General features: G+C 36.4%; 5 protein-coding genes across 8 annotated transcripts; 4 read left to right on the top strand and 1 right to left on the bottom strand.

Annotated features, from left to right (window-relative positions):
* Positions 1–2,233: 2,233 nt before the first annotated feature.
* LOC135154166 (uncharacterized) lies at positions 2,234–4,161 on the top strand. Its single transcript, XM_064099462.1, has 3 exons — positions 2,234–2,438; positions 3,005–3,601; positions 3,992–4,161. The coding sequence occupies exons 1-3, from the start codon at positions 2,234–2,236 to the stop codon at positions 4,159–4,161; spliced, it is 972 nt and encodes a 323-aa protein (XP_063955532.1).
* A 2,646-nt stretch (positions 4,162–6,807) lies between these two features.
* Positions 6,808–36,351, top strand: LOC129262152 (monomeric sarcosine oxidase-like). The gene is made up of 7 exons (XM_054900205.2): positions 6,808–7,299; positions 16,205–16,308; positions 19,626–19,766; positions 29,550–29,691; positions 30,284–30,847; positions 32,675–32,821; positions 33,698–36,351. The coding sequence occupies exons 3-7, from the start codon at positions 19,647–19,649 to the stop codon at positions 33,955–33,957; spliced, it is 1,233 nt and encodes a 410-aa protein (XP_054756180.2). The 5' UTR covers positions 6,808–7,299; positions 16,205–16,308; positions 19,626–19,646; the 3' UTR covers positions 33,958–36,351.
* Positions 36,352–53,583: 17,232 nt separating this feature from the next.
* Positions 53,584–77,427, top strand: LOC129262153 (nuclear cap-binding protein subunit 1-like). Its single transcript, XM_064100180.1, has 18 exons — positions 53,584–53,676; positions 55,485–55,585; positions 55,991–56,075; positions 56,682–56,909; positions 57,894–58,037; positions 59,644–59,859; positions 60,373–60,470; positions 61,925–62,099; positions 63,067–63,194; positions 64,338–64,412; positions 65,157–65,260; positions 67,401–67,526; positions 68,664–68,763; positions 69,213–69,306; positions 69,995–70,213; positions 71,362–71,493; positions 72,082–72,195; positions 73,420–77,427. Exons 1-18 carry the CDS (start codon positions 53,584–53,586, stop codon positions 73,531–73,533), a joined length of 2,346 nt encoding a protein of 781 aa, XP_063956250.1. The 3' UTR covers positions 73,534–77,427.
* Positions 77,428–78,811: 1,384 nt separating this feature from the next.
* Positions 78,812–84,817, top strand: LOC129260328 (monomeric sarcosine oxidase-like). The gene is made up of 5 exons (XM_054898328.2): positions 78,812–79,000; positions 81,309–81,459; positions 81,967–82,539; positions 83,061–83,210; positions 83,773–84,817. Exons 1-5 carry the CDS (start codon positions 78,812–78,814, stop codon positions 84,027–84,029), a joined length of 1,320 nt encoding a protein of 439 aa, XP_054754303.2. The 3' UTR covers positions 84,030–84,817.
* Positions 84,818–85,367: 550 nt separating this feature from the next.
* On the bottom strand, positions 85,368–94,553 carry LOC129260329 (peroxisomal sarcosine oxidase-like). 4 transcript variants are annotated; one of them, XM_064100176.1, is made up of 6 exons: positions 94,477–94,553; positions 92,723–92,900; positions 91,126–91,282; positions 88,454–89,050; positions 87,099–87,254; positions 85,368–86,421 (listed from the first exon to the last, which is right to left on the bottom strand). In XM_064100176.1, the coding sequence occupies exons 2-6, from the start codon at positions 92,876–92,878 to the stop codon at positions 86,195–86,197; spliced, it is 1,293 nt and encodes a 430-aa protein (XP_063956246.1). In that variant the 5' UTR covers positions 92,879–92,900; positions 94,477–94,553; the 3' UTR covers positions 85,368–86,194. The 4 variants fall into 4 exon arrangements, with proteins under 4 accessions (XP_063956246.1, XP_063956247.1, XP_054754304.2 ...); XM_064100177.1 differs by having other exon boundaries at positions 92,723–93,285; positions 94,477–94,520; XM_054898329.2 differs by lacking the exon at positions 94,477–94,553 and adding an exon at positions 94,193–94,320.
* Positions 94,554–103,242: the final 8,689 nt, after the last annotated feature.

Raw genomic sequence — 103,242 nt, 5'->3', positions numbered from 1 at the left:
GTATATTATTATTGCACTAATGCACTTAATTTTCTTAGTTCTCGGTAGAGTATATATTTGAATAAACCTAATTTCATATAATCAAATAAAAAAGAACAAGTGGAGGTATGACATCATCAGCCCATCTAATGAATATTCATGAAGACATGCCTAGAACTGTTTCACCAGAATAATGCAAATCCAATAATTCAATAATTTTGTTATTTGTTATCCGATTTTGATCAAATTTTCAGCATTTAGCTCTGTGAATTTACTCTATTTATTGAGATATAAATATCTCCAGCCTGGACCATCCCTTGAACGTGTAGAATCTGCTTTTGGCCTTTATCTGACTTTCTAAGAAAAATGGAAGAAAAATCGATTATTTTCTGCATGTCATTTTGGAAATGGATATTTTCAGACTGTATCCTAATGGCTCGCTGGACCATGTGCTGGACACAAACATTACAATTTGGACTTAAGTTCTAGACTAATTGTCTGTGTCTCTCTGAAAGGGATTTTCTTCTTTTCGTTTATGTCATGCACCCAAACAAAAAGTTGTGTTTGCTACAAAGAGAAGTGTAAAGTATAAAGAAGTATGCTATAAACAAGTATAACACTGAAAACTTCATCAAAATCGGATGTAAAATAAGAAAGTTATTACATTTTAAAGTTTCGCTTTATGTCACAAAACAGTTATTTACATCCTGATCGGTATGCAAATGAGGAAACTGATGACGTCATCCACTTACTACTTCTTCTGTATAATTATTATATGAAATATGAAATCTAATTTCCACCTCATTGTCAAGTGAAACAACGATTAATTCCTCTCTGAACATGTGGAATTAGCATTGTATATATGGTTTAGTCAAGTTGGTCCTTATTGTCAAATCTGCAAAAAAATGAAATATTGTATAATTCAGACAGGGGCGGCGGAGCGAATTTGAAAGTGGGGGGGGGGGGGGGGGCAAAGGGAAAAGTTGCACTTTTTTCTTTCGAAAATGGCACTATCTACAGTGATGTAACCAGTCAAAAATTTGAGGGGGGGGCTAGATATGACTTATCACGTAAAATTTGTAAGAAGCTGCGAGCGAGCGAAGCTTGTAAGCAAAAATGTTGATATTTTTTAAACTAAAATCAAATTTTGTGATTTTGTGATTTTGACATAACATAAAAAATATAATATCATATTTCACCCTTTCTTTTTCTATTTCTCTTTTTTTTCTTGGCCGTGAAAAATTTGGGTGGGGGGGGGGGGCTAGAGCCCCCAAGCCCCCATATGTATGCAACTGCTTATCTACCCACTGACATGACTCATGAAAGTTAAGGCGCGTAGGATTATTCTTTCAAGTTTTTTCCTTCATAAGTAGTAATTACTGAGAATGTTGTTTTCTTGTTTCAAAGGGGCACTTGTTAACACATAAAACGGGTCGTTCTCAGGTAAAACATGTAAAAGGGGCACAGAACACGTTCGTGAGGGGGCATTTTTTGTTAAAGATTGGCACTGATACAATTAATGGCACTTGCTAACACATAAACCGGGTCCTTCGCAGGTGAAAGGTGCACAGAACTCGTTCGAGAGGAGGAAATTTGGGTTATAAATTGGCACTTATACGAGAAAGGGCACTTGGTAACACCTAAAACGGTTCCTCCTTAGGTGAAAAGGGGACACTACACGTTCGGGAGTGGACATTTTTCTTGCGTAAAAAGGGCATTTTTTAGAGCTTTAAAAAGTGGGGGGGGGGGGGCACTGCCGCCCCCAGGATCGCCGCCCCTGTCAAACAATAGGACATCATCGTCTGTCTCATTTGCATGTCACTGAGTTGTACAAATCACTGTTTTGTGATAAATAAGCGAAACTTTAAAATGTCATAACTTTCTTATTTTACATCCGATTTTGATGAAATTATCAGTGTTATGCTAGTTTGATTTTTCTCTCTATTTATTCAAATCATCATTTTTCTGGGGTGGACTTGACCTTTAAGGCAGGTCGACGTTGATCGAGGAGTTTGAAAAACAATTCTCGAGCTCCTCAACAAAGCTAGGCAGTCGAAGTCAGTCTCTCCAGTGAGTGTTACCAGCCCAACAGACAACATCGCCGATATTATATAGACTGGAGTTTTCTGAATCGAGCCTCTTATTTCCAGCAATAGTACGTAGTAGTATAAGTGAGTAACGTTAGAGTACTGTAATGAATTGTATTTCTGTCGTAATGTCATAGAGACAGACACCAAACGCTGTCATCTTTGTTATGGGACTGGACATCAAGAAGGACTGTCCAAAAAATCTAGATATTGAGAGGGTGGAACCCATTCATTCCAGTCCAGATGGAGGAAATGCAGAACAGAAAGCAAGCATCTACAGGACGGTCAATCGGGAGCTGGACACGTTCGAGTTGGTACGCCAGGAAACGTCAAGCGACAATGTATTTTCATTAAGTCTAAAGTCAATGGGCAGTCAGTAACATTCCTGATTGATACTGGATCATCGCAATCTTTTATTGCCGACAATGTCTTCAACATGATCGACAAGGAAAACAGTCAATCTTGGAGAAAATGACTAATACGGTGCAGCAGGCTGATAGATCGCCTTTAGGCACCAGGGGGGAAATCTGTGATGGAACTGCACATTGGAGGATTGGTCTTCATGGTCGATCTGACCTAGGCTACATTGAAGAATGAGGGAATCATCGGTCTTGACCTGTTAATTTAGATGCATGCTGAACTAGAATCCGTAGGATGGTACTTCGAACACCTTGGCAGTCCATCCCATGTAAGGGCCAAGAGGGCGGACAATTTTGCTGCAGAGTCTTGGCCTCCGAAACCAGTATTGTCCCTGCAGGACATGAGGATGTTCTCAAAGGAGAAGTAACTGGACAACTGGATAACCAAGATCATCGGCGGGGTCGGATTGTTGGAAGCACCTACCAGTTCGACAGAATTGAGCAAGAAGGGCCTGGTAGTAGACAGCGCTGTGGAGCTAATGCAGAAATTTAGCCAATAAGGATCTTCTACTCAACTAGAAGGCAAACCACTGTCAAGAAGGGCTTGGTGGATTGACGACACCCTGGATTCCTCAAGTGGAGCCAAGTGGTTTTCAACTCTAGATCTCTCTAGTGTTTACTGGCAGGTCCAGCTGGATGAGCAAGCCGAATTGAAGTCAGCATTCATGGCCAGCGGTGGGTTGTGTCACGTCATGCCCTTTGGGCTTTGCAATCCGCCCGCCACCTTTGAGCAGCTAATGGATAGAGTACTGTCCGGGTTGACATGGAAGATGTTGCTAGTTTACTTAGAGAACATCATCGTGTATGGGGAGACGGTAAAGGAGGAACTAGCTAGGCTGAGAATCGTCTTTCAGCGTTTGAGTGAATCTGGATTGAAGCTGAAACCGTCCAAGTGTCATCTGTTCCGGACCAGTGTCGTGTATCTGGGACATGTGGTATCAGCAGATGGAGACACAACAGACCCCAAAAAGACAGCAGCTATCAGAAGTTGGCCAAATCCACGGTTGTTAAAGAGGTCCGAAGCTTTATTGGAATGTCCTATACTATCGACGCTTTGTGAAGGGATTCGAAATGGTGGCAAAACCATAACATCAATTGACGGAGAAGAACCGAAATGTGAGTGGACAAAAGTGTCGGGAAGATTTTGAAGAGCTGAAACGGAGATTGATTACTCCACCTTTCATAGCTTATCCAACTGCAGAAGGACGCTACATCTTGGACACCGATACTAGTGACATGGGCATAGGGGCTGTCCATTCTCAAGTGCAAGGAGGTGTTGAGGAGGTGATTGCCAATATGCTAGTCGCACTCTACACAAGACAGAGCAGAACTATTGTGTCACCAGGAATGAGCTGTTGGCGGTGGTGGTGTTTCTGAGGCAGTTCCGCCAATACCTCGAAGAAGTACTCTCCCCAAAAAGCGTACACGCTGTCCTGCGCTGTCCTGGCCGGCATGTGGCCATCAGAACAGACCATGGATCTCTACAATGGCTGGTTCATTTCAAAGATCTGAGAGGCCAGTTTGCTAGATGGATGGAGGTTATAGCTGAATACGACTTTGACATCCAATATAGACAGGGACAGAGTCATGCGAATGCTGATGGCCTTTCCCGGAAACCTTGCTCGCAGTGCTCCCGGGAGGATGAAGGTTGTGTTGGCCAGATTATGGCCACATGAGAGATTGTACATGAGCTAGCAACAAACATTGGTAAACTACATCGAGAAGATGAGAATATCAGTCCTGTGTTGACCGCAAAGGCCTCAGCAACCAAACGTTCGGAGGAAGAAGTGACTCCTGGAACACTGGGAAGCACTCGTCGTCACTGATGAAGTTCTTTAACGACGCTGGGAATCTGATGATGGAACAACAATTCGCCGGCAGTTGGTTGTCCCAAGAGTCATGATCAAGGACATTATCCAGGAGACTCATGCAACCTTTACCGTAGGTCATTTCGGCGTGGAAAGGTCAATGGGAAGAGCTAAGACTGAAGTACTACTGGGTCGGAATGAAAGCTGATTTCCGTTCTGCTCTAGGAGAATGTGACATCTGTGCTAAACGAAAAGTGCATGGTCAAACTAGACGAGCCCCCTTGCAGCAAATAATAAGTTCGCCCATGGAGAGGGTTGCTTTAGACATCCTTGGCCCTCTACCCGAGACTGACAATGGCAACAAGTATTTTCTCGTCGTTGGGGACTTCTTCACAAAATGGGTGGAGGCATACCCAAGCCCCGATGAGAAGGCTGAGACGGTACTCGCGAAGAAACTTGTCACAGAGTTTACATGTCGGTTTGGGGTTCCGAGATATATCCATTCAGACCAGGGGCGCAACTTCGTCCTGGGATACACCAAAACCAGAACCACTGCTTATAATCCCAATTTCGATGGGCTAGTCGAAAGGTACAACGGTACCCTGGTGGATACAACTGCTGCATTCCTGGACATGGATGGAGAGCGGGGTTGGGATCAATCCCCTTCACTACAAGTCATGTGCTTACAGACGTTGCCCCCAGGGATCAACCGATGAAACACCCAACGTGCTAATGTCAGGGCGAGAGGCAACCATGCCTATGGACTGGGATCTCCCTCCTACCAAGACAGATGAATATGACAATCAGACAGACTACAGTGCAAGGCTCCTGAATCGTCTAGAAAGAGCTCACAAGGGAGCGAGAGAAACTCTGAAAACAGCAAACCGTCGACAGAAGTCGTTCTACGACAGGAAGGTGCATACAACTCCTTTTTTATGTGGGACAATTTGTATGGCTACGAAAGAAGACCAGAGAAACGGGTCGCTGCCCAAAATTGCAACCAAGATGGCTTGGTCCTTACCTGGCAGTTACCTGTCAGATGTCACAGATAGGATTCAACAGTCTCGGATATCTAAACCATTGGTAGTACACATTGATAGGTTGAAACCCTATCAAGGTGTTGGATGCTCGACTAGGGAAGTAAGACCCGCTGGAAGAGACTTGCCCACGTACAGTTCAGCTCATGGTGTATCAGGACCAGAATCGCCAGGTAATGCCAGGATGCATATCACGACACATCCTGCCCGATAGCGAAGTGCCTGGAGACCCACAAGACCAAACGTCAGCGGATGGGGAAACATCTGAGAGACAGAGAATGATATATTGACAACTGACCATGGTACCGAAAGTTTCACAGAAGACGTCGTGCCCGCTGATGATGTGCTCTGAGATCCACCAGACAGAAGCCAGGCTGCAGATCATACAGGTGACCCAGATGATGCCTTGGCAGACGTCCACACTTTCGAAAGCTCATCAGAAGACATGCTACCCGACGAGGTACCTGGAGAGCCATCAGACAACAGTCAACAAGACGATATAACAGATGGTGCAACAGCAGGGGGTACAGCTAATGAACCATCACCCACTGCCAGAGGAGAAAACGCACCTGAAAAATGGACTTTAGCGAGACGGTATCCCATCCGTGACAGACGATCAACCTGCTACATACTTGAGGGATTATTTTGTGACATGCCTACAAACTATAACAAGGACTGAGCTTTCAGTTAAAATGGTCGCATGATAATGAACTTGGTTGCAATCATCAAACTCTGTGCGGATACGTTACTTAAAAAATCTGGACTCTTGGGAACTCTAATTGCTAGTGCATGATTTGTGATGCTTTGTATGTTTTGGAAAGTTATATGGAACCTGAATTAGCTGTCACAAGAAACCATATGACAATGTAAAGGATTTCGTTTTGAAGCTGTATGTTGAAAATAGGTTGTTCTAAGTGACAATTTGTTATTAATTAGCTTAATTGGGGACCAAGCTCGAGAGAGAAAGGAGTCGGTGTAACGAACTATATTTCTGTTGTAATGTCATAGAGAGCTTATAGGGTCTGTAAACATAGACTATGCGGAAATCGTAAGTGTAGGCGTTCTGTAAATTAAGGAAATTTAGCTAAAATCGCATATTCTATAAACGTGTTGCAGTTGTCATAGATCCTTTGAATTAATTAATTGTAAGAAAAGTTGTATGAGCATAATCCAGTTGTTTTATTTGAGACAGCAGGTTGATTGGCAAAGTTAATTAAGTTATTGTAGCTATTTTAGTCATTTTAGTAACTGAAGTAATCGAAGTTTTAGTAAATGCATAAATACGAGGAATCAGTTGTAAGCGGGAGGAAGATAAATCGCTTCCGCTCATTTCACATATTCTGCCCTGCCTCTTATGGGACTCACTGCTGCATTGTACATTATATTGATGAGAAATTAAAGCTTAATATCAGACTTTGAACCTACATTAAAGACTATGTTATTTGGAGTGTTACAAAGGGCAAATTATGTATGGAACGAATGCTGGTGAATGAATGGTCGACGAATGTTCAGTTGACTAAATTGAGACGTGAAATGATGATCGATTGCAGTCGACAGTCGACGGATGATCTGACTAGAGATCGACGGTTGGCGATGGTTGTTAACCAATCTTTTCCATAAACCATCATAATAATAGCTATTTTTATATAGCGCTTTTCCCATAACAGCCCAAAGTGCTTTACAGCATATTATTACCCCGGTCATCGGATCCTTGCTTGCCCGCATACAATATATGCAACTTCTCCACTCTCTGGGGAGCATTCCAACAAGAGTTCCAAGAGTCAATAGCTACGCATACTACCCGGGCTTTCGCATCCTACCTGGTACCCATTTAGCACCTGGGTCGAGAGCAACGGTCATATATTTAGCCAAAACCAACGTAATTGACGGTCAGGCACGGAGGCATCCTGACAAGAAAACCCTGTCAGCTGGAAGTTGGACTCGAGGCCGTCATGGTACAAACGCCACGGTAAACCTCAATTCACAGTAATCTGCCTATTTTCCAATCCCTCCGGACTTGACTTTTACTAGACTCAACTTCTGCAGTGTTACCTGCCGATCTCCAAACAGCGGAGGAACTGTAGTCCAGTAGAAATCTCTCGTACCTGGAAACGTTAAGTAAAAGTTTTTGTTGTTGATTGTATTCTAGATGGGTATTAAAGTAAATTCAGCTTGGTTGTCACATTGGCAACATTGAAGCAATTTTTTCAATTAGCCTAATTAGCATCAAATTCGCACATATACAATATGTATACTGTAGGAGTTTAGATCTACTCTTAAACCAGAAGAAATGAATATATACGAGGTATCGATTCATGACAATTATTTTAATTCATTGTAAATCAACGTAATTAGCATAATGAGCAAATTAGCGTAAGTATAGACCCTCTACATACATATTTCTTAATGTCTATTCAGAAAACCCTCAAAACAGTACAGCCCTTTTAGGATTTTCTATGATGTGGAATTCATCTATGATTCTAAAGTTTTCCATTTTGTTGTAATTAGCATAATACACTAATTAGCATTAAAATTTGTTCAATATATAGATTTCTTTGTGAAAGTACTGTCTACAACAGCCTGAAAACTAAATGATACGGCTCTTCTAATGATTTCTATGATTGAGAATTCATTTATGACACTAAATTTCCATATATGTCTAATGTATATATATATATCTATGTGTGTGTGTATACATACATATATATATATATATATATATATATATAAAGGAAGAGGGCCCTTTGCACAACGTGTATTGCAGCGCGTCATGTTCTACGTATAGGCGTAAATAAATCAAGCATTAACGCTAGACGTAGCTTCCAAGTATCTCTTTTACTGCGAGCTTTCGGCCAGTGGGGCCTTCATCAGGCCTATAATGAATTGAAACAAACAAAATAGAACAAAACCATACAAATAAAATCGTAATAACAACAAAGTAAATAATGTGTAACAAAGGGTACAGAACAGAAGGGTTACAGTAAGATAACAAAAAATAACAACAGAGGGGGTAATGGCTTAAACGAGATGGTGGAATACAATAGAAACGATTGGGAAACTTAAGTGTGTGGAAAGACAAGGTATTTACCAGCATTGAAATTAACTTTGGTTTCTGTTCATCTGGAGGAGTAGTAGTCTTGTGTAGGTAATACTGTGAAAAAGGAGGATAATGTTTCAAGTAAAATGACAACTCGTTTCAATATTATTCTATATCTTGTATTTGAGTACATAACTATATTGATCTGTTTACATAGTATTCAAGTAACTGGTGATACAAGTTATAGTTTGAGAGCTTGACATAAAAAGGTACATTGTCATGCGCAGGGAAATAATTTTTTTATATACGTATAATTTATATTGATGTTTGAGCGGTAAGCAACATAATGAACAGAATACACATACTGCCATACGGAACAAAGTAAACATACAGCCATAAGGAGCAAAGAAATCGTAATAATCAATCAAATAATCAGATATAATCAAGTGATCAAGATACTAAGCATACCAAACTGTATGGGGGTAAAGAGACGTAACTATAAAACTATATGAAGTGGCCTGTTGGGGCGGGTGAGACTGTAAATTAAACAATTAGAACCAATGACCCATTGCATGCCCCCACACACGCACACACACACACGCACATACACACACACACATTCACTTCACCTCACTTTACCTCATACCTGCACACCTAGTCGACACACTCTCCATGACACTGGAACTATAGGTAACCACTTTCGTACTTAATATATCTGATCTTGTATATACATATTTATATATATATGCATAATATGTTTGGTAATTATTGAACCTCTACATACCTTTTCGACCAATTTCATTGTTTAATTTACAGTCTCACCCGCCCCAACAGGCCACTTCATATTGTTTTATAGTTACGTCTCTTTACCCCCATACAGTTTGGTATGCTTAGTATCTTGATCACTTGATTATATCTGATTATTTGATTGATTATTACGATTTCTTTGCTCCTTATGGCTGTATGTTTACTTTGTTCCGTATGGCAGTATGTGTATTCTGTTCATTATGTTGCTTACCGCTCAAACATCAATACAAATTATACGTATATATTTCCCTGCGCATGACAATGTACCTTTTTATGTCAAGCTCTCAAACTATAACTTGTATCACCAGTTACTTGAATACTATGTAAACAGATCAATATAGTTATGTACTCAAATACAAGATATAGAATAATATTGAAACGAGTTGTCATTTTACTTGAAACATTATCCTCCTTTTTCACAGTATTACCTACACAAGACTACTACTCCTCCAGATGAACAGAAACCAAAGTTAATTTCAATGCTGGTAAATACCTTGTCTTTCCACACACTTAAGTTTCCCAATCGTTTCTATTGTATTCCACCATCTCGTTTAAGCCATTACACCCTCTGTTGTTATTTTTTGTTATCTTACTGTAACCCTTCTGTTCTGTACTCAACCCCCTCTCTTGTTATTTTTTGTTATCTTAGTGTAATCCTTCTGTTCTGTACCCTTTGTTACATATTATTTACTTTGTTGTTATTACGATTTTATTTGTATGGTTTTGTTCTATTTTGTTTGTTTCAATTCATTATAGGCCTGATGAAGGCCCCACTGGCCGAAAGCTCGCAATAAAAGAGATACTTGGAAGCTACGTCTAGCGTTAATGCTTGATTTATTTACGCCTATATATATATATATATATATATATATATATATATATATATACGGTAGATATTCCACGTATTGGAGTAATATTAAGAGAAACAAGGTTGAAACTTTCATGCTTTAATCCAACAAAATTTATTGAAGTCCACAAATTTATGTACTCGTCGAAAATTTGTGGACTTCAATAAATTTTGTTGGATTAAAGCATGAAAGTTTCAACCTTGTTTCTCTTATATACAGTATATATATATGTTGCTTTGTCATTATATATCGACAATGCCCAAAACATGATTAAAATAGCTATCCTACGGTTTTCTTTGATGAAGAATTCATTTATGACATTTTCCCCCTTTTAACCAATGTAGGCATTGTAATTGGCATAGCATAATGCGCTAATTAGCACATATATGCCATTGATATTGATTTAATTGTAAAAAGCCTAAAACATGATTAATATAGCTCTTCTAATGTTTCCTATGATGAAGAGTTCATTTATGACACCAGGTTTCATTTTTACCAATGTAATCATTGTAATTAATGTTATTAACATAATGGGCTTATTCACTTTAAGGTGCAATACATAGAATTTCTTTGGTACTGTATTGAGATGAGTTATGATATCGATTCCAGCCATAGGAACTGCAGGACCAAAGTCATAGAAAGCCGTTTAAAATAAGTTTTATTTATATTTTCAGGCTTTCTTGATAAATTATGCAAAAGTAGATTTATTGAACATAATTTTGCTAACTAGATCATTATGCTAATTATGCTCATTAAAATGGTAACATTGACTAAAAATGAAAACTAGAGTCATAAATGAATTCCCTGTCGTGGAAAATTTCAGCAGAGCTGATTTATCCATGTTTTCAAGCCGTTATAGACAATACAGTGACAGCAAAAGTTATATATTGCACATTTATGTTGATTAGCGCATTATGCTGATTAAGATAATTACAATGCCTAAATTAATTCAATGGGAAAAAATAATGTCATACATGAATTCCTCGCTAAAATTGAGAAAACAAAAGGTTAGCTGTATTATTCATGTTGTACCTAAATGTTAATTTGTGCATCATGCTAATTATTCTAATTAAGATATTGTCATTATATAGTTAAAAGGGAAATTGTGTGTCATAAATGAATTCTCCAACATAGAAACATTAGAAGAGCTGTAGATGGTGGTCCCCAAGTCTGCGCACCTAACATTTTTAGTTAAGATTTACCATAAATGTCTTTTTATTTCACAAAATCTTTCAGATAACAATGTTCCTTATATTATTATGAGTAAATGTACAAAATATCTCATACAAATTTGAAAGAAATATAGGATTTTCTTGGAAAAAACCTTAGGCAGTCAATTTCAGATTGAAAAAAAAAATGGTACCCCATCTGCGCACCCATTCACTTTGCACACGATTCGGGGATTTTGATGAAAAAGGCCGCCGCATTTTGAGGCCGTCACATGGACTGCCCAAAATTCATTATTTTTCCACAATTTTTAGTCGGATTTTTAAAATGAATATCTGTCTATGTATTGCATGTGTAAATTCTTTGTTCGTTGCGTATAATCGAGCAGATACGCGTGTGCGCAGACAAGGGGGACTGCGCAGACTTGGGGGAACTTGCCATACTGTAGTATTCATGTTTTAGACCGTTGTAGGCATTGTAATTAGCATAATTAGCATAATGCGCTAATTAACATAATTATACATTTCCATGTCAGACATAGAAATCTGTAACAATTGTGTTAATTAGCGCAGAAATGTATAATAATTATGTTAATTAGTGCATTATGTTAATTATGCTAATTACAATGTCTACATTGATCCAAAGGGAAAAGTAATGTCATAAATGAATTCCTCGTCATAGAAAGTTAGTGCCATAAATGAATTCCTCTACATAGAAAACATTAGAAGAGCTGTATCATTTTCTGTTTTAGGCCGTTGTACTTTGACAAAGAAATATATATATTGTACATATTATGTTAATTAGCTCATGATAATTATGCTTATTACAATGATAGCATTGTTTAAATAGAAAATTTGTGTCCTCGCCATAAAAAAACCCATAGGGGCTGCGTACATTTCGGGGGTTTTCTGGACGGACATTCACACATGCGTACAGACTACAGTTTTGCTAATTAGGCTGATTACGATGATTGCACTATTGTCATGAATCGATTCCTCGTCACAGGAATTCCTTAGTAAAATGATGTTATTTATGTTTTCAGTGTTTTTGGTTTAAGAGTACAGCATATTACATATTGATTAAATGCTAATTAGATGATTATGCTAATTAGGCTAATTTAAAAAAATCCTCAAGGTTGCCAAGGTGGCAACCAAGCTGAATTTACTTCAATACCCATCTAGAACACGAATCAACAAAAAACCTTACAACTTTTCCAGGTCTTGTACATGGCCTATTATATGAGACCGTCTACTGGACGACTGAAACAAGAGAGTTATATCGTATATGGATGTAGTCGATGGTACACTGCTAGACAAATTGGTATAGATTAAATGTATTTGAGCTGTACGGGTGCATGTATTTTTTTTAAATCTTATTCTTTATCCTCACTTATTCGGACTGGAATCGTACCACAGCCATTAAACATTTTACTTAGAGTATGTCACTTATCGATACAGTACGAGGTTTTATTTATTTATTTTTTTCCATTTCAATTTTCATTTCAATTATAGAAATCACAAAGTACTAACATGAAACAATCGAGATTTAATCTGATGAATGAAACTGGAGACTAATATGAAAGTTAAAAAAAACTTGTAAGTCATAGTCCCCCAAAACAGGGAAAGAAACACATGGTTGAACATGTTACATTATAAAACAAACACACGCACACACCCCCTCACCCTCACACACACACACCATGACACGCATGATACATAGGTACTTAAAATACTTTATAACGTTACTACTAGAATGGTTAGAGTTAGACTGGTAGAAATATTATTTTCACTATGGCCACAGCCCAGCTGTCATTTAGGGATAGATATACTTTAGAATCCAGGGGCCCGTTTCTCAACACCGTCATAAGTCTAACTTGTTGACTAAATCGGAGATAGTGAGCTACTTGTCCGCTAACCGTTTCACGAAGCCCTCTTTACCAAGATCGGGTACAACAACCTCACTAAATATTTATGACACCTCCGGACCTGTCATAACTTCTTTCTTAATGACGTAGTGGCATCACGTGGGTAAACTATGACATGCAAAAGTGCCTAGAAATTTGAAAATTATAATCTTACGTAATCAAGCATAAAGGTTGAAATTACATCCCAAAACAAGTGGGATAATGCATTCAATGATCATTGTAATACAAAGAAACTATAAAACTGTTGGTAAAACGCCACAAAACCATTCATTTTGAAATAGTAAAATAATTTAATCGATAAAGATTCTACCACGTCAGGCCATCCATAACTGGACTCCTATTTGTCGTTTTCAGACCCCTATTAACACTTGGATAAATTATATCTCTAATTTATGCATAGAATTTGTCAAATCGTAAGTTTCGGTATCAAAGATTTTTTTTTAATTGTTAAACTATATTTTGATGATGTTTGGAATCGTAAAATACCGTATAATTATCATCAGTTTACAAAGAAAACCGTAATGGTTTACTTTCGTAAACTATTAAAATTTGATATCCCGGGGGTACCCATCTCAACGTCCACATGCGATTTTTTAGTCATGAAATAAATTATTCATAATTCCATTTTCTCAGCAATTGAATGCTCTATCTAGTCTTCATGGTCTAAGTATGTATGATGCATGATTTACCTGTGCTATTATTTTTAAAAGATGTAATTCCCAATTCATCACAATATTTGCAATTTTGTCATCATTTTTCTTTTTGAAAATTATGCTATTTTGTGACTAAGGCTACGTCTCGTCTGCTCTTTTTACCGATAGTATCGATATCAAGGTATTCTAGTTAGGAAGCCTTTCGTGAAACAGGCTTAGTATGATTGGAACTAACTCCGTGGTTGGTGAATAAAGATATGACTAACTTGTCTAGTTGTTGAGAAACGGGCCCCAGGAACTGAGAGACAACGAAAAAGAGGGAAGAGGCTCAAGCTCGATGAGACAGAAAACATAATTCTAAGTATATTTTTGAAATTGGGTCTAGATCTAAATAGGTTAGATAGGTTCTTTAAGGTTTATAATCCTTGATCTGCTTCATAAGTTCATTACTACTATGATATAATTTGTAATAATAGGAAAAATAAAAGAGGTGGTGGTGTTGCAATATATGTCCCTTCTCAGTGTGATTATCAGGTTTGTCATGATCTTGATTTAATGACCGATCATTTGGAAGCTGTATTTATAGAAATTTTGCTTCCTGGTAAAAGAAATGTTGTTTTTGGAGAAATCTACAGACCTCCCCATGGTAATTTCACAAGTTTTATAGATGACATGCAAAATATATTGGAAAAAGCTTTGACTTCTCATAAATCATTATTTTTGATGGGGGATTTAAACATAAATATATTACACTGCAATGATAATGTTCACGTTGATGACTTATTGAATCTGTTAATGTCTTTTTCATTGTTACCCTTAATCACAAAGCCTACCAGAGTGACTGATACATCTTCCACACTTATTGATAATATTTTTAGTAATTCGCAACCAGCTCCGTCTTCTGGAGTAGTAATTTCTGACTTATCTGACCACTTTCCTGTTTTTACTAAAAAAAACTAGCTTTAGGACAATATAAGGATCCAAATATTTACAACACCCATACTCGCCAAAGCAATTCTGAAAATATCGCTCGGCTCAGAGAAGCGTTAACTTCGGCTGATTGGAGTGACATACTTTCAGACCAAAGTGTTGAGAGTGCCTTTGATAATTTCATGAAAAAATTAAAGGTTTTATATGACGAGAACGTACCTGTGATTAACTGTACAAATAAGAGTCCATTTAGAATTTCACGTATGCCGTGGATTACCAAATCTTTGTTAAACTCAATTAATAAGAAAAATAAGATGTATTACCAATACAAGGCAAACGCCAAGCGTTGTCTCGCCTGCATATTGCAGTCATGAAGAGACTGCATGTCAAAACTACATGTATGCTATATGACTTAGATGGACCTCTGTTACGAGTTTGGCGATCCCACCTCGAAGCTATAGAAAGTTATTGTGTGTACAACACAGCAGTGCCAGTCATGGAAAGTTCATTGACCTTTCACCTTATTCAAATTCGACTCATATTCGAACTTGACCTGTACCTTCAAGAAATGGACGTCTGTTATGAATTTGGCGATCTCACCTCGAAGCTATAGAAAGTTATTGTGTGTACAACACAGCACAGTGCCAGTCATGGAAAGTTCATTGACCTTTGACCTTATTCAAATTCGACTCATATTCGAACTTGACCTGTGCCTTCAGGAGATGGACCTCTGGTATGAATTTGGTGATCCCACCTCGAAGATATAGAAAGTTATTATGCGTACAACACAGCACAGTGCCAGTCATGGAAAGTTCATTGACCTTTGACCTTATTCAAATTCGACTCATATTCGAACTTGACCTGTGCCTTCACGAGATGGACCTCTGGTATGAATTTGGTGTTCCCACCTCGAAGCTATAGAAAGTTATCCCACCTCGAAGCTATAGAAAGTTATATTGGTGTACAAAGTTATTATGTGTACAACACAGCACAGTGCCAGTCATGGAAAGTTCATTGACCTTTGACCTTTGACCTTATTCAAATTCGACTCATATTCGAACTTGACCAATGCCTTCAGGAGATGGACCTCTGGTATGAATTTGGTGATCCCACCTTGAAGCTATAGAAAGTTATTGGGTGTACAACACAATTGTTGACGACGACGACGACGCCGACACCGGAAATAGTGATACCTATGTCTCGCTCCGCTACGGAGGCGAGACAATAAAAAAACAAAGTCAGCATTTTTGTATAGGAAATATTCAGCTTATAGAAATACTTTAACTGCTACATTGCGTAATGCAAAAAAGCAATATTACTGTGCTCAATTCCAAGCGACTTTTATTAATATTAAGGATACCTGGAAAGTGATCAGAAATGTTTTTAAAGCACCACTTAAGATTTCAAAGATAAAACAGGTAATCATAAATGATCAAGTTGTGGATGATAACAGTGTTATTGTAAAAGAGTTCAACAATTATTTTTGTAATATTGGTCCAAATTTACAGGCGGCTATTCCACCCTGTCAAAAAACCTGTGCTGACTTCTTGTCTGAGCCTACTTTGGAAAGTCTATTTTTTTGCCTACAAGTGAGGAAGAGTTGACTGATGTGGTTAGATCTCTCAAAAGTAAAAAGAGCCCAGGCTGTGATAATATTAAAAATGAACTTATTAAACATGTTATTGTAGGAATCTTGACACCTCTTACTCACATCTTTAATCTTTCAATGTCAAATGGCATTGTGCCTAGAAGCATGAAAATTGCAAAAGTGTGCCAATTTTTAAGAAAGGCAACCCTGAATTGTTGACCAATTATCGTCCAATTTCTTTGTTGACATCTTTTTCAAAAATCCTTGAAAAACTCATATATGCAAGGGTCATACATTTCTTTAAAAAGTCAAATATCTTTTCGAATTTTAAATTTGGGTTTCGCGAGAAGCATACAACTACACATGTCATTTTGCACTTGGATAATTACTTGAGCACAATTGGTATATTCTTGGATTTTTCCAAGGCTTTTGATACAGTTGATCATAAAATTTTGCTACATAAGTTATCCCATTATGGAGTGAGAGGTGTTGCCCTTGAGTGGTCTAGGAGTTATCTCACTGACAGGAGACAATTTGTATCTTTGAATAGAATTAATTCCAGCTTGCAAACTGTTACATGTGGTGTACCTCAGGGGTCTCTTCAAGGACCTCTCTTATTCATACTGTTTATAAATGATTTTCAAAATTCATCAAACAAATTATCCTTTATTTTCTTTGCTGATGATTCTAGTGTATTTTTTTCACATAGGAACCCTCTAACCCTGATAGAAACGGTGAATTGTGAATTGAAGAATGTTATCTTGTGGGTTCAAGCCAATAAATTATCACTTAATTTTCAAAAGACAAATTATATGCTTTTTAGCAATTCCTTAAAAATGCTGCCTGGCAATGTAATGTTTAATAATGTCTGTCTTGAAAGAGTAACCTTAACTAAATTTCTTGGGTTATTTATTGATGAGAAATTGAACTGGAAACTTCATGTAAATCATTTCTGCAAACTGTTGTAAAAAAAATACTAGTGTTATATACAAGTTGAGATAAGTTTTCCCTAAAGAAATTTTATTTATATTATATTCCTCATTAATTGTTCCTTACTTAAACTACGGTGTGCTTGCCTGGGGCAACTCACTTAAAACGCAATTGCAAAAATTATTCATTGTTCAGAAGAGAGCTATTAGAAGTATATGTTATGTCAGTTATCGTGCCCATACAAATGTTTTATTTCATGACAATCATTTATTGAAAATGGAAGATATTTACTTTATGCAGCTAGGATCTCTTATGTATGATTTTGATTCAGGAAGTCTCCCTTCAGCCCTGGCACTGATATTTAAGAAAAATAGTCAAGTACACAATTACAATACTAGACAATCTTCCACTCTCCATATATCTCGTATATAAGAACAAAGTTCACTTTGGGCACTCTAGTTTGCACTGGACCCAGGTTTTGGAATGCACTTGGCCCTGTTTATTACACCTGCTGTCAGTTCTACAGTGTTTAAACGAAAATTGAAATCTTATTTATTGAGTAACTATGGAAGTGATTCGTAAAGCCTATTTTTCGTGTGTTATTTATCAGTTTGATTTATTTGATTTGATTTATTGTTTCACATTCCACAAAAACATACATCTTGAACATAATTATGAGAAGATGACAAAAAAATACGTAGTTGTACAGTGTTTTACAAAGAAATACAAAATCGTGAAATATGAGGAACCTAATAAAAAGCAAAGCTTGTAGACATATAGGTTCCCAGAAGAAAATAATCAAGGATTAAAAACTTCTAACGCAATGAAGCGAGATAAATCAAATGTAAAAAAATAATACATTATAAAGAGTTCTACATGATAGTCACTCGAGCAGGGCGCTTACCCACTAGCGTACGATTGTAAAAGAAATATTTTCAGACTACATTTAAAAGAATATAAATATACCAAGAAAATAATAATATAAATCTGTTACTTTCAATAACTTGTTTGAATAAAATAGCGGATTAGTATGAGCCAGAAAGTCAGAAGAAGAAATTATCCTCACGGCTCTTTTTTTAATTTTAAGTATGGATTCAAGTTTTGTCTTAGAGGCATTTCCCCAGGCTAAAATTCCATTATTCAGATATGGTAGCAATAGAGTAGAATACAATAATTTCAAAATGTGATGAGGAAAATGAGGTTTAAGTTTAGTAATTACTCCAAGATTTCTTGAGAGCAATTTACAAAGGTGATCAATGTGAACTTTCCATGATAATTTACAATCAATAAAGATACCAAGCAATTTTGTTGATTCAATTTGTTCTAAAACATTACCATTCATATAAACAAGACCTGGCAATGTGTGTAATGAGTTGCTAAAAACTATATAATGTGTCTTTTTAAAATTTAGGGATAATTTATTAGCTTGTATCCTCTCACACACAGAGCATAATTCAACATTTAGTCTTTCAAGAAGGATTTGAGGATTGCTGTGTGTAAAAAATAAGCTCGTGTCATCTGCGAAAAGAAGAAATGATAATAAAGAGGATGAGTTTTGGAAATCATTGATGTATAAAATAAATAGCAATGGACCCAATAGGGAACCCTGAGGCACGCCACATGCAATGTGCTGTATTTCAGAATTGGAGTTATTAATGACTACAAATTGAGTTCTGTTTATAAGGTACCTTCTGAACCACTCCAAGGCCTTTCCACGAATTCCATAATGAGAAAGTTTGTATAAAAGTATTTCATGGTTGATCGTGTCAAAGGCCTTGGAGAAGTCCAGAAAAGTACCAGCAACATGATATTTTTTATCAATTGCCTTGGTAACATTATTGATTAATAACATTATTGCATGAACTGTTGAATGCTTTTTACGAAAGCCAAATTGTGAGTTAATAAATTTCGTGAGTTAATAATGTCCGCAGTACCATCGTCATCAGTTAATGCTTAATTATCAATACGTGTCACCCCCCCCCCCCCCTTTCCCGGGCCTGGCTGGTCTCTGTCCTCATGTCCCCTTTTTTGTCCCTTTTGTACATAAATGTGTCCCTGTTCTCTCCCCGCCTCTCTCTTTAGTTATCATATTATATTATATTGCCATTTCTGTGTTGCTTATCCAATGTTCTTTGAATTCGTAATGAGGAGCCTTAATTTACAAACATTGCTTCACTTAGGTCTCCTCGTCTTTTTTTTTTGAAATTATTTCTTTTCTGTCTTAAGCTGTATAATGTATTAAAAAATAACGTTTTCTGCATACTCTGGTTATGTATACCTGTATGTTTTATCATGTACTCTGCTTATTGTTTCATACACACTTGTATGTTTGTCATGTATTCAAACTCAAAGTTGGAAGACAAATAAAATGAACTTATGAACTTAACTTACTTTAAATTCTCTGTCACCAGGAACGAGGTGAGGAACTCGATATGGCTTTTGACATCTGTGTGGTGGGAGCAGGAATGGTGGGTTCAGCTGCAGCCAAGTGGCTTGCAATGGATGGTACGAAAAATGTTTGCTTGATCGGACCACAGGAACCAACTGAAGAAGTAAGTATTAATTGAAGCAGAGTTTTATGAATATCCCCCTGTACTGAACTGTATATTGTCATTGTGGGCTATATTACGTTGTTTGAAAATTGAATTATGAATAATTTACTTCATGACTTTACAATCAAATAGTCATTAAGATTATGATTCAGTGCATTGCGCTTAGTAAAATAATGCAGGTGCAATAAAATATGCGTATGTATACATCAACGAACGTAGAGGGCAGCAACACACGGCAGCCTTGACCACTGATCTCTCGCTTATCCTGGGGAGCGTTTCATGAAAGGACTTGTCGGACGTTTTATCCGACAAGTCCCATTTTATCCGACAGTTACCATATGAACAGTGCCTCTCTGCCAATCAAAATCATGGAAAGATGTCAGATCTGACAACTTGTCGGATGAAAATATTGATGAAACGCTGTGTGTCGTTGTTTGTGGTAAGGTTGCGTGTGTCGTGTTAGAGGTGAGTGTTGTGTTGGTGTGTTTATGTGTATGGGGAGGGGGTGTATAATTTTTATGTGTGTATTATTATTATTATTATTATTAGTGTTTTTAGGGGGGGGGTGGGGGTTATATCCACTTGGTCTAGCCGTAGCAGTTGGTCAAACTCTCTGATCTGGTAATACCATATGAGCTAAACCCATTTGCTCTAGTAACAGTTTATTGGTCTAACTTGGTCTATAACACGTGGTCTACAGTAATGTATAGGACTTGGTCAAATTCTTGCTTGGTCTCATGACCACTCGGTATAAATGCCGAATCGTCGAATAGCCAAGTGGTCTAATCGCCTTTTCGTCTTAATCCCAAATAGATATTTCCAGTCTGTTACAGGAATTTACCAAGTGGAGCTAGACCAATTAGATATTAGACAGAATAATGAACACACATACACACACCCTCACACCCTAAGAACCTTACACGGTTTCTTATATACGAACTCTACATGACCTACTTTGTGTGTGTGTTCATGGAGACAAGTGAGTAAAGTGTAAATGAAATTGGGCGACAATTTGTAAAGGGGTGACAATTTGTGGTGTCAATTTTGGAAAAATTGTCGCCCAATTCATTTGTCAGGGGTTACAATTTGTGGTGCAACAAAGTCCTCTTCGAGGGACCTGGTAATGAGGATTAATGCCTTACCAAAGGGCACTAGCGCACCAAGTGGGAATCTTACCCGGGTCGCGCGTTTCCGTTTTACACCCTGGCGAAGGCAATCTCCGCAAATATAGCTAAAAAGCGACTAGTGAAGAGTCTACGTTTGTGTACATTATCAGCTGGGCGCGCGATGTAAAAGTCCGCACCGAAGAAATATGCAGAACATATACAAATGCATGTTCAACACGAACGTTTGCCTTCATCATTTGCCTTTGCCGAATTGCTGGTAATTTGCCCTCCCACTGTCATGGAAGAAGAATAACATATTCCGTCACCATTGTTGGTATGACTTTGCATTATTATATGAGTAGGATGTAAAATAGACCTTTGTTTATTTTTAGATGAAAGAAAAGCAATCATTATTATAGGTATAAGACAATGTTTGTTGATGCATTGTAATGTAAGATTAAGATTCTCAGTGGCGGATCCAGGGGGGTGGCGCAGGGGGCGCGCGCCCCCCCCTAATATTTGAGCGGCGCCGAAGGCGCCGCTCAAAAAAATAAAATAGAAGTAAAAGAAAGAAAAGGCGCTGCTTGAAAAAATAAGAATAAAGGAAAGAAAAGAAAAGGCGCCGCTTAAAAAAATTATACACTGATATAATATTATAGCAACAGTAAGGAAAGACTATCCCCCAGCAAAGCACAATCATATAATCTTCCTTATCTTTTCTTTTAACTACCCTTTTCCCAACAACTTCGCCGGTTAAAAATAATCAGCAGTGCGCTGCCTGCATATAACTAGCGCCAATCAAGAATAATCAGCGCCACCTTAATCTAAATCGGCGCCGGACAAGAATAATCAGCGCCATTTGGTTATAAATCGGCGCCAGTTGAGAAAAATCGGCACTGCCAGAGTCTTAACCGGCGCCGATCAAGGATAATCAGCGCCACCTAAATCTAAATCGGGGCCGGACAAGAATAATCAGCGCCATCTGGTTATAAATCGGCGCCGGTAAAGAAAAATCGGCGCTGCCTGAGTTCGTAACCGGCGCCGATCAAGGATAATCAGCGCCACCTATATCTAAATCGGGGCTGGTCAAGAATAATCAGCGCCATCTGGTTATAAATCGGCGCTGCCTGACTCTTAACCGGCGCCGATCAAGAATAATCAGCTCCACCTGGTTAAAAATCGGCGCCAGTCAAGAATAATCGGCGCCTCCTGGTTCTAAATCGGCGCCAGTCAATTATGAATTGCCGCTGCCTGAATCTTACGTGACGTCGGTAAAAATAATCAGCACTACTTGTTCTAAATTGGCGCCGGTCAAGAATAATCAGCGTCCCCTGGTTCCAATAAATAGGCGCCGGTAGAATAATGAAGAAGGGCCTATTGCCAACCAAATCTAGATCGGCGCCGGTCAAGAATGATCAGTGGCACCTAGCTGGTTATACATTTTATTGTTGAATGGTCATAACAAAGCTAATCGCATGCCCTTACAGAGTGGACTGGGGCGGGGCAGTTGCCCACAGAATGGCAGATGTCATGAAATCTTTAATTTATAAAAAAAATCCCAGAATCATACAAAAGCGTAGAGCAAATCCTTTAATTTTGATCTTATTTTCAAATGCTTTAATAAAAAGAAGGTCAGTCACTTTTCTTCTTTACACATTCCACATTGTGCCACCTCTATGGCCTTTAGTTTAAGACAGCTTCTATATAGTGTTTTATGAAGATGATTCGATATTTTAGCCCAAACCTTTGCTAAAACCCGTTGCTAGTACCGGGAGTGTATAATTACGCAACCAGTCGGATATTGAGCTACACAACTCGTTCTTTATTTAAAATCGTGCTTAAATTATCCGCTTCTCAGATTGGAATATAAAAATTTTTAGCTCGCGCTTCGCGCTCGCATCATTTCTGTAGCAAAACCCCATACTTTTCATGATTAAATAGGTGAATAAAATGTCCCTTTTTCAGGACTAAACGTCAAAAGAACTCCCGCTTCGATTTGCAATAATCTTTTGCTGGATATAATCTTGTTCTTTATTACAAACGTCCATTAAACTGTCATTTTTTTCAGATCGAAATATCAAAATTTTAAGCTCGCGCTCGCATCTATTGTTTTTTTTAGATACCCATCTTAATCATTGGTACCAAAAATGCATAGAATATCAAGCTTTCTGGTCAGAATATAAAGAAATTTCAGCTCGCCCTCGGCACTCGCATTATCTGTGTAGTGAGATATGGAGTCCTCCTCATGAGTTAATACAAACAGTCCTAAACAGGCACCTTTTTCCTGTTTTAAGGTCAGTATACTAAAAAATTTCAGCTCGCGCTTCGCGCTTGCATTAATTTGTTGGTGAGATATGTCTTTCTATCTCATGAGTCATATATATATATATATATATATATATATATATATGCATATGTGTGTGTTTGTTTGTTTGTTTTGTGTGATATCGAGCGCCTTTGGAAAGTTGATTCATGATTTTGCCCCCCAAATCTTAAAAAAAGGATCGACGCCCCTGTGTATATATATATATATACATATAGTAAAAAAAAACTTGTATCTCTATTAATATACAAAAGTATTGGCCTCATCGCAATAAAAGGGTTAATACACGAGATTTTGAAATCGCACATAACATGCATAATTTGTGTTACTTTTTGCTTGTTTCTTTCTTTAATAAGTTTTTCAATCTCTCTCTATATATGTTTTAGAAAGATTATATGTTTAAATTGATGTATATTTTCTGTTATAATGAGATATGTTTAAGTGGACTTCAGGGAATGGTCGTACGCAGCAAGGGGGAAGGTGGGCACATTCGCGATCTGCTGTTGTGAAAAAAAAAATTCCCTTAACATTTCATGAAAACTATGAAAAATGTGCAAATGTGAGATGTGCACCAAATTTTCGAGTCTTGCCCCCCCCCCGGAAATATTATCTGCGTGTGGTCATGCAAAATGGCATGACTGGAAATCCTACATTTTGAAAAGAGCATTTGACAGGGTCAGATGCTTTACCCCTTTTTCAACATTTTCTTTTATGGCGCCGGTGAAGTGCAAAAATATGTGCGCCGCTCGGCAGTGCGCCCCCCCTTTCGCCAAAAGCTGGATCCGCCTATGATTCTTACAAGTTTGATGAATATGTGTTCAAATAAAATTTATGTTTTCAGTTGTTGGCAAGAAATTAAACTTTGTTTGATGTAAAGTACTGTAGTTTGAAGATGGTATATTCGGGGCATGCAGGTATAGTGAAAGTCCTAAAAAATGACAAAACTTATCAAAACAGTGAATATGAAAAATATATAAATTTAAGAATCTATTTTCTTTTTATGCCTCGAGTCTACACCATTAATTCAATTCAATTCAATTTATTTTATTGCATTATCAACAGAACAAAGTAATGCATGTGGTCAAAAGAGTTACAATGAACTTATCATACAGGCAAAATAAATTGAGGCATGTACAATATATGATATTTATCTATAAGTAACAGTAAAACAAAACAGAGTATTATATATAAGCAAAATATCATAACCATTATAAAACAAAATTCTGAGAAAATGGAGGGATCCACTAAAAAGCAGTGCTTTTTATCAGGAACACCTGATAACCATGGTATCAGGTGTTCCATAATAAAATCTGTCTGTCTTACCGTAAATGTTACTGCAATAACAGTGATTGGATTTTTTTACTACAGTGAAGTTGCTGGAAGCATCATGTTTTCCATCTGTTTGTGCACCGTTTGTCTGTCCATCTGTTACCAGTTCTCATTATCGCGACAACAGAACAGCTATCATATTGATGAAACTGGAACTTCATTATTTGTTATCCGATTTTGATAAAATTTTCTGCATTTTGCTCTGTGAATTTTACTCTATTTATTAAAATAGAAATATTTTCAGCCTGGACGATCCCTTTAAGGGGAAACTAACTGGACAACACTTTTTATGATTTTGTTGATTATAAATTGCTATACAAGTAGTTTTTACTTTGTTTTCATATTATAATTATAATTAGTTGTAGTGGTGATTATTTTAGTAGTATTATTCAATTAGTATTATTAGTAGTCGTCGTGGTAGTAGTAGTAATAGTACAATAGAGTAGTTAATGTAGTTATATATTATCGATATTATTATAATTTATTATTATTGTTATTATTATTATGATTATAATTATTATTATTATTATTATGTTTTTATCATGTAGTAGAAGTAGTATACTTTATTATCATTAGCATCATTTTGAAACTGTTATTAATTATTAATTACATAGTTTGTCAATATTATCATGATTACTATATTATCACTATTATTATTATTATTGTTAGCGCCATTGTTTTTATATGAACAGAATTAGTAGTATAGAAATAGTATAGTAGTAGTACATGTAAGATTATTATTATTATTATTGGTAGTAGTAGTAGTAGTATATTATTAATTATTTATAAGTATTAATTTTTTTTGTTCTTGTTCTTCTTCGCCTTCGACCTTCTTCTTCTTCCAAGTTTTCTTCTTCTTATCATTACATGTAAGAATTGTAGTAGTAGTAGCAGTAGTAGTAGTACTAGTAGTATAGTAGTAGTAGTATAGTAGTGAGTAGTACTATGATCGAGTGAGTAGTAGTAGTAGTAGTCTATTATCATCATTGTTATAATTAGTCGTAGTGGTAGTAGTAGTAGTAGTAGTAGTAGTAGTAGTAGATAATCGTTGCAGAAGCAGTATATTGGGATTTTAATTCATCGCTTAGAATCATTTTGAAACAATTTAAAACAACTGGACTTGTATGATGCTGTAGATTCTCCTTCGTTTTGTACTATTGTTATTATTCTTGTCGTAACATTATTATTTCTGCTTTCTAAATTAATTTTGGCTACTTTCTTTGCCCGAATTGTAGGTTTTTCACCTCCTTGTGCATCGGGATACAAACGCCACTGCAAAATATGTTCGGATTTAATCCATATGACTGCTCTCTGTACATTAAGTGCTCTCTGTACATTAAGTGCTCGCGCCAGGCCTAATTCGCTTCGCGAATTAGGGAATCCCTCGCTTCGCTCGGGAAGCAGCCGCCAGGGCCTCGACAAGAGGCTACTGAACACTGTGCTATTTTCAGTGGCTGTGTAGATTGCATGCGGTGCAGTGTTACGTGCATATCTAACCAGCGACGTGTGTAGACTCTTCACTAGTCGCTTTGTAGCTATTTTTACGGAAATTGCCTTCGCCAGGGTGTAAAACGGAAACGCGCACCCGGGTCACCGGAATTCGAAACCCCCGCTCTTCCGAATGAGCTATTGCGCCTCCACGCAAATTATTTATTTTCCGTATAAAAAAACAAACAAAAAATGCAAAACGGATGGATAGCCCATATTCAGTTTAGTCGACATGACTATACTGTTCTTCCATGGGGTCCATATACAATACAAAGTAAAAAGTAAACACATATGGAAGAAGCATAACATATACGGTAAACCAAACAAAATAACAAAAGTGATATAATATTTGATGTTACTAATAAGAAAAGATCATAAAATTAAATAGTTTGGCAAGAATTTACACTAAATATTTAAAAAAAATGAATGAATTGAATGAATTGAATGAATTAGGCTGCTATCATGTTATTGAAAAAGGTTTTCACAAGGAGCAAGGAATAATAAAATGAATAATATGAATATACAATGAATAAAAATTAATACGTAATGATTGTAAACTGTCATAATAACACGAGATTCTTGTTCACGCATACAATTTTAACAATAAGAGCGTAAAAATGTTGATAGGAATTCAGGATAAAATTAGATTGCATTGAGACAACATCGGAATAAATATGTAAAAGCATGTATATACACTGATTGAAGTAAGAAATAAAAAGTAAATAGGAGAATGCACTTTGTGGAACTATTCAGTTGAATAAGATCAAAAGAACAATGGGGAGAAGGGGAAGAAAAAAAAGGGGGAAAATGCAATATTGACTTCATGACAAGGTAAGCAGGTCACCTAAGTTAGATGATAATTTAGTTATGAAATTGTTTACAGTAGGATACAATTATAAGTCCAAAGGTAGGGCATTATATACCTGGCAGGCTGGCACTTCTATACAATGCGTCCCAGAAAAAACGAAACCGAGATTAAGCGACGATTTATCATAACTTAATCACAAATACAATAGACAAATGACCTACCAATGTAAAGCTCAGAATCTCCTCTTTCAATTAATATAACTTATAGATTATTCCTCATTCACGCATGAGTCAAGAATTAAAAAAGTTATGTTCCCTCGAAACAATGCTTGTATTTCCATAATTTCATGAAATAAACGTGTTTTCACCGGTTTCCCACAGAAGCTATCGCATGGTTAACAAAAGACTTAATGCATGGCTGATCGTCAACAAAACGGAGTGAACGCTAGCCTGTAAAACCTCTTTATTTTATGAAATTATTGAAAATTAAGCCTTATTTTAAATAACCAGAACTTTGTTATTTCTTGACCATTTTCTGTAATTGAGGTATCAAATTAAAGAGCAGATATTGAACTTTTTAAAAATGTGGTTTTCTTTTTGAACTCAGATACAGCCCGCCAAATGACTTTTTGGTATCCCTCTTAAAATTGTTTTTGCTCACTCATGCGTGAATGAGAAATAATCTAAGTAATTTTAGATGAAAGAAGAGATTCTAAGCTTTACAATGGCAGGTCATTTGTCTATTGTGTTTGTGATTAAGTTATGATAAATCATCGATAAATCTCGGTTTCGTTTTTTGTGGGACGCACTGTATTTAAAGGATTTCTTAAGGAATTCTGTCCGTGGTTTAGGTAAAAGTAGTTTTTGCCATAACGAGAAGTGTAATATTGAGGTGCGATCTTGAATTCATTACGTAAATACTGAGGAGTTAGTTCGTGCATTACCTTGTACATAAAAACAATACAATGCTGATTTCTCCTTTTGTTAAGAAATTGCCAGCCCAGAGAATTATGCAGCTCAGCGACAGATATGTGTGACTCTGGTTTTACTCTTAATATGATACGAGCTGCTCTGTTCTGTACCTTCTGGAGTTGTTCGATATATTTATTACATGCTGAGCAGGGGCGTCGATCCATTTTTCAGATTGGGGGGGCGAAATCATTAACGTTCCAAAGGCGCTCGATCGTACAAAACACCCACCCACACACACACACACACACACACACACACACACACACACACACCCTTACATATATATATATACATATTATATATACACACACACACACACACACACACACACATATATATATGTATATATATATATATGTATGACTCATGAGACACAGACACGTATCTCACTACACAGATAGTACGAGTGCCGAGAGTGAGCTCAAATTTCTTTATATTCTGAGCTGAAAACCTGATATTCTAAGCATTTTTGGTACCAATGATTAAGATTTGTATCTAAAAGAGAATAGATGCGAGCGCGAAGTGCGAGCTGAAAATTTTGATACTTCGATCTGAAAAAATGACAGTTTACTGGACGTTTTTGATAAAGAACAAGCTATATATCCAAGAAAAGATGATTGCAAATTGAAGCAGTTCTTTTGAGGCTTAGAACTGAAAATGGGACATTTACATTCACCAATTTAATCATGAAAAGTATGGGTTTTTGCTACAGAAATGATGCGAGCGCGAAGCGCGAGCTGAAAATTTTTATATTCCAATCTGAAAAGCGGACATTTTGAGCACGATTTTAAATAAAGAACGAGTTGTGTATCTCAATCTCGCTTGCTGAACATTACAATCTTGTTTTTTTTTAATGCATATCCGGAATTATTGGGGGGGGGGGCAAAATGATATGTTTGCCCCCCCAATATTTTCATTGGTGGGGCGATCGCCCCCCCTGCCCCCCCCCCCCCAGGATCGACGCCTCTGATGCTGAGCTGTATATAACGTCACCATAATCAAAATATGGGAGTATAAGAGACTTATAAATGGAGTTTACAACTGATTCATTCAGCGAGCGTCTTTATCGTCCTAGAAAACCAACCATCTTACTTACTTTCTGGACTAGTTTTTCGATATGTTTATTCCAGGCCAAAGTTTCATCACAAATCAGTCCTAAGTACTTAAATTCACGCACTTGGTTTATACGGGAATTGTTTAATGTTACATTCAAGACATTGCATTTAGCAAGCATATGTTTACTTCCGATTAGGATGCATTCTGTTTTATTACAATTGACACTCAGTTTGTTATTATTCATCCACTTATGAACATTCTCCAGGTCGGAGTTAAGAGCTGACTCTACGTTTTGGATCGATGGGTGAGAAAAGTAAAGAACCGTGTCATCGGCGTAAAATTGAACCTGACATAATTTCACACAGTCCATTAAATCATGTACATGATGAAAAATAGTGGTCCTAGCAGTGAACCTTGCGGGACTCCGCAGGTAATTTGAGATTCTGCAGAAAGTAATGTAATCCATGAGCACATCTGAATAGGAAAGGAATGACGAGAGAAGTAGGTTGAAAGCCAAATGGAAATGGATGGCAACAGAAGCATCAACAATGTAAACAAAGCTGAAGAAAATGACAAAGCTGCAACTACAAAACAAAACTATAAATGAAACCCAATATAAAAATAATGGTCTTATATTTCAAGAGGCAATTTGTCAGCAATTATGTTTCTCTTATTTCTTGCTAAATAATTATTTTTATACAGGAGGACAGAAAAGGTGAGCGTCAGATTTTTGGATGTCATTATGATGAGGGTCGTATAACAAGAGAGATTGACCGTGATTATGTGTGGGGTCTCCTAGCTAAGAGATCTATTCAACGATACAGAGACATTGAAAATGAGAGCGGTAAGAACTAATTAACTTTTATTTTAATTTATGGGCAATTTTAATTTACCTGGTTCTCAAGCTAGCCAAATAAAACAAAAGCTAATGACATTGTTTTTTCTTAAGACTACGAAATAGTTTGAATTATTTTATTATTATGATTTTTTAATTTACTGATTTGACAACAGATTTGAATTGAATGAAAGTACAATTTGGAAAATTCATTAATGTGGGGGGTATAGCAAGGATTATTTAGATTTGATCTGTTTAGTTTTCTTTGAAATGTACTTTTACTTTAAGAAAGTGTTAACTGATCACCCATTATTTATGGTTTTACTTGTCTACATAATATGTGTGAAGCCCTTTTGACCGGGAACCAAATAAGTCAAATTTACTTTTTCATTTTGATTTGCAATTTTAAATAGTGTTCATTTATTTCAATACTAATCTTTCTGGAAAATTTGTAAAGATTGAACTGGTAAGCCGTGAAATGCAAGGAATCTCCAAAGTTGTATTTTGGGGTGAATTTCATTTTTCACTTCCATTATATAGTTATTAAGTTTATAGCAGTAATCATAAAAGTTACACTGGCCATACTTAATATTCTTTGCAGACATTAATTTCTACAATGAAGTTGGATGTGTATTCATTGAAAAGACTGTTTCCCAAGAATTTGATGATTATCTTAACACTGCAAGGAAGCTGGAGGCATATATTGAAACTTACGATGCATCAGAATTCCACACCAGGTACCCTTATCTCAAGATCTCCCCAGACTGCCGATGCATCTGGGCTCCCCAAAACACTGGCCACATTAGTCCACGGAAGTTGGTGGCTGCCCAGCAGAAGATAGCCAGGTCACATGGTTGTGACATCATCAATGAGGTCGTAGTCGACATCATGGAGGAATCTGAAGACGGAGGTAAAAATCTTGTCAGGATCTCAACTGAAAGCGGCAGAGAAGTGCTGACCAGACGAGTTCTCCTCTGCACAGGATGTTTCAGTAATTTTCATCACCTCCTACCAGATGAGAAGAAGCTTGATCTGTTATTGTGCAAAGCTGTTGTGGTGAAAGCAGAGGTCACAAAAGAAGATGCCATGAAAATTGCGGACATGCCTACCTTCTGGCTGGGGCATGAACATGCCTACATTTTGCCTCCTATTCTTTATCCAGATGGTAAGTTCTAAATAGTCGATCACTATGGAAACTAAGTGAAACAGATCCTGATGTAAGAATTTTGAGAAATGCATGCAAGTAACCAAAGATGAGTTATCATTCATATTCTTCTGCAACCATTGATTCCTTGTTTCTTTGAAGACCTATAGTCTCCTAGGTTCAGGGTTATGGCTGTGAAGTAACTGACGTTATTGCTTAAAGTTCAGAATATTCGTCAATCCATAGATCAGGATTATTAAGCTATGTGATTGGTTACATTTGGCTTTAATGGGGAAAATCGTTACAGGAAAGATTAGTCAGAAAGATGACGAGATGCACAAAAATGTGTGCATTTAGAATAATGGTTAAGTTTACACAAAGTTGCTAGCTGCCGTCTCATTCACAATTTAATCCCGATTTTACTTCTCTCCGAAATTAATTATGTCTGTCATGAAATGAAAAGCAAATGATAATATTAGACAAGAATACACTGATTTTTCTTTTTTGTCTCACCTGCATATAATAGCAGAGTGAGACTCTATATGCCACTTTTCCGACGGCGGCGGCGGCGTCAACATCAAATCTTAACCGAAGATTAATTTTTTGAAATGACAGCATAACTTAAAAGTATATAGACCTAGTTTATGAAACTTGGACGTAAAATTATTCAAGTATCACTAAATATCCTGTCTGAGTTTCAGGTCAAATGATCAAGGCTAAAGGTTATTTAAGGTCAATGAACTGAGTCCATGTTGGGGGAATCAACATCAAAATCTTAACCTAAGGTTAAGTTTTTGAAATGTCGTCTTAACTTCTAAAGTATATGGACCCAGTTCATGAAACTTGGCCATAAGGGTAATCAAATACTACTAAATATCCTGCTTGCGTTTCAAGTCACATGACCAAGGTCAAATGTCATTTAGGGTCAATGAACTTTGACCAAGTTGGGGGTATTTGTTGAATTACCATCATAACTTCGAAGATTTATGGATCTGATTCATAAAACTTAGACATAAGAGTAATCAAGTATCACTGAACATCCTGTGCGAGTTTTAGGTCACATGGCCAAGGTCAAAGGTCATTTAGGGTCAATGAACTTTGGCCATTTTGGGGGTGTTTGTTGAATTACCATCATAACTCTGAAAGTGTATTGGTCTAGTTCATAAAACTTGGACATAAGAGTAATCAAGTATCACTGAACATCCTGTGAGAGATTCAGGTCACATGACCAAGGTCAACTGTCAATGGACTGTGGCCATGTTGGGGGTATTTGTTGAACAACCATCATAACTCTGAAAGTGTATGGATCTAGTTCATAAAACTTGGACATAAAGTAATCAAGTATCTCTGAACATCTCATGTGAGTTTCAGGTCACATGACCAAAGTCAAAGGTCATTTATTTATGGCCATCGAACTTTGGCCATTTTGGGGGTAATTATTAGATTGCTGTCATAACTTTCAAAGTTTATAGATTTAGTTTATAAAATGTGGATATAGGGGTAATCAAGTATCACTGACAAGTCTTAGGTCACATGATCAAGGTCAAATGTCATTTAGGGTCAATGAACGTAGTATTGTATCATTATGGAATGGTATTTTTTGTGAATAATTGTTTCATAGTAGTTTTTCAATTCAGCACTGCTGTTATATTGAATCGCGTAATGCAAGTGAAACTGCCGGATTGTATCTTTGTGATGCAGAAATAGGAAAATTTGGTCTAGCTTTCCCTTAATGTGTACTGAAATTCTTGTCAAGAATTAATCATGGGTTTGAAACCACCCACTATGATAAGATCCTTCTAAAGGGTGTTTGATGTGTTAATTATCATTTTGATTTCATCTTCGCAGGGAAGTACTTCATCAAGATTGGTTTGAGTTGCTCTCCCTCTGACAGCCTTCAAGGTCTTGACAAAGCCGCCCAATGGTTTTACAGCAAAGGAAAGGAACACCCTGCTGTAAAAGACACAAAAGATTCACTTCAAAGATTCATGCCAGGTGAAAATAAAAAACCCAGGTCATACTCTCAAGCATGATGTTAAATTCTACATTCAATGCTAGCCTTTATCATGTTCTGTTTGTGTCTGTGTTCACAATATAAGGGGAAATATCTGATGTTAAGTCCTCCTTAATTTGGAATTGCTAAATCCTTCCAGATAATTGCATGGGGGAAGCAAAAGATTTTGCTAATAATAAAATGTTGTGAATTATATAAATATTTAACATCATACAATTTATTTATTTATTTATTATTTTTATTTATTGTTTATTTATTTTTTTTTTTTTTATTTATTATTATTATTTTTTTTTTTTTTTGGGGGGGGGGGGGCTGCCATTGCAAGGTGGACTTTCATAATGGACTCTTAAGTGATTATCCTTCGATCTCAGAGGAATCTCCCTTTATGTGAACAGTTTTTTTATTATCATACTATAGGTTTCCTTCGTGTATATTTATGGTCATATTACTATAGTGGATCGAGAATTTACAGGGGGCATGCCGGGGACTAAAATCAATTACAAGCAGAATTTTACTTTCTCGTCACAATAATTTTGAAAAGCAGATAAAATGGGTCATTACCGCTGTAATGTGTGTGTTTTGTCCTCAAAAGTGTTTGGACACGTAAAAAAAAGAAACTGCCCTATTGATAGACAACATCGTGCATTTTGTGCATTTATTGCGATGACACCAATTTAGCAATGCTTTCCCCCTCACTAAAGTATAGGCAAAAATCTAGTTGGTGCATTTTCCGCTCAAGTATGTTTGAACAAGCAAAACTAAATCTAATGAAGATTTTTATTATGGTGGACAAACTTTGAGATATTTGGCCAGCTCATGCTCATAGTAATGATGTCTGTATACTATTGCATTTGCAGACCTGAAGCCTGTCTCGCTGATCACAGATAGCTGTATAACAACATCAACACCAACAAAGCAGCTGTACTGTGACATGCTTACTGCTCATACCGGGATCTTGGTGGGGATGAATGGCTGGGGAGCGAAGTCTAGTGATGAGATCGGTCGGATGGGTGCATCTATGATTGGCAAAGGATCATGGGATTACGACCTTCCTCACTTTGCTGCAGAAAATTTTAAGGTTCGGTTTAAGGAGGACAGCAAGAAAGATATAATTTAATGTACCATAATTTTAATACTACATGCTGCTTGTAAGGAGTGGCATGTAAACTGAGGAATGGATTATCAGACCACTGGATTATCTTAATTTAAAAGCAAAATAATGTTCCTTGAAAATTCAATTATACCTTATTACCTTTGATATGACACTTCAATCAAGAAAAATGAAGAAGGAATAACAAATGCATCGGGTTCCCAGCCAATCAGGGATATCAGGGAAAAATATTTTGCTTTTTTCTAGTCATGAAAAAATCAGGAAATTTGATTTTAAAAAATACCTCAGATCAGGGGAAAATGCCTCAAATGAGGGAAAAATCAGGGAATTTTTATCAGCCCAAAAGTCGAAGCACGGTAGTCAGTCAGCCTAAAATCAGGGAATTGTGTTTTCTTGAAAAGCTGGGAACCCTGCTTTGTCCACTTTATTTGAGGTTACTGCAAGTCATATCAATTTTATGACATTATAATAATGTCATAAAATTGATATGACCTTCAGTAACATCAAATAAGGTGGACAAAATACTTGTTACAAGGGGTTCATCAACGAAACTTCTTTGTTTCTTAAGATTATGGAATGCAAGCATTGTATCAATTTTATCAATACAAGGTGTGCTTTATCATTCCTACATCATTTAATTGAACAAGGTATTGCTTACAAAAGGGCAGAAAATGAACTCCTTTTTACAAATGTGATTTTCCTGTGAAATTAATGAAATACCACCTGCCATAATTAATGATTTTTTTTGTACACTATGATCAATACTGTTATTACTAATTCATGATGTATATGTTGCTTCAATAAAAGGGGAATATTTTATTTTTTACTTGTAAGGACATTTCTCAATTACTTGTATAATGCATACATGTGTATATCTTCATAAGTGGAGTAAGATGAGAAGATCAGATAATTTGTGTAATACCTATTGTAAGCAATTACATATGAAATATTGTAATTAAGGTATAGTAAAAAGGAATGAAATGAGAATATAATTATGCCCCAATGTCCATTGAACAAGTCAAGCTTGCCATGAAAAAAAGATACAGATCTAATATTTTTTATTAAGATATCAATCTATAAGATGATAAATGTATATAGAACAATATATGCAGATTTTGATAATTAAGGTATATATTTTATGGCACATTTTATTGTATATACATGTATAATCTGACAACAAAAAAACATGCAGTCTGTGTTGTGTTAAAAGTGCTCAACCAATCATTTAGATTAGAGTTCAGTGAATTCAGTGAATTTGAATGTTCGAAACCCGGACAAGGTTACAAACTGTCTTAAAGTTTTTTTTAATATCTTGAGATAGGTATCTAATCTTTATAATCTTTATGTATCAAGCCCTAGCTTTTATATAATTCAATTCCGCTTTATTTCCTTTTTCCCCTTTATTTCCTTAATCTCCCCTAACCACATTGAGCCATTATTCTCCTTCTAAAGCTCAGTAGGTTTGTATCTCAACAACATCATAATTACTATTTTTAAAGTTTGAATGCATTCTTGGATGAAATTTAAAAATGATGTATTTGAAAAGACATATTGCTTGAAGAGTGATATTGAACAACTAAGACAGACATGCATAATGAGAATCAATATATATCTTCAATCAAAATATCTTAATTTGGTACTGGTTTTATAGTTTTAAGTTGAGTAACTGTGGAAGATTGTTTGAATTATTAGGCCTATATAAAGGGCAGTGTCATATTGGACTCCCAACCACCAGAAGAAAATTGGATTGAATAACATTATTAACCATGTCTATTACAAAATTAATTATCTGTCAAAATATTTATGCCTATTTTTGCTCATAATGAGAACCTATATCAACTTTTATGAAATTATTCACCACAAAATGACAGGATAATTCAAATTTTCATATTTTTAAAATTAATTCATGGTGATTTAACATTTACTAAATTAATTGAATGTAATACTAATAGTATTAATACTCAAATAATCACTCTTGTTTGCCTCGTCACCTGAAATCAAGAGGCGATTATATGCTTTATATTCCACATGAGGAACCACTATAATGAAGAAACCGATATTCATACATCTCTACAAGAAAAAGTTTGATTTAAAAAAAATCAAGGTTTAATTGATAGATAGAGAAAATAAACCTGTTATCACTTGACTGACTTCTGACCAATCCTCTATAGCAAGATTCTTAGTATGCGGAATATAATTCAATATATTTTATTTCATGGAATATGTAACAAACAATATCAATTCATTGATTTTCTTTGTACATGTAACAAAAAGTTGGTTTTGAAATGTTTTGTGTATTATGCTAAGCGTAACATATGCCTATATGCTGCATGCTTTGTGATAATTTTCTATGAAACTGATTGAATGTGAAATAAACTGAAATAGAGTAATGTTGCAATAAAGACAATTTTTTCTTCCTGCCATTTCTTTCTCTATTTGATCTTGATTTTTTTAAATCATGATTTAACAGGTCCAGTCCATCTAAAAAAGAGTATAACACTAAAAATTTCATCGTAACTGGCCTGGATGTTAAGTAAGGAAGTTGTGGCATTTTAATGCTTTGTGAAAAATGTGAATTCTTTTTAAAACCTGCATCAGTCTTTTCCCCAATAGCCTTTTTGCAAAAAAGTGATATGCTCACATTGCAGGTGATATTCAAATGAGAAAGGAGAGAGCCGATTATGTCAAACTCTCTCTGTCCTTATTGTAATGTTTGGTATATGAAACAGTAGTATTACATTTTCCCCTTGTTGGTTTGATCCCAGAAGGAAAACATGGAATCATAATTGTATGTGATTTTTTGGACATCATCAAATCAATAGATATTTTTGATGCAAAAGAAATAGTTAATGTGTGTTATCCTTGGTTCTCTCATTTGCACATTGACCGGGATGCGCATAAAACTGTTTTGGGAAAAGTGAAGCTTTAAAAGAGTAGTGAATTAGAGTTGAGCGAGGGTCTTTGGGAGAGAGCTCCCCCACCATGACCCCACAAAATGGATAAGAATTGAACAGCTAGGCATGACATGTATTTTTTCTAAATATTAAATAGTAGTAGTACATAGGCGGATCCAGGGCGTAAATTGCCTATACCTCGATGTTCGTTAATCCGAAAAGGTAAAAGGGTTCGTTAATCCGAACATTTGTGGCGTTATTCCGAAGGTTCGTTATTCCGAAGGTTCGATAATCCGAAAACGAAATAAGGTTCGATGTTCCGAAGGTTCGTTAATCCGAAAACGAAATAAGGTTCGTTGATCCGAAGGTTCGTTAGTCCGAAAACGAAATAAGGTTCATTAATCATTTCGTTTTCGGACTAACGAACCTTCGGAATTACGAACCTCATTTCGTTTTCGGTTTAACGAACCTTCGGAATTACGAACCTCACTTCATTTTTGGACTAACGAACCTTCGGAATTACGAACTTCACTTCGTTTTTGGACTAACGAACCTTCGGAATTACGAACCTTCGGAAATACGAACCTTCGGAATAACGAACCTTCGGAATATCCGAACCTTCGGAATAGTAGTAGTAGTAGTAGTATTTATTTCCGTATTAAAAAGCACAATTATATACAATAAAATACGGTGGATAGCCCACATTCAGCGTGACTGGCACAGTAGCGCTGGTCTTCCGTGGGGTCCATAACATATAACATTAACGTATAATTTAGATACAATAAACCACATTAGAATAACAGATGTACAGAAGATAAATGAAAATGTAAATATCAACAGTAAACATATTTAGATAAAACCAAAAAAAAAAACCAAAAAAAAAAAAAAAAAAAAAAAAAAAAAAAAAAAAAAAAAAAAAACCTAACAGCGAATGGGGGGGGGGGGGGGGGGGGGGGGGGTACCGGAGTCCATGTGCTACAGATCAACAATCTTAGATTTGAAAATATTAATACTAGGGGATGATTTGATGTGAAGAGGAAGGGAATTATAAGCCATGGCGAAGCTTCGGAATTACGAATGTATGCGCAAAAGGTTAAAGGTTGTGCTTACTTAGTGTTGAAATTTCAATTTGGGTGGCAAAATTGTTACAAAATGCTTAAATGTATCCTTTTTATTTCAATTGACTAAAAGTGCAAGGGAAACGTATGAGAAATGTTTCGCAGGGTAAGTTTGATTTCGCCCTTTCCCCTTGACACAGCGTGAAAACAAGCATTTTTGCGCAAACAGATTTCTGCGAGCTTTACAAAAATGGACAGTGCTCACTCAAGTGTAACATTCTGTCAAAACTTTTACTTTCATTGGATAGATGAATCCAAACCCAAGATTATATGTGAAAAAATTACCCACAAGTTGTATATTTTTTTCATCCCCATGGATTTTTCAAAGTGTAAACTATTTTTGATACGCACTGTATAAAGTTTTTGCTCGCGCTTCGCGCTCGCATTGCCTTTAAGATGATTTAAATATCTTGCTCAATATGGAGCTTAGATATCAAATTTTGAAGTCAATATACAAAACATATTTTAGCTCAGAAATCGAAATTTATTTAATTTACAAATTGATGTTTAAAAAATTTGTAAAAATTTATGCTTTAGAGTCTGAATATTAACATTTTCTGCTCGCGCTGAACATAATGTTATTAGAATGTCCCGGTCCTATGTCAAAACTCAAAGTAATAATAATGAAACATATATCAACTGTTTTTTTTAACTGTGATCCATATCCACCTCACAATCTTCCTACAAAGTGCTTGAAATACAGAGCTTAAATTGACCCCCATTTCAGATCGGAATATCAAATATTTTAGCTTGCGCTTCTCGCTCGCTTTATTGATTTTCATGATGAAAAGGGTGTAGGGCCTATGTAGAATGCCCAGATTCTAGGTCGAAATCTGAAACACGCGCGTGCATGTTTATTCTGATTCGCAGCTTGTTCTCTATTTAAATCATTAGGAGCCTTTCCTGTTTCAGATCACAATATAAATTTTGTTTTGCTCGCGCTTTGCACTCGCATTATTTATCTAGGAAGATTTCTAATTACTCATCCTTTTCATGATTTACAAAACATGAATAGAGTGTCCCATTTTTAGGTGTAAATCTCGTTTTTTTTCCGCTCGCATCACTTGTTTATTTATGAACTTATCCTTTTCACGATTACAAAAAGTGAAATTTCCATTCTTCAGGTAGAAATGTCAAAATATTTAGCTCGCGCTTCACGCTTGCATTATTTGATTGTTGAGAAATGTGACGTATTCATGGCCACTGCAAGCAGCTGTTAACAGATCCTTTTTTGATCAGATCAAAATGTGTATTAAAAATTTCTGCTCGCGCTTCGCGCTCGCAGTAATTATTTAGCTGGATACACATCTCGTTTACAAACATTTCCCAGAATATTTAAATTTTAGGACAATACAATACATGAAATAAAAAATAGCTCGCGCTTCGCGCTCGCACTACCAGTATTTAAATAAGGCTTATGAGATTGTTACATATTTATGTTAATCTAAAAGAATAAAGCTTAGAAGTTACTATTAGGACTACCCCTTCAAAGAAACAAACAAAAATCAACTTCGGGCGGCCGATCGGGGAAAATGTGGCTGAAAAAAATTATCCCCCCCCCCCTATTGGCTAAGGCTGGATCCGCACCTGTTAGTTGTAGGAGTAGTAGTAGTAGTAGTAGTAGTAGTAGTAGTAGTAGTAGTAGTAGTAGTAGTAGTAGTAGTAGCAGTAGTAATAGTATATTATAATTTTTATTCTTATTCTTCTTATTATTATTATTATTATTGTTGTTATTATTAGTATCATTATTATTATTTATTAATTGTTATCATTATTAATTATGTCACTTTGGGCATTTTATCCTTCTTATCAGATTATTGTGCATTGACTATGATGCTCTATGTAATATTCCTGTTTTGTCTTGAGGGACCTGATTTTAATAAAAAAATATATATATAATTGGTGAGAAAACAAAGAGTCCCCAAAATTTACGCTCTTGGAAAAAACATCAAAAAACATTATTTTTTTTCAATTTTTATGTGTCTTGTAAATTACACCCTATGCACTACTCACGGCGCAAATTTTCTCAAATCGCTCGCTATTGCTGTCAAGTTCCATCGCCAAAAGGGAGAAAAAACATTTATTTAGACAAATATTTCGTGATATTTTTACTCAGTATTGAAGCAAGATGTCTGGAAGTAGAAGGAGGAAGTACCGTGATGATGATGAAGGTGAGGAATTGAGCTAAATAACGTTATAAACTTATAATTATTCCAGCCATTGTCGCTGTCGGCGTCGGTGCGTTTGTTCACGAGTCCCGTGTTGTAAAAAAATTGTGTGTGTCCCATCTGTGCATGTTGGTGTTAGTGCTCATTCATTGGCTTTGCCTTTATCGGGCGAAAAATATACCTAACTTTATGAACGTAAGAAGAAGATGAAGAAGACGCCGAGAAAGAAGGAGTTGGAAGAAATACGAAGAAAAATTAATTGGGGTAAATAAGAAGGAAAAAAAAGAGTTCCATATGGCATATGCACCCCCACTAAGTAAAATTAGGGTTATCGAAAACTCGGCTGACCGGCTCTGCCAGTCTGGCTCTGCCTCTGGCTCTGGGCAATATTGGCTTGCTATGGGCAAATGAAAAGCCAATGGGTGATTTCAAGTTCAGTGTTGACCTTTTGGTACACCTTTTGGTATACGATTATAAAACGAAACATAAAATGAAGGTGGTCCCGAAAATTCACTCACTAGTTGTTGAGATGTCAATAATTAGCCTAGGTATGTGCGAATGCGGGCGCATCGCGGGCGCTGGTTTTGGCTGCACGGTTTTCGCACGGGTTTTGCTGCAAGTGGCATCGCCTCTGTCTGGGCGGCTCCTCGAAAATGGGGTTTAATGCGCATGTGCACATAGTTGCATGCAATCTCGTGCCTTTTTACACACAGTGGCAAATTGTATAGAACGGATAGCGGTGCGTTCAACGCTAGAGGGCGTGTACATTTTGCTTATTACATGACGTCATCCAGCCACTGCCGAGAGCCACTTTATGAATGAAAATATAGTAAGCATGCGCAGTGCTACCTCGAGCGATGTTCGTGCAGGCTCCACTCCACTTCACTACCGCTACACTACGCTCCACCTACCCGAACATCGAGCCCGTGAACCAATTCGGATATACCGAGTCACAAAGGTGGGATGGCAATCATGATAATCGTTAAAATTAAACCAAAAAAATATAACGAAAAAGATGAATGACTGAATATCCTACTCTACACCCGTATTTCACTCCATCTCCATCCTCCGGCTATCCTCAAAATTGGTGATTTTGGGCCAGTATCAAATTCCTCACACGTATCATTCACGGCCGATTTCAAAACATTGTATGCAACGAACATAGAGGGCAGCAACACACATCAGTGTTGCTATTATATTAGGAAGATCCACTCGATACGCGTTTTGAAATCGGCCGTGAATAATACGCATGTTTATTGAGATAGGCTGCTTATTCTGTATTGAAAACATGCTTAAATTATCTCACTTCAGATCAGAATATCAAAAATTTTCTTCTCGCGCTTCGCGCTTGCATTATAAATGTAAGCAGGCCTCTACAAAAAAAAATCATAAAAAAATTTGCTTGCCCGATTTTTTTTTCAAAAATTCTTTTGCTCTTAATTATATTCTTTTCTGTCCTGGCTGAACTTGATTTACTGGCGCTGCCCTTGGCATTTCTTTTTCTTGACTCTTGTTCAAGTTGTTCTGGTCACCGATCACGACAACAAAATTCGCCTATTTTAGTCTGACGACTCATTGTTTATTTGATTTGAAGTTGAAGCCGAGTCTTGGCCAGGGTGACCAGATTTCACAAAATGAAATACAGGACAATCGACAAAAAAAAGATCAAGAAAGAAGGCTACACAGTGTTAGACTTGTGAAAAAAATATACAGAATTGGAAATGAGGGTGAACGAAAGAATGAAGGAGAGAAAGAAAAGAGATGAATTGAGAAGAAAGAAAGAAAAAATGAAGGGGAAAATGAAGGAAATAATAACAAATATAAGAAAGTTCTAATAAAAGAAGGATGAGAGAGAGAATAAAAATAGATAAAAAGGTTTCCGTCATGAATATATAAAGAAAAGAAGGGAAGATGAATAAATGTGTAAAAGTCAAAATAAAGAAGAGAAAGACAAAAAGAAAGTAAGAAAAAAGGAGGAGGAAAGAAAGAATGAAGGAAAGAAAATGTTTCCTTCATTCTTGGAAAGAAAGAAACAAAGAAAGAAGAAAACAGGAAGGAAGAAAGGGAAAGAAAGTATAAGGGAAAAGAATAAGAAGGACAAAATGAAAAAATAATGAAAGAAAGAAAGGAGGAAAGAGAGGGAGGAAAGAATGAAGGGAGGCCAGAATGAAAAAAAAAGAAGAAAATAATGAAAGGAGAGAAAGAACGAAAATAAAAACGAGTGGAAGGGAGAAGGAATGAAGGAAATAAAAAAAGGAAATGTAATAAAGAAGGCAAGAGAAAGAAGGAAAGAAAGAAAATGAACAGAGAGAGAGAAAGGATCAGGAAATAAAAATAGATATGTAACAAAAAAGGGCAAGAAGGAAGGATAGAAAAGAAAAAAAGAGGAAAAGTTCAAACTTCAAGCAAATAAAAACAATCCAATCATAGAACAAAAATCCTAATGATATTTGGTGTTTTTTTATATATTTAAAAAAAAAAAAAAAAAAAAAAATGTTTTAGAAATGAATAAAATACGGGACGTCTGGTCACCCTGATCCTGGCCGAGTCAGTCCGAAGCTTGCATGCATTCAGCGCGATCTAGCTCGAGAGTCGACTGGCTCTCGATCGCTCGTGTACGTCCGTACATGTACTGTAGCGCTCAGAGGGCGAGAGAGGGGTTTTCCCAGCTAGCTCCTTCGTTGATTAGTAGCGCATACGCACAGTGTAGTTTAGAAAGTAAGATGGCAGCCCCCATCGAACGGGACTGCTGGCTATAAATTGTCGGTAAATTGGCGCTGATTTGACATGTTTCCACTGTTATTTTACTGGTATGACATTGTATGAGAGATAATTGGCCGATGATTGCAATTTATCAAACAATTATTAAACTTTTACTGTCGATTTATCGTTTTCATTTTCAAAACAACCACTTGCCCGATCGGGCAATTGACTTTGAAAAATGCTTGCCCGCACATCAATTTCACTTGCCCCGGGCAAGCGGGTTTCTCGTGCCCTGATGTAAGACGATAACCAATTACCCATCCTTTTAATGATTTAGAAAACATGAATATAAAATAGTGTTCCGTATTTAGGTCTATAAATCTCCATTTTTATCCGCTCTCGCTTCGTGCTCGCACTGTGTACCTATATTACTTATTCTGTTCATGATTAAACAAAGTGCTTGAAATGTCAATTTTTAAGGTCAGAATTTCAAACATTTTCAGCTCGTGCTTTGCGCTCGCATTATTTTGATTGAAATATGCATCATCTTCATGGCTAACTGTAAACTGCCATTACAAGTCCCTTTTCGATCAGGCCAGAACGTATATTTCTTTCTTCTTTTTTTTTTCCTTTTTTTTTTGCTCGTCCTTAGCGCTCGCAGCAATTTTAGTTAAATACGCATCTTGTTCAAGTTCACAAACATTGCCCAGAATGTTCAATTTTGAGGATAAAATACTCCTCAATAAGCCACACACACATTTGAGAGAGAGAGAAAAAAAAAACCTCAAAGAGATATATTGGCTGAAATAGCAAACATGGGTCAAAGAAAGAAGCACATGGCTCAAGATTATGGGATTCTCAGAATTTAATGCATAGAGTATAGACATGATTATAATGTACATATTAATAATGGCAGTTAAAAGGAGGATAATCCTTGTGACTTGGTCTTATAAAAATTTCGGCTCGCGATTTGCGCTCGCATTAACGGTTAAAAATATTACCTGATGCATCCTATTCATAATTACAAAAGTGCTTGAAATTTCCAGTTTTCATGCCGTAATATCAGATTTTGCGCCTCATTAGGCATTAATAGATAAGATATTAATTTAATGATTAAATTGTCCCTTTTGTTTCATCTCGCGCTTAGCAAGAGGAATAGGAAGATATTCTTTATTTTCATGTCCCGGTCCATTGTCAAATCTATCAGCTCTTTATTAAGTGCGATCCAAATCCACCTCACAATTTTCCTACAAAGTACTTGAAATATAGAGCTGAAATTGACCCTTTTTTTCAGATCGGAATATCAAATGTTTTAAGCTCGCGCTTTGCGCATGCTTTGATTTTCATGTTAAAAGATTTATTTAGAATGCCTAGATTGTAGGTCTAAATCGGAAACACGCGCGCGTATGTTTATTTAGATACTCAACTTGTTCTCTATTTAAATCATTATCCAGTTTCAGAAAAAACTTCTGCTGTGCTCGCATTATTAATGTACGCAGAACCCCTATTACTCATCCTTTTCATGATATACAAAACATGATTAGAGTGTCCCGTTTTTTAGGTCTAAATCTCGATTTCTCCACTCGCGCTTCGCGCTCGCATTAATTGTTATATAGCGATGATCCTGTTCACGATTACAATAATTGATTTAAATTTTCCATTCTTTATGTAGAAATGTCCAAAAAAATTTGGCTCGCGCTTGCATTATTTTATTGTTGAAATATGTAACGTCTCCATGGCTAAGTGCAATAAGCAGTACTTAACAGGTACTTTTTTAATCAGTTCAAAACGTATACAAATATCTTATGCTCGCACTTTGCGCTCGCATTACTAAAGTAACAAAGATCTCCAATTACTCATCCTTTCCATGATTTGCAAAACATGAATAGACATGTCTTGTTTTTAGGTCTAAAACTTCAAATTTTCCGCTAGCGCTTCGCATCAATTGTTAAGTTATATACCTATCCTGTTTAAGTTACAAAAAGTGCTTATGAATGATATCCATTCTTAAGGAAAAAATTCAGCTCGCGCTCGCATTATTTGATTGTTGAAGTATGTAACGTCTTCATGAATAAAATTCCATCAGCAATTTCTGCTCGCGCTTCGCATTCTTGGTAATAATTTAGTTGCATACACATCCTTTTCATGATAAACGTTGCCCAGAATTTTCAAACTTTAGGAAAAAATACATGAATAATAATAATAATATAGGGTATTTATATTGCGCACATATCCACCTTGTTAGGTGCTCAAGGCGCTCCTATATTACCCGGCTAAGCTAGGCGTTCATAGCGCACACAGCTTTTTAAGGAATTACTTCCTACCGGTACCCATTTACCTCACCTGGGTTGAGTGCAGCACACTGTGGATCAGTTTCTTGCTGAAGGAAATTATGCCATGGCTGGGATTCGAACCCACGACCCTCTGTTTCAAAGTCCGAAGACTAATCCACTGGGCCACAACGCTCCATGAAAAAAAAAAAAAATAGCTCGCGCTTCGCGCTCGCATTATATAAATAAGGATTATGATATTATATATTTATGTTGATTTATAAGACAAAAGCTAAGAAGTGACATAAGGACTACACATGTACCCCTTCAAAGAAACCAACGTAAATCATCTTCGAGCGGACGATCGGGGAAAATATGGCTGAAAAAAAATTCCGCCCCCCCCCTATTGGCGAAGGCTGGATCCACCCCTGCATCCTATTTATTTCTCTACTTCCTTCCATCTCTCCATTCTTCCAGGAGCCGCGGAACAGTTTTGAAAGTTGGGGCTAAACATGCAAAAATGTTTTAAACATTTCTACCAATAGAATTGTTAATGAAAATAATCCGGTACAAAAATCGACGTCATTCTTCCTATTTTTAAATTACTTTTAAAAAAATGGGAGGGTCGGCCATACCTCCACTGCTAGTAATATGATTATACCATCCGTCAAGATGTTTTGAAGAAAAAAATTGTTAAAATTTTAGAGATAATCATGAGGATTGCCCTGGGAGAAATCTTTTAAAGAGGGGTTGCTGGCTTTGAAAAAAAAGCCAAAAGAAAGAGGTTATCTCTCTAAAGATAAGTTGATTTTGGTCAAATATCATACTAAACTGATTTCCAGGGGGTGCTGCCTCTGGTGCAGGGGCGGCGATCCTGGGGAGAGGCGGGGGGGGGGGGCTCAATGCCCCCACTTTTTAAAGCACTAAAAAGTGCCCTTTTTCTGTTCCCCCACTTTCAACTTCGCTCCACTCCCCCTGCCATACGTGTACAAAAAATGCACCTCCAGAAAAAACAAATCTTTGGGGTCACAACCCGAGCACCCCACTTCCCAGGGCCATACAAGGATTCTAATTCATTAATCTTAAAGAAAGCATGAGACATTTGTTGGAAAAAATTGAAGGAGGCCTATTAATGGCTGCATATGGTCCTACCGTTACACTAGATCTGCGCACAAAACTGGTTTCATAGGACACGCAAAAGGCATATAAAAACTTTCGTTCTTAGATCTTAGTGGAAAAATTGGGATCAAGCAAACAGGTTTTAGAAACCATGCTGCGTTGGCGTTCGAGAATCTGGGAAGTATGATACATCTGCTAGCTTATTTGTACTGTTATTTCTGGCCATTGTACTTAGATCTATATTTTAATGTGGAAACAATTTTTTTATGATACAAATCGAGTGAGGCAAGCACAATGATATGGGGCAGAGCCTTCATGGAGTCTTCATGCCCCAGACTGTATATATTTTGACATCAACTAACTCTAAAAACAAGTGTTTATGTTTTATTTTGTATAGTTTATGTTTTAAGTATAAGGTAAAATTATCATTCTCGGAGTGTCAGTTAATGCTGCAAAAGATGTACAGTATAAGGCCTACTCTTTTGCAGCACTATCCAGCTACCGCGGCGAGGACGCCCTCCGAGAATGTAGCCATATCAAAACTAAAAACAACTGCCCCTTAGATTACTGGTGGATCTAGGGGCATAATTATTGAGAGCCAAAATCGTAATTTGTAATATAAACATGCCCTTTTTACCCAAGCATGCCCCCCCCCCCTTGAAAGTGAGGATATACATATATATATATTTTTTTGCTTGTCAATTTTTATGGACGTGAAATGAAAACATTTTGTTTATATGCTTATCAAATTTTCATCGGGAAAATGTGCCCCCCCCCTTTGGAAAATCCTGGACCCTCCCTTGCCTAGATGTAGATGTTTAAAGAATTAATTCATTATTTTGAAAGTCATAGTGCCCCCCCCCCCCACTGGTATCACAATTAGATATGAAAATGTCATATGTTACCATATGAGTCCTGTAAAAAATTTGATTAATTAATTGATATATTAAATAATTAATTAATTCATTCATTAATTAAAAAATCTGAGTCCCTCCAGCCCCATGCTTTAGTTACAGTGTCACCACGGCAGAAAATTTATGTCATATCTAATCCTTATATCAGCAAGAGGTATGAACATACTATCCGTCACCAAACGACTGCATTTGAGCCATTTATTTTCCCTTTTCTCTTCTTTCTATTTTTTTCTTGTTATTTAATCATTGTTTATTTGGATAAGCTCGGATCCGAGACTAACTGGTACGGTGAACGCACTTTCGTTCGAGTTGTGTATTTGCGTAATAATACGCGAGGCGAGAAAGGACACGCCCACAATCCCTCGTTCAGTGCCGAGCTCTGTGCATACGTGCTGCACGAAATTTCAAAGTGAAATTTGTACACAAATCTGTCACAATTCAGACCCACATTAGCCTCAGATAAACAGATATTTAGATCTCTTTTGGAATACTAAAAGTCATTCACTGGGTTTTTTTTAATATGCTGATTCAGGTGAGGTACTTCTCAATGCTTTTAAACATAGATTTAAAAACTTAGACTTTCGTTTTGAGATCCCTACTAAAATTGAAAATAAAAACATGGAGAAGGTTCAGAATGATATATCTAGCCATAATATAGAACATATATGATGGGGGAGTGGAAATACATACCAAAATATGGCTTTATTCCGTCAAATTTCGAGCAGGATCTAGTGCATGTAATTGTCCATAGACATTGTAGTCAGTAAACGGTCTGTGAGTCTAGACTAGTCAAACTATCGGCTGATAATCGTTAAAATACCCATTCCGGTATCAGCGCTTCTCGCTAGCATAGCGGGAAGAGGTCTTGACTGCAGATAAAACGAGGTGAGTTCGAGTCCCAACTAAAGGTAAGCAACAGTAAAAAAATGATAGAAAAATCTGAGATGAACGAACCGGAAGTCTCAACAATCTTTTGTTATTTTTGGTGGGGGGTGCATATGGAACTCTTTCCGAAAAAAAGATGAAAAAGCCTAAACTAAAAATTGAAGAAATACGAAGAAGCAAATAAGCCAATAATTAATAGGTCTAGATCTACATAGACCTAATCGCAAATAGATCTTCGCAAAGGATCATGGGATCAAAAAGGGGGCAATAGCGGCGCTATTGTTCAGATGCGACAATGCGAATGCTAGCAGCCGATAATATAGTGTACCATTTACATAGCGCATCAAAATACAATCGATGCCTGCAGCCAACATTATGCTTTCTTCAAGTAAACGCCTTGTCCAATTTTTTCCAGAGGCAGAGTTTAACAACATCACTTTTCTTCTTGATTATTTATGGGTGGCAGAGATAGATGTGCTGTCTATAGCTGCAAGAATTACCACAGATTTAAGAAGACAAGTGCAATTTTGTTTCATTTTTGCTTACTGTCTGTGCGTATTCTGAGCTGTGCAGTGCGCTTTATGCACGGACTGTAGGCACTCGGCCCAGGGACAGTGTACGTTGACGAGGTGGAGGAAAGTCCCAGAATTCCAAGGAAAATAATCAAATGATGATCAATAAAACAAACTCTGCAGTCTGCAGTAGAATTGATTACTTTATTTTAGTTATATATTTTAGTGATAATCGATTGTCAAGAATGCATGTTTTATAAATGATTATCTCAATCATGATTTTATTCAGATAGCTCTGTTTTCCTTTTCTCTCCACAGATACATAATTATTGCATGTAATTCAGGATCACGGCCGGACATTCTGAAGTTTTATTAGTGGCCTGGTCCCGAGATTTTATAATACTGCAAAGACAAAATAATGAATTAAATATTTTAAAAATGTGAGAAAAGATGAAAGTATGATGAGAGGAAAATAAGTATAAAAAAGAAAGGAAATGAGGAAGGTGATCTGTGAGAGAAGTAAATAGTGACTGAATGCGATGAATTCAATTCTCGCTACCCCAAATAGGAACAAAAATCTCATAATGCGCGAGACGAGATAATTTTCACTCCGTCGGGTCGTCATCACCACTTCCGGTTCAGAGTCATGCTCGCGCGAGGTTCGCGATGGTCGCAAACCCATTGCTCAATTTTTAAATTTGATATTGCTGATTGACAAAAATGAATGAATATGACTGACAATCTAACACTGATTCTAGGGAGGGTACCTACTGAACTTACTTTTTCCAAATTGGAAAGATATATCACCATTATGGAACTATATTTTTACTGGCGGAAGAATTAGGGTCATTTTACTCACTCAAGTGATGAATTTGGTCCCAGCAGGTGTAGTCTTCATAAATGCGGATTTATTTTCAAAATGAGCCGGTCGAGGTACCCTTTTCTGGTCAGATATGGAATGTCAGACATTTATCCTATCCACTGGTAGTAAACATTCAACCCTCAAATTTCCTCCTTATTTTTTATGAATTCTTTTTAAGTGCCACTTTAACACACGAGTCTATGGGAAATGAATTAGGCCTGTGAGCCCCGATACTGAGTTTTCCACCATGCTGAAATCGATGCCAATCAGCGTAATATGTACAGATTATAATACTTTTTATTTAATTTGGTCAGTTTTGATTCCATTTGAATTATAAATTTAAAAAATATATATATTTCACGTGAAAATAATTTTTATTCGTGTTTTTATTTGGTTATAAAAAATGAATATCTTAAAATTTTGCATTTAGCGACCGGCCTGACATCACGATCGTATTCGACCAGACGCTAAATATATACAGCCTTCATTCCGTTCAATTTTTCGTCGACCACAAAATGGATAAAAAATCAGTTTCGGAACTTAAAAAAATCTTAACTGACAGAGGAATACCGTGCAATGGAAAGCATCGGGCAGAATTAGTGACTTTAGCAGAAAAGGCCGTTAAACTGTATCGTGAAAGAGAGGGTTGTGATCAGTAGCGTACCGTGACTCGGAGGAGACAAAGCATTGGGGGGGGCAAAGCATTGTTCACAGACAATGCAGTGCCCCCCCCAGTGCTTTGTCTCCTGCGGTTCACGGTACGCTACTGGTTGTGATCACGAACTTTCCGAGCGAAAGCGACGTTGTGTTGAACTGATGGCACTGTTGATCTGAATGGCAAAACAGTGCATTGGACTTCCGAACAGGAAGTTGTGATACCGAAAAGCTATCCCATAATGCAATGCACGTTACAGGGATTTTCCCGGATCTCGGCGAAATCGCTATTTGGGGTAGCGAGAATTGAAGATGCAAATTTTGAAATAATATTTGTTTTATTAAGAAAATTGAATATGTATCATTATATGAATTAAATTTCCATCAGCTGCTTTAGACAAAATAAAATTACAGAGAGGTTAGAGGGGGACCATGAAGAATACTAGGGCCTATACGGCTTCATAAAATGTTTTAAATTCAGGGATTTATTTAATCTTTATTCTGCATGTCATAGGCCTATATATACATGTATATATATATTTCTTAATATGTATACAGTGCGTATAAAAAAAAACGGGACAGATTTTAAAAGTATATAAAATTTTTGTTTCGAATTATGATCTCTATATTTTGGTGTTAATAGGTGCTCTGAAGTCTTATCCTTCAAATGCCATTAAAATAATTTAGTTTCGTTCATGCTTGTTTTTGTCTGGGGTTAAATAGTAGGCTTGCACAAAAATGGCATAAAATGATAAATATGATGGTCGGACTTCTTGCTAATCGGCAGACTTCCTCTTAACCTTTTCATTATCTTTGCCATAATTTTCGAATTATGCGGTTAAAATTCATTTCCAAATCTACTTAAATTTGCTTGAATTGTTCTTTGGTTGTTCTCTTTTAGCTTTGAATATTCCTTCTTTAGGCAAGAACAATTTTTTTTAAACCGAAGTATGGGAGAGCGTGTTTTTTTCTTCAAATCCTTTCATTGTGTGCTACAAAGGTTATGGTGCCTTTGAACAGTGGCATACTGATGGGTGGGGGTTCGGGGTGCCCCCCCCCCAAAAAAAAAAAAAGGGAAATAACAGAAAACATAGACAGTGAAATATGATATCATTTTCTGAATAAAAAAAATGGATATTTAAATTAAAAAAAAATTGATATTTAAATTTTAAAAAGTAGAAAAGTTTGCTTGCTCGCTTCACAACTTTTTAATACATTTTACCAGATCTGCCATATCTTGCTCCTTCAAACTTGACTCAATACACCATTGCCACTGAAAGACATGAATCCTTTCCTGTTTGTCCTGTCAAGCACATAATTAAACTTGGTGAAGGATTCAATAACACCTTAAAAATAGGATTCATGTCTTTTATAGGTACCATAACATAATTTGTTTCACTTAATAAAAGGGATTTGCATAATTACAAATTCTCCCAATTAATAATGCAAATCTTCGTACTTGGGTTGACAAGAAGTCTTCTTTTCTTACTAATATGAAGGAAATTCCAAGGTAAAATAAGTTAAAATGAAAAACAAAATAATTCAGGTAAATAAATAAATTTGTAACTGAAATTTGACAGAATAATTCAAACATTATGGCAAAGATAATATTAAGATGAAGAGGAAGTCTGCTGATTAGCCAAAAGTCTAATCATCAAATTTCTCATTTCTGTCATTTTGGCGCAAGCCTCTTTTTGAACCCCCAACAAAAGCGTCCCGTGTTCGCTCAAGCATGAACAGAATTTATTTCTTAAAATGGCATTTCAAAGATAAGATCTCAGACCATCTATTAACATCAAAATATAGATATAATGATATGGAACAAATTTTTTATAGACTTTTCAAAACTGTCCCGTTTTTTTTATACGCACTGTATATACTGTACGTATATATACACACACACACACTAGCTTATTTTTAATATACTATATTTGGTCTCTCCGGCCGCTTGATCCTCGAGTCTCACACCCCCCCTCTCTAACATTAGATCTTGTAATGATCAAAATCAAAAGCCTGATTTGCAAAGGACTATATTTCCCCCGAAATAACAAAAACTAGCTAAATTTACTAGTTATAGAGATAAAATATATTATGGTCTACATTATGATTCTCGTCAATATTCTTTAATGGAAAAATAGCATCAGGCTCTCTTCTGATTGCCGAATAATCTGTTCTAAAGACAATCGGCCGTTTGACCCGCAATCACCATGCTCACTTTTCCCACAAAATCTTCCCAAATTTAGCCCCAGAAAACTATGAAAATATTGTGAGCATTGATTTCATACTTTCACTGTGCAATCATGGTACAAACTTTGTTCTATACCGGGTAAATCCAGATTCAGTGTCCAAAATAATTTCAATACGAAGAAATCAGACTTGAAAAAGCCTGGATTTTGAGTGATACTGCACAAAACATATGGCGTTGTATGGCTTTCTGAAAGCCGATTCCGCGTTTGCTCCCTTTTCATTTCCGTGATACTTTGATACTTAGCGACGAACGCTATTTGCGATAAGGTCTATGGCAATATGCCAATGGCCAATTGTGAAAGGACATTAGTCTATCAAAGTGCATGCCCGAATACCCCACCACTTTCCAAATTAAGCATACTGGTACTTGCCATAGTACTGTGTGTAGATTGTAGCCATTCAACATGGTGGTGGGGGTATTCTGCTTCTGCACTTACGCCAAAGCAATTGAATCTAACAGCTCTAGATAATTTTAAAAAGAGAAGAAAAAATGTGGATGAAGATCATGAAGATGAAATTTTGACAAAGATTGAAAGTTTGAAGTTGGATTAAGAAGACAGAGGTAAAGACATTAAACAAGGCACGACGTTAGCAGTGGCCCATGGCCACCAGAAATTTAACTTGGGCAACCATCATTGAAAAATGCTAAGTTTTGATGGCCCAAATCAGGCAACTAGTAATTTTTAAAGCATGGCCATGGTTCGAATCCCAGCCATGGCGTTATTTCCTTCGGCAAGAAATTTATCCACATTGTGCTGCACTCGACCCAGGTGAGTTAAATGGGTACCTGGAAGGAATTTATTCCTTGAAATGCCAACGCGCTGTAAAAAGGCTGCGAGGCTAAAGCCAGGGTAATAATATCCAATTTAGCGCATAGGGACGCATTTGGCAGTGATATGCGCTATATAAGCATGATGGTATTATTATTATTATTTAATGTCAAACTTTATGTTAAAAAATTCTTTTTTATTATTTTGTTTTGCTTTATGAATGCTAAAATATGGATGATTTTAAAAAAAGTGTATATTTTGTGATTTTAGATGGGGGAAATTGTCCAAAATGAAATATATCTGCCAATAGAATTTGGTGTGAAATGGCCAGATTTTTCATAACTTGCATGTAATATCATTTGTCAAATGTTTCTCTAAATTTTGTAGATGTTATTCATTTATTTTTCTGCCCTCAAGCTAACTTGTTCCATGATCCACATGTTTTCTATGTCATATAATATCAAGATAGAGATATCATCACAATCGTTTATATTTTATTTTTGTTATCGATCAGAAATGGATACTGGCCATAGGTCCAAACGACGAAGGCCAGACAATGCACAGATTGAAGAAAGATTGGAGTCTTTGATCACCAGAGTTGGAGAGAAGGTAATTGAATGAATGAATTAATGAATGAGTTAGAAAAATCATTTATATATATATATATATTTATACAGTGCGTCCCACAAAAAACGAAACAGAGATTTATCGATTTATCATAACTTAATCACAAATACAATAGACAAATGATCTACCATTGTAAAGCTTAGAATCTCCTCTTTCATCTGAAGTTACTTAGATTATTTCTCATTCATGCATGAGTGAGCAAAACAAAATTGAAAAGGGGATACCAAAAAGTCACTTGGCGGGCTGTATCTGGGTTTCACAAAGAAAACCACATTTTCAAAAAGTTCAATATCTGCTGCTTAATTTGATACCTCAATTACAGAAAATGGTCGAGAAGTAACAAAGTTCTGGTTATTTGAAATAAGGCTTGAATTTCAATAATTTCATAAAAATGAAGAGGTTTTACAGGCCAGCGTTCAAACTCACTCGACACTCTGTTTTGTTGACAATCAGCCATGCATTAAGTCTTTTGTTACCGTATAGCTTCTGTGGGAAACCGATGAAAACTCGTTCATTTAATGAAATTATGGAAATACAAGCATTGTTTCGAGGGAACATATCTTTTTTACTTCTTAACCATTTTCTGTGATCAAGATATCAAATAAAAGAGCAGATATTGAACTTTTTAGGCATGTGATTTTCTTTATGAAATTCAGATACTCCCGCCAAATGAGTTTTTGGTATCCTTTCTTCAAATTGTTTTTGCTCACTCATGCGTGAATGAGGAATAATATAAGTAATATCAGATAAAAGAGGAGATTCTAAGCTTTACATTGGTAGGTCATTTGTCTATTGTATTTATGATTAAGATATGTTAAATCATCGCTAAATCTCGGTTTCGTTTTTTGTGGGACGCACTGTATAACAGAGCTGATATGTTTTACATTCTTTGGTAAAAGGACTCAACGGAAATACTAAGTAATTGATTGTCATATTGTTAATTCCTTGATTGATTTCCTTTAATACTGAGTGAATAAAAGTAGAGAATGTTACCAGTGGTTCAGTACAAATTATACAACTCATACATCTTGTAATTTGATTGGTTGAAAGCCATTAAATGTTTGATCCATTTTGTGCTGCATGCAAATTCTATTTTCCATTGCACGGCGACAATGCATTTTTTATTTTTCCATTGCACGGTTGAGCTTTCTCCTTCAGTGTGTACCACTAAGCATGCGTGTCTACGTACATTTTGTGTGTGTGTGTTTGCGCGCATCGAAGTAAGCGCATCAACCAGGCTGACTGCGCGCACTCAGATTCATGAATCAAAGTGCGTCACAAAAAAACAAAAACAATTAACTGTTTTCATACCGGGAAAACAAAAATATTTTCAGAGAAAATGAATTGTCAAACAAAGGCAAAATATGTCTTAATTCCATCTGCTTGTGTTGATTTTTTTTCTTATCTATTGTAAAAAAACAAAATCTAGATAATTTGTTGTATAAACCAAATGATGCATGCCTTCATTCGTCCATTATGCGACCTATCCACTCTCGTTGAGGCTGTGTTCACCCCATTGCACTCAGCCTAACGGCTTCGTGCAATGGATTGAACAGAGCCTCAACTCGCGTGAGGATAGATCGCCTAATGAACTCATGTGCATGCATCATTTGTATAACATATCTTTCTCTCCCCTTTTTTTTGTTATGCTACTGTACAAATTAGTAATTTGTCCAACTTTCTGTTCTTGTAATGTAATGCTCTTTCGTTCTTTCAAAGATCTTCAAGAAAGTGTACTCACATTTATAGGAAATTATAGCAAAAATTAACTTTTTGTGATTTTTTTGTAGAGTACTTCATCGCTTGAGAGTAATTTGGAGGGGCTATCAGGGGTGTTAGAGGCTGATCTACCCAACTACAAAGCAAAGATTATCAAAATCTTGTGCGAATGGTAAGATTTTTTAGTTTTGTGTACATGCATCAACATGATATGAACATATTTTTTGTAGACAGTAGAATTACACAAACCCTTCACATCTTCTGACCAATACAAAATTAATTCCATTTCAATTGTTACTCTGATATCATTTCATGGGTAATTCAAGAATATAAAAGTTTATTCCTATTTCATGTTTTGTATCTTCCTTCTTGTGAACACTGAACAAGTATTCATTTGAAACAATGTATTAATACATTTTATACCTTCATGTAAAGATGTGAATGTTTGATAGATTCTATGTTTCTTTTATCTTGATGAATAAAAATCATGCAATGCATTTGTACGTAAGGCGGTTTTACATGTATATGGATTTTTTTTTTTTTAACCTTTTTTTTATGTGCTTTTTTTTCTATTTAGCGCTGTCGCACTTCCAGAGAAGATCACTGTCTACACCACACTGGTGGGTCTTCTAAATGCCAAAAACTTCAGCTTTGGTGACGATGTAAGTGAAAAGGGCAAATACACAAAACTATTTGACATCCATTGTGAACTAGATTTGATATCATTCAATCTTTTCATGCTAAACTCTAGTTGTATTTGCCACCAGTTATTGTACCCAAATGATTGATATTTAATGCAAGACTCCAATGCCAGACAAACTTCTTGTGTCAAAATTGTATTACACTTCCTTAACTTGATATTGTCAAAACTTATTACTCAACAATAAAAGGCAGTCTGTTTTTTTTAAACATGGTGAACTTCTAGTAAAATAGCGACTCACATACTAAATTGCTTGTTTTCAGCCAGACATGCACACTGTGCTATAGTTAAGGGTAATTAATGGGGCATCTTGTATACATTAAGTTAGGGGAGGGAACTGTTCTGAGGTCCATGAATAAAAAGGTCAACCAGAAACATGTTTGCTGACATCACACTCCCTATACACCACCTGTATAAAATAGTTTAAAATGCCCTGTAAACAGCTTTTTGTTGGTGTCGAAGAAAAACTATGGTAAAAAAATATATTCAGTCTGTTTCCTATTTAGTTTGTTGATGTTTCGTTAATAACTTTGCCCCCTCTATTTTGTCGTTAAAAAAACATGTATAGTTTATTGAAGTGCTGGGAAAGAGTATGAAAGACTTCATGAAGAACAACGAATGGAGTAAAGCAAGGTTTGTTGTGCGTTTCTTTGCTGATCTTGTCAACTGCCATGTGATAGAGGTGGCCTCACTCCTTTCGCTCTATGAGAACTTTGTGGCAGTCACCGAGGAGCCAGACATTCCTCAAGTGCGCTCTGATTGGTTTGTCTACTCTGTCTTGAGCAGCTTGCCATGGGTGAGTTATATTCCAGGGATAAATCAATATGAACCTTGCTGTCTCCTTTAGTGGAAAATGCATTTGGTGACGTTAGAAGAGCTTAAAAAGAGATAGATGCTGAAGAGAGCCTATAATGATATGTTATGTGTCTTTCTATGGATGTTAAATGATTTAGAACTTCCATTTTGAAACTTCATTGCCAATTATTAGCATATAAAATATACCAATAAATTCTATACTTTTTTATTGAACCCAACCTTGGTTTCTTTCTCCTTTATTGATTTGTAACTCTTGATACTAGACAAGCATGTCTCAAAGAGTATGAGCAATATGTGCTTGTATATCAAGGTATACCAAGGTGGCCTGCTCATGTCTTATATATCTTTCTGTTTTTAATGAAACAGTGATTCTTATATTTTTTATTCTTTGGTACTTGCCGCATCCATACCATATACTGAATATTATTTTTATGATTAATACAACTTGGGTATGCACGTTTTAACAAGCCGTTTTATGGCTTTTTTGTGCATGCCCCATTTCCATTTATTATTTCGTTCATCTACATTCTATTTCATAAATATGTGCCAACCATTATTTCGTCGTTACCACTATTTGTTCTGTTGATACTTTTGTTGTTTTTGTTGTGATTTGTATTTTCTTTGTAAATATAATTTTGTTCTCATTGTGTTCTTTTTAATGAATTTGGAAATAAATACTTGAATTGAATTGTTTGTACCTATCTGGGCTCATAAACGTCATTACCAAACAAGAAACCTATCAAAATTTTGAAAATTGTCAGGGCTGGAAATAATCCAAGGCCATCAAATGAAATGACATGAATGTAGATGCCCTTTTGATTGGCTCATCGGCATTGTTGTGCCTTTTTTTTTCTCAAGATTTTCCCATTTGTGCTGTAATGTAGAATTGTACCCTATGGAAGTTGCCTTGCCCTAAGAATATCAAAATTTTAAGCTTGGATTATTACTTACGTTTTGATTTAAGGTTGGATGTTCATTGGATGAGAAGAAAGGAGAAGAACTCAGCAAACTAATGAAGTCCATTGAAGGCTATTTAGGGAAAAGGAAAAAGGATCATGTTCCTTTCCTCCGGGTTTGGCATGGCGAGAATCCACACGAACAACAAGATGTAAGTTATGGTTACATGTACCTTGTATTTGATTAGGATTCAATAATAATAATTAATAATATTTGACAAGAGGAGTGATTTTTCAGTAACTTTTTTGGGTTTTTTTTTTTTTAGTGGTGCTGCCACATTCCTGCGAATTTCAAGGTCTAAATTAGACTAAGTAAAATGTCGGAAAACATTGAAAATCGACTATTGTTGAGTGCATTCAACCATCTCAATGGTGTTTGTACATCTTTGATAGTGGTAGTAGAAAATGTCAGAAATTTATGAATAAAGCCCCAGAAGAGATGGTCATTCCTGTCTCATATCCCTGTAATTATTCCCTCAAAATGTTATTCTAATATATGCCTTAAAAGATGAATTTTCAATACCTTTTATTCTGTTGGAAGGGAATCCCCTCCTCTACCCATCCCCAGGAGATTGGTCACTGTGCTTTCTCACAAGCAGCAAGTTTTATTGTTTTCAAAAGTATACATTTTATTTCTTTGTCTCATGCCTGATTGCTGAATCCACACGAGCAACAAGATTTAAGTTACTAGTTATTTGATTTGGATGGGGTTATGCAGAGATGCCAACCGTTACGGATTCGCCGTATTTGTTCCGATTTTATTCCTCCAATTACGGTGTTACGGCAAAAATAAAAAGGTTACGGAAAAAACAACTACAATACATGTGTATTGTGTATTGCTTTGCTGTGCATGTGTATATATGCGTGTATTGTGCATGTATATGCGTGTATTGTGTATACATGTATCGTGCATGCAGCGTGTGTGTGGCCAACGGTAAACCAACGGGAGTTTCTCTACTGAGATTTCTATTGCAAGCGCCTCCGCGCGCTGCTGCTGAATACACAGCGAAGTGCGGAGTGCAAGCCGCGGTTCATGCATGCACAATGTCAATGGCGATTGACTGTACACATACATGTACATGTAATCATTGGGTGGTTGAGCGTATAAACGATGCTACTTCGCGGGATGTTCCTGAGAAACTCCCATTTGTTCCTGACAAATATGGTAAATATTCCTGACAACCATCCCTTTAGGTTGGCATCTCTGGGTTATGTATCTTATAAATGTCATAATCCAAGGGTTTGGTATGGCAAGCATCCATATGAACAACAAGATGTATGTGACAAGTACTACATTTATGTATTTTGGATTTGACCGAGGGTGGGGGGTCAATGCCTTTGGACAGTGGACAACGTTTGCAAGAATCGTCCTGAAAAAATCACCTAAAACAAGGATTCAAGGTCATGCCGCGAGGACACTTTAAACACAGATTTTGGGCTGATATCCCAGATTTGTGCACGTTAAACAGGGATTTCATTACTTGTCAGAATAATTGATACCCTAAATCAGGATAATCTCATTTTCATAAGTTGTAATTGGGGGGGGGGGGGGGGCTTTTTTCTAATTTTTTGCATTTTTTACTCTCACATTTCGCCTTCCATGCCGACCCGCAATCAAGACCCCCTTTTTTTCTTCCGGATGCTGTCCAATGGCAGTGACCCTTCCTGGGGATTGGACAATAAACTGTATCTTATGAATTATACTTGTGAATGGTTTGCAAGTGTCTACATAACTCGCAATCCCCTTTGTTATCTCAGTACTTGGACAGTCTATGGCAGCAGGTCAGTAAACTCCGCAGAGACCAGTGGCTTGAGAAGATCATCATGCGCCCCTACATGGCCTTCCACTCCATCCTGTCGGAATCATCAGTGCACAATTTGCCCCCCTTTACACCCCCTCCTGACATCGTAGACCTGACATACCCCATTCCTAAGGTAGTCTTCAGGATGTTTGATCCAACGGATGCTCCAGACGTAAGCGTTACACTTTGGCTTTTTTTTTTTTACATTGTATTAACATCTGTGTGTTTGTACATAGATCTTCCAATTATTTTGTCTAATCATTCAATAATAGGATTTTATCTTGCTTCTTGGGAGTCCTTTCCTATTAAGTTGATACAAAAATCAAATCAATTTTTATTGAGATAATCTAAAGTAACTTGTTTAGAAAATTTTTATAACTGGACCTAAATTTTATGGATAAATTTGTAATTTTTCTTGCAGACAAGCACTCTTACATTACTCAGGAGTAGCACAAACCAGATCAATGCTCATGCTCAAAGCTTTAGAAGTTCACCTCAAACTTAACCAGCTCTTACAGCAGCAAGAAAATCACACTAGATTCGTGAATCTCAAGAAGTACAAGAAGAACAAAATAACTTTTAACAACCAGAGCATTCCATGCTGTGTGCTTTCTGACCCTCTAATCATGTCGAAGAGGAATTCTTGTTGATATTTTTTTTATGCATCCTATGCCTTGTCATATAGGGACCACCCCTGCCAGGTGCACTTTCCATCGAGCGATACTTAGTGGAGGATCAGATCAGTTCACTCATCACCACTTACTACAAAGATAGGAAAGAATGGTCAGTTACAAGCTACTGTTATAAGCTACTAAAATGAAGCCTGTGACTGGCTTGTCAAGAATTTTTGCATTCTTTTTATTTAGAACATGTTCATGAAACATTGCCCAAAACACTTTTCTAGGAAGGCCCTGTTGTGTACAGAATTGATATCAGCAGCAAGTTGCATGCTGCTGTCATAAGTTACTGAAATGAACTGTATTTCAGATATTTCAGATATTAGAAACTGGATGACAGTTAATAAATTAAAGTTAAATGACTCAAAAACAGAATTCTTCATAGCGGCCTCTCCACACAGCCTATGCAATCTGCCAGATCTAAAGTTAATAGTTGGCGATATATCCATAAGCCCTTCAGTTACTGTTAAAAATCTTGGTGTAATTTTTGATAGAGAAATGTCAATGGTGGACCGTGTTTCTCAAATATGCACTACTGTAACTTTTCATTTAAGGAATATTTCTCGAATTAGAAGATATATGACTCAATCGGCCTGTAACAATGCAATTCGTTCTCTAGTTCTGTCCCATTTAGATTATTGCAATGGTCTTCTCTCTAACATCCCCATTACTCAAGTAGATCGCATTCAAAGGCTTCAAAATTGGGCAGCTCGAATAATTTATCAAGTAACAAGATTTCACTTCTCTAAACCACTCCTTGAATCGTTACACTGGCTTCCCATACGACATCGTATAGTTTTTAAGTTACTTTTGTTAGTTTTTAAGTCTCTTAATAAGCAAGCACCTATATATCTGCGTGATTGTTTGACCCTATACACCCCTCGCAGGAATGTACGAGCCTCCAGTGACCCATTCCGTCTCACATATAAAATCACTAGGAAACTGGCTGGAGATAGGACTTTTACCATAACCGCTTCAAAATATTGGAATCGCTTACCTTTTACTCTTAGACAATCACCATCTGTTGCTTCATTTAAAAAGGGACTTAAAACCTTTCTTTTTTCCAATCTAGATTTTTAGGATTGTAAGGTTTCATTTTTATAGTTGTAACAATTTATATTTCTTGTTGTAAGCGCTTTGGGTCATTCTGGGAAAAGCGCAGTATATAAATAATAATAATAATAATGTTGTTTTATTGAGAAAAGAGGAAATACCTCTTTGAAAATTTGTTATTTATGATAAAAATTTTAATGAGAAAAGGCCCAAGATATAGTTATTTTCTCAACACCAAGTTTACATGTGCAAGATTTCCAAGCTTATTTACAGTTAAGGAATATAAAGAGAATTGGCTTGAAAAGTACTCACATATGGTCTTGAATATTCTACATTGCATAAAAAGATTTGTGTGTGAGATTGTGAGATTTTTCTTTCACTTATGATTTTTTTTTACAAAATTGTTTATATTTGAATTTATTGATGAACAAATGAATTAAGAAATAGATACAATCAATCAATCAGTCAATCAATTAATCAATCAATGTAATTTGTTTATTATGTCAGTGCTGCTCAGTTGTTGAACTACCATGCCAAGAAGCAAGTACCTCTGAATTATGTCATTGTGGAGGTGATGTTTGGCCAACTCTTCAACCTCCCTCAGTCTCCACGGATCCATGTGTTTTACATGTCTCTCTTCCTGGAGCTATGCAAGCTCCAGCCTGGATCCCTCCCACAAGTTGTATCCTTTTCTGAAAACAGTCATTCAGAAGTTGTGACATTTGCATCGATTGCATTTGATTTGATTGAAAATCTGCTGATAAAAGCTACTGTACAGACCTGCCAACCAGTACGTTTTAGCCGTATTTAGTACGTTTTTGCAACCAAAATACGGCAGTACGTTTTTTCTTTGAAAAATACGTTTTTTGTATTAAAAAAAAAAAAAAAAAAATTAAACTAAATCGTAATTTATTGAGAAAAATAATCTCTTTATGTCTCTATTTCATAAAACGTGCACAAATATGGTTATTAGATCAATGTAATTTCAGGTAACTTGTTTTTTTTTCAATCATTTTGTTCAAACCAGGGTGAAGATATACACATGTTTTAATGTTGTTTTTTTTCATCTGCAAGAGCAGTGCGCATTTTAGCTTGCATGCAGCTTGAGCGCCGCGATGAGCGAGTGCGCCAAGCATTTTATTATGAAATACACTTTTTTGGAGAAAAATACAGTTTTTTTAATCACAAAATACAGTTTTTCATTCCCAGAGGTTGGCAGGTCTGTACTGTAGCTTTAAAGGCTTTTTGGATCATCATATTTAACACCTAGCCATAGTCTTCACTTTAATTTGATCTAGAAACCATGTCACAACCATACTATGTCTATGATCCCTTTTTTTTTCAAAAGTGAAACAGTGATGAATCATCTCATTTTATTCCTTTTGCTTTGAATGAGAAATAAATTTTATTGAACAAATATCATTTTTAAGATTGAGGGTTTATTTTATGATTCAAGAATTGCTCATCAGGTGTCAACAAAACGTCATGTATTCCTATCTCGAAATCCATTGCTATGGGGACTCAGTTTCCATTCTTAGGATCTTTCCATAGGTGTAAGCTTTTATCAATACTAAATTCTTTATAATTCTATAAAGTGTGATATGTATTGGAATTGTTTAGTCCTTAATTCAGTTCTGCTCACCACCTAGCTTGCTCAAGCCTCTGAGATGCTCTATGAGAGATTGGAGCACATGAACCTCCATTCTTCAGATAGATTTGTGAACTGGTTTGCACATCATCTCAGTAACTTCCAGTTCAGATGGAGTTGGGAAGAATGGTAAGATATATGATTTATGAACAAGATGTAAAATAAAGAAATTTATGGCATATCAATGTTTCAATTATTTCATTTTCATGAAACAGTTTTATGCTCATACTGGTAGGTTATCAAATGAGGATCAGATGATGTCACACGGGTAGATATGATATATCAACTACATGTATTCCTTATTTGTAGCTTTGTTGATGAAGTATTTTAACTATATTACAATAAATCTTAATAATTATGTTGTTTTTCCATGAGGATCTCACCAAGTTTCCGTCATTGGTTAAAAATTAAATATTTGATATTTCAAATAATAAAATACCAACAAATCTAGGCATGGTGCGACATCCTCAGCCTTTGCATCTATTTGTCAATAATGATACTCAAGATGCGTAATGAAAATTTAGTAACATATGCAATATAAAACAAGGTGGTTCGTGAATCACAAGTCTTGCCTGATTTCGCAATCAATAAAATATGCAATATGATCTTTTGACCCCTAGATGACATTTGACCCCGTCATACTCATGAACACACATGTAGTATTACCCAAGGATCCTTTGAAGTTTGAACCAAGTATTATCAAAATTGATGCAGAAATAAAGAAATGAGAGCAAGTTGAAAAAAAAATCTTGAAAAAAGGATGGTCATGACCTCATATCATTTACCTTTTGATGACTAAGATGACCTTTGACCCCATCTCCTCATGAACACACATGTGGTATTACCCAAGGATCATATGTACCAAGTGTACACATAATTGATGCAGAGATAAAGAATGAGAGCAGTTTGAACAAAAACTTAGACCTTTTGACCCCTAGATGACCTTTGACGCCATCATCCTCATGGATGCACATGTGGTATTAACTAAGGATCATATTTACCAAGTCTGAACATAATTGATGCAGAAATAAAGAAATGAGGGCAAGTCGAACAAAAACTAACATTTTTGTAACAGACTAACGGACCAACGGACTAACAGGAAGAGAGGCTACTAGGTCTCTGCCGAACTTTGTTCAGGCAAGACAAAAATGAATAAATAAATACATAGAATTTTAATCAGTAACTTATTTGAATGTTGATAAAAGATCTACTTCTGTTTCTTGTTGCCTTCTCTCATAATTATTCATGATACATTTATTTCTATTTTTTTAGGACTGATTGTCTGAACGTTGATGTTGATCTGCCAAAGCCTAAGTTTGTGATTGAGGTGCTAGCTAAATGTCTGAGGTAAGTAGAGATTTTTATAGATCTTGTTCAATCCAATATAAGATAGAAGAAAGGATCATGATGATGAATAATAAATGTAACAACTGATAATAATATGGAGGAGAATGATCCCTATAACAAGTTAAAAATACATCAGAAATTTTGAGAGATCAGAGAAAAGCAGATTGAATGCAAGACAGGATGTGAAAGATAAAAGGATGATAATGGACATCGAATGTGACAGCTGATAAAAGCAATTTCAAAATACCCCAACGGAGAGTTTTTACTTGAAAAAAATTATGATGATAATGGTGATTATAATTATATGTCCTTATTTAAAATCCCATTTCACTTATATGACATAAAATCTCTCTGCACTTCAGAAGGACTTTACATGTATATGTAACTCCCTTTAATAGCTTTTCTTCAGGAGCTCTTTCCAGTATTCAGTGTATTCAAGAAATAGATGTACCAGACCAGGAAGAACTCATTTCGTACACCTGGATTGAGTGTGGCAAGTGTGGATTGGTATTTTGAGATATTAGCGTTGAAATATGCATGATATAAGGATATTTGTCCTGTTTTCATTGTATCTGTTCAACTGTTTGGAATTGGATGCATCTTGAAGTGGCCAATAATACATCATTTAAATAAAACAGAATCTTGTTCTCAACATTCAATTTATCTATAAATCACTAACATTCTGATGGATGAAGCACATATAAAAGTGGAATATCATTATTATAATGTTCTTTTTTTTTCCAGACTGTCGTATCATCAGCGCATTGTTGAGAGTGTTCCTGAGACCTTCGCCCCTCTATTACCCAACCCACCTGACCCTATTTATAAGTATGGCCAGGAAGGAGCAGGTAAGCTCACTATCATGCAAATCAATTAACGATCACATGCATTGGTGACGTTACAAAGCAAGAGTTATTGAAGCTGTTGAACCTCCTACAGTGACCTGATTTTCACATTAAGGAAAACCCCGCTCCAGTTCAATGATTCTTTACAAATTAGATACAATTTATTGTGTTCCACTATTTGTGAGCAGGAAGAATAAAGCCGATGAGAAAATGAACCCCCTCCCCCCCAAAAAAAAATCAGGCTTATGTCATTCTTTTGCTCTTTTCCAGAGGTGCATGCGCTCCCTAGTATTATTACCTTTTGACCGTGCAATCATGCAGTTTCAGGAAACAATACATTTACATGTGAACGAGCATCAGCTCATGATAGAGAAGAGAAGGGTAATGATTTTGAAAAGAAACGAAAAATTACAATTTGTAATCCATACTTTTTATCTTTGGGATTTTCATATCTTTGTTCATGTCGCCTTTTTAAGATTATGTATGTGGTGATTATACAGTAACGCTGTTGTCCATTTTATTAGTCATTCACATTTATATACATATATTCCAGATGTTCATGTGAAAATACAAACATCTTCATGAAGCAACCCCTGAAATATTTCTGTTTTCTTTTTTTTTCCTCAAGGATCATTTCCATCCCAAATCTCTTTGTAAAGAACTTCCACCATATTCAGGTCTAGAAAAATGAACAGTTTTATTTATATAAAACAAGGTTATAGTTTATTATGTTTAACCCTAACTAGGCCGGGCTTTTTTGGCTCTTCTGTGGCCGGGGGGGGGGGGGTTGATTCAACCCCCCCCCCCTTAGATCTCGGCCGCCGATCGCGCGAGCGCCGCAAAAATTTGCACGCTGGTAGTGTGCGCTGTAATCTACAAGGCTGTATGGTAAAATTTTCCAAAATAATGAGATTTTATTTTATATGAATTAATTATGCTAATTTATGCATAAATCATACTTTTTGCTCTAATTCACTAAATAAAGCTCCTAGAATGCTAATTTTTGGTAAAAATATTCTTTGTAGCATTCTTAACAATGGCAATTGAAAAAAACTTCGGTTTGGAAATCAATTTCTTTTGTATTTTATTGTTTTATGAATTTCTTATGTATTTCTTTGTTTTCAACCTTTTGTTTTTCTTTGTTTTTTCCCCAGATTTATTGCACAACCTTTTTGAAGCATAATTATGCTAAAATCAATTGTTTTCAGCTGTTTTAAGTAAAAATAATCATATCTTTATGAATAAGATGAGAAAACTCAATTTGCATTGACTTTGTACACAAAATCACGTTTTGGAACAATTTTTGGTCTGACATGCACTTACAAAATGTTGCATAATTTCGGAACCGCGTACCCGGGCGTCGTAAATTTGGTCTCAAAAGATGCGCGAGACTTAAAAGTATAAACTCTGCGAGTGGCGGGGTCAAAAAATTTCGCGCGGCGGAATGATCACAGAAAATGTTGAGGGGGGGGTTGATTCAACCCCCCCCCCCCCGGCCATTTTAGGGTTAAAGTTCAAGTCCACCTCAGAAAAATGTTGCTTTGATTTAATAGAGGAAAAACATACAAGCATAACGCTGAAAATTTCATCAAAATCGGATGTAAAATAAGAAAGTTATGACATTTTAAAGTTTTGCTTATTTTCAGAAAACAGTTATATGCACAACTCAGTGGTATGCAAATGAGAGAGTCGATGGTGTCCCTCACTCACTATTTCTTTTATTTTGTATTGTTTGAATTATGAAATATTAAATATTTTACAGATTCGACAGTAATGACCAACTTGACTGAACCACAAAATGTTTAAATAATTGTATTCCACATGTTCAGGGACGAATAAAATTTAGTTTCACATGATAATGAGGAGAAATTAAAATGTATCATATTTCACATAATATAATAAAAAAGAAATAGTGAGTGATGTCATCAGTTCCCTTATTTGCATATCGACCAGGAAGTGCATATAACTGTTTTATGAAATTAAGCGAAACTTTAAAACTTATTCTAGGCCCGATTTTTATGAAATTTTCAGTGTTGTGCTTGTTGTATTTTCCATTTTTATTCAAATCAATTTTTTGGGGGTGGACTTGTCCTTTAAAGAACTTGATTACTCATGTTTTTCTGTTTCTTTTCAACTTTTGCAGACTCTCTACCGGGATACATCGTTGCACAGAACCTGACAGATATGATCAAGAAGAAAGCTTCACCTGAGGTCATCATTGAGGTTCTCAAAGACACACCTAATCCTAAAGATGTCGATGGCATGGAAGGTAAAGTCTCTTTGTCTCTGGTTGTCTTGTTTGACTGTTTAAGTATGTTTCTCTATCCCTCTCCGTCTTTATCTTCCTCTTTTCTCCTTTGCCTCTCTGTCTCTCACTTTGTTTCTCTCTGCATCCTGCATTCCTTCCTTGTGGAGAAATTGAGACAGACATATATATACCTGAGACAAGGAAGCTAATAGACAGACTGTTCGATGGAGAAACGAGATATACAGACTTCCATACTGACAGAGAAACAGCTAGCAATACTAAAAGAAGTTAATTCATAAAGAATCATTGCTCAATAAGCAATATGATATTTAGATTTATAAAGTACTCAGACAAATGTTTTCGAAGCACAGTAGAATGATTTTTCCAGATTCCCAAAGATTGTGTAGGTTGTGCAGAATCCTCAAACTGTATTAGATGTTGCACCAAATAATACACATAGACCCTTGATAGTTAAAAAGAAACTTTAAAGGAGAATGAAACTCTTGGAGCAAGTTAGCTTTTGTGAAAGTTGAAAAATCAAAGAATAAGATCAACAAAAGTTTGAGTAAAATAGGACTAGCAATAGAAGAGTTATGAGCATTTGAATGTCGAGATCACTAATGCTATGGAGATCCTCCCATTGGCAATGCGACCAAGATCTATGATGTCACAGATGAACAACTCTCCCCTTTTGGACACTGAAAATATACCCCAAAACATCTCTTTTTGCTCATTCTAATCATATGACAAACGATTCATCAATGATATAATGTTGTGAAACCTCTGTACTTGTCCTCTCATAAAGAGAACACCTCACCTTGTGATAGACTCTATAAAAGTGAGAATATAAGTGAAATAAGTACTAAAGTAATGAGGGAGTTGTACGTGTGTGACATCACAGATCTTGGTCGCATTGCCAATGGGAGGATCTACATGGCATTAGTGATCTCAATATTCAAATGTTCATAACTTTCTTATTATTCATTCAATCTTCCTCAAAATTTCAACAATATTTTTCTTTGATTTTTCTCTTTGATATGGATTCAGCTGGTTTCAAGGGTTTCATTCTCATTTAAGCGGATTAAAACACATTAATTTTTTAATGGATTCCTACTGACTAAGGAGATAATTATATTTGTATTTGTTTTCCATTAACAGATGAGACTAGCTTCAATGCTTTGAAGATTGATGTATTCGTTCAGGTACTCCTTCATCTTGGCTCTAAATCCTTCAGTCATTCCTTCAGTGCACTTGCCAAGTAAGTTAAACCTCAGGCAATGCCTCATAGGCCATTTACTTATGCATTAAAATAAGAATTTTGTTGTTGTTTTAATATGTTGCTTAATACATGTATATCCAGTTTTTTTTTGTCAAGGTTCGCAGTTTTCGAAAGTTTGGAAACAATTCTATTTAAGTACAGGTGAATCTGCTGATGTCAAATCTAATGGGACCATGAAATTCTGTTCGACTTTCAAAAAGGCAAAATTTGACGTAGAAGTTGAAAAATTACACAGTGTGTACCTATTCTGGTCTGAAAAATTGCATCGACTGGGTTGGTTAGCAACTTGTAGAAGGTCAACGCTTGCAGATTTGACTGTAACTATTTGCACTTGTTTGGGAAAAATATCTGTAAGGTTTCAATGGAGATGTGCCACATGAAAGCAACTTTTAAGAGCATTGTGTCATTGTTTTTGTTTTCCTTATTAGATTTCTGCCTGTGTTGAAAGAGCTTGCAGTGACTGAGGAGAGTCAGATCTATATCTTAAGGGTTATCAAAGACATCTGGAGGAATCATTCACAGGTTCGTTACCAAAGGCCTTAAAAATCATGGTCAGTTGTTTGCGTACATTATACATAGATTTATATCTAGTTCTGATGTAGTTCACAGAAACCTAATGCTATGAAAAAGATGGAATCTTTACTGAAACCCGAGTGCACTGAAAATTGCCAACACAGATATGAACACATGGGCCTGTTTATTGTTATTGCATTGGGAAAAAATGTAACTCTACAAAATTGTAATTTTTGTGGTCAATTGTAAACCTCAGATTTACAAATTTGTCAAATCTTGTCAATGATTACAAATTCCAGAGGCTTACTACAATCTCTGCTCTTAGCCAATCAAGTGACATGATTTCAGTAGATTGTAACATCAGCGTATAACATACATGTAATAATAATGATGGTCAGTTCTTGTGTAATGTCTCTGCGCTCCCAAGGGATCTTCGATATTCTTACCCTGGCATTAGTCAGGTACCCATTCACCTCACATGGGTTGAGTACAGCACAAGGTGGATCGATTTCTTGCTGAAGGAAATTACGCCATGGTTGGAATTTGACCCCACGACCCTCTGTTTCAAGTCTGGGGACTAACCCACCGGGCTACATTGCTCCATCAGTATGCCATTGATAACAATTTTAATGTAACGTATGAAAGTACATGTACAGTTGATAAGCAGTGATGTTTGATTATTTTATTTGCCCTACAGAGGATTGCGGTCCTAGTAGACAAGCTCCTGCGTACCCGTGTGATTACTTGTCCCGCCGTGGCCAACTGGTTGTTCTCTTCCTACATGACATCGAGCTTCACCAGGATGTTTGTATGGGAGATCCTTCATTCTACCATCAACACCATGAACAAACACGTCAAAGCATGTGAGATAGAGCTTGAAGAGGCTAGACAGAGTGCCAAGAGACCGGATGATGTGGTGAGTTCATGTCAAAAGACATCATTGTGGCCCAGTGGATTAGTCTCCGGACTTTGAAACAGAGGGTTGTGGGTTCGGATCCCAGCCATGGCGTAATTTCCTTCTGCAAGAAATTTATCCACATTGTGCTGCACTCAACCCAAGTGAGGTGAATGGGTACCTGGCAGGAATTTATTCCTTGAAATGCGTGTGCGCTGTAATCTTAGTAATTACGGCTGCCAAGCTACAGCTGGGCTAATAATATCCAAGTCCTTTGGAAGCGCATAGAGACATTATTCATAATCGTGATATGCGCTATACAAGAACTGTTTATTATTATTATTATCATTATCTGTATAAGGCATTTTTATGGTGCGTTAAAAGTGTGTATTTTTGGTCTGCACGATTTACCTGTAATATCAGAGTATATGAAATGAAACGCCAAAATTTGCTAAATCTATTAGGCTTAAGTACAAAACTTGCTGTGCAATATTGTGTTATATAAGATGGGTTACATGAGAGAAGGCTTCTGATTGGTCAATTGCCCTCTTTTGGCAATTACGTAATCCGGTATATAGCCACGATCGTGGCATATACCAGCAATTTCTGCGCGGTAGCTTGTGTTCAAAACCTCATAGGGTGATGTATCGATTGATACCTTGAAGAAATAAAATCTGCGATATTTTTTCATTACAATAAATAAATATTTGCTATTTGTGTTGTACAACACCTCAGAATTTAGCAAAAATATGAAAAAAATAAAGATTTTCCCTGCAATAATCTATGAAAAAGGAGCAAAAAATATTGAAAATGAAAATCAAAATCCCACATGTGCGCATGATTTTTATCTAGGGCAGCTAATGAGCTACATGTAAGTCACATCTGAATAAATATGATCAAAATGACTTTATGAGGAGAGAGGCCCTGTTACATGATTTCATTGAATCATTTTTTCTGGGGCTACGAATAATAATCATATTGGATGGCTTTATTTCTTACAATACAAGAATAGGGGCAATATTGCACTCATCTTTGCTTAATTCAATATTTGTGAGATATTCCCATATGTTATATTCTGCCCTTTTCTAATATACTCCATGCAATACACATTACCCATGTTAGAATTTGGATATCCTTCTTGAGATGTATACTTTTAATAACTTTGATAGGATATGGAGAGCGATGATGAGGATAGATATGACATCTCTAAGGCTGCTAGTGAGGCTAAGATTGATCTACTCCAAGAGAAACTAGAAGGAGCTCAGAGTGAAGAAAAGAAACTCTTCCTCATCATATTTCAGGTAACAAATATTTACAATGATATAATATTGTGAGGTTACTTTTAATATAGCAGTGTTATAGGTATGAATCACGGATGATAGTAAATCTTTAAAAAGTGAGGGTCATTAACCAAAAAAGTATATATGTAAACAAAAAATGATGGGAATTCACTGAATTTAGAACAAAAAACAGGCTTGATTGTTCACACAAAGCATCTCTGAACATATGCTTCATGCCAAGTGAATACAAACAACTGTTTATGTTTGAAATGGGAATATTGTGCATTAATGGAGCTAAGCACTTGTTGCTCTAAAGACATTGACCAACAGTAGTACAGTTATATTAGAAATGGACATGGTAGCTCAGTGGTATAGTATCCGCCCATGAACGGGAGGTCGTGCGTGGGTTCGATCCCCGTCCGAGACATACCAAAGACTTAATAAATGCCTTCTTGTCGGGCGCTCGACATATTTGAATGGAGGAGGGTAATAATCATATTATGTTATTATGCAGGGCACGCTGGGAGAACAGTTTATGAGAGCTAAAGTGGCTACCCTGGGTAAATGAGAATTTTTTTATTATTGATATATCTGTGTTTATGATTTCAGCGTTTTGTGATGGTGTTGGGAGAGCACATGGTATCCAGTGAGAACAAGGAAGAAGATTTCCGCACACCATGGTTCATCCATGCTATACAGAGGTTACAACAAATATTTCTTGTGGTAAGTTCATGAAGCTACAACTATTCACTTGCTACATCTTTGTATGATTGGATGTAATAACAGACCTGCCAACCAGTACGTTTTAGCCGTATTTAGTACGTTTTTGCAACCAAAATACAGCAGTACGTTTTTTCATCTCTATATGTCTCTATTTCATAAAACGTACACAAATATGGTTATTAGATCAATGTAATTTCAGGTAACTTGTTTTTTTTTCAATCATTTTGTAAAAACCAGGGTGAGATATACACAAGTTTCAATGTTTGTTTTTTTCATCTGCAAGAGCAGTGCGCATTTTAGCTTGCATGCAGCTTGAGCGCCGTGATGGGCGAGTGCGCCAAGCATTTTATTATGAAATACACTTTTTTGGGGGAAAATACAGTTTTTTGTATCACAGAATACAGTTTTTCATTCCCAGAGGTTGGCAGGTCTGTAATAATATTTTCATTATGTCTTTTTAAGCCTGATGTTGCATGAAGCTAGAACGACTGGTGATCCTTTCTTGTGGTAAATGATATATATACCATATTTTCATTGGCGTTTGTTTAGCGACAAAGAAAGAATTACTGGTTATTTGTAAAGTTTCTCATAATTTGTTGTGTGGACAAGCCCTTGACATAACAGTGTCATGCTATATCATTGATATGATGTCATAAGCTCGTCACTAAAACGTTTAAGAAAAATCCTTCTTTTTTAATACTTTTTTGTCACTATTTGCTTTTTCAACAGATGTTTATAGCCAGGTCACAACTTAATATTTCATGCTTGACTTTCTTTTCAGCATGTGGTTTGTTTAGGTGTTTAGAGCTAGGCCACAAGTAGTATCCCCTACACTGCTTCCTTTTATTTATCACCTAACTTTGCTGAGTGTAATGTGCCCTGGCAGAACATGACTTTATTTGCATAAGGTCAAACTTGTGTAAGTGGTCATCATCTATAGCACCCATCTGCCTATAGTGACCACAAAAGAGATTGTAAAGGAGGCATATTATGTGTATGTGAACCTGTCTATAGCAGCCTTGGGTACTAGTATATGAAAGTCACATTTCTTATTTCCCTTGGGTGGTCATTGTTGAGAGATTTCTATATTTCTTCACAGATGCATCTATTTAAATGACTTGTGATCCCATCTCTTTTCTATTTTTTTTAAAACTCCTGTCAATCTTCATTACATTCATTGCATCCATTCTGAATCTGTTCTATTACTGTCTTGTCTCCTTGCAGCATTACCATCAGGTCGTGAAGTACACTACCACCCTTGAGAACCTTGTTTTTACGACCGACACCGACCCAACTATCCTGGAGGTCTTTACAGCTTTCCGCTCTCTCCACTCATGATGATGTCCCCAGTGCTCGTCATTTTAGTTCAAGAACAGCCATGACCCTTTATCAAGAGAGATCCTACAAACTTGAATGTTTTCACAAGCTGCACCACCTCCAATCATGATGACAACCTCAGTGCTCTTGTTTTAATGCAAGAACAGTCATAACTCTTTTCAATTTTATCAAGATAGATCCCACAAACTTGAAGTCTTTGCAAGCTTCACTCTATCCAGACAGCCATGACCCTTTAGATCCCACAAACTTGAAGTCTTTGCAAGCTTCACTCTATCCAGACAGTCATGACCCTTTAGATCCAACAAACTTGAAGTCTTTGCAAGCTTCACTCTATCCAGACAGTCATGACCCTTTAGATCCCACAAATTTGAAGTCTTTGCAAGCTTCACTTATCCAGACAGTCATGACCCTTTAGATCCCACAAACTTGAAGTCTTTGCAAGCTTCACACTCTCTAGACTGTCATGACCCTTTAGATCCCACAAACTTGAAGTCTTTGCAAGCTTCACTCTCTCCAGACAGTCATGACCCTTTAGATCCCACAAACTTGAAGTCTTTGCAAGCTTCACTCTATCCAGGCAGTCATGACCCTTTAGATCCCACAAACTTGAGGTCCTTGCAAGCTTCACTCTCTCCAGACAGTCATTACCCTTTCCAATTTCAATCCCACAAACTTGAAATCTTTGCAAGCTTCACTCTCTCCAGACAGTCGTGACCCTTTAGATCCCACAAACTTGAAGTCTTTGCAAGCTTCACTCTCTCCAGACAGTCATGACCCTTTAGATCCCACAAACTTGAAGTCTTTGCAAGCTTCACTCTCTCCAGACAGTCATGACCCTTTAGATCCCACAAACTTGAAGTCTTTGCAAGCTTTACTCTCTCCAGACAGTCATTACCCTTTCCAATTTCAATCCCACAAACTTGAAATCTTTGCAAGCTTCACTCTCTCCAGACAGTCATGACCCTTTTTAGTTTGTTACGGGAAGATCCCTCTAACTTGAAGCTCTCACTCTTTCTGACCATGATGATCAATCCTGCTGTTCTCGTTAAGTTCTAGAACAACCATCACCCTTTACAATTTCATATGGAGAGATTCCACATGTTTATCCACTCTGGTGTTCGAATGAAACAAGTGTCAACAGAACATATGATGCCAATGTATCTGAGAGTAAAACTGTATTTTAGCTTGCTCACAATATTAATATTAAAATCAAAACCTGTCAATGAGATTGAATTCGCAAAGTAAGATTAGCATGGCATGTTTATTTATTTTCTTGTCCAAATTCTTATTCTTGATGGCTCACATAAACAGCGGTGACCAATTAGTGCACACTTTTTTTGCCACATGTTGGTCAGTGCGATCTCAATTGTCTGACTTGCACTGCAGTGGACATGCCTTGGCAGAGCAGATTAAGATGCCCGTCTAAAAAACTTGGGAACCAGTTCCCGGCATGGCACTTATGCACTTGAGCAAGGGGGTGATGCATTTTATCTACACTGTTTATTCATGTTAATTTAACTTTATCCAATGGGTTATGTCGATTTGAAAGAATAAGTACCGGTACACTTGCTGATGTTTCGCACAGACTGATAAATGTCAAATAATACTCGCACCCTCTTAACTGAGGATATTGACTCTGTGATTTACCCCACAAGCAACACACACATGAATTAAGCAAAATGTGCCTTCCTGAAATGCGCATTTGATAATGGACTTCTCCGAGAGAATAGGCTGAACCTTTGAAATCTACTCAGCCTATGGTTTAAGTTAACCAACCTATGTGACTTGACATGTTAAAAGGAAAGTCTTTGGAGGCATTGAAATTAAATTGCGATCAATTTCAATTAAATCTTAATGTAAAATCAATCCTAAGTTTTGTAATTGATTGCTGGGCTGTTCTCTCAACAGGAAGTATGAATTCTTTTACTATGACTGAAATTGATATTTGCAATCAATCGCAACACCCTCTTAGATTAATATTTTGTGGAGTATCAATATTATTTTTACACACATGTAAAGAAATCCTAAAGAAAACAAGATTGGTACGATTTAATAAAAGAGCTGAAAATGTGCAAGTCTCGTGGGATGAAATTTCACAAAGCAGATATTTTCCAGTTTATACCCGGAGGCCTGGGATAAAAATTTCATTTAAAAATGCATCAAATGTTCTCTGTTTCTGTTTGAGTGCTAATGGCTTAAAAATGTTCCCTGTTTCTGAATCTTTGAGTTAGTGCTCAGTGTACTGCTTTTGAGATTGTAAATGTGTCAATACCTGCTACTCTGCTTTTTAAAGTATGGTTTGCTTATAGGGGAAATATACTGTTTCCTGTCTGTATGAACCCAGTCAATGTTATCATTGTGACATCCATCAATGCCATTGTGTTTGTTATTGCATATCGGGCATCTAACCGCTCATGTCAGTCTAGTTATTGCAGTTGGTATTTCCTACTTTTTAAAATTTTTATTTTTTTACCCTTTTTAAGTGGATAATGTAAAACAATAATAGTTTCTGTAGAATTATCATTTCTATTGTGATGCTCAAGGAGACTAGACATAAGCATTCTTTTAGAATACTTATTTTGTAAGATATTTTTGTTTTTATGTATACAGAGCTTCCAAGTCTCCCGGATCCTGCGGGAGAATACTGGATTTCGATCGAATCTCCCGTTCTCCCGACCCCATGCTAAAATCTCCCGGATAATCGTGATTTTTAGCTGTTAAATTGTAAAAATTCATACAAACGGCTGTTTTACAAGTCTAGCATGTTCAACTCCCTTTACACCCACGTGGAAACTCCGAATCACATTTTCATTTTATCCAGTTACTTTTACCAGTTTTTGTATAATCGTACATTGATTTCCAATGTTAATGAAGATAATTCTACAAAACGACTGGTGAATTAGTCTAACAAGCCATTTTATTTCCGGGTTCTGCAATGTGTTGCATGGAAACACTTTAGCGGCACTCCATGCACATGCCCCCCGATGCGCCCCGGCGCGGCCCTGCCTGGTCTCCGGGCGGCTACGCCGCGCCAGGAGGCTACGAGAAGGGAAGTCCATGAGCATTGCGGGGCATTTTTCGTAAGCTTTTGTGCGCTTTATTCGAGCTGAAACTGTGGATCAATCATGGGATTAACAAGTGGATTACTTTCAGGAATAATTTTATTGACAATCCTGAAGAACAGAAGCAAAGTGGATATTTTTTTGCCTACTAAAGTTTCACTTGGGTTGATCGGATTCAAACATTTTCTCTTTCGTGAGTGAGCTAGCTTAAGCTTGGCGCTGGTTGGCTGAGCTGTGCAGTGCGAAGCACGCCCCGTCCCGATTCATCCACACTACAATCGCATTGTCAGTGACCATGGAGATCATGGAGATGGAGTCATGCAAGACCAAGACGACAAAATGTTTTTCGAAGTTTAAAGAATTTTCAAGCGGAATGGGACTGTGTGACAATTTTCACAGGAATCACTCAGACAGAGACTTTAAAGTTTAATTACAGGCCACATAGACTAGAGTCTATAAAGTCTTTACCATGTTTACAGGGCCAGGCAAGCTCATGTACCATGTTTACCACTAAAGTTACTGAAGCCCCTTCCCCTCTGGACAATTAAAGGTATTTTCATGTTCAATGCATTCTTTTATGACTTATTGAAAATATCAAATGTTGTTTCTTAATGTGTTTTGCTATCCAACTCCCATCCATGGGACAGCGTTCCGCCGCGCCGCTCCCTCACAAAACCATAGTACATGTACCTCCGCGAAATCTACTGGATTCTATCTTCCCAATGTTGGCAGCTCTGTGTATATTGTCACAATTTCATTCTGGATCTGAACTTGTTTGTTGAATATCGATGTATGCAGTTGTGCATTGATTAAACCAAACTCCTGTACAGTACTTGCTTTGATGCACATCAAGTTTTTTTGTTGTCACTTGTTATTGCAATCTTTTTGTGTGGTGGACTTTTGTTTGAAATATGTCCATATGATGGATGTGATCAGTGAGATATTATTTGAAGAATAGGGACATTGTGATAAGTGAATCAGGTATTGTACCTCACCCCTCCCCCCAGCAAATGGATGGATGACTAAATGGATGAAGGAAGAAATGAATGAATGGATGGATGGATGCATGCATTGATTGATAGATGAATAAATGAATGGATGGTTTGATGAATTAATAAATGAATGAATAAATGCTAAGTAAATTATTAATGAAAGAATTGATTGATGAATAAATGGATGAATGGATCGTGAATGATTGAATGAATAAAAAATGATTTTCAACTTATACCCCAATGCATAATAAGCTTGGCGAGACTTGACGACACGCAATGATAGAAGTCAGAGATCACCCTTTCATGCTACAATGAATCAGGGTATAAATATTTGTTAAAGGCCAAACTGATCGTTTTCATCGATTCAACAGTTTGTCCTCAATCTCGTAGTAGATTTCATTGTGTGATGTGTTTGTGTAACCTACGTTAATTATACGTTTGAACAATTTCAAAATCTCACTCAGTCACTGGCTATACTCGCAAAACAACATCTTGGGTCATGGGGGAGAGACAAGCGACCAAATTCTCATTCTGTCATAGGATTTTTTTTTTGATCCCGCAAAAGGAAGTTTGGAAGATTTATGAATCAGAGAACAGTTGTTCGGTCGATTGGAATTAGATCTATGTTGCCATGGTAATGCGGTATATGAAAATCAGGGAAAAGATCTACATGTGTTCCTCACATTCGACCGTCCCCCCTTAATCCCGTGGCCTCCCCTTCCATAAGTCCTAAATACTTCTTGCTTCACCAGCCAAACCCATGGCTCTGGGAAGCGGGGGTGGTTCTTTGAACGGCACCCCAAGATTTTCCCAGCTAGTGGGTGCTGCGTGTATTATTTTCCATAGGCAGCACGTACCCCTGGTAGGTGTGTCAAATTGGAGAAATGTATTGAAAATTACCACCATATTTTGTGTTGAAACCCCCTTTGAAACTTTTTTGAAGTTTTTGCTTGCCAGTGCCATATTTACTTCAGCACCCCAGCACACACAAAAACTGTCCTCAGGGCCCTGCCCAAACCCATCTTTACATTTTTCATCAGAGCTCCTATTAGGCTACAATGGCAAATGACCGCCCCACCCCTTTAGCAAGCTCTTAGTATTGACTGTTGCGCCACCCCGCTCGCTCTTAGATATCTCTGTTTTAATTCGCCTATTATAATATGCTCACACATGTACCACAATAACACACGATACAATGTAAACACGGACCCGTCACTGTAAATGATGACAATGTTTGGAATTTGTACTCTCGGTAAATATTTCGTGTACAAAACACCAGACATGGCCGCCAGGGTCCAATATGATGTGTGTGTTGTTGGTGCCGGTCCTGTCGGATCTGCAGCGGCAAGATGGTTGTCCACCTACCAGGGTATTAAAGTATGTCTCATTGGCCCACAGGAACCAACTGAAGAGGTATGTGCTCATGTTCGACTGAAAATAGGAAGTAATACTTGGAATTTTATGTCATTGTTAATGTTTTATGGAATGGTAGGCACGAATTGCTATGATATCTCGGATGTCGTAAAAACTGCACACTGGAGCGATTCCAACGTTGGCAATTTTACTTGGCATATATATATTTATTGCTAATTAAATAATACTAGCAACACGTACTTTAAATATTAACATGGAGTGTCGCCAGAGTATGTCGATAGTTGGTCATTAGAAAATCTCGAGGTGACGTAAATTTTCCTCAAATGAATGAACTTGGGTAATATACAGTATATGTAGGCCTATATATATATATATATATATATATATATATATATATAAATATATATATATATATTTATACATATATCATATACATCCTATACTTAGGCATTTTCCCCCCACCTTCTAGCTGTTTCACTATACCGTGTGAGTAAAAAAAAAACTTGACACCTCACAAATCCCAAATTTTAAGAAAAAATATGTCATGAATGCATAATTATTATACATGGCCTAAAAGAGTACGTTCTCTCAAATAATTTGATACCATATTTATGTGGTATGTGTTAACGCTTGGATGACCCATATTCTTTGCAGTGATGTAAAATTTTGATTTGTGCCAAATTAAGGCATGATTGCAATGAATGAAACCCGAGATCCAGATGCACTAAAATCCATTTCAAAACACATTTTAAGTAATTTACATTTATTGTTTAATAAACACATTTTAGTATCAATATTCAAGTTAATTTCATCGAAAAGGGATTAGCAAGTATGTTTACCAACCCATGTAGGACTATGACATCATTGGCATCTGGATTCATTCATTGCAGCCCAAGTCAAACCTTACATCACTGCATAGAATACTTTCTGGTAATAAGCGTTAACACATACCACATTGATATGTTTTCAAATTATTTGGGAGAACATACTCTTTCAGGCCATATATAATGATCATGGCTTTATGATATATTAAAAATTTGGGATTTGTGAGATGGTAAGTTTTTTTTTTAACTCACCCGGTATAATACTTGAAAAGCCAAAGTTAGATGAGCGGCCTCCCCTTTATCCTGCACTATATCGATAAAAAGAATATAGTTGTTGCTTAATCAAAATAACCATAAGTAATCATTTCTCCTCTCATCAAAACCAAACAAAATATAAATATTTCGAAATAAGCTTTGTACGTACTTGAGAAACTTTGTTTATCGACTTCCTGTGTCATTCCAGATTGATTTACTCGTTTCACATCTATAGTCTTCCAACTCTGTTTTACAAAAACGAACTTTTTCCCATTACGATCTCTATATATACAGTTGCCTATTGAGGGATGGTTATAGATGCGTTGGTTCCATGACATTTGCTCCGGCGACTATTGTTCTTCTCTAAATTCCACACACTCATCGAATGATCAACTTCAACCATAAACCCTACACCTAACATAAAACCGTATTACAACCCTAACCCTACACCTTAAGACCCCCCGGGGGGGGGGCACTTCCATTGACGAGTGGATATACCATGCGCGACCATGGGGTCTCGAAAAGCACCCTAAACACGTATTTTCCATATTCTGAAAATGCACACCTTAACAGGTATTTGCGTGTGAAACCCCACCCCTAACAAGTATTGGAAACAAAACAATACCCTTGGCAAGTATTCACTGAATTGGACCCCTAAACAAGTACAGCGATATGGTGTTATGTTACGGTCGTCGGTTTTACCTTTACCTTCATCATTGGGTTTAGTACGGCCCCACCTCCCACACCTCGCGCAAATCGGACTCTTAACACGTACGTAGTGTTGACTTTTGGGACAAAAAGTACATCCTTTAACCATTTTTGTCTTGTTTACCCTCGCAAATTTGACCCTAAACACGTATCTTTCTGAGCGAAATAGATATCCTTTTTTCATTATTTAGTGTTTTTGACACCCTTATTACGTTACGTACGTAACGTGCCCTATCTTGAAAAAGACATCCTTTTTACGTGTTTTTTGGGTCGCGCATGGTATCCACTCGCCAATTGATGCAAGTGGCCCCCCGGGCTTAAGACGAAATTATGCCATTTAGCAGGAGCAAATGTTGTGTCACCAGCAATTCTAATACTGAATATGAGGATAAGGATGAAGTAAAGCGCTACACAGTATCTTAAAGCATTATGACATATCAGACATGAAATGCTACTGATTTGTTGATAACTATCATATATCGATTATCCATTTTTCTTTCGGAATTCTGACAAGCAACTACGAATATACATTTCTTATTCTATACGACGTTATCCTGCAGGAATTAAAAGATCCATCACGGACTATCTTTGGCTCTCACTATGACGAGGCTCGAATAGTAAGTGAGGTGTGCTCTTGTAGACGAGATGACACATGGCCTGTTGTTACCAAGAGATCAATCGACAGATTTAGAGACATCGAGCGGGAGTCAGGTGAGCTTCTACTTCATAGTTGGAACGTGGAAAGAAAGGGGTGCTCAAACCTTCGTACACAAAAGTTGAAAATATGAACTTCCTACAGCACTCCTAAAAGCCTTTCTATAGTCAGCAAAATTTGATATAAAAAAAAACAAATCCAGCATAAGAACTATACCTGCAAATTCGTTCTAGAAAAATTCATCCACGGACTTTTCATATACATCGATCAGGAGATCCAGAAAATTTGTGGGGGGAGGGGGTCCCTTATGTGACATAGAATATAGTGGATTACTTCTTCACTAAGAATACATTTTTGCTTCACATCGGGCTTCACATCGGGCTTCACATCTTAGCATCTCTCGTCCTCCACCAAAAACCAGAAACCAGTGATAACTATATGGGGGATTGAAGCTAAACAAACAAAAGAGACAGTCCTTAAGTAAATCGTTGATGAACTATTCGCCCATATGCAATGACGACTATAATGTGTCATCCGACTGAATTTATTTTTTCTCAACGCAGGAATCAACTTCTATAACGAAGTAGGCTGTGTGTTCAAGGCACCCAAAGTAGTAACTGCTAAGGTCTACGAATCGCTGCCACCAGGAACTCAAGCGATCTCTTATTCTCCCGGAGGTATTGAGAATGCCTTCCAATACCTTAAATCAGACGGTTTCCATTCCATTCACGAAAGCACCAAAGGTGGATACGTGAATCCTCGAAAGTATATAACTGCCAACAAGAAAATAGCTAAACGCAACGGTTGTGACATCGTCGATGAAGTCGTCTGTGATGTTGGAGAAAGGCGGCAACCGGGAGTGGGTTCGTTTATACACCTGACGACCAAGTGTCGTGCCGTGATCACATCTCGCAAGGTTCTTCTGTGCACGGGCGGGTTCATTAATTTTGAGCGTCTCTTGCCGAATTCTGGATTGGAAATAGACATCGACCCTTTGACAGAGATGGCAGTGCTGATTGAGCTAACGAAAGAAGATGCAGAATGTTTATCCAAGATGCCATCTATTCTCGTGCACATACCGGATGCCAAGGATCCCAGGAATTCGTACATTCTCCCGCCAGTCATATACCCAGACGGTAGGATTTACCACCACCACCACCACCACCACCACCATCATCATCATCATCAGTATATAAGTCTTTGATAGGGCCTGGGACTGTAAGAAACTGCAAGTAAGGTGGTATATCATACATATAATAAAAACAAAATAATTTAAAAAAACATAAGCGAATATCATGTCGCTTTTCGACTGCTAGTGTGTTCAGAACTTTTAGTCAATCATTACGAGGGCATTATACTCCTTTTCAGAAAAATAGTATATAGCATTTACTTTAATTCAAGAACACAAGTTTTGAAAGGGCAATTGAGGATGAAGAGCGTTGTTAGCCTCCTGTCTGTACTTTTCCCTAAGACTAGATGTGTATAATAAAGTGGAAAGTTTTGATTAAGAGAAACAAGCAGTACAAGACTAAGTTATCATGAAAAGAAAATGACGTCCTTGAACCCAATGATATCAATGAAGACGATTAAGTTGTATGAAGTACTGACCTAACAGCTATTTGATATATTTCTTTTATTTTTCGTCTTCCTTTGTCAGGGAAATACTATTTGAAAGTTGGTCACGACTACGATCTTAATCGGCGAATAAGATCAAAGGAAGAGGTCGCATCTTGGTACCGCGATCAAGGTCAGAATCGCCTTGGAGATTTCAAGAGCATCTATCTACGTATATACCAGTCAGTTTCAGGTACATAATATATTTCCTGATAATAATGATTATAATAAACACTGACTGATCTATATCGATAAAGCATTCTGTCAATAATCATATTATGCAGAAAAGGTATTCTGATGGTGCCGGGTAAGAGAAATAAAGATGACGCCATTTTTTTTCTCAAATGAATAATAATGTTTACACGACACTGAGCTCTCTGCTCTATGCTCTTCTTACTTTTTCCTTACTCTCTTTTTTTTCTTTCGGGTTTCAATTTTTTTCACGATTGAAGAATCATATATAAGGGCTTTCGCAACTGTGCTCATCTTTTGGAAATCCTTGTCTATCCCGGATCCTTCAAAATTTACAAAATTAAAATCAGGATGTTGTGGGCGAAATGTTAACAGTATAAATCCGTGATACATTACTTCGATATCTTCCCTCATAAAAAAAGGTTTCTTGACGATTGGGTGCCACATTTTTCTTGCGTTTAATACAAAATCATTATATTTCGATGTTTTTGACTCCCATAATTACTTAAGATGTATACCAGCTTCGTCAAGTCAAATTTGCGTATTTTCCATTTCATTGCCAGGATTTCATCCAAAGTCCCTTAAAACCATGACATGCATCACCACCACGACCCCGTCAGGTCAGTACTACTGCGACTTGATCACTCCAGCAATTGGGGTAGCAGTTGGTGGGAACGGTGGTGGTGTCATGGTGGCCGATGAGATTGGACGTACAGCAGCCAGGATGATCCTCAAGGGAGCCTGGGACTCCGACTTACCTCAAGAGGAATTCAGAGTCAGGTGGAGAACACGAGAGGGCGCCACAAAAAGCCATTTGTAGTTAAAATTTCTAGGGGAACTGTTTCAAGCACTAATCAGCAACAGTCGCTAGAGTGGGAGGTTCCTCCTGAAGCTCGAGTCGAACTTAAGGCAGACTAGGACGAAATGCAATGGAAATTATTTTTATTGGGGGAGGGGGGGGGGGGCTTGCATAACAAACATTGCAAACGCATTTTGAAAGCACTCTACTTGTTCGGCAAGATTCTTGCTGATTCTGAATAAGAGTGCTTGACGAAGATTTTGTATTAAAAAAAATGCCGAATTCAGAGTTCGGGAAAAAGTTTCAGTGCAGGTCAAGTGGGTCTAGTTATTTCCATCAAAGTTTAATTTTTATTACAGATTTGTATAGTTTGGGATATTACGGCAAAGCATGAGCGAAAAACATGGTACCTTACAAAATTACCGACGTTGATATTAAAATTAGTGCTATTAATCGTTTTTATATTAATAAAATAAATCTTGCCAATGTTGACTATCAATGTATTTTTTGATATTACAGTTTTTCAATGTTGTAATTTCAAAAGCTGTCATATTGATGCCATATTTTTTCATTAAAAGATTTTGATAGTCCTTTAATTTTACACATATAACCAATCGAAAGACACAGTTCAGTTTTATATTTCCAATTTAGATAGTCTTCTATCTATTTCTGTCAAGTTTCTTCTAAAGGTATAACCCCTCTCTCTAGTATGACTATACGAATAAAGAAAAAAACCTACATATTTATTTGCAAAGTTTCACAAAATGTACGTGTACGTTGAGTGTGAATAAAATTTCGGCTTCAGCCTATGTTTCCTATATAGCATTTTATGTTTTCTTGCTCCATTTCCTTCTTTATAGAAAAATTTGTCTTTTTTTGTTTTATAAGAAGTTTTTATTTTCAATTGAAATAACAAAAATAAAATAACATATAACAATTTCAAAAACATAATATTTTTCATAATTGTATCATTAATTTTGTTATCTTATTTTAGCAATAAAGAAATTGCAACGAATATATCAATAACAGACGTAATGGACAAACAAATTACCTATACAGAAAATGGGTAACTATTCAGTGAATGGAAACAAAACTAACTATGAAAGTAAAACTAAACAAAAATAAAATAAGGATAGCTCTTATGCATATACGCAACCTAACCTGTTGCAATCTTCACATTTTCGAATAACACTCTTCTTTCTTCTCCATTTTCTCTTTCAATATGCACTGTAAAATATCCTTCTTCCATTTAAGGCCATCTCTTCCTTTCTCTGATTCTCAATTAATTACATTTCCCTCGCTTCTTTCATCTCTTCTAATTTTCATGGACTGTCCCATTAAAAACATAATACTTTTCACTATGATAAATAATGATATATTTATTTCAAAATATTTTCTCTATACTTGCGACAATTAGTAAAAGGAAACATCAAATTCATTGAACCATAGATAATTCAATAAGAGTGGTCGAACGAGATACACCTTGGTCTGGGCCCCGTCTTACAAAGAGCTGCGATTGATCCAGTCAACCCGAACTATGGAAAGCCAGCAACACCAATATCTGAATTGCATGTTTGTTCAAATATTTTATAGATATGGTGTGTAATCATGAATTCATCATTATCATGATTTTCTTGACAATTCAGTGTGCTTCCTTTTTGTTTACAAAATGACATTGTACAAAGTGTTTGTTGGGTAAATTATGACAATGATGGATTTTCATTTAGTTAGAGTTGACTGGACTTATCACAACTCTTTAAAAGACAGGACCCTCGTATTTTAAATAGTGTTTATCCAATTTTTGATCCGGGTTACTAATACTGTAACAGTAACTTAAACAGATATGATTGTTCATGTAGTGGCTTCAACTCATTCAAAATAACATGGGCGAATATCCCAGGGGGACGCGTCCCCCTACCATTTTGAATGAGGGGGGAAACAATATCAAATGTACCCCCTACTATTTGTGGTCTTTTAAATAGAAAAAATACATCATTAAAAATCGAAATAACACATGTCGGATCCTATCCTTGAAATTCGAAATATATTGATATATTTACATTTTTGGTGACAACCTTTTTTTTTTTTTTTTTGCTTGTCAAATTTTCCGGGGGAAATCCTGTATCCGCCCTTGGTCCCCCTACCTTTGGGGAAAGATTTCCGCCCATGCAAGTTAATGATCAACGTTATTTATACCGCAGCTGAAAGAGCTCTGGCGGTAGATCATGGTCCCATGACCCCTTAGCTATCATCAATGCGCCCATCTTTCCGACTTCGTCTGCGACGGTCGCACCGAGCCCGTTGCCGCCGACGATCACACCGTGACTCGACGTCACCATATCGCAGTAGAATCGCCCCGTCGGCGTAGAGGTGATCACACACCGTATCACCTTTAATGATTTTGGTTGGAAGTCTGCAGAATAAATGAAACACATGTTTATTTAGGGAAGTGATCAGCCAATTATTACTTTGAATTGAATAAACTTGCAAGAAATATTCACTATCAAAATGCCAAGAACAGAGGGAGAGAGAGAGAAAAAAACAGTTCCTAGAGCTCAATGAATAATAAGGACCCGATGTTGATCATTACTTTCGAGCGTGTTGCTCGATTCCGAAGTCCAGTTTATCTTTTACCATGGGGGTCTAACTCTGTGCTGGAATTATGAGAAGCCGAAAATGTCAAAAACTTGTTTATGATGTTTCCTCATGATTTAATAATAAAGAAGAAATCTATTTTAGTAATAACTGTTGGATGATGATTCGTTGTCAATTAATAATTTTATAATTTGAACAGTGCCACGAATAGCTATTAATATTCACACAGTAACTTTATACCAGAATACGGGCCTTTATGTCTACAAATACAACTGAATTGCCACTAATATAAGATCAATATTGAATATCCGAAATTGTTTAATACTATTGACCTATAGCTTGCGAGATTTTTTTTCAAAAAAAAAGGGCCGCGCAGGTGTGAATGCACGATAATTATAATTGCAGGGTTATTTTTAGGCCTGAAAAAGTTTTTGTAATTTACGGGTATTGGGTAGGTGTGAAAGCAACTGTAGGGATTATATACATGATTGTTACCTTTTAAACAAGTGAAAAGCCTCGACACAAGACTCTCTAGATCTTGAGAAGAATATGAAATATCCCCTTGCTGTTTATACCAAGCCGTGACGTCATCATTGCTCACAAGAGGTCGATTCAAGTCTAGTCCATGACCAACTTTCATGTAGTATTTACCTGAAATTATAGGTTTCGTGTATTTATTTGCTTTCATACATCATCGGTATTTCACTCTGCCGTTTCCAATGTTATCATACTCAAGAAAGAGAGGAAACAAAAGAGAAGACAACAATTTACAATTTCTCTTTACGAACAATGGAAGTTTGCAAAGCGTGGCATTTGACTTTTAATTGCGATAAACTTAAACTATTCATTCATATAGATATTCTTCAATGTTTCGATATTTAATATATAATTTGAGCAAACTCAATGAAAGTGTTTTGACACAGAATGCTTGTTATACAACCCCTGTCGCCATGGTCACTTTTTATAAATGAAATCTTGCTTAAAGAAATACATATTATACAGTGCGTCCCACAAATAACGAAACCGAGATTTATCGATGATTTATCATAACTTAATCGCAAATACAATAGACAAATGACCTACCATTTTAAAGCTTAAAATCTCCTCTTTCATCTGAAATTACTTAGATTATTTCTCATTCAAGCATGAGTGAGCAAAAACAATTTGAAAATGGGATACCAAAAATTCACTTGGCGGGCCGTTTCTGGGTTTTAAAAAGAAAACCACATTTTAAAAAAGTTCAATATCTGCTCTTTAATTTGATACCTCAATTACAGAAAATAGTCAAGAAATAACAAAGTTCTGGTTATTTGAAACAAGGCTTGAATTTCAATAATTTCATAAAATGAAGAGGTTTTACAGGCTAGCGTTCAAACTCACTCGACACTCCGTTTTGTTGACGATCAGCCATGCATTAAGTCTTTTGTTACCGTGCGATAGCTTCTGTGGGAAACCAGTGAAAACACGTTTATTTAATGAAATTATGGAAATACAAGCATTGTTTCGAGGGATCATAACTTCTTTACTACTTGACCATTTTCTGTGATTTAGGTATCAAAGAAAAGAGAAGATATTGAACTTTTTAGTCATGTGATTTTCTTTTTGAAATTCAGATACCCCCCGCCAAATGAGTTTTTGGCATCCTTTCTTCGAATTGTTTTTGCTCAATCATGCGTGAATGAGGAATAATCTAAGTAATACCAGATGAAAGAGGAGATTATAAGCTTTACATTGGTAGATCATTTGTCTATTTTATTTATGATTAAGTTATTATAAATCATCGCTAAATCTCGGTTTCGTTTTTCTGGGACGCACTGTATAGGAATATGAAAATAGTAATGCTCTCCTACCGTCTGGATATTTAACGGCAGGCATGCAATAGGAATTCCTTCGATCTCTCCTGTCTTTCATTTTCAAACCAAAACATGGCAGAGATGACAGACGCTCGACGTCCTTGTCTTGGACCTCCACCAGTACACATGTCTCCGTGGTCGTCGAAATGTCGATTTCCACTCCATTCGGGAGAATATGTTCGGTGTTGGCAAACGCTCCAGGGCACAGGAGGACGCGATTGGCGCGAATCACACACCCGCTTTTCGTTCTGATTATCTGGTGTCGTCTGCCGAGTTCTTCCCCTTCATCGACTTTCCCGCTGTTGTCTGTATTGTCTCTCACTTCAGTAACCACATCTTCGATCATCTCGCATCCATTTTTCGATGCCAATAGTTTGTTAGCGGCGATATAGGCCCGTGGATTGATATAACCCGCATGGGAACTCTCAAAGATGGCAGCCATTTCGTCATCCAGTGTTTTGAAGCTCGGTATTGCACTCGACAGATCATTACCTACAAAACGTTTTAACTTCTTGGGACATTTATTCAAGAGTTCATCAACAGTCCTTTCAGATGAGATGAATACAGTGCCGACTTCGTTAAAGAAATGAATTCCTGCAAAACAAAGATATTAGGCCTACTTATCGCTCAGTATAAAGAAATCATAAAGAACTGCATGCAATACAGGCATAATAAAATACGAGTTGCAATTGCTTTTCTCCCGAAATCATAAAAACCGTAAAACATAATCAAAGACTAATTAACAATCACTGACGTACAGATTGGGATCAAGAAAAATATAAAAGGGAAAATGAAAGAATAGGGTAAGATGTTATTTTTAAGAATATCATGGAAAATCATTCATGAAATTAGATTTTCAATTTAAAAAGGTAGAACCGTTTGCTCGATCGCTTCGCTCTTTCGTAACTTTTATTAAATTTTGCCATACGGGCCATGCTGTACCCCCTCAAATTTGTTGGCGCATTACGCTGTCTACAACGACTCGGTTAGATGGCCCATTTCAGAGCTGTACCACGACCAGGGAAATTTATAAATGGTTCAAATTAATTTCACCTTTAATAATGATCTTAACTTCTGTAGGATACCCAGCGGTGATCCATCTAAAATCAAAATATACGACAAAATCAATCACAACTATTCTTTAAACCAGCAATGGCTAAAGATCAGATTAATCTGCGAATGAGTGAGATGAAACCACGTCTCGTAGTCACAGACCAATCAGAGGTAAGCTACAACACGTGATAAAAAATTAGCATAATTTGTGTCGATTCTATAGAATGGGATCCGACTTCTAGCCAATCAGACACAAGATACGCCCCGTTGATGCTCGGAGCAGCCCTGTGATTCCCATTTACTCAGAAGCGGATAAGACAGGCCGTTATGGCGGTCCTGAAGTATGTTATAGCAGGTCAAATCATTGTGAATTTGAAGCCCATTGCTGGTTACCGATTCGTAAGTTTGCTATGAAGTAAAATATTTTGGTCACGAACGAATATTGTGATATTTGATCTCGTGTTTGACGAGTTTCGTAGGTGGAAGTTTAAGCCTGTTAATCGTTCTAACCTCAACCATATTGATAAAAAATGATCTTGATTTGAGATGTTGCCAAATTTGTATACTATGTTCACTACCAAATCTGTCAAATTTACGGCAAAGTCGTCAAAATGGAGATCCATGGTCGCGACTCGCGAACTACAAAACGAAAAGACATTATGTCATCGATCGGAAAACATTGATATGTGTGGTGTACTAAAAGGAGCGAGACCTTCGGAGTGTTTCATGAAAGGAATGTCGGATGTTTTATCCGACAGTTAACATGGTAACAATGTCTCTCAGCCAATCAGAATCAAGGAGAGATGTCAGATCTAACAACTTGTCGGACAAAAATATTGATGAAATGCTCCCCTGATTATGATTTAAATCCAAATATAAATTCTCTGACCTCTGTTGCAGAAAGATTTGTGCTTAAACGCAACTCGAGAAGTCAAACGCAAGTCCCAATGATTTTAGTTGGTTTAAAGGGGAATCCAGCCTTGGCCATTAAATGTTGTGTTGGGAAGGAGAAAAATAAATTAAACAGAATGGTGAAAGTTTGAAAGAAATCGGACAAGTAATAAGAAAGTTATAGCTGCTTTAAAATTGAGATCACTAATACTATGTAGGTTTCAAATTGGCAACTGGGTAAGTAAATTATGATAAGGGCAAGGACAACTTTCCCATAGGCCATGTACTTTATTATCAGGGATTTGTGGTTTTCTCCTAAGTACCCATTCCCCTGGGGCAGTAATCTAAATATAACCCAGGTAGTATATTGTTTTATGTCCTCATGAAAGAAAAATATAATTTGAAATAAATCTTTTGGGAAAAATTACATTTTAGCCATAATATGTATTGGAGTACATGGAAGAGTAGTCCTTGCCTTACATCACTATGACATCCCATATGCGGCCAATTTGAAGTCTCCATGGGTATAGTGATTACCAATATTTACAACTTTTGAAAATTCATAACTTTCTTGTTGTTTGTCAAATATTGTTCAAACTTTCACCGATCAACTTGTCTGATTTTTCTTTTCCTTATAAAATCAAGTTTTTATTTGGGTTGGAAAAGTTGCGACTGATTTTCTGAAGTATGTTTCATTGCAACTCTTTCTGCAACCGGTGACATACCCGATTCTTTCTCAATCTCCTTGTAGCTGCGTATGGATCTATTAGCAAGGATCATCCAAGATTCGTGCATTGTACTTTGACTCGTAGTGACCTCGCTTACGATGCGGCCTTGGTCGTAGTGAGCGCCGAATATCGAACGAGATGGATCATTCCATTCCTGTTGCCAAGACAAAATATAAATGTAGAGAAAGACTTGCTATTATCAACATCATGTTTTCACACAATACGGGATGTCTTAGTGTTTCATCAATATTTGTTGTTGGATCCGACAACTTTCCTTGATTTTGATTGGCTGAGAACTCTGTTACTATAGTAACTGTCGGATAAAGCAGGGTATGTCGGATTTAACATCCGACAAGACCGGGGGTGAAAGCCTAAGATGGTGGGATCGAGAAAGACATCTGAGGAGAGGTAAGGGTTATGATGCCTTTTTTCTCTTTTAGAAATAAGTTTGAATATGAACGTACTATATAATACCTTTACACACTTAAAATGGTGGGCAACATACTGTCCACTGTGTTTGGTAATGTATGTTGTAAACATATTTATAATGATATATCTGGGCAATTATCATCCAATTAAAGCAAATTTCTTACCCAATTTATTATTAGTTTTCATTATCCAATTTAGGCAGATTTTAACCAATAGTTGTGTGGACAGTATGTTGCCCAGGGTTGGTTAAAGGACAAGTCCAACCCAACAAAAAGCTGATTTGAATAAAAAGAGAAAAATCCAACGAGCATAACACTGAAAATGTTATCAAAATCGGATGTAAAAAAGAAAATTATGACATTTGTAAGTTTTGTTTAATTTCACATATATAGTATGCACATCCCAGTCGGTATGCAAATGAGGGAACTGATAACATCACTCACTCACTTTCTATTGTATTTTATTATTATTTTTTATTATTTTCTCCTCATTGTCCTGTGAAACAAAGTTTTATTTCTCACTGAACATGTGGAATTACCAATGTTTAACATTATATGGTTCAATCCAGTTGGTCCTTATTAATTGTCAAATCTGTAAAAATTGACATATTGTATATATAATTCAAACAATAAAAAAAAGAAATATTGAGTGAGGGACACCATCGATTCTCTTATTTACATGTGACTAAATTGTGCATATAACAATTTTGTGAAAAATAAGCAAAACTTCAAAATGTGGCCGAGTGGTTTAAGGCGCATGGCTGTGCATGGAAATTCCGGGGTTCGATTCCCGGCCGTGGCACCTATGCCCGTGACCAAGTCATTTAATGTACAATGCTATTTTATCCTGCTTTCAAATAAATTGAAGTGCTAAAGTAACTAGATGTGCACTTGTTTAAAATGTCATAACTTTCTTATTTCACATCCGATTTTGATGATTTTTTCAGCATTTATATGCTTGTCTGATATTTCTCTTTTGATTAAAATCAACATTTTTATGAGGTGGACTTGACCTTTAAAAGTTGGGCATTTTTTGCCCAACTATCTTAAGAGTGTATTACTTGATTGAAAGAAAAAAATGACGTCATCTATGTTAGTAGTCTTGTTTTGTACAGTATAAAAAAATATATTGCAGATAAGAAACAAAAATAATAATGTTCCCTCACGTGTTCCATTGGTTCATTTGGTCCAATCAGACAAACTTTGATGTTCTTCTGCAGAGACGACGTCCATCTTGCTGCTGCTGACCCGGTCAATCCAGCCCCGATGATACAGATATCATAGATCTCATCAGATGTCATAGATCTTACCACAGTAGCCATTGTGTGGATTTTATATTCATTCCTGAGAGATCATGGTGAAAATATATTGAGGTGAATACGTGACAAACGGACATCATCTGAGCATGCGCATGGCATGTGCGGCGATCCCTTGTACATGGGGGTCCGATGTAGCAGATAAAATGTAAAACGAAGATTGCTCTGGGTTTCTCGACAGAACATACATGTATCATTCAGAATGCTGTGCTAGTAATATTGTTTATTGTTACTTTCAAACAATTCGTTTAATGTTGCTTGCATTTAAAGTCTTTGAAATCTCCGTCTTGTCCGGGAAAAAAATCACAGTTCGGTATTAGGACATGGTATTTCTGCAGATATGGAGTTAATATATTATCATTTATCAGTTTTCCTGATTTAGGCCGTTAGCCCCCCCCCCCCGCGTTTGTCGACTGCAAAAATAAGAGAAAGGAAAAAAGGAGGGAAAACGAAAAAGGAAAATGAAAGAAGAGGAGGAAAGGAAGAAAACGATAAGAAAATGAATTAGAAACGTGAATGAAATAAGGGGATGGCAATAATTGGAAAATTAAATTAAAAAAAATACAAATACAAAAAATACAAATGTAAAAATACAATGTAAAACATGCATGAAAATAACCACAAAGATGTATATCAGCCCAGTACAAACAGACAAAGATGATAAAACAAGACATAGTGTAAAGCAATAGGTTACAAAGTACAAAATAAATGTGAACATTTAGTAACCTTAGGAAATTGAGCAAAAACAAAAGGTGAGTAAATAAAATGCATGACAAACAGCAATAAATACATACATGGAAATACTGCTCGATTCTTTAACAGAAAAGATTAAACAAAAGAATATAGAAAATGTAAAATTGAATTTGGCTAAGCGAATTAAACTAATAGTGTAAACATTCGCACTCAGTACTTATACATCCATAGATACAAATATAAAAAATATAAAATACATATGTGTGATATCAAATAGACATCAACATTATCTGACACAATATACTATCAACATCGAATCAAGAAATCAAGATAAAAAGACTGAAAATTGTATGACCCATTGATAGAGGGGGTAAGTAGTAGTATGGAGTTGATTTGTCAATATGTTTACAGATTATTTTTGAAAGTATTGAGATTAGGGGAGCGTCGAGTTTCAACTGTGAGACTATTCCACTGGACTATGCCCGCGTTAACAATTAATGTGGATGAAAATATATTCAGGTCCTCCATAGGCGAATGCTGGCTTCGAAACTAGTAAAGGTCCACTTTTTTATAATTCAGATTCCACCCCCTCATAATAAAAATCCTGGCCATATCGTCTGTACTTACAAGTCATCGTTTATTAAATAATGTTATCAATGTTGACCGTGTAGTATTATCACACCGCCCGTCTCATAACACACAACCGCATGAAGCCATAGTATACGCAATGAGCGCTTTGTAAATTGTATTTTGTCATTATTTATGACCCACTGATCTCTCCACTAACTTGATCAGTCAGCCTCAAACGGACAAACAAAATCTGAAATTATAGTACCACACAGGCCGATATATACATATATCAGTGATGTGCCATCCTAATCAACGAAACATAGGCCTATTAAAAAACTTACCAAGGAATATTGCGAAAGCTTCTCTTTCAATTAATTTCACATATATCAGGTCCTTTTATTCAGACTGTAATTAAATAAAGGGAGGCAGGGGTGAACGCCCTCTATTATAATTTTCGAGAAGTTGAAAAAGAGGAAAATGAGAGGAAGAAAAAAAGGGAGAATAAGAAAGAAAGGCGAGCATAATTGAAGAGACGTTTGGTCTGTAATGATCTTATCGTGGAGTCATGGGGTTACTGTGCCCCCCCCCCCGGATCGCCGCCCCTAATTTGGTTAATTATTCAAGGAGTTCAATAGGTCCCTATAGTCCAGGATAGAAGAGGCATAACCTTGTTTTTTTTATATATACAATATTTTTTGATGGTTTCTTGTCAATTCGAGGGTGCTGAATACGAATCTGAATGATGCCACTCGTGTAACCTTGAGCATTTCCCGCAAATTGGCAAGATCCAATATGGCCGCCAAAATATGCAAATTACCCATGAAAATCCTAAAATTGTCCGCACATTGGCTATGAAATGCATGAAAGCGTGTGGCAGGAGTGAAATACTCTCTGAAAAAATAATTTTTGACAAAATATTTATTTTCCTGATATTCAAAATGGCCGCCATAGGCCTTTGTATACTTTATTATGTACAATGTGAATGGGGAAAACTAATTTTCACAAAAATGAGCCCTAAACTGCAAAATCGCGATGTATGAACGAAGTAATATATGCAAATCATCATTACTAACGAGATATATCATTTATTATATCATATATGGGAACATTGCTGTATTTTGATATAAAAAATAGCCGCCATTGGCCCAAACAGTATTGCGTACAATGGCAATGGGGGCCAAAAAATTCACAAGAGTGATTACTAAAATGCATATTATTAAGATTAAACGAGTGGAATACGGTATGACTAAAAACATAATTGTTAACGAAATATATTATTAATATGCCATGTATGTGATGAATGTTGTATTTTGATATTCAAAATGGCTGCCAAAGGCCCTTTAAAAGTATTATGCACAATGAGAAAGAGGAGCAAAGAAATCACAAGAGTGAGCACTAAGATGCATATATATGTGATAAATTAATGGGATACTGTCTAAAAACGTATTTTCTAACGAAATATATCATTCAGGTTTCAAGTTTGTGTTAAATACTGTATTTTGACTTTCAAAATGGCCGCCATAGACATCAACAGTATTATGTACAATGCAAAGTGGGAAACCAATTTTCACAGGAGTGAGCACCATAAATGCACGTAATAGTGATCTATGAGTAAAATATTGTCTGAAAGCATAATTTCTATTAAGATTATCATTTATTCTGCCAGTTAGGTGATAAATACTGTTATTGGAAAGTCAAAATGGCCGCTACAGGCCCTTACGGTATTATGCATAATGTGAATGGGAACAAATTATTTCAACAGAATTTGGATTTGCTTGGCCAAATGGTGATGTATGAGTGAAATATTGTCTGAAAACATGATTTATAACAAAATAGATCATATCTTATGTAATTTTGGTGATAAATATTGTATTTCAACATTCAAAATGGCTGCCATACGCCCTTTTTGTGAACATTATTTGTCTCCACTCAAATTGTATAGTTTACGATAAGGGCATATGATGGCCATTTTCAATTTAAAAATGCAGCATTTATCGCCTTAATTACACAACATTATGATATATCTCGTTAGAAACCATGGTTTTAGACAATATTTCACCCTTACATCACAATTCACAATTATATGCAATATTTAGAGTCAAGCAAAGCCAAATTCTGTCAAAATTATATGTCCCATGTTACAATGTACACAATACTTTTAGGACCTATGGCAGCCATTTTGGATTTCAAAGTACAGCATTTATTACCTCCACGACCAATATGTGATGTATTTAGTTAGAAATCATGTTTAAGACAATATTTTTACTCGTACACAGTTATATGCATTTTATGATTCTCACTCTTGTGAAAATTAGTTTCCCTATTCGCATGTTACATAATTTAGTTAGGGCTTGTAGAGGTTATTTTAAATGTCAAAATTCAGTTTTTATCACCTATATGGCAGAAGAAATGCTATAATAAAACAAATATATATATTTTCAAATACAATTTTACTCATACAGCAGGATCATATGGATGTCATAGTCAAGCAAATCCAAATTCTTACAAAATTATATGTCCCCATTCACATTGTAGATAATACTGTTAGGACCTATAGGGACCATTTTGAATTTCATAATACAGCATTTATCTCATGCAAGACAAAAAAAATGATATGTCTTGCTATAAAACATGTTGTCAGACAATATTTTACTCGTAGATCACAATTACATGCATTTTATGTTTCTTACTCGTTTGAAAATTAGTTTCTCCATTCGCATTGTACATGATAAATATATATAGGGCCTGTGGCGGCCATTTTGAATTTCAAAATACAGCATTTATCACATAAATGGCATATTAACAATGATGTTATTAGTCAGTATTCCACTCGTTTACATCTTAATAATATGCATGCATTTTAGTGCTCACCCTTGTCATTTTTTGGCCCCGGCCATTGCCATTGTACATAGTACTCTTTGGGCCAGTGGCGGCTATTTTAGATATAAAAATACAGCAATGTTCCCATACATGACATAATAAATGATATACCTCGTTAGTAATGATGATTTGCATATATTACTTCGTTCATACATCGCGATTTTTTGCGGTTTAGTGCTCATTTTTGTGAAAACTAGTTTTCCCTATTCATATTGTACATAATAGAGTATACAATGGCCTATGGCGGCCATTTTGAATATCAGGAAAATAAATATTTTGTCAAAAATTAATTTTTCAGAGAGTATTTCACTCCTGCCACACGATTTCATGCATTTCATAGCCAATGTGCGGACAATTTTAGGATTTTCATGGGTAATTTGCATATTTTGGCGGCCATATTGGATTTTGCCAATTTGCGGAAAATGCTCAAGGTTACACGAGTGGCATCATCCAGATTCGTAATTAGCACCATCGAATTGACAAGAAACCATCAAAAAATATTGTATATATAAAAAAACAAGGTTTGGTCAAGTTTCTATGGGGCCTATCCTGGACTACTATACATGTATAGCGCACTTGACAACTACAGTGGCGTGAATCCGGTCCGATCGGGGGCGGGGGGCCGGGGGTGGATAAGAGCAATATACTGAACTGAAATTCCCTCTCTTTTTTTTTTTGGGGGGGGGGGCACCCCACATCAAGGATTAGGCTATGTCTACGGGGTAAATAAAACGTGTATACTGCCATCTTTCACTTTTGGTGGTGGCGGGTAAGGCTTATCACAAATTTCTCCATGGATGTCAGTTTCGTTGCTATTGTAATGACCCATACATGCATAGGCCTATTTATGTGCGAGAAAGCGAAGTGGTTTATTAACAAGTGGTGTATAAACAAGAGACTACAAAAAACCTCAGTAGATATTGATATTGCGAGCGAGCCTAATTTTAGCGACCGTTCCTTTTGAAAGATCACTTTTAGTGACCCAGCGGCGTAACAGGGGTGGTGGCCAGGGGGGGGGGGGGGCAAGAGCAAAAAAATTCCCGGTCATATCATGGTATGAACAGGCGTAATGGTGTAATGAGGCGACTATTTTGAGAAGGCCAGATATTGCGTATCGGGCAGAATTTATCTTTTAAAACAGTTGCGAGCGAGCGAAGCGAGCAAGCAAAAATTTGGACCTTTTTAATACAAAAATCCAATTTTGTGATATATTTTGACATGATATCCAGAAAACAATATATTTCACTCTTCTCTCTTTAGATTCCTTTTTTGTGGTCTGTACGATACGCCACTGTGAACAGGATTCTTTGTGGCAGTAGCGTGAAGAGTAAACAAAGAAGAAAAAAAAACAGGGGAGCACTATAGCACATGTGCTAAAAAGCTGCTTTATATAAGTCCCGAGCGAGCGAAGCGAGCGAGAAAAAAATCACCTTTTCATGAGAATCTAACTTTGAGCTATTTTTTGACATTATATTCAGTAAATAAAATCATATCCTACACTTTTCCTTTGCTTTTCTTTCCTCCTTTTTTTAAATTCTTGTTTGTAGAACTTTTTGGGGCCATGGCCCAACCCTTCCATACGCAGTGCTGTGCGGTTGGGGTCCTGGCGGAGCCCCCGAAACTTTTGATATCAAAGCCATTTAAACCTCGCAGATTGCCGATATTTTAATCAAATCGCGGTCATATACAGAATATAGCTTTTACACAACACATTTATTCAACCCGGTTGCATTTTGAACCAAATATTTTTAAGGGGCAAAACATAGCAATGTGGGAAAATTTGTAAAAAAAAGGTCGCCAGCATGCAAAGCGAGCTGGAAAAAAATTGCCAATTGAAATTAAATTCTAATTATGTGATAGCTTTTTCCATTATATTCAGCAAATAACGCATTTCATTGTTTCCATTCATTTCATGATATACGTTGTCTCCTACAATTTCTTTTATTTTCTCTTGGGTGTTGAACCAAGACCCCCCCCCCCCCCCCCCGCGCCTGTATGCCAGTGATTAATTGTGATTGAACGGGGGCGTTATAGGGCCATTTGAAGGTTATAAATGAAGAGCCCCTACTGCATGGGGTCTGGGGCAAAGCCCCGGTAGCTTATTTGCATAAAATTTAGCAAGCTTATAGCACAATGTTGTATGCAGTCCATCTTTATTCCCGCTCTTTAATTTCAATCATCGGCAGCCCGGTCGTGTTATTATTTTTTTTTCCTTGTCCCTTTTCTTTTCCAATTTAGCTTTTGACTAATTACTCTCTACCTTCGTTTCCCGCTATTGGTTGCCATTTTGTCATCTTTTAATTCATTTCCCATCGTGCTATTGCATTACATAGGCCTATTTTGGAATGATTTGTTCTTTCTCAAATGTCAGTTCTTCTTTCGTACATTTTCCCGCTTTCCTTCCTTTTCCATTAAAAAAAAAAATTTCATCGTTTTCTTTTTCCTTTCCCTTTCCTTTTCCTCCTTTCCTTTCCCCTTTCCTTCCCCTTTCCCTTTCTTTTTCCCTCCTTTTTTTCCTTATCCCGTTTTTCTTTTATTTTCCCGGTGAAATCCGCCAGGGGGGGGGCAACTTGCCCCCCCCCCTGCCCCCCCCCCCCCCCCGCCTGTTACGCCACTGGTCGTTTAAAGGGATGGTCCATGCAGGCTGGAGTAAAATTCACAAAGCTAAATGCTGAAAATTTGATCAAATTCGGATAACAAATAACAAACTTATTGAATTTAAAGATTTGCATTACTCCGGTGAAACAGTTCTAAGCATGTCTTCATGAATATTCATTAGATGGGCTGATGATGTCATATTCCCACTTTATGATGTCATGTACTAACATAAGAAAAGTGAAAGTGGGGATATAATAAACATCATCAGCCCAGTGAATATTCATGATGATGAAATATTGATAAACTTTAAAATTCAATGAAATATTTGAGCATTTTGCGCCGCAAAAGTTTATGAATTTTCTTTTTTGAAGTCTCGTGCAAAATTTGAGACCAAATTCGCGATATAATGGTATAGCATTATGTCACATGATTTTTTTTTACGAGACAATGTCATGCCGAGAATGTCTCATTTTTATACTTTGTGTACAAAGTCTATGGGAGATGAAATTCATAAAGGGTGATTATTTTTCGTTCTAATTTGTCTGATTAATTAATTTGGGGTTTAGTTTAGATTTTAAATGATCTGTAATAATTTCCATTGAAAAAAAAAGAAAAACAAAGGGTGAAAAAACAAAGATATACATAAGGAAAAAATTTGCTTTCACCATTTTTCTTTGTGAAAATCTTTAAATTAGATTACGAAGATGACATCTGGAAAAAGGGGGGAAAGTGAAGTGAAATGTGGTGTTAAAAATGCAAGTAATGTTTTTGACGAATGAATTTGCATATTTTATTCATCTTAAATAAAAAATATATATTCAGAATTTTTGTAAACTGGCTTGTAGTTCATGTGGTAAAGAATGTGCGTGCCAAATTTCGGCGCCGCGCGAACAGCGGCCGAGATCAGATGGCCCCCAGTCCTCAATACATCTTAAATAGCCAAGTCCTTTCAGGGTTAAGACAATAGGGTAGGCCTATCAATAAAGTACAAGAAGAAACAGAAATGTGTTACAGTGTATATTAATTTCCGAAAAATTGGAAATAGCACTTTGATCAAGGAAAAAAATACAGGAAGGAAATATTTCCGAATATGAAAATAATGTGTATTCAGAAATAATGCAACATTTTCATTCACATTTGAAAATTGCAATCACGCAAATAGGCTATTAGTAAAATCGTTATGGGAATGGTGCTATCGGGGGTGTTTTTTATGGCATTTGATTCGATAAAAAGTAACTTGAAGCATGGATGGGGTCGACCTTTAGGGCCTATTCACAACCCCTCAAACGTCACCCTTTCCTCCCGGACCCTCCCCATTCACTGCTATTTAAAAGTGGTTGGAATTATTAAAACCAGTTATGATTGAGTGGTGTGGATATATCAAGCGAAACCAAGAAAATGTACGATGGTCAATGTTTACTCGGAGTCAAGCAAGGGAGCAGTGGGCGACCGGCTCGATCAGTGCTCGAGATGATCAATTCAATTTTCAGTTTTTAGAACGCAAAGTAGGGCCTATAGCTGGAACAACCATTAACGACATATGAAGATAGGCCTAATTCACGCATTAATAATAATAGGGCCTAGCTACATATCATTTGATGATTTAAAAAATGATCGTTTCTGGTTTGATAAGTCGGGGAATTCATATACATCTCCCAGTCCGCATAAAAGTGGAGGGTGGGGGATGCCCCAAACCCGTTGCTTAGTTACGGGTTTGGGGCATCCGGAGTCCGTCGGTCGTCGGTTTTGCCTTTACCGGCTACATCATGGGGATCATGGTCAGGGCCGTAGCTAGAGGGGGGGGGGGGGGGTATGGGGGGGTGTGACACCCCCCCAACATTCATGGCAGTCGGCAAAATCATGTACCAGTTGGCAAAATGGAGGATAGGGGAGAAAAAGAAAGAGGGAAAGAAAGGAGAGAGGGGGAGAGAAAGAAAAAAGGGGGGAGAGAGAGAAAGAGAGAAAGAGAGAAAGAAAGAAAGAAAGAAAGAAAGAAAGAAAGAAAGAAAGAAAGAAAGAAAGAAAGAAAGAAAGAAAGAAAGAAAGAAAGAAAGAAAGAAAGAAAGAAAGAAAGAAAGAAAGAAAGAAAGAAAGAAAGAAAGAAAGAAAGAAAGAAAGAAAGAAAGAAAGAAAGAAAGAAAGAAAGAAAGAAAGAAAGAAAGAAAGAAAGAAAGAAAGAAAGAAAGAAAGAAAGAAAGAAAGAAAGAAAGAAAGAAAGAAAGAAAGAAAGAAAGAAAGAAAGAAAGAAAGAAAGAAAGAAAGAAAGAAAGAAAGAAAGAAAGAAAGAAAGAAAGAAAGAAGGGAAGGAAGGAAGGAAGGAAGGAAGGAAAGAAAGAAAGAAAGAAAAAAAAGGAAAGAAAACTAGGGGTACTAACTTCCAATAAGGTTACGACTTTTAGAGTAAAGACAACCAGTTGGCAAATCAAAGTCCATGTAGCCAGGCTTAGAGCCCTACTAGTCAGCAAAATATAAAGGACAAATTATACCACAATTATTGACGATTTAACAAACACATTAGTTTTGTAAAATTAGAGGCAACACTAGGTAAATAAATATGGGGTGGGATGAATTTCCAAGGTTTAAGTTGAATAATCAAAGCCAAAGTATAGTTGGCAAATTATAAAGTGGGCCTATTAAAGTGGCAGAACACTATACGCTCTACCAGTCAGCAAAGTGATGTACAAGTACTGCCCCATTTCAGATCTGAAAAGAATAGAACACAAGACTTTAAAAAATGGTAACTCTGCAGTTGGCAAATTCATGAAGACAAGTCTACAACTTGTAGACTTGTCTACAAGTTTGCAGTTGGCAAAAAACACAAAAATGTTCTAAGTTATTTTTACTAAATTCTGTCGCCGAAATTTTTTTTTTTAATTTATGGTGTCAGAATGTGCTTGGGGTGGGGATGGGTGGGAGTGGGGGCAGGTTGGGGTTGCATCATTCCTGGTGCTCGCATTGTCTGACTAATGAGATATATAATCTTGTTGTATTTTAAGTCCATAAAGATTATTCACCAAATTATCTCCTCGCACTTCAAGTTATTATTGTTTTATGTAGTGACATATGCTTTTTTCATGACTATATACTTAAAGTGATTGCCCCCTTTTAAGGCCTTAATAAAACATTTCCAGTCTGTGCTTACGTTCGCATTGGTGTGGACCGATATAGATACCGGGCTGGTGTTAAATCAACACCGGCGTTTTTGCAGTGCACGAATTCCTAAAGACAGTCCTTAAAATGTCACTTTTTCTGAGCTAATTATAACAAATTTTCAGCTCGCGCTTCGCGCTCGCATCACTTAATTAGTGAAATAGTAAATTCCTACAAACAAGCCATAGAATGCCCCTCTTCAGGTCTGAATTTCAAAAATTGTCAGCTCGCGCTTCTCGCCCGCAATATTTCATTAGTGAAATACGTATCATGTTCATGATTACAATGACCACAAAAAGTGCTTCATGTACCAGTGTAATTCTAACAAAATCAGCAAGCGCTTGGCGCTCGCATTAGATGACTATGATGAGATACGTACGTACGCACTTCATAAATTCCAAAAGGTAGTCCTTAAAATGTTTCTTTTTAGGGTTAAGTTATGCAAAAAATTTCAGCTCGCACTTCGCGCTCGCATTGTT

The sequence above is a fragment of the Lytechinus pictus genome, chromosome 5, assembly GCF_037042905.1.
Source record: "Lytechinus pictus isolate F3 Inbred chromosome 5, Lp3.0, whole genome shotgun sequence".
NCBI classification, from domain to species: domain Eukaryota; kingdom Metazoa; phylum Echinodermata; class Echinoidea; order Temnopleuroida; family Toxopneustidae; genus Lytechinus; species Lytechinus pictus.
Note: the sequence above shows the minus strand (reverse complement) of the source record. Positions and strands in the feature narration are given on the sequence as shown.

Coding starts and splice junctions, on each gene's coding strand:
- LOC129262152 (XM_054900205.2), top strand. CDS start 19,647: ATGGCTTTTGACATCTGTGTGGTGGGAGCAGGAATGGTGGGTTCAGCT. Junction 19,767..29,549: donor CACAGGAACCAACTGAAGAA/GTAAGTATTAAT, acceptor ATTTTTATACAG/GAGGACAGAAAAGGTGAGCG. Junction 30,848..32,674: donor TCCTATTCTTTATCCAGATG/GTAAGTTCTAAA, acceptor TCATCTTCGCAG/GGAAGTACTTCATCAAGATT.
- LOC135154166 (XM_064099462.1), top strand. CDS start 2,234: ATGGGACTGGACATCAAGAAGGACTGTCCAAAAAATCTAGATATTGAG. Junction 2,439..3,004: donor AAGTCTAAAGTCAATGGGCA/GTCAGTAACATT, acceptor CTACTCAACTAG/AAGGCAAACCACTGTCAAGA. Junction 3,602..3,991: donor TGACGGAGAAGAACCGAAAT/GTGAGTGGACAA, acceptor TTCATTTCAAAG/ATCTGAGAGGCCAGTTTGCT.
- LOC129260329 (XM_064100176.1), bottom strand. CDS start 92,878: ATGGCTACTGTGGTAAGATCTATGACATCTGATGAGATCTATGATATC. Junction 91,283..92,722: donor CAAATGAACCAATGGAACAC/GTGAGGGAACAT, acceptor TCTTGGCAACAG/GAATGGAATGATCCATCTCG. Junction 89,051..91,125: donor GGAGATTGAGAAAGAATCGG/GTATGTCACCGG, acceptor TTTGTTTTGCAG/GAATTCATTTCTTTAACGAA.
- LOC129260328 (XM_054898328.2), top strand. CDS start 78,812: ATGACAATGTTTGGAATTTGTACTCTCGGTAAATATTTCGTGTACAAA. Junction 81,460..81,966: donor AGACATCGAGCGGGAGTCAG/GTGAGCTTCTAC, acceptor TTCTCAACGCAG/GAATCAACTTCTATAACGAA. Junction 83,211..83,772: donor TATATACCAGTCAGTTTCAG/GTACATAATATA, acceptor TTTCATTGCCAG/GATTTCATCCAAAGTCCCTT.
- LOC129262153 (XM_064100180.1), top strand. CDS start 53,584: ATGGATACTGGCCATAGGTCCAAACGACGAAGGCCAGACAATGCACAG. Junction 64,413..65,156: donor GTGCTAGCTAAATGTCTGAG/GTAAGTAGAGAT, acceptor TTTTTTTTCCAG/ACTGTCGTATCATCAGCGCA. Junction 69,307..69,994: donor TCTGGAGGAATCATTCACAG/GTTCGTTACCAA, acceptor TTTGCCCTACAG/AGGATTGCGGTCCTAGTAGA.